The sequence below is a fragment of the Triticum aestivum genome, chromosome 7D, assembly GCF_018294505.1.
Source record: "Triticum aestivum cultivar Chinese Spring chromosome 7D, IWGSC CS RefSeq v2.1, whole genome shotgun sequence".
In the NCBI taxonomy this organism is placed as follows: Eukaryota; Viridiplantae; Streptophyta; class Magnoliopsida; order Poales; family Poaceae; genus Triticum; species Triticum aestivum.
The window spans coordinates 301,601,685-301,745,863 of NC_057814.1; the positions used below are offsets into that span (position 1 = coordinate 301,601,685).

General features: G+C 51.1%; 1 protein-coding gene across 1 annotated transcript; it reads left to right on the plus strand.

The window, feature by feature from the left end:
* Positions 1-66,048: 66,048 nt before the first annotated feature.
* On the plus strand, positions 66,049-67,620 carry LOC123165901 (uncharacterized). Its single transcript, XM_044583643.1, has 6 exons — positions 66,049-66,082; positions 66,141-66,250; positions 66,400-66,459; positions 66,676-66,843; positions 66,925-67,244; positions 67,389-67,620. The coding sequence occupies exons 1-6, from the start codon at positions 66,049-66,051 to the stop codon at positions 67,618-67,620; spliced, it is 924 nt and encodes a 307-aa protein (XP_044439578.1).
* Positions 67,621-144,179: the final 76,559 nt, after the last annotated feature.

The window sequence follows — 144,179 nt, forward strand, 5'->3', positions numbered from 1 at the left end:
ATACGCACGGTCTGGTCGTGCCCACAGCATGTGCACACAGTGCTCGACGAAATCCCTTGGTAGTCTAGGAGCCTCTGATGCTAGTGCCACTTTCCAGAGAGTTGATTTGGGGTATACTAGAGCTAGTTGACATGGTGGTTTGGTTAGATGAGCAGGTGCCCAATGCAAGTTTATGAGCTTGCAGATTTCTGTCATGCACATGAAGTGTTCGATAGAATGCTAGGGCAAGCTAGAGGACTTTGATGGATTTGAAACTTGGCAGGGTGGGGTCTCTTTAGATGATATATATGGTGGTGGAGTTAGTTTGGCAAAATCAGAAACTTGCTAGTGCATGTTTTACCAGAATTCAGTTCTGGACAGAAACTTCAGAGGAGTGTTTGGTGGACTAAAAAGATGCAAATAGAGCTGATCTCCTGGAGTTAAGGTTTTGGTTGGAAGTAATCCAAGATGGCAGAGTTTCCAAATTAATGGAGATAGGAAAATTAGGGTTGCAGTTATAACTCAAGAATGGGACAGAATTTGAAAAGAGGATATTTCACTCAAAATTTTCAAGAGGCATAGTTAGGTTTTTGCATAAAAGTGATTTATAGGCATCACTTGACCTCTCACAATTTTTGTGGGATTTTAAAACAATTATTTAAAATACTTGTAGTGCAACAGAAGCATTTTAAGTATTGAAAATGCTAGTAAAGTAATTGTTTGTGGAATATTTTATTATGAAAATATTTCATACTGTTATTTACAATATAAATGAAATGATCTACAAAACAACCAAGGACGACAAAATTTCACAAAAATAATCTTCTATGAAGGGAAGAATTTTGTAAAACAAAAAATATAAAAGCTCTGAAATTAATAACCGAGCTCATATAGCTCAATTTTTTTTATTTCTGACCTAATTTTACTTTAATAAAATGTGATTAAATTTTTGGGGTGTTACAAACTCTACCCCCCTTAAGAAAAAACTCGTCCTCGAGATTTGTTAAGGGTAGAAGAACTGAATGCAAATCACAACAATGATCATATGCAGAATGCAATCATGGCAATGCACTTACGACATACGCCCTAAATTACAATACAACGGTTGCAACACATAAACTAGTGCTAGGTACAACAACAATGACCGTCCACGGTCCGAAGGTGAGATCTACAGGGTCCTGTGGAAGGGTTCCCGGTACTGGAGCACATTCTTCTTCTTCCGGGGGAAGTGAAGGAAGTAAACGAAGAACACGCCCTTCCGGAGTTGGCCATGGTGGTCCACCAATGGCAATATGGGGATTTAGAACAGCAAGATAATGGAGGTAATCCATCAGTTGCTGGGTTAGATGCTCCTGGGCCATCACATACTGAATGAGATTGGCCAGAGCTGGATTGTAACACCCCGGATGTAACTTTTCATATTTGTAACTCCAACTCTTGCCATTTTCGGCTATGTGTTATGATATTCCCTCCGTGGTCGGGTTTTGTCTTTCGTTTTGCATTTTGTTCATGTCATGCATATCATATCATGTCATCATGTGCATTGCATTTGCATACGTGTTCGTCTCATGCATCCGAGCATTTTCCCCGTTGTCCGTTTTGCAATCCGGCGCTCCCATCTCCTCCGGCGCACCCCTCTTGTTTTCTTTCATGAGCGGGTGTCAAACATTCTCGGAATGGACCGAGGCTTGTCAAGTGGCCCTAGTATATCACCGGGAGACCACCGGTCAAGTTTCGTTCCATTTGGAGGTCGTTTGGTACTCCAACGGTTAACCGGGCAACCGCAAAGTCCATCTGTGTGTTGCAGCAAAACCCCCTCCCTAATCAGCCCAAAACCCACCAAACTCTCTTCCATGCTGTAGGTCGTTCCATCACGATCGAGTGGGCAAAAACCGCACCTCATTTGGACTCTCCTAACTCCCTCTACCTATAAATATGTGTCTCTCCCGAATTTTTCACGCAGTCCAAATCCTAGCTCGTTCCCCTCGCGCCGCCGGACGTGTCCGCCGCCGGCCGGACGCAAACCCGCCGCCGCCCGCAGCCAACCGCGGATCGCCACGTGGCGCGCCACCGCTCGCCGCCGGCCCGCAGGCCCGTGCGAGGCCCCCGAGCCCGCTCCTCCAGCCCGCGCGCGCCCCGTCTCCTTCCTCCTCCAGCCTGGCGCCGCCCTTCGCCGTCGACCCGCCGGACCCCGAGCCGGCCGGCGAGCTCCGCCGGACCCGCCGCGCGGCGCCGCCTTGGTGCCCGCCGGCGACCGAGCCCGGCGCTGCTCCTCCTCCCTCCGCGCGCCTCCTCCCCGCCGACCTCCTCTCCTTCCTCCGGGCCCCGATGCCTCCTCGTCCTCCGAGCCGAGCCACGGCGAGCTCCAACTCCGGCGTGATCCGATCGGGATCTTGATCCAGTCAAAGTTCGGGTTGACTTTCTCCCCTCTCCAAAAATCTCCAAGTCCCGTAACTTTCACATTATATATCCTTGTTCATAGCATAATAACTCTCTGCATATAGCTCCGTTTCACGCGTTTAATATATCGAAATGTTCGCCTCGTGATGCTCTTCATTTTGTTCAATTGCACCATGTTCATTAGAGGCCATCTTGATGCCCAAATCTCTGGTGCAAGAGTGCTAGTTGCTGTTATCTGCTGGTTTTTATCAGAACTTGGAGATTTGTTATTTTTGTATCATTTAATCTGTGCATCTTATGGGCATGAGCTCTACATGTGTTTTGTTGTATGACATGCCATATTTCCAGTAATGTATGCCATCTATTTTTGTGACCTCTTTGGTGACTAGAACAAGCATGTAAACTAGGCCCCGTAATGTTTCTGATTTCGGGGACTTAGTATTTCCTGTGTCTTTGTCTGCGGTTATTTTGTTGCCATGTAAACTTGATTCTACAGAGAGATCCATGCATATTTTGGAGATATTCAGTAAGGATGTTTTGTAGATAATATTGTAGTTGATCCATTCCTGCCTTTGTTTGCAATTATGGAGTGCCATAGCATGACCCAATCTTGCTCTACTTTTGCTATAAAATATTTCTGGCAGATTGTTTACGTGTTATTCAATTTTGCCAAGCTTAGTGTAGTTGATCCATACATGCTATGTATTTGCTCTTGCCATGGATAGCTTCATAAACATGCCATCTTAATATAGGTATGCTTGTTTTGTCATGCATTGCTTTGTAGTGAGTGCATCAAGCTCATCAAGATGCCCTCATATTATTGTTTCTACCATGCTCTGTTTTCTGCTAAGTCTGAAACCTGTTAACGAAACTTGCTATGTTTAAATGGCTGCCATCATATCTTCTGGTCCTTTTTGGCTTATGGTCAGTAAGGGACTTTTGTCATATGATGTTAGTAGAATACTGACATGCCTTATTTTTCTATGTTAAGTTCCTGTAGCATGTTGTTTTCGTGCTCTGAACATTGCTACCTGATGCTGTTTTCTGCCATGTCCAGTAATTTCACCAAGTCTGTGAACCTGTTATCTTTTGCACTTTTTCCATGCTTGTTTGAGCTTGTTATGTTGTGATCTAGCCGTAGCTCAGTGTTCATCGTTTGTCAAGCATCTCCTGTAGATTACTGCCATATGCTTTGTTGCTACGTTGAAGTGCTGTAGCATTGTTACTTGTTGCATTTTAAGTGCTATCATGCTGTTAATCGCAGATTCGTGTCATTCTTGTTTTGCTTGCCATTTGCAAACCGTGCATCCGTTTCCGGTGATCTTTATATCGATTTCGACCGAAATCATCTCATCTTTCCAGTGGCATGCTTGGTTTGCCAAGTTACTGCCTTGTTCATCATTTTCCTTCCGGAGCACGCATATGCATCGCATATCATACATGTTTTGCATCATGTTACTTGTGTATTTCTCGTGATCGATTGTGGTTCCGTTGCTTGTGTTCTTATCTTGGGTAGAGCCAGGAGACGAGTTCGTGAACGAGGAACCTGTTGAGTATGCTTACGAGGATCAAGCTTTCGACAACTCTGAGAACCTTGCAGGCAAGATGACCACCCCTCGAAATCACTTCTATCTTTGCTTTGCTAGTTGGTCGTTCTATTGCCATGCTACGCTACCTACCATTTGCTATATCATGCCTCCCATATTGCCATTTCAGCCTCTAACCATCCTTTCCTAGCAAACCGTTGTTTGGCTAAGTTACCGCTTTTGCTCAGCCCTTCTTATAGCGTTGCTAGTTGCAGGTGAAGTTGAAGTTTGTTCCATGTTGGAACATGGATATGTTGGGATATCACAATATCTCTTATTATATTAATGCATCTATATATTTGGTAAAGGGGGGAAGGCTCGGCCTTATGCCTGGTGTTTTGTTCCACTCTTGCCGCCCTAGTTTCTGTCATACCGGTATTATGTTCCTTGAGTTTGCGTTCCTTACGCGGTTGGGTGATTTATGGGACCCCCTTGACAGTTTGCCTTGAATAAAACTCCTCCAGCAAGGCCCAACCTTGGTTTTACCATTTGCCACCTAAGCCTTTTCCCCCGGGTTTTCGCGATCCCGAGGGTCATCTTTATTTAAACCCCCGGGCCAGTGCTCCTCTGAGTGTTGGTCCAACCTGTCAGTCGCCGGTGGCCACCAGGGGCAACTGTGGGCTGGCCTACCGGAAGCTTGGACAATCCGGTGTGCCCTGAGAACGAGATATGTGCAGCTCCTATCGGGATTTGTCGGCACATTTGGGCGGCTTTGCTGGTCTTGTTTTACCATTGTCGAAATGTCTTGTAAACCGGGATTCCGAGACTGATCGGGTTTTTCCGGGAGAAGGTTTATCCTTCGTTGACCGTGAGAGCTTATGATGGGCTAAGTTGGGACACCCCTGCAGGGTATTATCTTTCGAAAGCCGTGCCCGCGGTTATGAGGCAGATGGGAATTTGTTAATGTCCGGTTGTAGAGAACTTGTCACTTGACCCAATTTAAAATACATCAACTGCGTGTGTAGCCATGATGGTCTCTTCTCGGCGGAGTCCGGGAAGTGAACACGGTTTGAGTTATGTATGAAGTAAGTAGGAGTTCAGGATCACTTCTTGGTCATTGCTAGATGACGACCGTTCCGTTGCTTCTCTCCTCGCTCTCATTTGCGTTTGTTAGCCACCATATATGCTTAGTGCCTGCTGCAGCTCCACCTCATTACACCATCCTTTCCTATAAGCTTAAATAGTCTTGATCTCGCGGGTGTGAGATTGCTGAGTCCTCGTGACTCACAGATTCTACCAAAACAGTTGCAGGTGCCGATGATGCCAGTGCAGATGATGGGATTGATCTCAAGTGGGAGTTCGATGAGGAACGTGGTCGTTACTATGTGTCTTTTCCTGATGATCAGTAGTGGAGCCCAGTTGGGACGATCGGGGATCTAGCATTTGGGGTTATCTTATTTTTCATTTGGATCTTGACCGTAGTCGGTCTATGTGTGTATTTTGGATGATGTATGAATTATATTTATGTATTGTGTGAAGTGGAGATTGTAAGCCAACTCTTTATCCCATTCTTGTTCATTACATGGGATTGTGTGAAGATGACCCTTCTTGCGACAAAACCACAATGCGGTTATGCCTCTAAGTCGTGCCTCGACACGTGGGAGATATAGCCGCATCGTGGGCGTTACATGGATCCCTTTCTATACGTTCACAATGGAACGTGGCTTCTGCTCCAGAAGTGGCGCGGCTTGGGAAATAGTAGTATTTCCTTTCACTGGCAGCGGGTACCGTGAATCGAAGACGGGTAACTGCTTCATAAGCAGCGGCCTCAATAGCCATGCCTGAGATTGGCATGGATCTCCCGACGAAGACAACATATGGAGGGCCTTGATATAAATCCTCTCGTGGGATGTGCACAACTGCCCAGTATTTCGATGGATCAGGGGTGATCCTCATTTTGAACAACTCACACTGGGGTGGGTGGCTGGAACCAAGTGTATTGCGGGTCAGATCCCACAAAACCTTAACGAAACTACCAGGGATTGCATCTGGAGTTCGTAGGTAGGCTCCGGGGTGAGACATGGAAGGATGAATGGAGAAGAGTGGTGCTCAAGTGTGGTGGTGGCTAGTGTGGTGCATGGATACGACCCCTTATAAGGTGCCTGGGTCAGGAAACACGATGCGGCGCTGGTACGGCTTGTGCATCGGCTCCGACATAGGGTTGTCCAAGTCAAATTCTCGGACACCACTTCTCAAAAGGAGTGTGACAAATCACTGTGCATGTTGGCAGTCATGTCTAGCATTTACTCTGTCGCCAAATGCCACAATTTACGCTAGATCACACATAGTACCATTTAAAACAATGGCACATGGATACAAGCTCACTGCGCCATGCGACTGCTACATTGAAAATATAAGACAACAATACTACTAATATTTGACAATACTCTTGGTGGAATCAGTCCACCTCATTGACATCTAGCCAGACGTGTCTTGTAGATGTCGAGGCTTCTCCGTGAGCTTCAGTGTTGGAGTTGTTCGGGGTAGGATGGGGAGCTACAGTGCTGGGATAGCGATGATGCCCCTCGTGGGCTCTCGTGGTCACAATTCCATTGGAGTAGGTCTCCAAGAGACGACGGAGTTCTCCTGGGGAGGCGAAGGCATTGCCGGGGTGGATGACAGGAGCAGACCTTGGGGGCTCAACTGGCCTCCCAAGAAGCATTATCGGGGTGTCAGTGTCGGTTGGAGCTTCACTTCTCACCGGTGTCCGGAGAGAAAGCGTCCTGCGATTCGCAATCAGGTCATTAGTGACCTGATCGAATAGTGCCTCTTGCACTCTCAGGTAGCGCACCAGATGCACTAGAGCAGGATCCGACTCATGGTCTCCGTTGGCGACCTGGGTCAGGCTACCATAGCCTTCACGACTAGGGTAGTAGAAGAAAGGGCGAGTGTTAACCCTCGGCGACAAATGCCGGAGATGAACTATACCCTCCCGGGCTGCAAGTTGGATGGCTTGGGGCTCGTCGGAGGTGGTCCTCCCGGTGAACCGGTAGGGACGCTCTAATGTGGTGCCCCTCCCATAGATGTGCACCGTGGCCCAGAAGTGATGAATGGCATCACTTGTGTGTTCCTGGTACACAACATATTCTGGGGGTTCGTCTATGCCAAAAGCACGATGAGTGAGATTGGCGAGGATCGCTACGAAATCTCCAAGCTCGGATGCGGTGGTCTCGTTGCGGACGATGGGACCAGGCATCTTGGTGGTTTGGAAATCAGGCTGCGAGTGAGAGCTGTGATGTGCTGAGTTCGGGCAAGGCTTCCTTTATAACCCAGCGGAGCCTTCCATCGCACGCTTGCGGATGGAACAACTCAGGTGTCGGCCACGGGCGCACGGCCTATGGCCAAGGATGATAGGTTGGGCACCGACTATAAAAAAGATGTCGGCTCACCACCGTGCAGGCTATCGGATAGGATGAGCTTGACGGTGGATAAAAATGGATATGGACGGTGTGGAAACCTAGGGATAGTGACCAGGCTAAGATAGGATTAGCCGGTGGTCAGCCTGGCTCTGATACCAAGGTTGTCAGGGCCGGATTTCCGGGACATAAATTCCCAGCAAATGACCCTTATGTCACCACCAGCCCCAGGATAACTGTTGTTGGTGGATATTTCCTTGATACAGAATTCCAAGAAATTACAAGCTTTTTGAGTACAAGACCTTATAGGTCCATTGAGTACAACAATGATTTCTAGTGGCAGATGATGGAAGCGACTCGTGGATCTCCAACGTTGATGGAACCCCATTCCCACGGGAACAGCTGACCTGGATAACTCCTATCTTGCGTGGCTGCTATCTCCGAATCCTAGGTTGCGGGGTGTCTTCACAGTACTCCTCTCTGAATCATGATCTGGCCAAGACAATAGCCAGGGACAAGCCAATGAGTACGTTTGAATGTACTCGCAAACATCAAGAACAAAAGATATACCAAATGCATATGCTCATGATGAATTAAATTATATGGATGTGCTAACTGAGAATTAAAGCATGGCATGACAAATATTCATACAGAAAATAAGTCATGTTGTTAGTAAATCAAAGAAATGAAACGGAATGTCGGGCGTTGGACCGCCCGAAGAATTCCAAGAGAAATGCCAAACGGGTGTCTAAAAGAGAATCGAGCGAGACAGGACCACCCGAGAACTCATGCGACGCCACGAGAGGTCTTGAAAAGAAATGCCAAACCAGTGCTAAAAGAGAATCGGGCGAGACAGGACCGCCCGAGAACTCAAGTGACGCCACGAGAGGTCTTGAAAAGAAATGCCTAACGGGTGTCTAAAAGAGAATCAGGCGAGACAGGACCGCCCGAGAACTCAAGCGACGCCATGAGAGGTCTTGAAAAGAAATGCCACAGTCTGGTGTCTGAGCGACACCTCATAAAGGGCTTATAAGAAAATAATAACACAAGTATCCGGGTGGACTAGCCATCCCAAGTGATACTCAGAAACGAAAATAAACTTGAGTATCCCGGGTAGTCTAGCCATCCCAAGAGATACTCAAGGTTAAACATAAGAGGAAAAGGTTAGTCCACAACAATATCCATATCAACAATAATATTCATAATAGCACCAATAGTGACAATCATTATCGTGCAAAAGGAACCATGATCACTTTAAATATTTCCTCCGGAGACTGACACTAAGACGGACAATTGACCAACCCAGACTGGAGTCCTTAACCATGGACACGGCTATTCGAATAGATATAAATCTGCAGAGGGTGTACTCTTTACCCACAAGTAAAGGATTTCTTTAGCCAGCACCGAGACGCTGACTAATTCCCGTTACGGCCTTTGGATTGAAAACACACCTGACCAGCACACACCAGATTAACTTTCCGGATGCCAGGAATCACCCAAAGCATCGTTCAAGAGAAACTCTAAGACGGGGAGACCATCGTCTCAAGTAGCATGGGATCACTATTAACATGCGCGGATTACAAGGGGTGCTCCCCTCTCGGCCCAGCCAGATACAACCATGCCCCCTGACCCGATGACTGGCATTGCAGCCGGTACCTGGAAACCCTCATCGTGGCCTCTCTGTATGGTGTGTGCAGGGAAAGGGGTTAACAACTTACTGAACCGTACCCAGCCTGTGGCAGGGACAAGTGGTAGCACGAAACCAGTATGGGGGTTACCGGAACAAGACTCGATCTACGATCAATTCAGGAGGTTTAAGTTTGCCTGCAGTGGTTAGCACAATATAAATCCTTGGCAGTACCCAACAGGGTCACCACCTGGTATGTTCCAACATACCCTCACTGATCACTCTCGTCACAACGAGATTTCAGTCTCACGGTCACTTTTCTCGTGACTGATTCTTCCTGCAAAATAGCCTGGACTAACACAGGCACATATGCCACATGAAAATAACCGTACTCACTTATACTTCATGTTTAAGTGAAGATAAAATATCATCAAAGGGGAATCATGCATGTATGACCAATAGTATGCAAACTTCATATGAGTTCAACATATTCATAACTCAATACTACATGCAAACAAACACTATTCATTCACCATATCATGTGTTCAAGATGCTTGCCTTGAGCATGCAGAAAGATCGGGTTCACTCCAAAACTTTGAGAAATATATCTCCCCTCCATTTCCTATTTTCAAAATATTTTAATTACCACATAATTCCAAAACAGTACATAAAAGTTGTTTGGAAAATTTTGAAATAAATACTAAAATAAAATAGAGGAAAGTTGAGAAATAACAGAAAAAGAATCAAGTCCTTTGGAGTTGTGGTTTAAAAACTAGAGCCGGTCAAAGTTAGGGTCAACTCTGGATTTAATTTAAAACAGAAAAAATGGTTCGTTAGGGAATACGCTTTCAGAATAGGAAGACGTACTTCAGTGATTACGCGCCCAGGTCTTACGCTTTTCGGAGGGGGACACGTATTTTGAGAATACGCCTCCACTTAAGTCGAGCTGGCGTAGCGCTGGGTCACTGACAGTGGGCCCGCCTGGCCCACTGGTAAGGTTTGACCGGTCCTCGCATGCGCCTCCTTCTCCATCCGAACAGAGCCGGAGCTCTGGCGATCGGCGCCGGTGAACGGTGGCACCGTTCGGAAAACAGAGGCCACCTACGAGCTCAGGGGGTCGAGGCGGTACCGCCGCTGGTCGCCATGGTCCCTGGGGTGGACGAAGTAGCCAGCGGCGAGCTCACCCGAGGAGCTCCGGCGGGGACGGATTGGGCGTTTCGCCTCTGGTGGCTCCCAGGCAAAATTGAGTGCGGGGATGGATTAGTAAGTGCTCAAGGAGGCTGTTGGTGAAGAAATATGTAAGGGGGAGGCACTAGCTGCGTCGGAACTGACTGGAACAAGGCGGCGGCCGAAGCTGCCGGAGATGGGGGAGACGACCGTTCTAGGCCGCTCCACTGCTCGGGGGAAATCATAGAGGGGGAGGGGAGTGTGGTGAGGATCGTAGAGAGCCCGGGGTGAGCTTTTATAGCGCGAGGGGGCTCCACGGCGTCCAGAGGATAGGCACGGCAGCGGCGATCATTACGGCGGCAGGTGAGGCCGTTGAGGTCGGCAGAGTGGACGGTGAGGGCGGTGGCCGCCCGCAGTTACTCCTCGGAGGAGCTGGGCTGCTCGGGACGCGCCACGCGGGTCGGGCAGAGACATGGCCGTGCGGGACTCGTCGGGCGACAGTCTTGGTCGTCGTGGACGGCGGTGGACGGTGCTAGGGGCCAAGCGAGGGTGTCGGCGAGCTTCCAGGTGGTCGAGCTGATCCAGGGGAGGATCAGGACGAGAGAGGGAGGCACAAGAGCGGCGGCAGTAGCTCGGTGTCGATGCATGCGATACGCACGCTCTGGTCATGCCCACAGCATGTGCACACAGTGCTCGACGAAATGCCTCGGTGGTCTAGGAGCCTCTGATGCTAGTGCCACATTGCAGAGAGTTGATTTGGGGTATACTAGAGCTAGTTGACATGGTGGTTTGGTTAGATGAGCAGGTGCCCAATGCAAGTTTATGAGCTTGCAGATTTCTGTCATGCACATGAAGTGTTCGATAGAATGCTAGGGCAAGCTAGAGGACTTTGATGGATTTGAAACTTGGCAGGGTGGGGTCTCTTTAGATGATATATATGGTGGTGGAGTTAGTTTGGCAAAATCAGAAACTTGCTAGTGCATGTTTTACCAGAATTCAGTTCTGGCAGAAACTTCAGAGGAGTGTTTGGTGGACTAGAAAGATGCAAATAGAGCTGATCTCCTGGAGTTAAGGTTTTGGTTGGAAGTAATACAAGATGGCAGAGTTTCAGAATTAATGGAGCTAGGAAAAATTAGGGTTGCAGTTATAACTAAAGAATGGGACAGAATTTGAAAAGAGGATGTTTCACTCAAAATTTTCAAGAGACATACTTAGGTTTTTGCATAAAAGTGATTTATAGGCATCACCTGACCTCTCACAATTTTTGTGGGATGTTAAAACAATTATTTAAATACTTGTAGTGCAATAGAAACATTTTTAGTATTGAAAATGCTAGTAAAGTAATTGTTTGTGGAATATTTTATTATGAAAATATTTCATACTATTATTTACAATATAAATGAAATGATCTACAAAACAACCAAGGACCACAACATTTCACAAAAATAATCTTCTATGGAGGGAAGAATTTTGTAAAACAGAAAAGAGAAAAGCTCTGAAATTAATAACTGAGCTCATATAGCTCAAAATTTTTATTTCTGACCAAATTTTAGTTTAATAAAATGTGATTAAATTTTTGGGGTGTTACACATACCCACTTAAGCTTTGATAGTCTTGATACTGTGGGTGATCTGATTGCTGAGTCCCCGTGGATCACATAATACTACAAACACAGTTGCAGGTACTGATGAGTCTGATGCAGGTGATGCCACTGAGCTCAAGTGGGAGTTCGACGAAGACCGTGGCCGTTACTATGTTTCCTTTCCGGACGATCAGTAGTGGTGCCCAGTAGGGTCGATCAGGACTTTGCTTGGGTGGTTGTCTTTTATTCGTTTGATTTCGTCCGTAGCCAGACTTTGTGTTCATCTTGAATGATTGTATTATCTTGATGCTATTTGAGTGACATTGTGGCGATTGTAAGCCAAAGCTCGTATTCTATCTATTCAGTACATGAGATGCGCAAAGATACAACCACTCTTGCTACCATACCAATATGCGCTTATACCCCAAGTCGTGCCTCCACACGTGTGGAATATAGTCACATATTGGGCGTTACACTACAGATCCTGCCGTATGGATTGAAGATTTTCTTCTCCACATTCATATGGCTTAGTTATGCCTCCGTCTATGCCCATGGTATTTTGAGTGCGTAGTTATGTACGCGCGGTGCATATGCCGCCACTTGATTAGGACTAGGACAGAGGCCAAATTGCTAGTCGAGCTCTTGACGAGCTGGGATGTCCTGCTGTAGAGTAGTCCGGACTCATTTGACAGTGTCCGGGAGCTCGGCCGGCGAATTAAGGTTCTGCTTGAGAAGGCCGCTCTGTACTTCTGCTGCTAATGCAGCGTTGTGCTCCTCGGTACGGAGGGACCGTTCCGTGTTTCGATTGACTATTATGACGCCACGTGGTCCAGGCATCTTGAGCTTAAGATAAGCTTAGTGTGGCACCGCGTTGAAGCGTGCAAATGCGGTTCGTCCAAGCAGTGCGTGATAGCCCATGCGAAAGGGGATGTCGGTGGAAACGACACCTATGGGGTCACTGGGATCCCTTCTACGGTCGGCGAGCGCGAGGTTGTGCAAAGAGCGGGTCTGACAGGAAGCACACAGATCGTTTACCCACGTTCGGGCCGCGAAGATGCGTAATACCCTAGTCCTGCTTTGGTGGATGTATTTGAGTGTTCTTGTGTTCTTGAGCTAGCTACGGGGTGCAACTTGCCCAAAAAGGCCGAATCGCTCTCCTGGTCGCCTCGGACCTCCTTTTATAGGAAAAAGGGGTTGCCACAGTGGCACACACGAGGTGGAAAGGTTTATAGTTGATAAGCCTATGCTCCGGGACCGCCGGACAAATGCATTTAATGCGCTGCCGACGTGCCCCCCTTGCCTTATCGGGGACGCCAGGGAAGCATGTCCCAGCCGTCGCCGCCTCGCCTGGCCTCGACACGCGTCCGAGCTGATGAAGCATAACGGTGCCACATTGGCTGGCTGCTGGGCTGGCGCGGTGGTGGAGCCTTCATGAAGGGTCGCATGCCGCCATGTAGGTGCTTGCTGGGTTAGTGTAGAGGCTGCCCGTCGCCACGCAGGTGCCTGCCCAGCTGGTTGAGCTAGCAGCTGCTTGGGGACGGCGGTGGAGTCTTGGCAGGTGCGGGCCTGGCTGTGGCCCCGCTGATGCCCTCGGCAAGGGTCTTGCCGGGGGCCCGACAAGGGTCTTGCCGTGGCATTGCAGTCGTCCCCGACATGGCGCTTGCTGGGGGTCTTGTGGGTTTCCTCGGCTAGGACCCCATCGAGGGTTGCCGTCTTCTGGTCCTGATCTGATCCTGTGTATTTATGATCTTCACAAAGATCTGCATGCCACCACGGAGGCGCCTCCCGAGCCCTGGTCCCAATGTGATTGACAGTGTCGGAGGCCTTGGGCTCAAGGAAGGCGCGCTCAGTTGGCGTCAGGCAAGTTGCCCCGGCCAGGCTCTTACCGGGGCCGCCGAGGCTGCCCCATCAAGGGTCTTTCCAGGAGGGTCCACCTCGCCCTCTCGCTCTCTTGTGTTTCTGGTCTTGGCGTTGTCTTGTTTGTCTTGTGCTTCGGCTTCTCTCCGGCTTCCCTCCTCCGCCCTGCTAAGTGTGGCCGTGGCGCGCGGCTCTGACTGCCCGTGCACAAGTAAAGGGGTCAAAAGGAGGGCCCCTACTTTTGTACACCGACAGGAGCCCCCGGGCCTGGGCCACACATAAGCGCGACGCGTTGTTGGGCTAGGCCCAAAACGGTGCGTGGGCAGGTGGGGCGGATTTTACCGCAGTAACTTTTCGTCCACTACGCTTCCCCACGACCCGCGTTGAATGCGTGACATGGAGGGTCGTGCATGACGTGGGGGTCATGCCTGGGTCGGTACCCGCACGCATGCGTCACATCGCAGTTAATGGGAAAGGAGGCGGCCTGCGCCTTCCCCGTAAAAAGGAGTAACCGCGGGCGCGCTGCTAATTTACCCCTGCATCTTCTTCAATCTTGGAATCATCGTCCCCTTCTGCTTTCTTCCCAAGCTTCCGCCTTTGCTCGTCGCCGCCGCGTCCTCGCCGCCCTCCGTCTTCTGCTTCTCGCAGCCACTATGGCCCCCAAAACCACCAAGGGCAAGGGAGTGGCCAAGGACGCCAGGGCGCCGGAGCCACCAGAGAGTGTGTTGGCGGCGCGGCAGACACAGCTCACCTACTTCCCCTCGACGGTCGACGTGTTTGAACTTCGGGACTGCTTCAAGCCCCTATGGGGGTGCAAGATGGGGGGGGGGGGAGACGACGGGGCATCCAGCCACGCGCGTCATCCCCGCTAATTGCGCCGAGGCCGCCCCGAATCGGCACCCATTCTTCGTCGATTATTTTTCTTGCGGCTTTACCCCCTTTCTCTGATTTCTTCAACGATATCATGCACACATTTGGCTTCCACCTTCTGGATTTTACTCCGAACGCCGTGGCGTGTATGGCCCTGTTCGCCCATCTCTGCGAGGGCTTCGCCGGAGTTCTTCCCAACACGGCGCTCTTTCGCCATTATTTTTACCCTCGCATCCAGAAGGGAGGCCCGTTTCTGGTTGCGTCGCCTGGATCCCAAGGTCCAAAGGGACGTACCCAGAGGGCGCCCAGAAGGAGAGGTGGGAAGAATGGTGGGGCCAGTGGTGCTGGATTGAGGAGGACGATCCACAGGAGTTCTGCCGGGTCCGCCAGGCGTCGCCGGTTCGTAGGAACGACTGGGGGGACGTCGACGCCCAGGATGACAAGCTCAAGATTGCCACCACCAGGATCCACCGCCTCATCGTTGCCTGGCTTACCCTGGAGATGATTGGGGCAGATTTCCTCCGCCGCCGAATCGCTCCTCTGCACAACAAGGGGAGGCTGGCCTGGCTCTTCCAGAACGCGGCTGACATCATGAGGCTTCGCCCTGGCCTCAATCACAACTTCACGGTGATGGGGCAAGCTCACTTCTGCCAGCGGATCTTTCAGCTCGACGTGAACCGCGACGGCTGGGCCGAGAGGTCCGGCAAGGCTGCGAAGGCCGGCAAGGTCGTGAAGGGGCCCTTATTTGGGTTGCCGGCGGGGGTGGTCCCGCTGAGCAACAACTCGCGCCACACTGACATCATCGCCATGATGCCGGGTTGCAACGCGCATGGTCCCGTCGAAAACTGGGCCGCGCCGCCGGAGGAGCAGGTGCAGGAGTTCTTTGATGGCTTGGCAGAGGTGTATGTCCGCAACGAGCCACTGCTCATCCAGGACACCACTCAGGCAGAGTTGGACTACATCGCCGCCTGGGCGGCGGAGGCGGAGCTCGCCAGGAAGGCCGGCAGCGCTGGCGGCATGGAGGACGAGCTCGCTACAGCCGCGGAGGAGAAGGAGCTCGCCCAGTGGGCGGAGTCTGCTGGGGAAGCCAGCAGCGCCGGCACCGGGGGCCCTCTCGTCGAAGATGTGGTCGACGAGTCGTCGTCGGAGGAGGCCGAGGCTGTCGACCCTCCAGTCACGGGGACAGGGCGAGTCCTGCGACAGGCCACCTCTCACGAGTCGGTCCGGCCTGGCAGGGCCGCGCAACTGCGGCAAGCCCAGGAGGGGTCCGTGCGCCAAACGAGGGCCGCGGCAGCGAAGAAGTTGGTGAAGGCCGTGGTGGCGAAGAAGAAAGCAGCTGCTTCTTCCCCGTCTAAGTGCGTCCAGACCCCGCCTTCTTCCCCTCCTCCGGCAGACGTTGACGCGGAGGTCATCTTTGATTTTGGGTCCCTCAGCCCAAGGAGGAAGAGGAAGGCAGCAGAGGAGGAGGCGGAGGGCGAGTAAGTGTCTTGTTCCCTTTTTCCATCTCCGTCTCCTCAAACTCTGCCTCTTATCTTGGATGGTTTTTATCTTTGCAGGGATGTGGGGACGCTGGCCCAGAGGGTAAAGAGGGCCAGGTCCTCGGCGGGCGGCCAGCCCCCGGCGGGCACCTCGAGGGCGCCACTGGTGGTGGTGAGCAGCTCGGATAGCAGCCCCCGGAGTAGCTCCCAGCGTAAGTTCGCCACTCGCCCCTCGTCGACGTGGGTGTTGGGGGGTATGAGTCACTGGCGCTGACCTTGCCGAGATCACAGGAGGAGGACGACAGCTGGAGGAGCCACTGAGGGCCACCCCCGACGCGCCGCCCCCATCGACCACGCCGCCCCGAGGGGCGTCCCCGGCAAGGGCGTCAAGCACCGAGCCCATGCACACGGAGGAGGAGGAGGCGATCTTGGACGCCGGCGGCTCCACCTCGGCGCCAGATGTTGGCGAGAAAGGGGCTACTTCTTCCCAGCCCGGCACGGGTATATCATTCGCCTCTCATCCTTGCCCTTAATTCTTCTATTTGAATCTTGGTCTTGGCTTCGCCTCATCCCCTTCTCGGTATCTACATCTCCCCTCGGCGGACCCAGAGGCCATCGACACTGTCATCGAGGATGTCGCCAAGGACACCGCGGCGGAGGCCGAGAAGATTGCTGCCGAGGAGACCGCCAAGGGCGCCGCCGAGGGCGCCGCCAAGGGCGCTGCCGAGAACGCCGCCAAGGGGTCTGCCGGGGAGCCTGGCAAGGCTGCTACTGAGGAGGCCGGTGTCGTGGATCTAAGACTGACAGTAGAATGGGGGGTAGGTATGTAGAGGCAAGATCCTAGCTATGGCGAAGTTGTACACACGAGTTTTATGTGCTCAGGCCCTTCGCGGTGGAAGTAATAGCCGTACGTCTCGGTGCCCGGAGGCGGTCGACTGGATTATGCGCGTGTGTGTTACAGGGGGTGCGAACCCTTGTGCCAGAGGAGGAGGGTGGCTTATATAGAGTGCACCAGGACCCCGGCCATCCTCCGTTACCAAGAGTTCAATGTACATAAAGAGGTGGCGTTACTGGTAACGCCAGCCTTAAATGCCTTAATGGCCTTAAAGACTACAGAGTGGACGCTTGCCCGTTGCTGTGCTGGATGACTCCTGGTCTTCAAACAGTTCGAATGGATTCTTGCATGGTCGAATGATCGAGTGGTCGAGTGACCTAAAGAAGGAGGGGTCTCCGAGTGACTGGTAGGTCAAGTGGATTGCACTCGACACCTTTGTTGGGCCCTCCCTGTTGTCTCTTGAGCTTCTTTGCTTCTAAGACAGTGACCTTGGGTAGGACGTATAGGTCAGACCTATTACCCTACCCCAGGTCTATGTCCTCATCATTAGCCCCCGAATGGATTGAGGTCCGAGTGAAAAGAAGGTTGAAGTTGATCTTGCTTTGACTCTTGTGTTTCTCAACTATTCATCTCTGAATGGAGGCCAGCGTTGGAACTTCAGCTTCGTTTCACTCGTCTTGATCGATTCAGAAATTGTCGATTGGTTTCTATAACGTCACCCGTCGAGCGTTGTCTTTGACGCGAAATCTTTGGCGTGATTGGTTACGGCGGATCCAAGATTTCACGGGATTCAAAATTTCGGGGGAAGCGCGCCAGGCGGAGCGCGCCGTGGCAAGCGGAGTGGATAAACAGGACGTTTCGATTTCCGCGCCACCTTTCTGGCCATGTATCCTGCGTGCGACTGTTGAGGGATTTGACAGGATCACCCGGGCCCATGCGTCAGCCACTCGGAAGTGGATCTTTAAAAAGCGGCGAGGCCGAGGCGTCTGCACTATGCACATCCATTCTCCTTCTTCCTCCTCTTGTTCCTCTACCGCATCCGGCTTCTCCACTCTCGACGCTGCCGCTCCGCCGCCATGGGGAAGGAAAAAACGGCAGCGCTGGAACACGCGAAGAAGGCGACGGGGGCGGCGAAAGGCAAGAAGATGAATCGGGGATCTTCGTCGCGCTCGGAGTTGCTGTCAGGTTGGATCCAAGGTGATTGGATCCAATCTTCGATTCGGCAGGAAGATTTGGATGAGCTGGCCGAGTCCGGACTGATCGTCCACAAAGCTGCCTGGTTGCCGGAGGGGGAGACGGAGCCGCAGCCGCGGCCGGGTGAGTGTGTTCTGCTAGCCACCCATGTCGACCGTGGTTTCTCGCTTCCTCCGCATCCTTTTTTCTGGGGTTTCTTGAATTTCTTCGGGGCCCAACTCCATCATTTTACTCCCAACACCATCACCTATCTTGGTGCGTTCGTGTCCATGTGCGAGAATTTCTTGGGGTGTCGACCGCACTGGGGTCTTTTCAAGCACATTTTTACCATCCGATCTTAGACGGTGAAGAAAGCAAATTCGAACGACGAGAAAACCCGCGTTATCCAGATGTGTGGGGGTTTGGGTATTCAGAAGAGGAAGAGGAGTTCTGTCCCTTCGATGACTCTCCCTGAGTCGGTCAGATGCTAGCAGTCAACCTGGTTGTACTGCCAGGACGTCGCGACTCCAGGCCAGTCGACTGGACTTCCTCCTTTTTCTTTCGATCGTGTTCAGACTCCTTCTTCGTTTAAAGTGACCGCCGCGGATAAGGCGGAGACAGGCATGCTGGTCGAGAGGGTGGTCCAGTTGATCAACCAAGGCGTCACCGGCATGGATTTGCTGGAGGTGTTCCTCAGTCGACGTATTCAACCGCTCCAGGCCCATGAACACTCCATGTGGATGTACTCCGGAGCCGGCGACACTGCTCGGGTTCATCCAGAGGAGGTGCCGGCCAAAACTGTGGCCCAATGGCTGAGGAGCATCACCGGAACAAGGACAACCCCAGGGGTGCCAGGAGAGTCGACCCTTTCAGCGACAGCAACTAGCCAGACAAGGTTTGGCCGCTATAACCGATTGCATTTGGACGCGTTTTCCGACTGTTTGTTAATCCGACTGATTTTCGCTCGACTTCTTGTCTTGTAGATTTATGCAGAGATGTACTCAATGCCCAATGGTGAACAAGCTCTAGAGCAGGACCATGAGGGTGAGGACAGCGTGGAGGAGAGTGGTGAATGGGAGTCACCAGACGACGATGATGAAGATGAGAGCGACGAGTCAGACGACGAGGAGGTAGTCAACTCACCGCCTCGTTCAGAACATCGATCCAAGTAGCACCATGATCCCGCGGGTAGGCGCGGTAAGGCTGTGACCTCGAGCGCTCCATCTCAAAAGCAAGCTCGGTCTTTGACTCCAGAACTGGCTGAGAAGGTCACCAAGCAGACCAAGATCAATCCCTCGAAAGCTCAGAAGACCTTGCCTAAGATCAAGATGGATGTTCCTGTTGCTTCTTCCCGTGTTTTCTTGTTCCGACTGATTCTCCTGTCTTGACCGAGTGGATGATGAACTTTTCCAGCCCGGCCTCTGTCGTGACTGATATGGATATCGACAAGGTCCCAGACGACGAGGAAAACGATGACGCAGCTACCTCCAAAGCCAGTAAGTCTACCCGACTCGAATTCATTTTGTCTACTGGATTGTTCGTCAGTTGTCTCTCTGATTTTTTCTGTTTGCTGCAGCTCCACGAGACGTTGTTGTGCTTCCGGATGATGAAGAAGAAGTGCCCCTGAGGGAAAGGAGGATGAGGGACAAGGGACTGAGCAGGAAGCTCTTCTTCAGTTGAATCTTATGATGGGGCAGATGAAAGTGGTGCACGAGGCCAGTCAGGTGGCCTTCAACGCCGGCGCTGCTCTGCAGACCAATGTCCAGGTTAGTTGATTTCCAACTGATCTTATTTCTCAGCCGATCACCCACTGGGGTGTGACTGTTTTAAAGTTGCACAAGTCTATTTGAGTCGACTTGGATTTAGTCGATTGAGTCTTTGAACTAGTGGGGGCACGCTGAGTGCACCCACTGGGTGTAGTCCCCGAGACCATAGTTGACTGCGGGCAGTCGACTTTGGTCTGAGAATCTAAACTTTGTCACTCGACCTGGGCGGGCCAGGTCGAGTGGAACCGGAACCAGTGGGGGCACGCTAAGTGCACCCACTGGGTGTAGTCCCCGAGACCGTGGTCGACTGCAGGCAGTCGACTATGGTCTAAGAATGACTTTTTTTTACGACTCACGCTGGGCAGACCATGCCGAGTGTTTAATCAAACTAGTGGGGGCACGCTAAGTGCACCCACTGGGTGTAGTCCCCGAGACTGCCGTTGAATGTTAGATTCGGCGGTAGTCTTAGAGTAACTTCCACTGTGATGTTCTTTTGTTTCTGTCGACTGATATGCCTTATATATTGACTGCAGAAATCTTGTGATCTTGGGGCTCAAATTTCTACACTGAACAAGTAGCAAATCAGCCTCAACCTTGATCTGGAACTGGCCAAGAAGAATCTCAAAACTGCTCGTGATGAAGTAGCTACCATGGGAGGTAACCAAACGTCAACTGTCCATCTTATGACTGTCACTTTCCCTTTCCATTTTTTGAACCGGGTGACTCCACTTGAGCAGATGTATGTAGTGAAAACCATCAACTCCAAGGTCGTCTGAAGAATGTTATTTCTTTAGAGAAAATGAAGCAGGCTCTGGAGAAGAAGGACCTGGATCTTGCTACCGCGTAGAAGGAAGCACGAGAGAAAAAGGCATTTGCTGACAAGAAGCTTGCTTCAGTCGGTAAGTTAGAATAAGAGAACTCCAAACTGAAGACTACTGTCTCTGACGCCAATCGGGTGGTCGAGCGACTGAAGAAAGACAAGGACAAGCTGGCTGACGAGATTGAGAGCCTCAAAGCCAAGAAGGGCGAGTTGGAATCTTATCTGGGCCAGCTTGCTGCAAAACTGGTCTTAAAGCTTGAAGGTACTGATGTTCGACTGACTTGTTATGGTCGATTGACATGTCTTATTATATTGTCAACTCATAATTTTCTCGACTGTGCAGAACTTTGAAGCGGAAACTGGGCGGGTCGAGATGGGTCTCGATCCCATAAATTGCCCAGTCAAAGATGATGTCGCAATGAATGTGCTGCGGTTGGAATCTCGCATGGACAGCGCGGTTGCTTATCTTGCCCGCCTGAAGGCGGCGATGACTCGGGTTGATGCTGAACTCTGGCCTCAGGCGGAACTGTCTCAAGACCTCGAGCCTCTGATGGCTCGACTGAATCAAATACCTGACCGAGTGCAAGAATGGAAGAAGTCATCTGCTCGCTACGGCGCTGATGTCGCCCTGTCCCTGGTCCGAGTGCACTGCAAGGACGTCAAAGAAGACAAGCTGGCGGAGCTCAAGGTTGCTAACACAAAAAGGCACACTTTCCGGTCCTTCATGGACACTTTCCTTGACGCCGCCACTTGCATCGCAGACAGCATAGACCTTGACAGTTTCTGCAACCCAGCCAGCCCTTCTCCTGACGAGTGACCAAAAAACATTACGCTCCACCTTTATTTGCCTCGGTATGCCGAGTGATTGTGTAATCGTTAAACTTCTTCGGGATTGATGCTCGAGTACTTTTGATCTGTGGTCTGGACCCTTAGGATTTATCTGAACTTGTTTTATCTCTGAATATGCTTGTGTTTGCCTTCGAGTGGAACTTGCTCTTCACTCGGAATAATCTTTGTGCTTGAGTTGCAGCTCTGAGGAGGAGATTCCAGTCGTCCTGCACCTCGTCGACCTTGCGGATCGAGACGGAGCGCACGTTATACTTGTGGCGCAGCTCCGACGAGAAGGTTGCAGTCGACCTGCACCTCGTCGTCCTTGCCGATAGGGACGGAGCGCACGTTATACTTGTGGCGCAGCTCCGACGAGAAGGTTGCAGTCAGCCTGCACCTCGTCGTCCTTGCAGATAGGGATGGAGCGTACGTTATAATTGTGGCGTAGCTTCGAGGAGAAGGTTGCAGTCGACCTGCACCTCGTCGTCCTTGCGGATAGGGATGTGTTTCAAACTTAGGCGAGTACTGGACTGCAGCTAAGCCCCCGAGTGGAAGGGTTGCTCACCACTCGGTAGGATTTTTAAAACTTAGGCGAGTACTGGACTGCAGCTAAGCCCCTGAGTGAGAGGCTTGCTTACCACTCGGTAGGATTTTTTACAAACTTAGGCGAGTACTGGACTGCAGCTAAGCCCCCGAGTGAGAGGCTTGCTCACCACTCGGTAGGATTTTTAAAACTTAGGCGAGCACTGGACTGCAGCTAAGCCCCCGAATGTGAGGCTTTCTCACCACTCAGTAGGATTTTTTACAAACTTAGGCGAGTACTGGACTGCAGCTAAGCCCCCGAGCGAGAGGCTTGCTCACCACTCGGTAGGATTTTTCAAACTTAGGCGAAACGGATTCGTAGCTAAGCCTCTGAGTGAGAGGCTTGCTCTTCACTCGACATAATTTTTTTTCAAACTTAGGCGAAACGGATTCGCAGCTAAGCCTCCGAGTGAGAGGCTTGCTCTTCACTCGACAGGATTTTTTTTCAAACTTAGGAAAAACGGATTCGCATCTAAGGCACCCACTGGGGGATTTGAAACATATAAAAAAGGAAACAACAATCATTTAGGAGACTGTAAAACTGTGTCTTTGATAATCAAACTAGAAGGTATTTCTTATTACATCTCAATAGACTGAATGCTTAAGTGTAAAAGGGGCGGAGCAGCTCCATATTCCAAGCGCGTGGCTCGTCTTTCTTGTGCTCGACATTGTAAAGGTGGTATGCTCCGTTGTGGAGCACTCTGGTGACGATGAAGGGGCCTTCCCAAGCAGGAGCAAGCTTGTGTGGTTTCTACTGATCCACTCGAAGAACCAAGTCTCCCTCTTGAAATGCTCGATCCCTCATGTTTCTGGCATGGAATCGACGCAGGTCTTGCTGATAGATGGTCGACCGGATCAAGGCCATCTCTCTTTCCTCTTCCAGGATATCAACTGCGTCTTGCCGTGCCTGTTCTGCTTCATCTTCTGAGAAAAGCTCGACTCGGGGTGCATTGTGGAGCAAGTCACTCGGAAGTACATCCTCAACTCCATAGACCAAGAAGAATGGAGTTCAGCGAGTCGGCTGATTGGGAGTTGTCCTCAATCCCCAAAGCACTGATGGAAGTTCATCGACCCAGGCACCTGCTACGTGCTTGAGATCATGCATCAGTCGGGGTTTCAGTCCTTTGAGAATCAATCCGTTTGCTCTTTCAGCTTGTCCATTCGACTGGGGGTGGGCGACTGAAGCATAGTCGACTCGAGTACCTTGGGAAGCGCAGAAGGCTCTGAACTCATCAGAATCGAAGTTCGACCCATTGTCAGTGATGATGCTGTGCGGACCACCATATCTGAATGTTAACTCTCTGATGAAACTGACAGCAGTACTGGCTTCAAGATTTTTGATAGGCATGGCTTCAATCTATTTGGTGAACTTGTCGACTGCCACGAGTACATGGGTGAAGCCGCTTCTACCAGTCCTCAGAGGCCCAACCATATCCAACCCCCAAACAGCAAAGGGCCAGATGAGTGGAATGGTCTTCAGGGCTGATGCAGGCTTGTGAGACATGTTGGAATAAAACTGGCAACGTTCACACTTGTCGACTATTTCTTTTGCCATTTCATTTGCTCACGGCCAATTAAATCCGGCTCGGTATGCTTTGGCCACAATGGTCCGAGAGGACGCATGGTGACCACAGGTCCCCGAGTGGATGTCGTTGAGGATCACTCGACCTTCATCTGGCGTTATGCATTTCTGGCAGACTCCAGTTACACTTTCTCTGAACAGCTGTCCTCTTATCACAGTAAAGGCTTTGGATCGACGGACGATCTATCGAGCCTCTTCTTCATCCTCTGGGAGTTCTTTCCTAAGAATGTATGAAATGTACGGCACTGTCCAGTTGGGAGTGATGACCAAAACCTCCATGATCAAGTTGACCACGGCTGGGACTTCGACTTTAGTCGGATCAGTGGCACTCTTTGGTTGTGGGGGCTCTTCAGTGAAAGGATTTTCTTGAACTGAAGGTGTATGAATATGTTCCAAAAACACATTGCTGGGAATGGCCTCTCTCTTGGAACCTATCTTTGCCAAATCATTGGCTGCTTGATTTTTCAGTCGGGGTATATGATGGAGCTCTAACCCCTCAAACTTCTTCTCTAACTTTCTTACTTCATTACAATAGCCAGTCATAGCTGGGCTTCTGACGTCCCACTCCTTCATCACTTGATTAACCACTAAATCTGAGTCACCATAGACCATGAGGCGACGGACGCCGAGTGAAATGCCCATACGTAACCCGTACAGAAGTGCTTCATATTCAGCTTCATTGTTGGAGGAGTCAACATGAATCTGGAGGACATAACTGAGCTTGTCTCCTCGGGGGGATACCAATACCACCCCAGCACCGGAACCATTCAGCATCTTGGAGCCATCAAAGAACATGGTCCAATGCTCCGAGTGAATCTGAGTTGGCAGTTGTTGCTCAATCCACTCGGCAAGGAAATCTGCAATTGCCTGGGACTTGATAGCTTTCTTTGCCTCGAACTTGATATCCAATGGAAGGAGTTCAATCGCCCGTTTAGCCACTCGACCAGTTGCATCTCTGTTATTCAGGATTTCTGACAATGGTGCGTCGCTGACGACTGTGATGGAGTGATCAGAGAAATAGTGTGCAACCTTCTTCGTGGTCATGTAAATCCCATAAACAAGCTTCTGATAATGTGGATATCTTTGCTTGGATGGAGTCAGCACTTCAGAAACATAATATACAGGGCGCTGAACTTTATAGGTTTTTCCTTCTTCTTCCCGCTCGACCGTGAGCACTGTACTGACAACTTGTCCAGTGGCTGCAATATAAAGCAGTAAAGGCTCTTTGCTGATTGGGGCAACAAGCACCAGTTGGGTGGAAAGCAGGGCTTTGAGCTCTGCAAACGCTGCGTCAGCTTCATCAGTCCACTCGAACTTGTCAGATTTCTTCATCAGTCGGTAAATAGGCAAGGCCTTTTCACCGAGACGAGAGATGAATCGACTCAAGGCGGCCAAACAACCAGTAAGCTTCTGGACATCGTGCACACGCACAGGGCATTTCATCCGGAGTATGGCACCAACTTTCCGTGGATTTGCGTCGATCCTTCGTTCGGAAAGAAGGAATCCGAGTAACTTTCCACCAGGAACCCCGAATGTGCACTTTGATGGATTAAGCTTGATATCATACCATCTGAGGTTGGCAAAGGTTTCAGCAAGGTCGGCAGGTCGGAACTCTTACGTGACTTGACCACAATGTCATCCATGTATGCTTCCACATTCCGACTGATTTGAGTGAGCAGACACTTCTGAATCATCCTCATGAATGTGGCCACGGCGTTCTTCAGACCGAATGGCATGGTGACATAACAGAAGCATCCGAATGGAGTGATGAAAGCTGTTTTTATCTCATCTGGTCCGTACAGTCAGATCTGATGGTACCCGGGGTAGGCATCTAAAAAAGACAGACGCTCACATCCCGCAGTCGAGTCGACAATCTGGTCGATGCGGGGAAGAGGAAAATGATCTTTCGGGCAGGCCCGATTAATATGCTTGAAGTCGATGCACATGGGAAGTGAATCGTCCTTCTTGGGGACCATGACAACATTGGCGAGCCACTCGGAGTGGTAAATCTCTCGGACGAACTCAGCTGCCAGGAGCCGAGCCACTTCCTCACCGATTGCCTTTCTCTTCTGTACGGTGGACCGTCGAATTTGTTCCTTGACTGGTTTTACTTTCGGGTCGACTCGCAAACAATGCTCAACAGTCCCCTGGGTACACCCGGCATGTCAGAAGGTTTCCATGCAAAGATGTCCCAGTTCTCACGGCGGAACTAGATGAGTGCTTCTTCCTATTTGCTGTCGAGTGAAGTTGAAATATGAGTAGGAGCAGCACTAGGATCGGTCGGGTGAATATGAATCGGCTTGGTTTCACTGGACGACTGAAATGTAGAATCAGTGGCAGGCTTCTTGGAACGCAGCAAATTACTCGGATATGCATTCTTCCAGTATTCTTGCATTTCGTCTGCTGCCATTTGTGCATCAATGATTTTTGAGCCCTTCTGGAAGCACTCCTCTGCCTTCTGCTGATTGCGAGTGATAGTGATCACTCCTCTGGGACCAGGAATTTTCAATGAGGTACACGTAACATGGGCAAGCCATGAAACATGCATAGGCAGGCCTACCCAGAATAGCATGGTAAGCACTCTGGAAATCCACTACTTCAAATGTCAACTTTTCCTTGCGGTTATTCTTGGAATCACCGAAAACCACATCAAGAGCGATCTGGCCGAGTGATTCAGCCTTCTTGCCAGGTATAACGCCATGGAAACTCATATTGCTTTCACTAAGCTTGGACATCAGAATGCCCATTCCCTTCAAGGTTTCAGCATAAAGGATATTCAGGCCACTACCACCATCCATCAGCACTTTAGTCAGTCGAGTGCCTTCAACAACTGGGTCGACCACCAATGCTTGCCTCCCAGGGGTGGCTATACGTGCTGGATGGTCAGACTGATTGAATGTGATGGCAGTCTGGGACCACTTCAAATAACTTGGTGTTGCCAGAGCAACCATGTTCACTTCTCTGTTGATAACTTTCAGTCGACTTTTGCTTTCAACATCAGCAAAAATCGCCAGAGTGGAATTGACGTTGGGAAAACCATCATCATCTTCTTCCTTATCCTCACCCTTGTCTGACTCCTTTTCCTTCTCCTTGGGTTGTTTCTCTCGGAACTGTTGGATCAGGAGCCGACACTGTCGAGTGGTGTGTTTAGGGTAAATGAGATTACCCTCTTCATCTTTCTTGGTGTGAATGTGGCATGGTAAATCCAACACATCATTTCCATCTTGATCTTTCACTTTCTTGGGGTTCCAGGGCCCTTTGGGCTTCCCCTTGAACTTTCCTTGAGCCACAACTAAAGCTTCACCAGGAGCCGCTGGTTCGGCCTTGCGTTTCTGTTTCCGACTGGAATTCCCTCCTCCGGCTTCTTGGGCGACTATTTTGTGTTTGCCACTCCGGAGTCGGTCTTCCTCTTCACCATTAGCGTACTTGGTGGCGATCTCCATCATCCGACTCAGGGACATATCCCCTGTCCGACCGAATTTCAGATTCAATTCTCGATACTTAACACCCTCCTTGAAGGCACAAACTGCTTGGTGATCTGACACATTCTCCACTGTATGGTGCAATGTGATCCATCTCTGGATGTAATCTCTCAAGGTCTCATTCGGTTTTTGCATGCAGGACTGCAACTCTGTTAACCCTGCTGGTCATTTGCATGTACCTTCAAAGGTTCTAACAAACACTCGGGCAAGTTCCTCCCAACTATATATGCTGCCAGGTGCTAACTGATTCAACCATGCTCTGGCCGAGCCTTCCAACATCAGAGGAAGGTGCTTCATGGCCACTTCACCATTTCCATCACCGATCTGTACAGCCACTCGGTAGTCCTCGAGCCAAGTGTCAGGCTTGGACTCACCAGTGAACTTGCTGACTCCAGTCGCCAACCTGAAGTTGGGAGGAATCACTGCAGCCCCGATGGCTCTGGTGAAACACTCTGGACCTGAAACGTGCACTCTACTGCCAGTCGGATAATCTCTGTCATGGACTTCTCTGTGTGCTCTGTTCCTGTCAACCAAACCTTGAACGAGAATAGATCTCGCATCCAAGCCCGGCTCCCTGGGTCAGCTGGAATTCTTCGCCCGCCACTGTGAGGGCGTCTGTCATCGTGCTGCCGACGCACATACCACCAGCTCCTCGGGGGAGGCGTGAGCACTCGACGACGGTCATCGTGGTCGAGTCGGTGATCATACTGCTCATGATTTCTGTACTGATCTCGCCGGTCTCCACGTCCCTCACGCCGCGGGGGAGATCTTGGGCTGTGAGCCGACTGAACTGTGTCTGCCATCACAGATCTGCTATGAATCCTATTCCGCGACTGAGATACTCTTGTGTTCTGCTCTCCCGCTGCCCGGAGTAAAGCCCTGATTTGCATCAAACCTCTACCAGCTTCCGACTGGGAAGGCTGAATCGACTCTGCTATTTGGGCTGCAGCTAAAAGATTCTGAATCGGAGTTCGGTATACCTGAGTTGGAGGCGCAAAAAGCTGTCGTCGACTGGACTCAGGAATCCGCTGCCGAGCACGCTCGTCGAGTGCGTCCTGGAGGTTCTCCAGTCAAGTGCGCTCAGCCAAGTTGGCCAGGCGCACCTCCTCCAAGGCCCGGGCCTCGGGGGTTTCTCCAACGATAGGAGTGTGAAGTGCATCCATATTGCGGCGGCGGAACTCTTCCCTCTGTTGCGAAGAAAGAGGCTCGGGGCGGTACTCCTCGTGAGCACGCGACGGATAGCCACCGCCATCACCACCGTCATCGCGGGGGAAGCCAGGAGGACTGCGTGGTCCATTGACCATCAAGACTTCCGCCGCGGGGTCACTGCTGCCGCACTCGGATGCGGTCTCGACGGAGCCAGTCGAACAGGCCGTAGAGAGTTTCGTCGAGCTTGATTGCCGTGACTTGTGGGTTGGCCAACTGGCGGGCCACCGCGTGCCTCACCCACTGCTAGAGCCGCGGCTGACCAGAATGCTTGCGCCGGCGAACAGCGGGGAGCGAGGACGCCACAGGAGCCGACCGATACTGAGTCGACGGCTGCCGAAGAAGGACGCCGCGGACGCACGCGCGAAAGTGCGTCGCCCCGCGGACGGGGAGCGCCTCGACGTCGAGTGGAGCCTCTTGAAGCCAGGCGGAGTCGTTGGCTACGAAAACGAGTGGCCGAGACAGATCTCGCGGCCCTCAGCCATTCCTCCGCTGGAAACCATGACGATGGGAATCAGAAAAAGTCACAACTTCACCAACCAAGTCGCTAAGACACCTGCCCCACGGTGGGTGCCAACTGTCGTGGATCTAAGACTGACAGTAGAATGGGGGGTAGGTATATAGAGGCAAGATCCTAGCTATGGCGAAGTTGTACACAAGAGTTTTACGAGTTGAGGCCCTTCACGGAGGAAGTAATAGCCCTACGTCTCGGTGCCCAGAGGCGGTCGACTGGATTATGCGCGTGTGTGTTACAGGGGGTGCGAACCCTTGTGCCAGAGGAGGAGGGTGGCTTATATAGTGCGCCAGGACCCCGGCCATCCTCCGTTACCAAGAGTTCAATGTACATAAAGAGGTGGCGTTACTAGTAACACTAGCCTTAAATGCCTTAATGGCCTTAAAGACTACAGAGTGGACGCTTGCCCGTTGCTATTCTGGATGACTCCTGGTCTTCAAACAGGTCGAATGGATTCTTGCATGGTCGAATGATCGAGTGGTCGAGTGATCTAAAGAAGGAGGGGTCTCTGAGTGACTGGTAGGTCGAGTGGATTGCACTCGACACCTTTGTTGGGCCCTCCCTGTTGTCTATTGAGCTTCTTTGCTTCTAAGACAGTGACCTTGGGTAGGACGTATAGGTCAGACCTATTACCCTACCCCAGGTCTATGTCCTCATCAGCCGGCAAGGGGCCTGCCGGGGAGGCCGGCAAGGCCGCTGCCGAGGAGGAGGTGGTTGATGACCAGCCTTCTTCCTCTGCTGCCTCTGGCTCCGGCAGGTATCTGAAGGTGAGCGATGACCTGTTCGCCCACCTTCCAGGGACGTCGAGCTCCAGGACGCCCATCGAGGGAGAGGTGTTTGACGAGGAGGTGCTGGCCGCCGCCGGGCTCGAGGTTGTTGATGAGTCGAGTGCCGGTGGTGACGGTTTATAGGAGGAGCGGCTTCTCCAGGCCATGGGCGCCAGCTTTCGGAAGCTCCAGGCGCTCCACCATGCCCACCTGGACAAGGCCAAGTCCAGGATGACAATGGTGGACAAGGCGGAGGCAGACCTCAAGGGACGCGTCGCCGAGACACTTGGTTCCGCCAAGCTTGTGAAGAGCTGAAGGACGCCCAGGACGAGCTGGCCAAGCGCGAGGTGGAGCTCACCATGAAGCAGGCCGACATCAAGAAGGCCCGGGAGACGGCGAAGAACCTGGCCGCCGAAGCCAAGGCCGCTCGAACCCAGCACCAGGCCGCGCTGAACTCCCCAGGAGGAGGACCTTGCCACGCGTGAGGAGAAGCTCGCCGCAACGCTCCGCAGCATGGACGAGGAGGTGGGGAAGCTCGTCGTGCAGCAGAGCCAAGAGCTGGAGCAGAGGCACAGGGAGGCACTCGATGCCTAGGCTCTGGTTCACACCAACAAGGTGAAGGAGCTGGAGGTGGAGCAGGACGGGCTGAGGGACCAGGCCCATAAGCTGGCGAAGGATAAGGACACGCTCAACGGTGCCCTGGTGGAGGCGCAGGGCGCAGTCCTTGGCAAGGCTGAGCTCTCCAAGGCCAACGACTCCATCAAAGACCTGAAGCTGAAGCTGGAGGGTCTTGAGGAGACGCTGTCGGAGGCCAAGGCCTGGGAGGAGACCTTGGCCAAGGATCTGGAGGCCGAGAAGCAACTGCGGAAGAACGAAGCCGCCAACCACAAGGATTTTGTGGAGGGCAAGGATCGTTGGATCGGACGCCACGAAGACGTCGCCGGTAGGATCACCGCAAAGCTGGCTACCATGGGGGTGCCCAATGTGAGGTACGCCCCGGAGCGCAACATGAGTCCCAATGCCAAGCTGACCATATTCTTCGTGGGCGTCATTGGAGCCCTGGAGCATCTTCGCTCCAGCAGGGCGGCCTCTTTGGCCGACGAGGCCCGGAGGCTTTGCCGGGGCGCCGTGACGAAGGTCCTCACCAAGGTGGCACACTGGAACCCCACCCTCGACTTTGACGCCGCGCTGGAGAGCTTGCCGGAGGATGCGGACCTCATGACACTCGAGGAGTGTATCAAGCCCGTCATCAGCCGCATCGATGGAATCCAGAGGGTGGAGGGCCTGCGCCGGGACTAGGCACCCCGTTTCTCATCGCCGCTGCAGGTTTAGAACCAAGACCGTTTTTATCTTTAGTTAGAACCGCAGCAACAATTGATGTAATATAACTCTGCATCACTTTTCGTATTATGCATGCTGTCTTCCTGTTTGATCCCCCTTTGTATGTCCACCCTACGTGGATCGGGCAGGCTTGCCGGCGCGTAAACCCAGGCCACGACGCTTTGAGGACGGATCCTCAATGGCCCGCCGGGTGTGCTTGCTGCTAGGCGAACCACCTTACCGCTCTCAACGCGGCCGCTCGAACTATTGAGCTTGACTCGAGTCAGAATCGAGAGCGTTGCCAATTGTGGAAGGCTACCCTGCCGCTCGCGACGCGACCGCTTGAGCTGTTGAGCGGACTCGAAACAGAGCAAGGGCGTTACCAATTGCGGAAGGGCCCCTTTGCGTGCAGGTTTTCCATACATAGGGCAGAACCTTCGAGGATAATAGCCATATATATAAAAATAAATTGTTCAAAGTTTCGCACAACTTAGCTTTTTTGTCATTGCACGGGCGTCCACCGCATCTACAAATGGTGCCGCCGAGCTTGGTCATCTTCTTCTTGGGAGCCATGGCGATGAAGAACTGCTAGGCTAACTGCCAGACCAGATTTTCACAACTGCGCCCCCTTACCTGGCGCGCCAAAGATGTAAGTGGAAACGACACCTATGGGGTCATCGGGATCCCTTCTACGGTCGGTGAGCGCGAGGTTGTGCAAAGAGCGGGTCTGACAGGAAGCACACGGATCGTTTACCCAGGTCCGGGCCGCGAAGATGCGTAATACCCTAGTCCTGCTTTGGTGGATGTATTTGAGTGTTCTTGTGTTCTTGAGCTAGCTACGGGGTGCAACTTGCCCAAAAAGGCCGAATCCCTCTCCTGGTCGCCTGGGGCCTCCTTTTATAGGAAAAAAGGGGTTGCCACAGTGGCACACAGGAGGTGGAAAGGTTTACAGTTGATAAGGCTATCCTCTAGGACCGCCGGACAAATGCATTTAATGCGCTGCCGACGTGCCCCCTTGCTTTATCGGGGACGCCAGGGAAGCATGTCCCAGCCGTCGCCGCCTCGCCTGGCCTCGACACGCGTCCGAGCTAATGAAGCATCGCGGTGCCACGTTGGCTGGCTGCTGTGCTGGCGCGGTGGCGGAGCGTTCATGAAGGGTCGCATGCCGCCACGTAGGTGCTTGCTGAGTCAGTCTAAAGGCCGCCCATCGCCACGTAGGTGTCTGCCCAGCTGGTTGAGCTAGCAGCTACTTAGGGACGGCGGTGGAGTCTTGGCAGGTGCGGGCCTGGCTGTGGCCCCGCTGATGCCCTCAGCAAGGGTCTTGTGGGTTTCCTCGGCTAGGACCCCGCCGAGGGTCGCCGTCTTCTGGTACTCATCTGATCCTGTGTATTTATGATCTTCACAAAGATCTGCATGCCACCACGGAGGCTGTAACGCCCCTAGACTGATGCTCCAGACGCCTTCCATGTTTTCCGTTATCGTCGCGTGTATTTATTTGTTTGTTGCATTCATCATCGCATCATACGCATTGCATCCGCATGTTTTCTTAAACTCGTGGTCCGTTCATAGTTGCCGCGTTCCCCCCTTGCCTTCGTTGACTGATCCGAGTCCAACAGGGTTTTCGATTCCCTCTTATCTGACCGTTTGACCCTCTCTACACTTTACTCAGACCCCTCGCGCGCGTCCGAAAGTGTCCCGAACCTGGTCCCCTCAGTCATCACCATTGCATTCAGATCATCTCCTAACATCTATAAAACATCTCCGTTTTCTTGATTGGACTTCCTAACCTATATTTTTCTCAGCCATCCGATTCCGATCGTAGGGTCGTGATATCCCCTAACCTAAATTCATCTAATATAAATATCAGTCCAACCCTAGCCTAACCCTATTCCCCTCCTTGCGCCGCCACCCACTCCCTCGGGATCCTTCCCCGACCAGCCTCCACCTTCCTCGGGATCCCTCCCGATCTACCAATCTGCCCAACCACAACGCTGCCTCCACCTACCAATCCATTGATCCACCCAACCAGCGCCTTCCACTAATTGTCTCCGCAGCCTAGCCACGCATCGACGAGCGCCTTCAGCTTCACCTCGCGTGCCACCTCCTCGTCCTCCAACAGCGCCTCCCTGTGCGCCTCCTCTGGTTCCCGAGGCCGAGCCTCCCCGTGCTCCTCCACCTCGCCTCATCGCCGCTCCTCCTCCGCAACCCCGAGCTACTTCGCCGGATCCCGCCGTCTCGGCCCCGTCCCTGTCGTCCGCACGAGCCTCAAGCCACGGTCATCTTCGTCCCTGCAACCCTCGATCTTCTCGCGAGGGAATCGTTCGAGCTCCTCCCATGGCCCTGTGTCCCTTCATCTCCGCCTCCTTCCGGCTAGCCGTCGCCGGCGAAATCGAGCAGACGAGTCGCCGCCCATCTCCTCTTTCTGTCCCTTGTTTTCCTCTCCTTCCTCCTCTAATATCTCTCTCTCTTTCTCATTTGTTTCCTTCTCTGTCAGGAAACGAACGGGGCTCGCTCCTGCTGCCATGGCCACCGACGACCCGAGCCGCTGTGTGTCCTCTCCTTCCCGTCCTCGCCGTCCCCGTCGCCAAGTCTGGCCGCGGCCATCGCCCCCTGCATCCTCTGCTTCGAGCAGGAGGACGAGTGCACCGCCGCTGCTGCGTTGACCCGTGCCTGGTCCTGCCTCGTTTGAGCGTGCCTCCCCATCGCTCGGTCTAGCTGCGCGCCTAGCAGCCCAGGAACCGGCCTCCTCCAGCCTCTGCATCGATCTGGGCTTGGCCCATGGTGAGCCACCCACAGTCCTACACCCAGTCCGTCCCAGATACGGCCCGATGCGTGTTTTTCCTCTGTTACGATTTTAGCTATTTTCCGAGGAACTGCAGTTTTACAGAAAAACCCTTATGTTCATGCATTTGATATCTCACAAACCGTGCATCGGATTAAAATGTTTTAAATATGTAAAATGCTTAGAATTTCATCTAGTTTCATAATATGCTACTTTCATCCATGTTAAAAATGTTTAAACTCTCTGTTTTTTTAAATTTGTATAAATGCCATGCTAAAATGCTTTATTTCATAACTAAATAACCGTAGCTCGGTTTTAAATGTTCTTTATATGTAAATTGGGTGGAAAAATGCATAGATTAACATGGTAGCATTACTTTGCATGTTTAACAACTCTAAAATATGCTTTAGGACAGAATAGTACCAAATCTAAAATATGGACATGAGGATTTTCCAGAATTATTGTTTGTTGTTTCCGGCCTCATTTAAATTGCCTAGATAGTTAGTTTAATTATGTTTCATCCCTTGCCATGTTTAACCACATTTAATATAGTTGGGTACATAATCGGGAGAGAACTAAATAAATGCATGTGGTGTTTCGTCAATATGCAACTCGTTGCATATTGAACTCCACTTAATTTGTAGTATTGTTGGTTGCACTTTGCCATGTCATGACTCATTAAACCGGACATGCATCATACTTGATTGCGCATCATGCCATGTTTATGTGATGGTTGTTTACCATGTTGTTTGCTTCTTTCTGGTGTTGCTTCTTCTTGATAATTCCGGTAACGTTGCGATTGTGAGGATTCGTTCGACTACGTCTGTTTGTCTTCTGCATGGACTCGTTCTTCTTCGTTGCGGGATTTCAGGAAAGATGACCATACCCTGGAAATCACTTCTATCTTTGCTTGCTAGTTGTTCGCTCTATTGCTATGCTACGCTACCTACCACTTGCTATATCATGCCTCCCAGATTGCCATGTCAAGCCTCTAACCATCCTTTCCTAGCAAACCGTTGTTTGGCTAAGTTACCGCTTTTGCTCAGCCCTTCTTATAGCGTTGCTAGTTGCAGGTGAAGTTGAAGTTGGTTCCATGTTGGAACATGGATATGTTGGGATATCACAATATCCCTTATTTTAATTAATGCATCTATATACTTGGTAAAGGGTGGAAGGCTCGGCCTTATGCCTGGTGTTTTGTTCCACTCTTGCCGCCCTAGTTTCCGTCATACCGGTGTTATGTTCCTTGATTTTGCGTTCCTTACACGGTTGGGTGTTATGGGAACCCCTTGACAGTTCGCTTTGAATAAAACTCCTCCAGCAAGGCCCAACCTTGGTTTTACATTTGCCTCACCTAAGCCTTTCCCTTGGGTTTTCGCGAGCCCGAGGGTCATCTTTATTTACCCCCCTGGGCCAGTGCTTCTCTGAGTGTTGGTCTGAACTAGAGTCCTTTGCAGCGCCTCCTCAGGGAAACTTGAGGTCTGGTTTTAGTTGTACGGAGTGCTCATCCGGTGTGCCCTGAGAACGAGATACGTGCGACTCCTATCGGGATTTGTCGGCACATCGGGCGGCTTTGCTGGTCTTGTGTTACCATTGTCGAAACGTCTTGTAACCGGGATTCCGAGCCTAATCGGGTCTTCCCGGGAGAAGGAATATGCTTCGTTGACCGTGAGAGCTTGTGATGGGCTAAGTTGGGACACCCCTGCAGGGTATAAACTTTCGAGAGTCGTGCCCGCGGATATGTGGCAGATGGGAATTTGTTAATGTACGGTTGTAGAGAACTTGACACTTGACTTAATTAAAATACATCAACCGCGTGTGTAGCCGTGATGGTCTCTTTTCGGCGGAGTCCGGGAAGTGAACACGGTTTGGGTTATGTATGAGCGTAAGTAGCTTCAGGATAACTTCGTGATCACTTCTAGGTTCTTGACCGTTGCGTTGCTTCTCTTCTCGCTCTTATTTGCGTATGTTAGCCACCATATTTTTTAGTGCTTGCTGCAGCTCCACCTCATTACCCCTTTCCTGCCCATAAGCTTAAATAGTCTTGATCTCGCGGGTGTGAGATTGCTGAGTCCTCGTGACTCACAGATTCTACCAAAACAGTTGCAGGTGCCGACGATACCAGTGCAGGCGACGCAACCGAGCTCAAGTGGGAGTTCGACGAGGACCTTGGTCGTTACTATGTTTCGTTTCCTGATGATCAGTAGTGGTGCCCAGTTGGGACGATCGGGGATCTAGCATTTGGGTTTATCTTCTTTTCTTTTGGATTTGACCGTAGTCGGTCTATGTGTGTATCTTGAATGATGTATGAATTTATTTATGAATTGTGTGAAGTGGTGATTGTAAGCCAACTCTCTTTATCCCATTCTTGTTCATTACATGGGATTGTGTGAAGATGACCCTTCTTGCGACAAAACCTACAATGCGGTTATGCCTCTAAGTCGTGCCTCGACACGTGAGAGATATAGCCGCATCGTGGGCGTTACAAGTTGGTAATCAGAGCCATCCTCGACTTAGGAGCCCCCTGCTTGATCGAATCGCTAGCATTGTTGAGTCTAGAACAAAAATGTTTTGAGTCTTAGGATTATATATATCGGAGAGTAGGATTCTTTTTACTCCTCAGTCCCTTCGTCGCTCTGGTGAGGCCTCCTGACGTAGATGTTTTGACTTTCCTCTCCTCAAATTTCACAAAAAAAAATTTTAGGATCACACGGGTATCTTGGAATTGCTCCGATGGTTTTGTTACAAGAACATTGTTCTTGGTGCCTCCTGACATTTAGGGGTTGCGGCAGTGTCCCGGGGAGTTGAGCTCCGAGGTGTTGTCGTCACAATTTTATCATTGCAGTTCTGGAATACCTGAGTTTCGCGGACATTGAAAATCTCTTTTATGCAGTTTGTTGGTGAGATCATCTTGACGCCACCCAGTACTGGGGCGGGAGTTCGGGAGTATTGCCATAACTCGTATAATGGATGCTTTTCGAAGGTTGAGGTACACGATTTCCGGAGTTTTCTTGGTTATGTGTTGACGGATGGATACAACTGGATCTAGGGATTGTTAGTTTGGGTGAGATATATTGCGTCCCATGTATCCCCAACACCAGATTGCATAACCAGAAATTTTCGGGAGTTTATAAGTGGGAACTCAAGTAGCTCCTAGAATATCTTTCCAACATACACATGATATGATATGGGATCTATCATATGTTTTTTTCTGTCTTATTCTGCGACCAATCCTTTGTTTTGGTTTTGAGTTGTGGTATTCGAGTTGCTTCATTGTCAAGTGTTGATTCCATACCTTTTCTAAGCGGTGTTCTCATATTTCTATGTGGATGCTAATCCTTCTTGATCATCAAGGTTGTCTTTTCAATTCTTTTCAACCGGTGTGCTTCTCTTCAAGTGGATCCGATCATTTCAACATTCGCAAGATCATCCTCTCAGTTTCCCAACGTTGTTCGTTTCATCCGTCCCCAAGTTGCCTTTGTTTTCCCGCCCTCCCACCCTTTTCTTAAAGGACTCATATTTCTCAATCATGTATCCTTTTATTTGTGTGAAGTCTCTCCATTCTTTTCCGTCAATGTTCTTCTCCGATGGATTCAATTCAAGCTTTGTCGATCATATCTTTCCTTGTTTCAAATATTTTCTCATGCCGGTGCACCTCTTAATCATCCACTTCTCGGTATTCAATTGTTCCGGAGTGCTGAAGATATCTCAGAAGGTTCGTGTTTTCATTTCTAATCCGTTCAATCTATCTCGAGGTTGTTATCGCATTCAAGCCATTTAATTCAACCGACGCAATCTCTCTTTTAGATCGTTCAACGGTGTATCTTTTGAGTGGGCCCTAACCCACTCTTTTCCCAGGATCTTACCTGACTCTTCTAAGTTTTTCAGAGTTACTCTCAAATTCTTCCCCAAGTTTGATGTAAGAATGAATTGTCACCAGTCAAATGTCTTTCTCCAAGATCTTTCAAATTCTTTCATCGTTGGTTCAACCTTTCTATTCTTCATTCTGGAGTGCCTCAACAATTCATGGTGTTTCTCATCGCCATTCTCGGATTTTGAAGACCGAAGAAGAGTTCCTCTTAAATCCTTACCCGTTCTTCCAAAGATTCATGGTTCTAGCTTGTTCCCATCCTCTCATAATTATTTTCGATTGCGAGAATTCTTTTCACCCATCCGGAGCAATTCAGGAGTCTTTCAGTTTGGTTCTTCGGAGCCCATCATCTCAGAATTATTCATTCCAGTTTTCAGCTCTCGTTCTCCAAATCTTACCGGTGCATCATTCAAGTATTCTCTAATCAGCTCGTGATCTATTCGTTCACATGTATCTAAAGTATCTATTCAAGTATCCTCAAGTATCTTCATTCGTTTTCCAATTTTTCCCGGTGTATTGTGCTTTTGCCACATTCATTTTCAATTCTTACGGCGGTTTGTTCAAGATTCCTCGTCCTATATCCCCATATTTAATTTGTTCGTTGTTTCAATCCTACCGGTGGTTCCTTTAAGACCTTCTCAAGTTTGCGCTATATCTCTCTTAATCCTTTCTACGAGAACAAGTAGTTTGCCAAATCCGTTGCTTGTCATAAATTTGAATTGGTGAAGGATACGCATAACATAATTCTTATTCTAATTTCATCCAAGTGATTAATTCCTTCTTCCGGAGTTTGTAGTGATATCAATTTCTCAGTTATATGTGTTCATCTTCTTCCGGAGTTTCATGTTTTCTATTTTATCTCGTCGCAAAGCTCCATCTAAATCATCGCAAGGCTTCACCTTGTGTTCTCAACTTCTCTTTCTTTTTATCATCCTTTCATTACCGGAGTTCTTCATGGAGGCTCTACATGGTGGTTCGTCAAGGATTCTTTTCATTCTTCAATTGTTCTTCAAGGTTTCTCTCGAAGTTATGATCCGCCAAGCTATACTCAAAATTAAACAGGGTGCTCAACACATTTTTGTTTTGAGGAGTTCAAGTATTCTTCATCTTGCATTCCGAAGTGCAATTCCTTCTACCTTATCTCTTGAGACGGTGTTATGTCATTCTTGATAATTTTCCTTCGCGATTCAAGTTGTCAAGAATGAGATATTTTAAATCCATCAGTTTCTCTTCATTCAGGAGATTGTCTCAGCCTATCAATCCCTCCATTGGAGTTATCTTGGTAAAGATTTCACCTAAAGCCTTCTCGAAGGAATGTTGCTAATTGTGGTGTCTATCAATGATCCAAGTTTTCTCCTATTCTCTCGGCGAATCAAGTTTTCATCTCCGTGTTGCTCTCAAGCAATCAATTGTTTTCCGTAGTGGCATGTATTCACCTCCAAGTTTTGAGTTGTTTCCATAAGCCCACAACAAGCTTATTCTTACCATTGTTGTTTTTCAAACAACTCCGTTCAATCCTACTTTGTAAGGATGCTCTTTCAAATTCATTTATGGTAGGAGATGTTGGTTTCATTCTTCGTTCTATTCATTCCAACTATCTAACTATCATTCATTGTTTCCGGAGGCCTTGTGATGTTGCTCTCTTCAACCAATCATCTCGTTTTCTCAAGATCATGTTCTTTTCCTTGCTTTTCCGTTCAACAGGAGTGTTGTGCTCTCATTCAAGTTCTTTCAACTTATTAAGTTTTGCTTATGTTTTCTACCGGAGTGCTGCCTGCATTATTTCGTTCTCATTATTTGCTTATTCCGTTTCAACCGGAGTGGTTACATGTCCTTCCTTGTTGCTGGAGCTCTTCATTCATGTCTTTGCAACCCCAAGTTTTTTCGCAATGTTCCTTGTTCCTCTTTTCTAACGGAGTGTTTTCAACTTCGATCATCTCCGTTGTGTTCTTTTCTCAAAATTGTTTAACCTCCCAAGGTTCTTTGGTTTCACTCTTTCGTCGAAGAAGCAACTTAGTTTTACCTCTTCTCTTTCCCTCCCGCTTCTCTCCGGTGCCATCCTAGATCTCGGGACGAGATCCTCTTGTAGTGGTGGAGTGTTGTAAGGCCCCGAGACCGACGCTCCAGACGCCTTCCATGTTTTCCGTTATCGTCGCGTGTATTTATTTGTTTGTTGCATTCATCATCGCATCATACGCATTGCATCCGCATGTTTTCTTAAACTCGTGGTCCGTTCGTAGTTGCCGCGTTCCCCCTTGCCTTCGTTGACTGATCCGAGTCCAACCGGGTTTCGATTCCCTCTTGTCTGACCATTTGACCCTCTCTACACTTTACTCAGACCCCTCGCGCGCGTCAGAAAGTGTCCCGAACCCGACCCGCTCAGTCATCACCGTTGCATTCAAATCATCTCCTAACATCTATAAAACATCTCTGTTTTCTTGATTGGACTTCCTAACCTATTTTTTTCTCAGCCGTCCGATTCCGATCGTAGGGTCGTGATATCCCCTAACCTAGATTCATCTGATATAAATATCAGTCCAACCCTAGCCTAACCCTATTCCCCTCCTTGCGCCGCCAGCCACTCCCTCGGGATCCATCCCCGACCAGCCTCCACCTTCCTCGGGATCCCTCCCGATCCACCAATCTGCCCAACCACAGTGCTACCTCCACCTACCAATCCATTGATCCGCCCAACCAGCGCCTTCCACTAATTGTCTCCGCAGCCCAGCCACGCATCGATGAGCGCCTTGAGCTTCACCTCGCGTGCCACCTCCTCGTCCTCCAGCAGCGCCTCCCTGTGTGCCTCCTTTGGTTCCCGAGGCAGAGCCTGCCCGTGCTCCTCCACCTTGCCTCGTCGCCGCTCCTCCTCCGCAACCCCGAGCTACTTCGCCGGATCCTGCAGTCTCGGCCCCGTCCCCGTCCCCGTCGTCCGCACGAGCCTCAAGCCATGGTCATCTTCGTCCCCGCAACCCTCGAGCTTCTCGCGAGGGAATCGTTCGAGCTCCTCCCGTGGCCCTGTGTCCCTTCATCTCCGCCTCCTTCTGGCCAGCCGTCGCCAGCGAAACCGAGCAGATGAGTCGCCGCCCGTCTCCTCTTTCTCTCCCCTGTTTTCCTCTCCTTCCTCCTATAATCTCTCTCCCTTCCTCGTTTGTTTCCTTCTCTGCCAGGAAAAGAACGGGGCTCGCTCCTGCTGCCATGGCCACCGACGACCGGAGCCCCTGTGTGTCCTCTCCTTCCCGTCCTCGGCGTCCCCGTTGCCAAGTCCGGCCGCGGCCGTCGCCCCCTGCATCCCCTGCTTCGAGCAGGAGGACGAGCGCGTCGCCGCTACTGCGTTGACCCGCGCCTGGTCCTGCCTCGTTTGACCGTGCCTCCCCATCGCTCGGTCCAGCTGCGCGCCTAGCAGCCCAGGAACCGGCCTCCTCCAGCCTCTGCGTCGATCTGGGCATGGCCCATGGTGAGCCACCACAGTCCTGCACCTAGTTTCCTCCGTTACGATTTTAGCTATTTTCCCAGGAACTGCAGTTTTACAGAAAAACCCTTATGTTCATGCATTTGATATCTCACAAACCGTGCATCGGATTAAAATGTTTTAAATATGTAAAATGCTTAGAATTTCATCTAGTTTCATAATATGCTACTTTCATCCATGTTAAAAATGTTTAAACTCTCTGTTTGTTTAAATTTGTATAAATGCCATGCTAAAATGCTTTATTTCATAACTAAATAACCGTAGCTGGGTTTTAAATGTTCTTTATATGTAAATTGGGTGAAAAAATGCATAGATTAACATGCTAGCATTAATTTTCATGTTTAACAACTCTAAAATATGCTTTAGGACAGAACAGTACCAAATCTAAAATATGGACATGAGGATTTTCCGGAATTATTGTTTGTTGTTTCCGGCCTCATTTAAATTGCCTAGATAGTTAGTTTAATTATGTTTCACCCCTTGCCATGTTTAACCACATTTAATATAGTTGGGTACATAATCGGGAGAGAACTAAATAAATGCATGTGGTGTTTCGTCAATATGCAACTCGTTGCATATTGAACTCCACTTAATTTGTAGTATTGTTTGTTGCACTTTGCCATGTCATGACTCATTAAACCGGACATGGATCATACTTGATTGCGCATCATGCCATGTTTATGTGATGGTTGTTTACCATGTTGTTTGCTTCTTTCTGGTGTTGCTTCTTCTTGATAGTTCCAGTAACGTTGCGATTGTGAGGATTCGTTCGACTACGTCCGTTTGTCTTCTGCATGGACTCATTCTTCTTCCTTGCGGGATTTCAGGCAAGATGACCATACCCTCGAAATCACTTCTATCTTTTCTTGCTAGTTGTTCACTCTATTGCTATGCCGCGCTACCTACCACTTGCTATATCATGCCTCCCAGATTGCCATGTCAAGCCTCTAACCATCCTTTCCTAGCAAACCGTTGTTTGGCTAAGTTACCGCTTTTGCTCAGCCCTTCTTATAGCGTTGCTAGTTGCAGGTGAAGTTGAAGTTGGTTCCATGTTGGAACATGGATATGTTGGGATATCACAATATCCCTTATTTTAATTAATGCATCTATATACTTGGTAAAGGGTGGAAGGCTCGGCCTTATGCCTGGTGTTTTGTTCCACTCTTGCCGCCCTAGTTTCCGTCATACCGGTGTTATGTTCCTTGATTTTGCGTTCCTTACGCGGTTGGGTGTTATGGGAACCCCTTGACAGTTCGCTTTGAATAAAACTCCTCCAGCAAGGCCCAACCTTGGTTTTACATTTGCCTCACCTAAGCCTTCCCCTTGGGTTTTCGCGAGCCCGAGGGTCATCTTTATTTACCCCCCGGGCCAGTGCTCCTCTGAGTGTTGGTCCGAACTAGAGTCCTTTGTAGCGCCTCCTCAGGGATACTTGAGGTCTGGTTTTAGTTGTACGGAGTGCTCACCCAGTGTGCCCTAAGAACGAGATACGTGCGACTCCTATCGGGATTTTTCGGCACATCGCGCGGCTTTGCTGGTCTTGTTTTACCATTGTCGAAAGATCTTGTAACCAGGATTCCGAGCCTGATCGGGTCTTCCCGGGAGAAGGAATATCCTTTGTTGACCGTGAGATCTTATGATGGGCTAAGTTGGGACACCCCTGCAGGGTATAAACTTTCGAGAGCCGTGCCCACGGTTATGTGGAAGATGGGAATTTGTTAATGTATGGTTGTAGAGAACTTGACACTTGACTTAATTAAAATACATCAACCATGTGTGTAGCCGTGATGGTCTCTTTTCGGCGGAGTCCGGGAAGTGAACACGGTTTGGGTTATGTATGAACATAAGTAGCTTCAGGATCACTTCATGATCACTTCTAGCTTCTCGACCATTGCGTTGCTTCTCTTCTCGCTCTTATTTGCGTATGTTAGCCACCATATTTGCTTAGTGCTTGCTGCAGCTCCACCTCATTACCCCTTTCCTGCCCATAAGCTTAAATAGTCTTGATCTCGCGGGCATGAGATTGCTGAGTCCTTGTGACTCATAGATTCTACCAAAACAGTTGTAGGTGATGACGATACCAGTGTAGGCGACGCAACCGAGCTCAAGTGGGAGTTCGACGAGGACCTTGGTCGTTACTATGTTTCGTTTCCTGATGATCAGTAGTAGTGCCCAGTTGGGACGATCGGGGATCTAGCATTTGGGGTTATCTTCTTTTCTTTTGGATTTGACCGTAGTCGGTCTATGTGTGTATCTTGAATGATGTATGAATTTATTTATGAATTGTGTGAAGTGGCGATTGTAAGCCAACTCTCTTTATCCCATTCTTGTTCATTACATGGGATTGTGTGAAGATGACCCTTCTTGCGACAAAACCTACAATGCAGTTATGCCTCTAAGTCGTGCCTCGACACATGAGAGATATAGCCGCATGGTGGGCGTTACAGAGGCGCCTCCCAAGCCCTGGTCCCAATGTGATTAACGGTGTCGGAAGCCTTGGGCTCAAGGAAGGCGCGCTCAGTTGGCGTCAGGCAAGTTGGGTCCACCTCGCCCTCTCGCTCTTTTTTGTTTCTGGTCTTGGTGTTGTCTTGTTTTTCTTGTGCTTTGGCTTCTCTCCGGCTTCCCTCCTCTGCCCTGCTAAGTGTGGCCGTGGCGCGCGGCTCTGACTGCCCGTGCACAAGTAAAGGGGTCAAAAGGAGGGCCCCTACTTTTGTACACCGACAGGGGACGATATCGAAGATCAACTCTTCGCTTTGAAAATTGTCCGGGGTTCCGAAGACAACCTCTTGGGTGATTGCCCGTACAGCGGGCCTCTACACCTGGTATGCATCCTTTAAAGGTAGTCCTTGTGGGCTTAATTCTTGATGGATTAATGCCCATTTTGCGCGCTGTATCCTGATAGAGTAGGTTCGGGCTGCTACCACCATCCATGAGGACTCGTGTGAGGTGGAATCCATCAATGATTGGGTCGAGGACCAGTGCTGCTGAACCGCCATGACGGATACTGGTCGGATGGTCTCTGCGATCAAAAGTGATCGGACAGGAAGACCATGGGTTGAACTTTGAGGCGCCTGGCTCCATCGCATAGACGTCCCTAAGCGCGCGCTTGTGTTCCCTCTTGGGGATGTGGGTAGCATATATCATGTTCACCGTTTTAACCTGAGGGGGAAACTTCTTCTCGCCCCCTGTGTTCGGTGGCCGGTGCTCCTTGTCATCGTCCTCGCTTTGCGACCCCTTCTCCTTGTTCTCGGCATTTAACTTTCCAGCCTGTTAAAAAACCCTACAATCTTTGTTGGTATGGTTGGCTGGTTTTTCTGGGGTGCCATGGATTTGGCACGGACGATCGAGTATGCAATCCAAGCTGGATGGTCCCGGATTGTTTCTTTTTTATGGCTTCTTCCGCTGACCGGACTCGGAGCCACTGAATCCAGCATTGACTGCCGTGTCATCGGTATTGTCACCATTGCTTGGACGTTTGTGCCTGTTGCGTCGGAGCTTGCCGTTGCTGTTTTTGACCCCGGAGGTGCCCGCTTTGCTTGCCGTGTTATTGCTGCGGGCCAGCCGACTATCCTCATAAGTGCTGTGAGGGCTGCCATGGACTTCGGCTTTTCTTGGCTGAGGTGGCGGGCGAGCCATTCGTCGCGGATGCTATGTTTAAAGGCCGCTAGGGCGTCGGCATCCAGACAATCGACGATCTGGTTCTTTTTAGTTAGGAACCTAGTCCAGAATTTCCTGGCTGACTCTCCGGGCTGTTGAACTATGTGACTTAAGTCATCGGCATCTGGAGGTCGTACATATGTGCCTTGGAAGTTGTCGCGGAAGGCGTCTTCCAGGTCCTCCCAGCTGCCAATAGAGTTTTCCGGCAAAGTGTTTAACCGGTGTCAGGCTGGCCCTTTGAGTTTTAGCGGGAGGTATTTGATGGCATGGAGATCATCGTCGCGGGCCATATGAATGTGAAGAATAAAATCCTCGATCCATACCGCAGGGTATGTTGTCCCATCATATGATTCGATGTTTACGGGTTTAAACCCTTCTGGGAATTCGTGCTCCATTACCTCGTCAGTGAAGCAAAGAGGGTGTGCGGCGCCTCTATATCGGGCCACATCGCGACGTAGCTTAGATGGAGTCCGTCTGCGATTTTTGGCCCGTGCGTGACTAGGCTTGTCACGTCCGAATAGATAGCCATCGTCACGTGTCGAGGCATGCCCTCGCGATCCATAGATCGATCTGGTATGTCCTACTCTATTGTCCAGGTCCTGCTGAAGGTCATATGTATAACCCCGAGCTGTTTTATCTCTGCCTTTATGGTGAGGTGGGGCGGGCTGGTGTTCGGCTTGAGTTGCCGCTTTGTCCCGACCACATGGTGGTCGGTCAGCCGCTTTGCGCGATGATGGTACGGGCTCCAGCGCCTCATCATCGAACTGAGGTAGCAATTTGCGCTTTGGGTAACTTTTGGCTGGGCGCTTGAGGCCATATTCCTCGGCTGCTAGGACATCAGTCCATCTATCGATGAGCAGATCTTGATCAGCTTGAAGCTGCTGCTGCTTCTTTTTCAGGCTCCTTGCAGTGGCTATTAGCCGGCGCTTAAAGCGCTCTTGCTCGAGAGGTTCCTCAGGCACGATAAAATCCTCGTTGTCGAGGCTTACCTCATCCTTGGAGAGCGGAAGATAATTACTGTCCTCCGAGTCTTCATGTGTGGCCTGTTCATTAGGGCTAACTTGCCCATCTTCCCGATCGTCCTATTCGGCGGTTTGCTCGTCGGGGTCTTCTCTGTCTTCGGCACCGTCCGGAGTGTTATCGTCTCCTGTGCTGGTATTGCTGCCTTTTCTGCGGCGTGATTTAGAGCGCCGCCGCTGACGTCGGCGCTTTGGTTGTATCTCAAGAGGTTCATCCTCAACTGGGACTTCCTTGTCATCACCGCTATTCTCTTTTGGTGCATCCACCATGTACCCGTCGCACGAAGAAGTGGCCGTCCAGCGTCCGGTAAACAGCAGGTTTTGGCCCTGCTCCTCTTCGGCATCGTCGTCCATACCGTCGATGTCTTCGGAGCCGTAATCGAGCATGTCAGTTAAGTCCTCGACAGTGGCTATGAAGTGGGCGGTGGGTGGGAAGCGAAATTCTCCGTCATCAGCCTCCAGTTCGAACCGGATATAATTCGGCTGCGAGTCCCCCGCCAAGGATAGAGATTTTAATGAGTTTAGCACGTCGCCTAAAGGCGAGTGCCGGAAGATGTCCGTGGAGCTAAATTCGACGATCAATGACTGATCAAGCTCGACGCACGCGGATGCACATGGTTCGGAACATGTAGCCGAAGATGAGTCCATGGTTCCGGTGACAGAGATGTCACTCTAAGTTAGGTCTATGTGCAGCTCCAACGCCCCTGAGTCTGTGGCTTCCGTGGCGGGGTTGAGCTTCCCGTCCTCGGATGGCATGATCTGCTCCGGATCTAAGGCCAGAGTATTACAGGTGCTATCTCCTGGGTATGATCTGATGACAGATTTAAGTCATGTTCGTCGTAGTGACAGGGAGCGGTTGTCGTGGTCTCAAATCCGTCGAAGATCAAGTCTCCACGGATATCCGCGACGTAGTTTAAGCTTCCAACTCTGACCTGACGGCCAGGGGCGTAGCTATCGATCTGCTCTAGATGGCCAAGCGAGTTGGCCCGCAGTGCGAAGCTACTGAATACGAAGATCTGTCCAGGGAGGAAGGTTTCTCCCTGGACAACATTGTTGTAGATGATTGAAGGAGCCATCAAACCTTTTGACGACGGCATAGTGGAACTCTCAATGAAAGCACCAATGTCGGTGTCAAAATCGGCGAATCTCGGTAGGGGGTCCCGAACTGTGCGTCTAAGGTCGATGGTAATAGGAGACAGGGGACACGATGTTGACCCAGGTTCGGGCCCTCTCTATGGAGGTAATACCCTACTTCCTGCTTGATTGATCTTCATGAATATGAGGATTACAAGAGTTGATCTACCACGAGATCATAATGGCTAAAACCCTAAAAGTCTAGCATGTATGATTGTCATCGTCCCTACGGACTAAGCCCTCCGGTTTATATAGACACCGGAGGGGACTAGGGTTGTACAAAGTTGGTTACAGAGAAAGGAATCTTCATATCAGGACGCCAAGCTTGCCTTCCACACCAAGGAGAGTCCTATCCGGACACGGGAGAGAGTCTTCGGTATTGTATCTTCACAGCCCATCAGTCCGGCCCACGTACTATAGTCCAGACGCCCGAGGATCCCTTAATCAAGGACTCCCTCACCATCCTCTTCTTGTTCCTCCCTTTGCGGGGGGAATCGCTCTCCACCCCCTCCTCCTCTTCCTCTTCTTCATCTCCCTCATGGGAGGAGGGGGCTTCGGTCTCTCCGGACATAACGTCCACAGGACCCTTGTGGCGGGGGCCGTTCTTGGTCTCCTTGCCCTTCTTCTTCTTGGCCTTCTTCTCTGGCGCCTGGTAGGGCGCCGGGACCAGCATCTCTGTCAGCTGGTGGGTGTGGCTGGGTCCTCATGCAGCGGAGCCGGGCACTTGATCCGCTCTGCCTTTGCCGTCCAGCCCTATACGAAGAACAGGAAATACATTATGTCTGAACTTATTTACCGAATAGGTACTCGGGAAAGTTATGCTTACCGATGAGGCCGGATTTTCGCTGTCAAGACCGATGTCTTCCGTCTTCTTTGGCCACGTTTTCTGGGCCTTGAAGAGCAACTTCCAAATATCTTCGTGCATCGTGCTGAAGAAGTGCTTCAAGGTCCGTGGCTCCTCCGGATTAAATTCCCACATGTGAGAGGCCCGGAGTTGGCAGGGGAGAGTCCGGCGAAAGAGCATCACCTGAATCACGTCTGTGAGACTGATGTTTTTGCCTATCATGTTGGTGATGCGCTTTCGTAGCATCTGCACATCCGCCGTGGACCCCCAGTCGAGGCCCTTAGCGGTCTAGGTGGTGAGCCTGGTAGGGGGTCCGGATCTGAAATCGGGTGCGGCTGCCCAGTTTGCATGGCGGAGTTCGATGATGTAGAACCACTCCTGCTGCCACACCTTGACTGTCTCCACGAATGCCACTTTGGGCCAGATGGTGTTGGGGAGCTTGCTCACGATGGCCCCGCTGCAGTCCGCATGCTGCCCATCAACCACCTTCGGCTTCACGTTGAAGACTTTGAGCCATAGGCCGAAGAGTGGGGGGATGCGGAGTAGAGCCTGACACACGACGATGAACGCCGAGATGTGAAGGAAAGAATTTGGGGCTAGATCATGGAAATCTAGCCCATAGTAGAACATGAGGCCCCAGACGAAGGGATGGAGGGGAAACCCTAGACCTCAGAGGAAATGAGGGACGAATACTACCCTCTCGCCGGGCTCCGGAGTGGGGACGATCTGATTCTTATTGGGAAGCCGGTGCGCGATATCCGCGGGCAGGTAGCCCGCACCTCGGAGCTCCTTGATGTCCTTCTCCGTGACACAAGAGGCCTCCCACTTTCCCTTAGAGCCGGATCCAGACATGGCTGGAGAGGTTGGTGGCGGTGGAAAAGATTGAAGTTTGGGCGCTGGAGCTTGAAGATGGGAAGGCAGGAGAGGGAAGAAGGTGTGGGGAAAAAGAGGAATCTTTACCTTTTTATATAGGCGGTGAATACCAAACGCCCCCTCAAGCCTTAAAACTCGCCTGTTCCCAAGGGGTCGTGCGAATGGCACGATTGGATTACCCAAAACCGTATTGATGAGGATCCCGTGATGGGCGGGCACGATCTCTGTTTTGACAAGACATGCCAAGGGAGGCCGTGCCTCGAAACGCGAAGCGGGAGGCGTGAAAACGGTTCGAAATGTTAAGAGGCCAGACGTGATGTTTCGCTGAAAAAGTTGTCAGTGGAAAGACACTGTTTTGTTTGATATCTTGCCTTCGTGGCTAAGGGTTGTAGCAATTATGCAGAGCTGGATATAGTTTCTTTGTTCAGGGAATTGTTTTAAAGTGTTCAGGAGGAGGAACCCGCCTTGCAATGCCGAAGACAATTCTCGTGCCGAACACATCATCATCGAAGACTGGTTCATGGGCTAGTGAGAGAGTCCAGGATTAGGGGGGCCTCGGGTGTCCGGGCTATCGGTACGGACTGGACTAATTAGCCGAGAAGATACAAGCTGAAGATTTCCCCCGTGTCCGGGTAGGACTCCCCTATGCGTGGATGGCAAGATTGGTGTCCGGATATGTTATTTCCTCCCCCCACAAACCGACTCTGTACAACCCTAGGTCCCTCCGGTGTGTATATAAACCGGAGGGTTTAGTCCATAGAGGCTATCAAAATTCTCATAAGCTAGACATCTAGGGTTTAGCCATTATGATCTCGAGGTAGATCAACTCTTGTAACCCCTATACTCATCGAATACAATCAAGCAGGAAGTAGGGTTTTACGTCCATTAAGAGGGCCCGAACCTGGGTAAACATTATGTCCCACTTGTCCCTTGTTACCCTCAATCCTCAGACGCATAGTTTGGGACTCCATACCCGAGATCGACCGGTTTTGACATGGACAGCCGTGCTTCAGGTCCTGCGCCCACTGACGGACCCGGCGCCCCCCTCAAGCTGGGCTCGTGGGCTCTCCTCTTGAGGACCTCTGACCTGGCCTGCGTCACGAGGGGGGCACTCGGGCACCATGTGGAGGCGTGCTTCAACGCGCGTTTCCGCGAGGAGGGCACAGGGCGCGAGGCGCCAGGCGCTTAGGAGTTCATCACCAAGGCAACCAAGGAGCTTCAGGAGGCAGGAGCCATGCGAGGCGAGCGTCGCGCTGCACCACCCAGCGCGGCACCCTCCCCTGACAAGGGCAGTGAGCTGCGCGCCTGCGTCAACATCCCAGGGCTCAACAGAGCAGCGTCTCAGGAGCTTTTCTAGCCATCCCATATTGGCCGGTGCGAGGGCCCCCCTCACAGCTACGTTCGCATGTCTTTCGGTTTGCTTAACAGGGCTGCCACGCACCAGCGCCACATGCGGGGCGTCCTGGTGGCTCACGAGGCCAGACACCAGGCAATCCTATCGGAGGCGGCGTTGGATCCTCGCGAGCCTGTCGAGCCCCAAGAGCCTCGCGAGATTCAGGACCTGGATGACTTGTGAGGAGTGACTTTTGCAGCACGCGTCTTCACCTACTTCAACACTTCCTCACCAATGGTGCCAGGTGACACTTTTTTGTTTGTTCAGTTGGGGGCGCCCCTCGGGCTGCATTATCCCCAAGCTATGTGGGTCTGTCCTATTGCATGTATCATTCTTTTCATCTATCAGAACTGGCCTTACTCTTTTGTGAGTTGCTTTATGATTATCACCTGCCTGTCCGGTGCTTCATCGCCCTCCGCGGCCTCCGCATGTTGCTAACCCGCCGTTGATCGTCGCACTACGGGGGCTGCTGGCACAGTGCCTGTTCTCGGATCCGTCCCTGCAGTGCTGATAAACCTGAGAGATCAAGCTCTGACTCGCGGCCTGCCCCGCGCACGTCACCTCACTAGGTCCTCAGTGCCTTCACCTTCTTGCGGAAGGATCAACGACAGGACCGCAAGCGCGGCTATGTGTTATGATCTTTTTCTCCGACTAACTCGTAGGAACCTCCGGAGCTAGACTACGAGCGGTCCCGCCGGCCACTCCCTTTTCACGCAATTCGCTTGCACGTTAAAGGGGGGCTCCTGAGCATCACGCCTCAGGGGCTCCTGTCGGTGTCAAAACCGGCAGATCTCGGGTAGGGGGTCCCAAACTGTGCGTCTAAGGTCGATGGTATCAGGAGATAGGGGACACGATGGTTACCCAGGTTCGGGCCCTCCCTATGGAGGTAATACCCTACTTCTTGCTTGATTGATCTTGATGAATCTGAGTATTACAAGAGTTGATCTACCACGAGATCGTAATGGCTAAACCCTAAAAGCCTAGCCTGTATGACTATAGTAATGAGTCCCTCCCCTCCGGACTAAGTCCTCTGGTTTATATAGACACCGAGAGGATCTAGGGTTACACAAGGTAGGTTACAGAGAAAGGAATCTACATATTTGGTCGCCAAGCTTGCCTTCCACACCAAGGAGAGTCCCATCCGGACACGGGTGCAGTCTTCGGTCTTCGTGTTCTTCATAGCTCATCAGTCCGGCCCATGGCTAACAGGCCGGACGCCCGAGGACCCCTTAGTCCAGGACTCCCTCAGTAGCCCCTGAACATGGCTTCAATGATAAGGTATCCGGCCCAAAGATCTTTCGTTGGCATTGCAAGGCGGGTTCCTCCTTCCAAACTCCAAGATAGTCTTCGGACGTATTGAACATGTCCGGACCTATAACACAAGTTTTGTATACTTCCACATAGGGCACAGTAATCTATAAATCCAATCCACCGACAGCTGTTCATAGCACGACGCCACATCACCGCCGGGACATTATTTTAAACCTGTTGTCAGCCTGCAGCCTCGGGTTCCGAGGCGCGGCTCTATTGGCACGTCTTATCCAAGCTGAGATCGTGTCCCCCTTATTAAGGGATTCTTATCAACACAGACGTGGGTAACCCAACCGTCTCTGTGATACAACTCCTCAGAAACAGGCAAGTATTAAGGCCCAGGAGTAGGCGTTTAGATACTCACGGCCTTTATAAAGGGGTGCACACCCGTCTCTCTTTCTTCCACATTTGCTTCTTCCTCAGCCCTTGCTATCTCGAGTTCTAAAACCCAAGTTTCGACCACCGCAAGCATTAGTCATGTCCGGATCCAGTCTTCCTGGTCGGTGGGTGGTTTCCTCTGTTACAGAGGAGGATATTGCGAAGCTTAGGGCGGCGAGATATCTGACCGCGGAAATTCTCCATCGGCTTCCTGCCGAAGGGCAGGTTATCCCCACCCCCAGATCCGGCGAGAGGGTCGTGTTCATCTCCCACTTCCTCCGAGGGTTAGGCTTTGCCCTTAATCCCTTTATTCGAGGGCTCATGTTCTATTACGGGCTGGCTTTTCATGATCTGGCCCCGAACTCTGTTCTGCTTATCTCGGCGTTTATCGTCACGTGCGAGGCCTTCCTTCCAATCCCTCCACACTTTGGCTTGTGGCTCAAGACCTTCCACGTGAAGCCGCAGGCGATAGGGGGAAGCAGGCGGAGTGTGGTGGTGCCACCGTGACAAAACTTAATGGCGCTCTTTGGCTAAAAGGATCCTTCACCGAATCTTCTGACTTATGGCAACGGGAGTGGTTCTATATTATTGAGCCCCGTGGCTCTAAGCGGGCGGCTGCGCCCGCGTTTCGACCCAGCCCTCCTATTCAGCTCGAATCATGGATTAACAAGGGGTTGGACTGGGGATCAATTGATGAGGTACAGAGTCTTCAGAGCCACCAGGAGCCTCCTCGAGAGGGACATTGATCTTATCAATGTTATTCAAGTAATGCTGGTTCCTCGGATCTTGCCATGCCGGAGGCGACCTCTCCGCATGTGGGAGTTTAATCCCGAAGGGCCGCGACACTTCAACATTTCTTCGGCACTACGCACGAAGGGATGTGGAAATTATTTTTCGGGAAACGAAAACAGTGGCTGAATACTACTGAAGACATCGGCCTTGACTGTAACCATCCGAATACCATGGTAAGTACCCGTTTGCCGAACACCTCCTAATCAGGTATCTTGTGGTAAGACACTGAGCAAACCATCTCTTTCCAGGGCTGGTTAAAGAAAGCGGAACGGATTAGGTGTCCGGCTCCTCTTCCCGAAGGCTCAGCGGACCCCGTGTTAACAAGGATGCTGGCACCGGCACCGTATCAGGCACCGGTGGAGGAGGGCGAGGTGGAGAGTGGGAAGACCAGGGACGGCCTTCATTCCGGAGGTAAATTAGACACCGAGTCCGGGGAAATCGATATTTCTTCGCCCAAAGACAAATGCGAAGAAGAAGCAAGCATCCCTTCCCTATACAAGAAGAAAAGGGCCGCCTCCGAAGGTTGGGAGGAACTGACTCCCAAGAGGGGCAAGATGCCATCGTCGGGTGACTCAGGATTGGAAGGCGATGCCGTTGAACAGCTCCGTCGAGAGGACAAGCCTTCAACCAAATCGTAAGTAAATCTGGGGTGCTTTAATCACATCCTGTTATTAAAGTGACATGTAACGTTCACGTGTATCTTTATAGTTCGGCGCAGAGTGTTCCTGAGTGATCCTCTTCTTCGGGAGATCTTCTCCCAAAGATGATGGAAAGCGAGACGCCTCCCCCGGCCTCCTCACCCAATAAGGCGGACGACTCCAAAGTGTCATCTCGGAGGTTTTTTTTTATCAACAAGCGGCGCGAGGGATGAGGGAGGCAGTACCCAAAGGTGAACCTCCAACCGTCCAGGATTCGGGGGCCAACAATGAAGGCCCCGGACTGTCCGGTTTTCAACCCGCGATGATCCTAGAGACGAGCGAACAGGTTCCTTCAAAGGATTGTCGTGCTCCTACAACGGCTTCCGGAGACCCGGCGGCGCCGGATATGTTGAGGGATATGCTGCGAAAAGCATCTATCTCGGAGGAACAACGTACCTTGATGGGTACGGTGGTTGAGAAGATTCTGTCCGCAAAGAGCGGATTGAATGAAGCCTTCATGAGCCTGCTAAGAGGCTTTGAGGTTTGTGATGTAATATTTTCAATTATATTTTATGTGCAAAATACACCTGTGTATAGGTAGTAGCCCCTGAGACTCAGGTTGGCTTCCCATGGAGGCGAACAAAGGATCAAGAAGAAAAGCTCAAGGACTAATCTGGTTAATTGGAACACAGGCTGTTTCTCCCCTGATGACTGCCCAGACTACGGATATTGTCGAGCTGCAGCGGAAGCTTGATGTGGCAGGGGATGACATTGCGTTAATGAATAGGCGTCTTGACGAGTCGCAATGTATGTATTCGGAACAGTCCTCATACGTGTTTGTAAATATAAGCGTGACACTGAAAGTTGCATAATGGGATGTGCATGGCTGTAGATAGTGCCGCCGTCGTTGAGATTCTTCGGGCGGAGCTGGCCCGGGCCAAGGAGCAGGCCCGGTTTAGTAATGCAGCTGCCGAAAAGGCATCGGCCGAGTTAAAGGCTGAACAAGCTGCTCGGCACCAAGACGAGGAAAAAATATCCACAATGGCGCTCGAACTAAAAATGCCGCTAGTCGCTGTGAATTCCTTGAGAAGGAGAATAAATCCAAAACAGCTGATCTTGACAAGGCCTTGCGAGAGGTGAAAGAAGAGCGGTCCGAATCGAGAGCGGCCCGTGAGGAGATCCGGCAGGCTGGGGAGATTGCGGCTGGTAAGCCCTTTTTATTGCTGACTAAGTTCGGCGATCCGAATTATGCTCAGCTTAACCAAGTGTGGAGCTCCCCAGACGTGTTTTCTGACTTGCTGAAGAGTTCTTCCGATGCGGCGCAGTTTTACCAAGCGCAAGAGGGATATGCAATGGAGAAGCTTTTCTGGTCACAGTTTGGTGCTTCAAAGCGCCCTCTGCTGCTGAATGAACAGATGTCCCAGTGGGGCGAACTTCACAGGATATCCGGCGCTGCCATGAAGAACGTCATAATCCAGCTGTGGCCCACTGAGCCTATTCCGAATAGCTACTTCGGCTTGGTACAGCGGCTCGCTGATGCGGTGCCACGTATCAACGCTGTTAACTGGTCGACGTGCATTGAAGGTGCACGGATGGCCTTTGCCCGTGTCAAGACATACTGGGGAAGATGAAGGCCATCGATGTTGCAGCAAAGGGTCCACCCAAGGGCAAGGACCATCATGCACCAGAGCATTATTTTGAGGATGTTTTAGAGGCTGCCCGCTTGATAGAGGGTCAATGTTCGAAAGGCATACTATTCCAGTGAAGCGTGTGCGAATTGTAAAAGACAATTTTTATAATCAGTCTATATTTTGGTTTTGCCCAAAGGCTTTTTGTTCCTCCTGTGCAGCCGTGTGTATATGATGTAAAAGTTTTCCAGTCGTCGGCTTCAGCCCCCTCGTAGGAAATACGGGGGTGTTCGGAAAAGCATTTGATCACTCTTAACCCAACGTCTTGGTCCATTAAGGAGGTGTCAATGCGGTGAACGAGGCAATCGGACTATAGGGCGTTAACACTTTCACTTAGCCATAGGAGTTTTATAGGGGGGACTACGATATAGCCCCTGGTATGTGTACGGCTTATTCCAATATGGTGCGTACATATATGACCTGAAGAAAAAGGTCCTTCATATAATACGGAGAGAATCACGAAAGATTCAGATAAGTCATCGAGTGGTTGACCAGCTCTCGCCGCATCATGACAGTCAGTTTTCGGCTTTCTCTACTGAGGTGCTTGACCAGATGAACCGCACGCACAATCGCAGTAGTTCTCCCTTTACTCCCTTAGCCAATAGAGCGGAACGTAAGGTAGCAAGCACAGGAGCCGGGCAACCCAACTATTGACCCAAGACATGATTCGGAGCTGATGCATATAAGGCCAGACTCGCGACGCCGAAGTAAGCTATAGAGCTGTTTGGACTTGTCGGCAACTCATTTGTTCCCATACCGAGCCCCTGGCAAGTTATGCCGAGGTGTATGTTTGAGACAACCGTAGGGGCAAAAATCGGTTTTGTAGAAAAGAGTGGATTATTTTTACTGGGATCTGAGTGATGTGCCAATCGTTTATATAGATAACACAGCCGCGCCCTGGCTATTTTACATGCCAAGGGTCGAAGGCTGACGATAAAGGCACTTACAGGCTCGAGATACTGAGCGCGGTCTACAAAAAGTTATTTTGGGCCTCCTGTCGCATGTCTGCATCGCGTGTCCTCGGTTAGGGTACTCCTTGACGGAAATAGCCCCCTCAGTGAGTGTACGGATCCGAACTTTGTTAGAGTCCGTTAGATGTTTAGCCTTTGCGTCACCTGTAATAAAGGATAATGGAGAAAGAAAGAGTAATTAGAAAAAAGTTACGGGAGTGCTTGCAGGCTCGTCCGTATTGTGCTTCCCCCGATGCCCACACTACAAAAAAAAGACACATCCGTGACATTTTGGGTTGAACGAAATTTTTTACTGTCATACTTATGACACTTGTTTGACGATAATTGTGACAAAACCCGGTATCATCATAGATGTGGCGGGTCCTACTTCTATGACAAAAAATCATGACAGAAAATGGGCTTTTCGTCCTGGGCGGGCCGGAGATGCAGCTGCATGACATTCTTTGGGCCGTCCATAACGGAAAAAACCGTGGTAGAAGCGAGGGCGAGGAAAATATCGGGGTGTTCCCGGTTACGGTGGGTGGTCGGGGCCGAGCGATGCGCGTTTCTCTCATACACGCACATGCGTGGGTGCGAGGCGTTGGGCTCTAACTGAACACGAGAGATTGCACTGCAGGCTACGCGTTACTGAACCCGAGCGATCGATCGATGGCTGTTAACTGAACCCGATCGAGCGATTCCTTCGCTACTGCTGCTAACTGAAGCCGATCGATGCTGCCTCTGGATGAACAGTGAGCGTTGCTGGGGGGTTTGGATGAACAGTTCCCGGTGGGGTGGATGAACAGGACCCCGTGGTGTTGCCTCTAGATGAACAGGATCCGGATCGATCAAGCCGGTTGGGGCTGGATGAACAGGACCCCGTGGAGGGCAGGATAAACAGGACCACCCCGTGGAGGGCGATGAACAATAGACGGTGGAGGGCTGGATGAACAGTAGCCCATGGAGGGGTGGTTGAACAGGAGCCCATGGAGAGGGCTGGTTGAACAGTAGCCGGTGGAGTAGCGCGCGGTGGAGGCTGGATGAACAGCAGCCCGTGGATGAACAGTCACAGGTGGAGGCTGGAGGAGGTCGACGGTGGATGAACAGTAGCCCTTGGAGGCTGGAGGGGGTCGACGGTGGAGATGAACAGTATCCCGTGGAGTCCCGTTTTGGGTACGCCACACCCCTCCTGGTGAACAGGACCCCCGTTTCGACCGTAGCGCTCCAACACAAGTCCGTTTCCTCCATTTTGCGGTACGCCACACCCCTCCCGATCAACAAGACCCCCGTTTCGACCGTAGGAGGTCCGTTTCCTTCGTTTTGCGGTACGCCAGACCCCTCCCGATGAACAGGATCCCGTTTCGACCGTGGCCGGTCGAACACAAGGCCGTTTCCTTCGTTCTGCGGTACGCCAGGCCTTGTTTCCATCAGCTGTTCCGTCCAAGCCCTCCTAATGAACACGACGACGCATTCCGTTCTGACCCAGCTGGTTGGCTCCCCATGAACACGATGACGCCGTTGTTTCTCCGTCCCGACCCAGCCATGTACATGAGCCCTGGCCATACGTATGCGCGGTAGGCGTTCGAGACCCTGCCCGTATGTACGTACGTGGCCATATTTTCTTTCTTGCACACTGGCCGCTGTACGTACGTGTACATGATATGTGCGCGCCTCTACATCGAACAGTATGTAGGTACACGTTCGCGACCAGAATGACAAAGCTACGTACGGTTCGACCAGGTGGGTCCCGACTGTCAGGCACTTCCTTGCCTGCGAAGATGTAGCTGGTGGGTCCCAGCAGTCAGGGGGGCGAATAGTTTTTTTTGCCCGGACGCACTTCCTTGAGTGCGAAGATGTAGCTGGTGGGTCCCAGCAGTCAGGGGGGCGAATCATTCTTTTTTGCCCGGACGCACTTCCTTGCGTGCGAAGATGTAGCTGGTGGGTCCCAGCAGTCAGGGGGAAACGTTTTTTCGCAAAATACGGTGGCCCGTCCGGTGGGTCCCCGCTGTCATGTGGAGGAATAATTATTTTGCGTGTAATAAGGAGGCACTTCCTTGCTGCGGCCGTGGACCCATCTGTCAGCCTCTCCACGTACAGTCCACGTCCGATGGAAGCCGTTCCTTGACCACGTTGACCACGCCGTGCCGAGAGCACCAGGGCGGTGGACGACAGTGAGGCCTAGGAAGGGGACGACGCGGAGCCGGAAAGATGCGGCAGTGGATGCCCACGCGTAGAGGAGTACGAGGGTTCACTGGTTCGCTGCGGTGTGAGGCTACCGTCGCCGCAGAATAACAGGGGGTGTGGGTGAGTAGAGGGATGGCCTGGCCAGCGGTGGGAATAGTAGGGGGCGGTGAGGCCTCTGCGGTAGCACAGCTGGCCACGGGAGGCAGGAGCATGCGACACGACCGGCGATGCTTTGGGCGGCTGGAGCAACAATACCAGAGGTTGAGGAAGCACTACGGCCGTTGGATGGCATCATACGGTCACTGGAGCTAGAATCGTTCATATTGACTAAGTTGACAAAGCACTCCGTCCCCGTCAACTTAGTAGGCCCACAAGTCAGCCTCCCACCAAGGTGGGTCCCAACCAGCAGGGGGAGTATTCATTTTTTGTGCGTAATAAGGAGGCACTTCCGGTGGGTCCGAGCTGATAACGGGGGGAACTTTTTTTTGCGCAATACGGTGGCCCGTCCGGTGGGTCCCAGCAGTCAGGGGGAAACGTTTTTTTTTCACGAAATATGGTGGCCCGTCCGGTGGGTCCCTGCTGTCAGGTGGAGGAATCATTATTTTCCGCGTAATAAGGAGGCACTTCCTTGCTGCCATTGTGGACCCAGCTGTCAGCCTCTCCACGTACAGTCCACGTCCAATGGAAGCCGTTCCTTGACCACGTTGACCACGCCGCGTTCTGTTGCATGCATGCGTACATGGGCGTGGTGCGTCCCCACTGTCAGCCTCTCACGTACAGTCATCTTCCGATGACTCTTGGTTGTTGACCACACCGTGCCGAGCGCACCAAAGGCCGGTGGACGACGGCGAGGCCCCAGACTGGAATGACCCGGAGATGGGGAAGACGGGGCAGTGGAGTCGCAGATGGAGAGGAGTGGGAAACTTGACTTGTTCGGGTGCGCGGCAGCACAGCCGCGGTGCCGCCCACAGGAGAGAGGAGCAAGAACAGAGGTTGAAGAAGGAGCACAGCTCTTGGATTAACATCTAATGGTCCAGCTGCTAGAATAATTTGTTGATTAAGTTGACAAAGCCCTGCGTACACATCCGCTTAGTAGGCCCACAAGTCAGCCACCAAATCTGACGGGTCCCAGCTGTCAACGGGAGGAATAATTTTTTTCACATAACAAGGAGGCACTTCCTTCTGTGCGAAGATACAGCCGGTGGGTCCCAGCTGTCGGGTGGAGGAAATATTTTTTTCCAGCTTAATAAGGAGGAACTTTCCTTGCGTGCGACCATGGACCTCGTGGGTCCCAGCCGTTAGGCTCTCCACGTACAGTCCTCTTCTGATGACTCTCGTTTGTTGGCCATGCCGCACTGAGCGCAGCGAGGCAGTGGACGACGGCGCGGCCCCGGACGGGAACGACTCGGAGATGGGAAGACGCGGCAGTGGAGTCGCAGATTGAGTGGAGGAGAAGGGTTATAACTGGTTCTGGTGCGGCGTGGGGCTACAGTCGGTGGAGAATAATAGGAGGTGTGGAGGGGTGGATGGATAGCCTGGCCGGCGGTGGAGTAGCGCTTCACAGTGATGCGTGCTAAGCAGAGCCGCTAGCCGCCGGAGGCCGAACTAGGCGGTCCAAGCGATGCTGGAGGAAGAAGACGAGAGATTGAAGGTGCATGCCGACCAAGTTGACAACGCCCTGCGTCGACCTATTGGCCCACATGTCAGCCTGCAAAAATGTGGCATATATTTAACCCATGTTTTCTAGAATGTACATTCCATTTGCTGGGCTGGGTAAACAAATTAATTTCGCGTCAATGCGGCCCATTTATATTATCTAAGAAGTCCCAGCTCATTTGCACTTCCTTCAAATACACGAATTAGCTGGGCTTGTTATATAAATATAATATTATGTTAGAAGGAGCAATTAATATAAAAAATAAACCGGAGAGGCACATTTTTTATATACATAATTAACAAATTAGCGAGTTATTGCTCAAAATAAAAATGAGCGCGCTATTATTACATTGTCCTGAAAATCTTCGCAAGCTTTTGTACGCAATCAGCAGGATTTTCCTTGCCTGTGACTCAAAAACAACCAGGATTTTCCTTGCCAACTTCTGTTAAACATTTACTATTATAAGTTAATAACACGTGGGATGTTTTGTATATATAAGTCTCTATAAAATATACGATAATAGTAATAATATAAATATATATAATGTGGTTAAAAAATACATTGGGCTGCCGATCTTTAAGAAAAAGCCCATAGGCCGATATGGACCTCAAAAAATAAGTTGAAACCACTGTCATCCGTATGTCGTGGGCTACGCATGTTAAAATACAAAACCTAGGCCTAGCTGATACTTGTTCGCCCTCTGGAAAAAATGATACGAGATCCCCGAGCGAACTGGATTATAGAGGGGGCCGGCGGCAAGAAGCACATGAGGAGCGATTTTTCTTCTTCAGTGGATGGCTCTCAATGGCGTTTTTACTTGCCTCTGCACCATACAACTTGTATTTTTAGCCTCCCAGTCCGTGGTGGACTAGCAGCCCATTTGCTGGGCGGGCCAACCTACAGAAACCAGCACTCGATTTTTCATCAAGCCCCAAAAACAACGTAGTACTATGTTTGTTTTGAGGCCGAAAACATTACGATAGGGGTTGAGCAGGGGAGGGGGCAAGACAGAGCAAAAAGAATAAAAAGAGCTGATGCGCCGTTGCCACCCTAACAAAGCAGGTGCAATTCTTCTCGGGAAGAAGGTGTGCCGTTGACACCCACACGTCACATACCCCACAGTAGGCATACTAACAAGTTCACACACAAGCGCAACAGAAAAGGTAAACATTCGTATCAAACTCAGGTTCACAAGACACGTTCATATTCATAACCAACATTCACTATCAACAACTCAAAAGATTCACATATACACAAGTTCAGCATGTCTATGGATCCAAATGATTGATAGATCACACAACAATATTCATAGATAATTCACAAAAAGATTCAGATATACACATGTTCAGTATGTTTATGCATCCAAATGATTGAGATCACAACCAATATGATCCATGGACGAACTTTAATTAACTAGGGTGCGGACTGGTAAATGGTGTTTAGTCGGAGGTACTTCTTGCTAAAATTAATGCTTGTACGAGTAAACTTTCGAGTACATAAGAGGCAGCATAGACGATCTGAACTTTGCTTGTTGGTTTATCCTCAAATAGTGGCCTCGTGCCGAGGGAGGTTTGAGCAACTTGGCCACTACTTTCATCCAACTAGTTTACTGGCTCATCTTGGTCCTGTATCTCGCAAAAATTCTACATTGCAGACGGGAAAGGAGGCGGTTGAGAAAATGAACCACCCAAATTTTTTGTGCAGTTCAACTGAAATGGAGCATCCCTGGCGTGCAGACTGATTAAGTGCCAGATGAATATATGCGTCAACCAACTTGTCTGGAATCTTTAGACTCCATGCCATACAGTTCGCTACCATATGCGCCGAAAACCAAAAGGCACAAGTTGGGACCAAAGAATGGACTACGTTTTTCTGGGCGATGCGCCAAGCAATATTTTTGGCGTTCACTCTCCTAATACTTGGAGTTTGACAATTGGTTGACGCCGGTTGATACCCGGATGAATATAGGAACTTCTTCTTGTCAACATCGATGCTTGTCTGAGTGAACTTTGGAGTACATAGCAACAACATAAGTACCTGTCCATCTGATCTTTTTGTGCACTTCTACTGAAATCACCCGATGTAATGATTTGCCTGCGAGTTCAGGCTCCAAGTTACTCCTTCATGAAACCAGGAAACAGTAGCACAATACCAAATTACCAATACATATGACAAGCACAATAATCAGGATAAAGACCAGTACCAACCTGTGTGAGGTAGCATATCAATTACTATTTCCTTTGACTGGAAGCTGAGATAAGCCAAGCGACTGACAGCAAAGGAAGAATGCAAGCTGAGATTAGCGACTAACAGGAAAGGAAGGAAGCTGTCGAGGCAATGAAGCACCCAAACTTTTGTGCAGTTCCACCAAAATCGAGCATCCCTGTTGGCACATATATTGAGAGAGTGAGATTACTGTAATAGTGGGACTAGTTGATGAAACATACACTAACAAATAGAAGCACCCTCATTATCTTTATGGGTAAAGTTAGCATTCCCTCCCTGCTCCACCACATGTTTCACCTCCATAGACAAACATACACACGTACATGATTCAGCATAGGGTGCTACTAATGATTTGTTTAACTCCGACAAGAAAATTAGGCAGCAATAAATTAGTGGTACTTAAGTACTCCTAATTAATTAAGTGAGACAGCAGAAGTGGAAGGGCTACCTGGAGGATCGTCTCACATGTAAGGTAGTCATTGCCGGAGCCCTTGAATGGCCTCGACTGAGGCCTCTGGCTTCAGCAAGATCGCCTTGGCACTGTTTACTCTTCTTCTTCTTCCTCTTCATGCTCTGTTTCTCATTCTCCTCGCCAGTTAGTGAAACCAAGTACATGATTGGCCTTGTATTTCAGAATTGGTTTTGTCAGTGAGGGAGTACAAGTGTACTAGTAAAAATAGCATTATTTTCTCATGGCAGTCGCAAAATAGAGATGAACACATGCATTAAATATCATTCTTACCTAAAGGAAGGTTATGGTGCCAATATGGATGATGAGGATTGGAACACAGATCTCCCTTTGTGTAGTTCCATCGAAATGAACCAATTGTTGCATTCTGACATTCTAGTTAAACAGCACAAAATTCACTTCTTTTAAGAAGAGTTTTGTGCAATGCACCAAAAGGTCACAACAGCAACCAGGTGAAATGGATATCCCTGTTTGCACAAAAAGATACAGTGGAAACAGTCAGAGTCTCAAACAATTACAGGCAAAAACATTTGGCTAAACTTGTCATGGCTTATAACAGTGGCATGGCTTCATTTTTACCAGGGGCATTAGATTAAGAACAGCTAAATATTTGGTATAAGGGCATGGGACAGTGGGTACACCAGCAGTCCAGCACCATGTACCTAAACAGGGGCATAAAGTGGTGATTCATGGTTTGTTGCCCCGAGAAACAAAGATCCAAGAAACATATCTGGGTTGGTCCCATTTTTGTTCACTCTAGCCACCTACTCCTATGTGTGGATAGCAAATCTAGTCCTGGTCATACCACTGTGTACAATATAACCCCTATATTTCCCTTTTCGACCAAGAGACCGGTTGGATGACCAGTCTGTACTACTTTCACCCCCTTTCCTTCCTGTTTGTACCAAGTCTGATGTACTACATACTAAATTCCCCCACCCCCACTTTATTTCTTGTTTGAACCAAGTACAAGATTCAAGTCCATGAAGTAGCTTTACCTCTAACAATATAAGAAAAAAAAGGTGACGTTGGACCATCCGATCGTGAGGGGTTGAGAGCTAGAAAATGATGCACATGCAGCAACGTAGAGAGATGGGGAAGTAGAGCTAAGGCGGTTTCGAAGGAAGATATACCTGAAGATCGTCGGGATGTGAATAGGTGGGCGGAGGGAGGCCGGATCCGCCCACACTAGGGCAACGACGAAGGGATCGGAGGACCTCCTGCGCCGGCGCTCGGCCAGAGATAATGGTGCGACCGGCAGTGGGTCTCCTCCCTCGCTGTCGACGACGGCCTAAACGCTGCCCCTCCTCCCCTTCACTAGCAGAGGGGGATATGTCCGGATCTGTAACCAGCGGTGAGGATAGAAAGAAAATGTTTTTTGAAGGGAGAAAGACAGTGTTACCACCCCTATCTTGTTTAGATCTGGAGAGGATGAGAGTGTGTGAATAGAGCAACCCTAGCAAGCAAGTGCGGAGGCTCCAGCCTATATATACATAGTGGTGTAGTTTTCCTTTTTCACTCCATCAAAACAATCGTTTAAAATTGTGTACTACATGTCAGGTCGCCTTTTTTTAGTTGTTGATTGTTTTTTGAGATAGCTACCCGCTTGTTCCAAGTGGTGTTATGGTGTGCCAGGTCGCACTTTGTATCGTTCAAGTCACGTACAAGTCCCTCCATTAAATGAACAACCACCCCCTCGTAAAAATTGTGAACAAGCCCACGGTTAAAATTGTGAACAAGCCCACGGTAAAAATTGTGAACAAGCCCACGGTTAAAATTGCCCCAACATGCATTATTATTTATATTTTCTACTCCCTCCGTTCCTAAATATAAGTCTTTTTTATTAGCCACACCTAAGACAAGAATTTTTTATTAGCAGTGAACCCCACATGTCATAGACACAAAAAGTGTGGCAAGATTCCCTTAGGCAAGCCAAAGTGTGTCTAACAATTTGAGCAACTCAAGTTAGGCAAGTGTGGAAACTGTGGGAAAAATAATGTGGCAACATAAGACAAACATAGTCACAATCCAAACAGCCCCGTAAATTTTTGTGACATGCATGAAAATTTGGTTAGTTAAATTTATAGTCAAAATTTGGCAAGGTGCATCAAATCAACACATGCAAGTAGCAAAAGGGAAGTCACGACATGCATGCATGCATTGTACTCCCTCCGTTTCCAAATATAAGTCTTTTTAGAGATTGCAACAAGTGACTACATACGAAGCAAAATATGTCTACATACATCCGTATATAGTAGTCCATTTGAAATGTGTAAAAAGACTTATATCGAGTGCAATGCTTTGATGTGTTGCGTCAACTCGTACAAGACGGAGAAGTTTGATTACTACAACGCCCTCTCCCTCGCGGGCTGAGCTCCGGTGCCTTAACTGCACCCGCCTTTGGCTGCATGACAGGTGGGCCAACCACCTGTTGGGCCCACCTGTCATAGACCCAAAGGCAGGAGCAGTAAGTCAATGAAGATGCGTCCCTCCCTCGCGCATGAGCGTGGTGGCTGGCAGGACTAGTAGGAGCTTTAGCTACACGCTTCTTGACGGCGGCGAACTTGCGGATGGAGTTGACCATCACGTTGTCCATGCGAGAGGCGAAGCCGGCGTCGGCGAGGGCTACGACGCCGGCGGTCGCCAGCACCGTCTGGAAACGCTGCACGGTGCGGGGCCGCAGGCCGGCGCCTTGGATGATTTGGCACAGCCGACTGCCGCTCGCGACCATCGCCTCCATAGGTGCTTCTGGCTCCTGGTCACTTGGTCTTGGATTGGAGTGAGCAGTGTTGCACAGAGACTAAGGAGTAGATGGATTGGAGTGGTGGGGCGCCTTTATATGAGAATCCAAACTCTGTTGCATTCACATCGTGCTGGCTCTATTTTGCTTCTCCAATTAATTCCCTCCACATGTAGAGTAATTTCAGGATGCATCATTGACCGTTCAACGTCTCGGGAACCGCTACCCTCTCCCTCCTTGGCATTCAAGCACCTATGGAGGCGACTGCCGCTCGCGTCTATCGCGTGTCAGGAGACGTTCCCGTCGATGACGAGGTGCCTATGGTGACTTCATAAATTTCAAGATGAGAGTACTAGTATACTCAATATTGCGCACCGCGACCAAGGCCGAGAGGAAAACGAGAGAACTACGTATTTATTTACAGTGTAGATTCACTCATTTTGCTCCATATGTACTCCGTCTTGGTGTAGTCTAGTCACTTGTTGAAAGCTCTAGAAAGGCAAATACTCCTTTTTGGTTTACAGGGCTATACTAGCAAGTAGTACTACAATAGTGGGCTCAGATAGCAATTTTGTCTCATGCAAGAGCCTGGCTATATGCGTGCTCCAAGGTTCGCAACTGCCACGTTCGGGTTGCACTTGGCTCTTCGCCTCTTCGAGAAGACGAACAATGATGTTACTACTGCTGCTTCTACAGTATCGAATCCACTGCTGCATGTTCGAATCCACTATTGCATGTCTGTCCACCGCGAGCGGGAGGGATAAGCAAAAGCCTGTCCTCGTCTGCGAGCCACCGCGCGCATGGGCGAGGGAGAAGGCGTGTAGTAGTAAAATCAAGCTTCTCCTCATTGTACGAGTTGACACGACACATCATAGCACTGGCCCCACATGGTTGCCTCTAAACTTGGCTGAAAGACCCGCAGTGTACAATACTCCATTTGCTGCAACCTCTAACATTTACCCCACCACAAATTAAAATTTATATTCCTGTCTTGCCCAGATGAGCGTGCAAACTAGAATCACCAGGATGACAGGTAGGGCCAGAAGATTATTTTAACCAAAAAATAGAGCATGGAGCCAACCCCAACGATTTTAAGCTTACATGCACGGTACACGCTATCTTAGACTACTCTACACATGAAACTGCCACACAAGCGTCCGGGCTGCGCTTGGCTCTTTGCCTCTTCAGGAAGTCGAACAATGGCCCTGTTTGGATATTCTAACTCAGTTAGAGGTTAGAGTTAGATTCTAACCCTGAACTAACTCTAACCAAAAAGGTGTTTCGATAGCAGGGTTAGATGGAGCGCGGATACGGCGAGGCGCCTTCACGGGCGGTGCGAGAGGGAGGGAGGGAGATGACAAGAAGCTTAGAGGAAGTGAGGAGGGATCTGCCTCGAGGAAGTGCCATCTAACACCGATTGAACTGCTGCATGTCCACCGCGTACGGGAGGGAGAGCGTGTAGCGGACGAAAGCTTCTTCTAGTCCTGCCAGCCACCACGCTCATGGGCGAGGGAGGGACGCAGCTTCATTGACTTACTGCTCCGGCCTTTGCGTCCATGACAGGTGGGCCCAACAGGTCGGTGGCCCACCTATCATGCAGCCAAAGGCAGGTGCGGTTAAGGCGAGAGGGCGTTGTAGTAATCAAACTTCTCGGTCTTGTACGAGTTGACACGACACATCAAAGCACTCCACTCGATATATTTCAATTATTTGCGTTTACCGATGCATTAATTACAACGCATGCATGCATGTCGTGACTCTCCTTTTGATACTTGCATGTGTTGATTTAATGCACCTTGAAGTAGTATGAATATGTGAAGGTAAAGCTTTGCAATGCCCCGACCCTAATAAAGCGAGAGATGGTTATGCACGAGGAGGGCGAGATCATGCAGACGGAACAGGAGCCGACGATGGACCTCTCTATGGTCTCGATGGACCTCACCTTGCTCCATTGCCCCTTGTGCCTCCGCCCCTTGAAGCGTCCAGTGTATGAGGTCGAATACACCTCGTCCGTTCGGCTGATCGAGCAAGGTGCAAGTTTCTTGATTGATGTGTTGTTCGATTGATTTGTGCAGTGCAAGGGAGGGCACCTGGCTTGCGCAGACTGCCGCGTCGAGCGCCACAGGAACCAGCGGCAGTGCCAGAAGTGCGAGCGCGGCAGTGGCTTCGACGTGCTGAACATGGTGGTGGATGCCGTCCTCTCCTCAGTGAGGGTGGAGTGCCCGCACGAATGCTGTGGGCTCTACGTCACTTACCACAAGCTCGCCGATCACCAGAGCGTGTGTCCGCTCGCGCCCTCCAAATGCCCCGTGCCCGTCTGCGGCTACGAAGGCCCGCCGCCGGTGCTCTCCCACCACATCAGCACCGTGCATCCCATGCCCGTGCACAGGATCCAGTACGGCAAGGCGCTCCAGCTGCAAGTGCCACTATCGGAGCCAAGGCTCTTGCTGTTCGCGGAGGAGGACGGCCGCGCATTTTTCTTGGTCAGCGGCGTGCTCGACATCGGCGCACCTATCGCCGTGTCGGTCGTATGCATCAGAGCGGGGTCGTCCCCACTGCCGCACTACGTGGCCAAGCTGTGGGCGAACGGCTCGCCGGGGGAGCCCAAAGGCAGGACCGACGCCGTCAAGGTGGAAATGGAGGTGACAAGCAGCAGGGATCCCGGCGACGTCGCCGTGCAGGAGCTGACCTTCTTCACAGTTCCGCCCAAGCTGCTGGCCGGGGCTAAGCTGGTGTCCCTCCACATTCAGATTGACAAGCTCACGTCCTAAATGATTCTACAGTGCCTTCTGTTTATCTTAGTAATATGCTAATATAGGGGTTAGCTCGGTCTACTTTAGCTTAAGAGATGGTGGGTTTTGGTGGCGATGCAGCAATTACCTCAACATCAGATCAGCAGTGAATGTAATTTTGAACATTCAAATGGATATTTTGTGTCTGTTGGATATAAAGATCCTTTGGGTAAGAAGTAACAGCTTAAATGCTTTTTTTTGAAACATAACATCGATACTAGTATAATTTTTGTTGACATGCACTAATATTTTTGAAACGGACGTTGGGCTGTAGCTAGAAGGGCGGTTGGGACGCGGCATCGGCCCATACTGCGGTGACCCCCGATTGGTACGCACCGACTGTGGATTTTCTCCCTCGTCGATGTCGACCACGTCTATGCAGAACATTGTTCCCTTCCCCCAGTTGTGGGATCAGGCCGGATATGTGACCAGCGGTGTGGCCACCGTCGTTCTATGCTTGTGAAGAGAGCAACCCAAGCAAACAGGCTTGTAGCTTAGGCTCCACCTAGTGTATATATAGTGGTTTTGTTTCTCTCTCCATATCAACCATTTTATATTGCGTACGTGTCATTGAAGAGTGAAATGATGGTTGCTTCTTCCGACTAACTTACTGTGTGATTTGACTGCTCCTTTAGTGGCCCCTACACGTACTCCCCCTACGTGTATGCAATAGTCACACGTACACATGATCGCAAAAACGCGCGTGACACCCTAATGCATGCATGTCCAAGCACACGACAGAACACACACGGTCACGCTCAAGTGCTCAACCTACACGTGCATGCACACTGATACGTCTCCAATGTATCTATAATTTTTTATTGCTTCATGCTATATTATATTCTGTTTTGGATGTTTAATGGGCTTTATTATACACTTTTATATCATTTTTGGGACTAACCTATTAACCGGAGGCCCAGCCCAAATTGTTGTTTTTTGCCTATTTCAGTGATTCGCAGAAAAAGAATATCAAACGGAGTCCAAACGGAATGAAACCTTCGGGAACGTGATTTTCAGAACGAACGTGATACAGAGGACTTGGACCCTACGCCAAGAAAGCAACCAGGAGAGCACGAGGCAGGGGAGCACGCCTACCCCCCCAGGCGCGCCCACCACCCTCGTGGGGCCCATGTTGCTCCACCGACGTACTTCTTCCTCCTATATATACCTACGTACCCCCAAACCAACAGAAGCATCCACGAAAACCTAATTCCACCGCCGCAACCTTCTGTACCCGTGAGATCCCATCTTGGGGCCTTTTCCGGCGTCCTGCCGGAGGGGGCATTGATCATGGAGGGCTTCTACATCAACACCATAGCCTCTCCGATGATGTGTGAGTAGTTTACCTCAGACCTTCGGGTCCATAGTTATTAGCTAGATGGCTTCTTCTCTCTTTTTAGATCCCAATACCATGTTCTCCTCGATCTTCTTGGAGATCTATTTGATGTAATCTTCTTTTGCGGTGTGTTTGTTGAGACCGATGAATTGTGGGTTTATGATCAAGTTTATCTATGAACAATATTTGAATCTCCTCTGAATTCTTTTATGTATGATTGGTTATCTTTGCAAGTCTCTTTGAATTATCAGTTTGGTTTGGCCTACTAGATTGATCTTTCTTGCAATGGGAGAAGTGCTTAGCTTTGGATTCAGTCTTGCGTTGTCCTTTCCCAGTGACAGCAGGGGCAGCAAGGCACGTATTGTATTGTTGCCATCGAGGATAACAAGATGGGGTTTATATCATGTTGCATGAGTTTATCCCTCTACATCATGTCATCTTGCTTAAAGCGTTACTCCGTTCTTATGAACTTAATACTCTAGATGCATGCTGGATAGCGGTCGATGTGTGGAGTAATAGTAGTAGATGCAGGCAGGAGTCGGTCTACTTGTCCGGACGTGATGCCTAGATACATGATCATACCTAGATATTCTCATAACTATGCTCAATTCTATCAATTGCCCAACAGTAATTTGTTCACCCACCGTAATACTTATGCCCTTGAGAGAAGCCACTAGTGAAACCTATGGCCCCCGGGTCTATTTTCCACCATATTAATCTTCCAACACTTAGCTATTTCTGTCGCCGTTTATTTTTCTTTATTTTACTTTGCATCGTTATCATAAAAATACCAAAAATATATTATCTTATCATATCTATCAGATCTCACTCTCGTAAGTGACCGTTGAGGGATTGACAACCCTTTTATCGCGTTGGTTGCGAGGTTCTTGTTTGTTTGTTTGTGTAGGTGCGAGGGACTCGTGCGTGGTCTCCTACTAGATTGATACCTTGGTTCTCAAAAACTGAGGGAAATACTTACGCTACTTTACTGCATCACCCTTTCCTCTTCAAGGGAAAAGCAACGCAGTGCTCAAGAGGTAGCAAGAAGGATTCCTGGCGCCGTTCCCGGGGAGATCTATGCCAAGTCAAGTCAAGTCAAGACATACCAAGTACCCATCACAAACTCACCTCCCTCGCATTACATTATTTGCCATTTGCCTCTCGTTTTCCTCTCCCCCACTTCACCCTTGCCGTTTTATTCGCCCTCTCTTTTCCGTTCGCCTCTTTTTCGCTTGCTTCTTGTTCACTCATTTGTTGGATTGCTAGCTTGTCACGATGGCTCAAGATAATACTAAATTGTGTGACTTTACCAATACCAACAACAATGATTTTCTTAGCACTCCGATTGCTCCTCTTACCAATGCTGAGTCTTGTGAAATTGATGCTGCTTTGTTGAATCTTGTCATGAAAGATCAATTCGCCGGCCTTCCTAGTGAAGATGCCGCTACCCATCTAAATAGCTTCGTTTATTTGTGTGATATGCAAAAGAAGAAAGATGTGGACAATGATATTGTTAAATTGAAGCTATTTCCTTTTTCGCTTAGAGATCGTGCTAAAGCTTGGTTTTCGTCTTTGCCTAAAAATAGTATTGATTCATGGATTAAGTGCAAAGATGCTTTTATCTCTAAGTATTTTCCTCCTGCTAAAATCATCTCTCTTAGAAACGATATTATGAATTTTAAGCAACTTGATCATGAACATGTTGCACAAGCTTGGGAGAGGATGAAATTAATGATACGTAATTGCCCTACACATGGTTTGAATCTTTGGATGATTATACAAAAAATTTATGCCGGATTGAATTTTGCTTCTAGAAATCTTTTAGATTCGGCCGCGGGAGGCACTTTTATGGAAATCACTTTAGGAGAAGCTACTAAACTCCTAGATAATATTATGGTTAATTATTCTCAATGGCACACCGAAAGATCTACTAATAAAAAAGTGCATGCGATAGAAGAAATTAATGTTTTGAGTGGAAAGATGGATGAACTTATGAAATTATTTGCTACTAAAAGTGTTTCTTCTGATCCTAATGATATGCCTTTGTCTACTTTGATTGAGAATAATAACGAATCTATGGATGTGAATTTTGTTGGTAGGAATAATTTTGGTAACAACGCGCATAGAGGAAACTTTAATCCTAGGCCATATCCTAGTAATTCCTCTAATAATTATGGTAATTCCTACAACAACTCTTATGGAAATTTTAATAAGATGCCCTCTGAATTTGAGACTAGGGTTAAAGAGTTTATGAATTTGCAAAAGAATTTCAATGCTTTGCTTGAAGAAAAATTGCTCAAAGTTGATGAATTGGCTAGGAACGTTGATAGAATTTCTCTTGATGTTGATTCTTTGAAACTTAGATATATTCCACCTAAGCATGATATCAATGAGTCTCTCAAAGCCATGAGAATTTCCATTGATGAGTGCAAAGAAAGAACCGCTAGGATGCGTGCTAAGAAAGATTGCTTTGTGAAAGCGTGTTCTTCTAGTTTCTATGAAAATAAAGATGAAGATCTAATAGTTTTTGATGTCTCCCCTATTAAATATTTGTTTTGCAATATGAATCTTGATAATGATGGGACTGAATATGATCCACTTTTACCTATAAGGCGTTCCAAAAATTCAGAGTTTTTAGATCTTGATGCAAAAATTGGTAAAAGTGGGATTGAAGAGATCAAAACTCTAGATATTAACGAACCCACTATTTTGGATTTCAAGGAATTTAATTATGATAATTGCTCTTTGATAGATTGTATTTCCTTGTTGCAATCCGTGCTAAATTCTCCACATGCTTATAGCCAAAATAAAGCTTTTACTCCTAATGGAAACTAAGGGATATTAAGGCCTCCTTTTAATAGAGAATTGGACCAAAGCATTAGCAGTTAGTGAATACATGAACTCCTCAAACTACGGTAATCAGCGGAAAGAATCTCAATTATTATCACCTTGGGGTATGCGGATCATAACTCGTAATAGGTATCTACAAGTTGCAAGATAGGATCAAGAACACAAATATATTCATGAAAACATAATAGGTTCAGATTTGAAATCATGGCACTGGGGCCCTAGTGACAAGCATTAAGCATAGCAAAGTCATAGAAACATCAATCTCAGAACATTGTGGATACTAGGGATCAAACCCTAACAAAACTAAGTCGATTACATGATAAATCTCATCCAACCCATCACCGTCCAGCAAGCCTACGATGGAATTACTCACGTACGACGTTGAGAATCATGAAATTGGTGATGGACGAAGGTTGGTGATGATGATGGCGATGAATCCCCCTCTCCGGAGCCCTGAACGGACTCCAGATCAGCCCTCCCAATGAAGAACAGGAGGCGGCGGCGGCTGTGTATCTTAAAACGTGATGAATCCTTCTTTCTGGATTTTTTCTCCCTGAATAGGGTTATATAGAGTTGGAGTTGAGGTCGGAGGAGGTCCAGGGGGCCCATAAGCCCTCTAGGCGCACCCCAGGGGGGCGCCCCCAGGCTTGTGGCCTCTGGGTGGACCCCCTCTGGTAGCTTCTTGCGCCAGTATTTTTTATATATTCAACAAACATTCTCTGTAAATTTTCAGGTCAATCCGAGAACTTTTATTTTTGCACAAAAATAACACCATGGCAATTCTGCTGAACACAGCGTCAGTCCGGGTTAGTTCCATTCAAATCATGCCAATTAGAGTCCAAATCAAGGGCAAAAGAATTTGGAAAGTAGATACGACGGAGACGTATCAATGGTCATAAATGAAATATGATGTTCATACATTACTCAATCTCTCATATCATTACAGAAAAAGTGAATGAAAAGAAACCTACACAACTATGACATATGGGACAAAACAAATATCAATGAAGAATGCTTCAACACTCATAGGGTGTTGAATAAACATTTAAGATCCTACACCTAACATCTACTAGCGTGTATCAGCGATCTCGTCTTTTCTCTATCCAAGCTTTCGACATTTCATCAGCTAATTTATCTCTTTTCTCAGTCCATTGTGATGATGTTTCGGTGGACTAAATGACATCCTCATTTACTTGTTGCTATTGAAGGTGTAGCATGTACTCATCTAGATATTCTTCACAGGGATCAACACACATTTGTTGTCGTATTAGATTATGAATATAGCAACATGCTAAAATTATGTCAACTTGTATATCAAAAGGATAATGAGAGGGATTCCTAATGATAGCCCATCGCATCTTCAACAATCTGAAAGTCCTCTCAATCACATTTCTTGCTGATGAATGCCACATGTTAAACAATTCCTCTTTTTTGTTGGGTTTTTTTCAATCATTGAGATGGTGCCGCTGTCCTCTGTATGGAGCAAGAAACCCTTCACAGTTCTTGTATCCAGCATCGACTAGATAATAGCACCCTATGCAATAGGAACATGTGTATGGGTTTGTTAACTATGTATACAATATATACATCTAACTAATATGGACCATTTTAATATTATATCTTACCACGAGGAACCTTAAGGCCATTTGATCTTCATAAAACATCTCGAAGCACCCTCCCATCAGCCGCTGACCCTTCGCACCCTGGTAATACATAAATGAATTGCATGTCCAGCGCACATACACCAAGAACATTTGTTGCAACTTCATTCTTTCGTGAATGGAATCTTGGTTTGTCTGTTTTGGGCACATGAACTTCTACATATGTCCCATCTAAGGCGCCTAAACAATTCTATAGTAACAACAAAATGTGTTATACCATGAACAAAACTGGACCTACAACTCTTTTCTATGTTGAAATATTATTTTGATACCTTAAACCACTTCGACCTTCCATCTGCAGATGGCTAGAATTGACCGAGGCTTCTCAAGTAACACTTTCCAGAGTATTAAAACAGTGCCTAGAACTTTATCGAATTTCCCACTTACTGATTCAGGCGAACACGGGAATTCATGATGGATTGCTTGATTTTTCTCATCATGTGCAGGTATGTGAAGGAACATGGCAACCATTTATTCCACGCTCATGTGCCTAGTATCCTTTAACCCACCTATTTCTCTTACTAAAGAACATAATACTTTGAAACAACGCCTATCCATCCGAAGTTGGAAAACACATTATGTGTCGCTTAATCATATCTTGTTGTTCAAGGTTTGTGCTCGAGTAATCGGGTCATAACAAGAAGGCTGCCTAATTTGACGCATCCTACATCGACTCCTCCTAAGTAACGTTATCAAGATTTGCAACAACAGATATAAAACTATGAGTATTTTCGCTCTTCCTCGCCTCATTGTGTGCCATAAGATTATGATTTCCCGGTTTGTTGGTGGATGTGCCATGTCTGTGAACAAAATTAGATAATACTATCACATAATTAGAATTTTTCACGATTCAAGATGGTTATGTACGAGAAGAAATAAGAAATAAGATAAGATGCAATAAACACTACACAACTAAACAACAAGCAATCAGCAAGCCACACATGAGCACCCCAGAAAAATAATGCATGCAGAAAAATATCTTTTTTTTTCTAGTGAAGTACCTCCGCTGGATGTTTCTCGTTAGTGTCCGAACGAAGTCTTGGATTTGGATTACACGAAGCACTTTCATGGCCTTTATGCTTAACATAGATCTCTGCAAAGCTGTGTTTCTTTGCGAAGTTCAACATCTTAAGAACATAATTATCATCATCAACTAGATCATTTCCTTCATCAAGGCTACTGAGGGAGTCCTGGACTAAGGGGTCCTCGGGCGTCTGGCCTGTTAGCCATGGGCCAAACTGGTGGGCTAAGAAGATACAAAGACCGAAGACTCTACCTGTGTCCGGAGGGGACTCTCCTTGGCGTGGAAGGCAAGCTTGGTGACCAAATATGAAGATTCCTTTCTCTGTAACTGATTTTGTGTAACCCTAGCCTCCTCCGGTGTCTATATAAACTGGAGGGCTTAGTCCGGAAAAGGATATAGTCATACAGGCTAGACTTCTAGGGTTTAGCCATTACGATCTCGTGGTAGATCAACTCTTGTAATACTCATATTCATCAAGATCAATCAAGAAGGAAGTAGGGTATTACCTCCATAGAGAGGGCCCGAACCTGGGTAAACATTGTGTCCCCCGTCTCCTGTTACCATCATCCTTAGACGCACAGTTCGGGACCCCCTACCTGATATCCGCCGGTTTTGACACCGACATTGGCGCTTTCATCGAGAGTTCCACTGTGCCGTCCTCAAAAGGTTTGATGGCCCCTTCAATCATCGACAATGATGCTGTCCAAGGGGAAACCTTCCTCCCGGACAAATCTTCATGTTTGGCGGCTTCGCACTGCGGGCCAACTCGCTTGGCCATCTGGAGCAGATCGACAGCTACGCCCCTGGCCATCAGTTTAGATTTGGGAGCTTGAACTACGTCACGGACATCCGCAGAGACTTGATCTTCGAAGGATTCGGGACTGCGCCAGTCGCTCCCCGTCGCCATGATGAACATGACTTAAATCTGTCATCGGACCACAATCAGGAAATCGCACCTGTAACCGCTCTGGCCTTAGATCCGGAGCAGATCGTGCCATCCAAGGACGGGAAGTTCAACCCCGCCATGGAGGCCGCAGACTCTACGGCGTTGGAGCCGCACACAGACCTAACCTCGGGTGAGGCTCGTGTCACCGGAACTTCGGACTTGTTTCCGGCTATAAGTTTCGAGCCATGTGCGTCCGCATATTCGATTGCTGAATTCAGCGCCGCGGACATCTTCCAGCACTCACCTTTAGGCGATGTGCTGAACTCGTTAAAGAATCTATCTCTAGCGGAGGACTCTCAGCCGAATTACATCCGGTTTGAGCTGGAGGCTGATGATGGAGAATTTCGTTTCCCACCCACCGCCCACTTCACAGGCACTGTCGAAGACCTAACCGACACGCTCGATTACGACTCCGAAGACATCGACGGTTTGGACGACGATGCTGATGAGGAGCAGAGCCAAAACCCGTCGTTCACCAGACGTTGGACGGCCACCTCTTCGCACAACGTATACATGGTGGATACACCTAAAGAAACTAACGACGATGACAAAGATGATCCAGTCGAAGATAAGCCTCCCGGGACACAGCTCAGACGCCGGCGTCAGCAGCGCCATTCTCAGTCACATCATGCAAAAGATAGCAACATCGGCACCGGAGAAAATAATACTCCGGACGAGGCCGAAGAGAATGAGGACCCTGTCGAGGCAGCCTCCGAACAAGATGAACGGGAAAACGGGCACATTAGCCCTGACAAACAGGCCACACATGAAGACTCGGAGGACGGTAATTATCTTTCACTCTACGAGGATGAGGAGAGCCTCGGCAACGAGCATTTCGTTGTGCCTGAAGAACCCCTCGAGCAAGAGTGTTTTAAACGCCGGCTAATAGCCACTGCAAGGAGCCTGAAAAAGAAACATTAGCAGCTTCAGGCTAACCAAGACCTGCTCAACAATAGATGGACAGATATCCTAGCAGCCGAAGAATACGGCCTCAAGCGCCCAACAAAGGGTCACCCGAGGCGCATATTGCTACCTCAGTTCAAGGAGGAGGCGACGGAACCTGTACCACGCGGTCGGGATAAAGCGGCAACTGAAGCCGAACACCAGACCACTCCACCGCATCGTAAAGGCTGAGACAAACCAGCTCGAGGTTACACACATGACCTTCGGTAGGGCCTGGATAGTAAAGCAGGACATACAAGATCGATCTATAGATCGCGAGGACGTGCCTCGACACGTGACTTAATTGGATGTGACAAACCTAGCCACACCCGGGCCAAAAACCGCAGACGGACTGTAACGCCCACGATGCGGCTATATCTCCCACGTGTCGAGGCACGACTTGGAGGCATAACCGCATGGTGGTTTTGTCGCAAGAAGGGTCATCTTCACACAATCCCATGTAATGAACAAGAATGGGATAAAGAGTTGGCTTACAGTCGCCACTTCACACAATACATAAATTAAACATACATCATTCAGAGTACAATCAAGGTCCGACTACGGAACCAAAATGAAAGAAGACAACCCCAAATGCTAGATCCCCGATCGTCCCAACTGGGCTCCACTACTGATCATCAGGAAACGAAACATAGTAACGACCAAGTTCCTCATCTAACTCCCACTTGAGCTCAGTTGCGTCATCTGCACTGGTATCGTCGGCACCTGCAACTGCTTTGGTAGAATCTGTGAGTCACGAGGACTCAACAATCTCACACCCGCGAGATCAAGACTATTTAAGCTTATAGGCAGGATGGGGTAATGAGGTGGAGCTGCAGCAAGCACTAAGCATATATGGTGGCTAACATACGCAATTAAGGGCGAGAAGAGGAGCAATGCAACGGTCGCGAAGCTAGAAGTGATCAAGAAGTGATCCTGAAACCGCTTACGTTCATACATAACCCAAACCGTGTTCACTTCCCAGGCTCCGCCGAAAAGAGACCATCACGGCTACACACGCAGTTGATGTATTTTAATTAAGTCAAGTGTCAAGTTCTCTACAACCGGACATTAACAAATTCCCATCTGCCACATAACCGCGGGCACGGCTTTCGAAAGATAATACCCTGCAGGGGTGTCCCAACTTAGCCCATCACAAGCTCTCACGGTCAACGAAGGATATTCCTTCTCCCGGGAAGACCCGATCAGCCTCGGAATCCAGGTTACAAGACATTTCAACAATGGTAAAACAAGACCAGCAAGACCACCCGCTGTGCCGACAAATCCCGATAGGAGCTGCACATATCTCGTTCTTAGGGCACACCGGATGAGCCAGACGTTGGGTTGGCACAGACCCTGGTTGCCCTGGGGGCGCCGGACATCGCTCGGTATGGACAAGCACTCGAAGGAGCACTGGCCCGGGGGTTTAAATAAAGATGACCCTCGGGCTCGCGAAAACCCAAGGGAAAAGGCTTAGGTAGGCAAATGTAAAACCAAGGTTGGGCCTTGCTGGAGGAGTTTTATTCAAGGCGAACTGTCAAGGGGGTCCAATAAATCACCCAACCGCTTAAGGAACGCAAAATCAAGGAACATAACACCGGTATGACGGAAACTAGGGCGGCAAGAGTGGAACAAAACACCAGGCATAAGGCCGAGCATTCCACCCTTTACCAAATATATAGATGCATTAATTAAATAAGAGATATTGTGATAAGCCAAAATATCCATGTTCCAACATGGAACCAACTTCAACTTCACCTGCAACTAGCAACGCTATAAGAAGGGCTGAGCAAAAACTTAGCCAAACAACGGTTTGCTAGGAAAGGATGGTTAGAGGCTTGACATGGCAACATGGGAGGCATGATATAGCAAGTGGTAGGTAGCGCATCATAGCAATAGAGCGAACAACTAGCAAGCAAAGATAGAAGTGATTTCGAGGGTATGGTCATCTTGCCTGCAAGGTTCTCAGAGTTGTCGAAAGCTTGATCCTCGTAAGCGTTCTCAATAGGTTCCTCGTAAGCGTTCTCGTCTCCCGGCTCTACCCAAAGCAAGAACACAAGCAAAGGACCAACAATCAATCACGGGAAATGCACAAGCAACATGATGCAATACATGACTTGATATGCGAGATGTGATATGCAATGCATATGCGTGCTCCGGAAGGGAAAAGATGAACAAGGCATCAACTAGGCAAACCAAGTATGCCGCTGGAAAGATGAGATGATTTCGGTTGAAATCGATATAAGAATAACCGGAATCGGATGCACGGTTTGCAAATGACAAACAAAACAAGGATGGCACAAATCTGCAATTAACAGCATGATGCCACATAGTATGCAACAAGAAGCTAAGCTACTGCACTCCAACATAACAACAAAACATATGACAGTGATGTACTCAAGATTATTGACAAAACATGGACACTGAGCTACGGCTAAATCACACCAGAGCAGGATCAAACAAGCATGGCAAAAGTGCAAAAGATACTAACATGCCAGAAATAACGTCAGGAAGCCATGTTTAGAGCAAGCAAACAGCAAGCTACAGGAACATATCGTAGCAAATCAAGGCATGGCATGAATCTACTAAATGCATAGAACAAAAGTCCCTTACTGATAATGAGCCAAAAAGGCACAGAAGATATGATGGCACCCATATAAACATAGCAAGTTTTATTACCAGATTCAGACTTAAGCAGAAAACAGAGCATGACATTAACAGAATTATGAAGGCAGCTTTGCAAGCTCGATTCACTCATCACAAAGCATTGAATGACAAAACAAGCATACCAACAGCAAGAAGACATGTTCATGAAGCTAACCATGGAAAGAGCAAGTTCATAGCATGTATGGATCACTAGCAACATCCATGGCAAAATTGAATAGCATGTTAACATTCTGCCAGGAACATTTGATAGCAAAAGTAGAGCAAGATTGCGACATGCTAGCGCACTCCATAATTGCAAACAGGGGCATGGATGGATAGATCACATCTATATGTCCAAAACATCCTTACTGAACATACTCAAAAGAAGCATGGATCTCACTGTAGCAACATGGATACATGGCATCAAAATAACAGCAGGAAAAGGACTTAGCAAAATCCCAAGTCCCTGAAAATAGCAACATCACGAAGCCTAGTTTACATGCTTGTGCTAGTCACCACATAGAACACAAAAATACATGGCAAGCACCTCTGTAAAGAAGACATGGTATAGTTCAAAACACATGTAGAGCTCATGCTCATAAGATGCACACATCAAATGCAACAAAAATGACAAAACATCATAATCTGATAAGTAACAGCAGTAAACATCATATAGAACGCTTGCAACGACGATTTAGGCATCAAGATGAACTCAAACAAGCATGGAACAATGGAACAAAATGAAGAGCATCTCATGATTAACATTTTTATATATCATGCACGCAAAAGGGAGCAGTATGCAAGGAGATATGATGTGATGAACAGGGCAACATAATGTGACAGAAAAAGGACTTGGAGGAATTTCGGGGTCAACCTTGGTTCCGAATCTATGGTTTTCACGTGGATCGAGGCAAGACCGGATCGGGCCGTCGGAGAGGAGGGAGATGGCCGGAGACGGGGCGGCGCCGGCGAGGGGGCGCCGAATCCGGTGGCCGGACGGCGCGCGGCAGCGGTCGGCTGCGGCACACCGGCGCGGCGCGGGGGCGGCGACCGGGGCGGCCCGGGGGCGAAGCACCGGTGGTGATGGCCGGCGAGACGGCGCGGGCGACGGCGAGGTGGCGACGGCGCTCGGGCGCGGTCGTTCGCGGGCGGCGGCGGCGGGGAGACGGGCCACGGGGGCCGGCCTCGGGCCCGGGCGGGCCGGCGGCGCGGGAGGTGGCGGTTGCCATGTGGCGGCCTCCGGTTGTCCGCGGGCGGCGGCGGCTCCTGTCCGGCGCGGACCGGACATGTCCGGCGGCGGAGTGGGGAAGGGGCTAGGGTTTGGACTGCGAGATTTTCGGAGGGGATCACATATTTATAGGTAGAGGGAGCTAGGAGACTCCAAATGGAGTGTAGTTTTCGACCACGCGATCGTGATCCGACGACGGAGAGCATGGAGGGGGTTTAGGTGGGTTATTGGGCTGTTTTGGAGGGGTGTTGGGCTGCAAAACACAAGAGGCCTTTGCGGTTACCCGGTTAACCGTTGGAGCATCAAACGGCCTCCAAATGGAACGAAACTTGACAGGTGGTCTACCGGTGGTGTACCAAGGCCACTTGGCAAACCTCGGTCCATTCCGAGAACGTTTAACACCTGCTCACGAAAAGAGACAAGAGGGGTGCGCCGGTGCATGTGGGAGTGTCGGATTGCAAAACGGACAACGGGGAAAATGCTGGGATGCAGGAGACGAACACGTATGCGAATGCGATGCACATAATGACATGGAATGAAATGCATAACATGAACAAAATGCAAAACGAAAGACAAAAACTCAACCACGGAGGGAATATCATAACACATAGCCGAAAATGGCAAGAGTTGGAGTTACAAATATGGAAAGTCACATCCGGAGTGTTACACGGACTCTGTCTGAACTATGTCGTGACGTGGCCCAATATAGAGGCGCCGCACACCCTCTTTGCTTCACTGGCGAAGTAATGGATCATGAATTCCCACAAGGGTTTAAACCCGTAAACATCGAATCATACGATGGAACAACTGAGCCAACGGTGTGGATCGAAGATTTTCTTCTTCATATCCACATGGCCCGCGGAGATGACCTCCACGCCATCAAATACCTCCCGTTAAAACTCAAAGGACCAGCTCGGTCCTGGTTAAACAGTCTGCCGGAAAAATCTATTGGCAGCTGGGAGGACCTGGAAGACGCCTTCCGCGACAACTTCCAAGGAACATATGTCCGGCCACCAGATGCCGATGACTTAAGTCACATTGTCCAGCAGCCCGGAGAGTCAGCCAGGAAGCTCTGGACTAGGTTCTTAGTTAAAAAGAACCAAATCATCGACTGTCCGGACGCAGAGGCCCTGGCGGCCTTCAAACACAGTGTCTGGGATGAGTGCCTCGCCTGCCACCTCGGTCAAGAAAAACCAAAATCCATGACAGCCCTCACCGCTCTAATGACCCGCTTTTGCACAGGAGAAGACAGTTGGCTCGCTCGTAGAAGCAACAGCGCCAGCGATCCGAGCACTTCTGAAGTCCGAGATGGCAATGGAAAGCCACGACGCAGTAAACACGAATGTCGCAATGATAACGAACGAACACATGACACGGAGGTTAATGCAGGATTCAGCGGCCCCAAACCCGGTCGACGGAAAAAGCCATTCAAGGCAAACAGAGATGGACCATCCAATTTAGACAGGATATTGGATCGGCCTTGCCAGATTCACTGCAACCCCGATAAACCAGCTAATCACACCAACAGAAGCTGTTGGGTCTTCAAACAAGCCGACAAGCTCAATGCCGACCACAAGGGGAAGAGGCCGCCCTGTGATAGCGGGGAACAAGAGACTCCCAAACTGAAAGCCGGGGGGGGCAGAAGCTATTTCCCCCCGACGCAAACACAGTGAACATGGTATTCACGAAACACACCTCTACAGGGGAGTGCAAGAAACGCCCCCTCCGTATAGAGGATCAAGCTACGACTACTTTAGCTGAAGTACAAAGCGGTCTTATCAAACCGCATACCTGGTCGGCCATTAAGCCGCCGGTCTCCATTCATCAGGACCGATCAATTTCGGAGTTGGACTAGCAGTTCAGCTTCCGCCGCCCGCCTAATATACCTGCGAAATCTGTACCACGCATGCATAACTCTGCACTCAAAATACCATGGGCATCGGTGGAAGCACTATGTGGACGGGCCTACAAGTACACCCATAACCTCCTTACCTTTTCTTCTTTAACTACTTTTTCTTTTTTACCATAGGTGGCTCAAAGGCCGTTCATCTCACGGACTCTCTTGAAGTCCGGATTTGCAAATTCACCCAGGGGCTACTCCTGTTAAAGGAGCCCTTCCACCAAGAAAAGGCGGCGCAGACGTGCGACAGGAGGTCCAAAACAATTTTTTTGTAGACCACACTCTCTATTTTGCGAGCTTGTAAAAATGCGTGTTTCCTCAGCCGTCGACCCCTGGCATGTCAAACAGCCGGGGTGGTGGCTTTACTATTTATAAAATGATGATTGGCATATAACTCACGTTCCAGTGAACATAATCCCTATCCAGCATTCACTTTTCTCTAAAAGAACTGAATTTTTCTCCTTTGGATGTTTCACACACCTCGGCTTAAAAAATCGCCAAGGGCTCGGTATGGGAACAAATGAGTTGCCGACAAGTCCGAACAGCTTTATTGCATACTTCGGCGTCGCGAGTTTGGCCTTATATGCATCAGCTCCGAATCATGTCTTGGGTCCATAGTTGGGTTGCCCAGCTCCTGTGCTTGCTACCCTACGTTCCGCTCTATCGGCTAGGGTAGTAAAGGGAGAACTACTGCGATTGTGCTTTCGGTTCATCTGGTCAAGCACCTCAGTAGAGAAAGCCGAAAACTGACTATCATCATGCGGCGAGAGCTGGTCAACCACTCGATGACTTATCGGAATCCTCGTGATTTCCTCCGTATTATACAAAGGGCCTTCTTTTTAGGTCACATATGTAACGCACCATATTGGAATAAGCCGTATACATACCAGGGGCTATATCATAGTCCCACCATAAAACTCCTATGGCTAAGTGAAAGTGTTAACGCCCTATAGTCCGATTGCCTAGTTCACCGCATTCACACCTCCTTAATGGACCAAGACGTTGCGTTAAGAGTGATCAAATGCTTTTCCGAACACCCCCGTACTTTATACGAGGGGGCTGAAGCCGACGACTGGAAAACTTTCGGATTAAAACAAAAATGGCCGCACAGGAGGACCAAAAGTTTTAGGCGAAACTACAAAAATAGCCTTATTATAATATTGTCTTTACAAATTTGCATACATTTCACTCGAATATCATGTTTTTCGAGCATTGACCCTCTATCACGCGGGCACCCTCTAGGACATCCTCGAAATAATGCTCCGGTGCATGATGGTCCTTGCCCTTGGGTGGACCCTTCGCTGCAATATCCGTGGCCTTCATCTTCGCCCAGTATGTCTTGACATGGGCAAAGGCCATCCGTGCACCTTCAATGCACGCTGACCACTTAACGACGTCGATACGCGGCACCACATCAGCAAGTCACTGCACCAAACCAAAGTAACTATCCGGAATTGGCTCGTTCGGCCACAGTCCGATCACGGCGTCCTTTATGACAGAACCGGATAGTCTATGGAGCTCGGCTAATTGGATCATCTGTTCGTTCAGCAGCAGTGGACGTTTAAACGCACCGAATTGTGACCAGAAAAGCTTCTCCGTTGCATGGCCTTCCCGCGCTTGATAAAACCGCGCCGCATCGGAAGCACTCTTCGGCAAGTCCAATAACGGTTCTGGAGAACTCCACACTTGATTAAGCGGAGCATAATCCGGATCGCCAAACTTAGTTTGCAATAAAAAGGGCTTACCAGCTGCGATCTCCCCAGCTTGTCGGATCTCCTCCCGGGCCGCTCTAGATTCGGACCGTGCTTCTTTCTCCTCTCGTAAGGCCTTGTCAAGATCAGCCATTTTGGGTTTATTATCCTTCTTGATGAATTCACAGCGGCTACCGGCATCCTTTAGCTCACGCGCCATTGTAGATATTCTCTCCCCGCTGTCGGGTGGTAGGTGCGACATATGCCAACGGGTGGCTTATCATTGTGGGAGCCAGTAAGACATCGCCGGTGCCTGGAAACGGGATGAGGCGAAGACATGCACGCCGGCGGATCTTACCCAGGTTCGGGGCTCTCCGTGGAGATAACAACCCTAGTCCTGCTCTGCGGGGTCTCCACATGATCACTAGATCAATACAAGTAGCTACAAGTGCTCCTTGAGCTGTTTGGCTAGAGGAAGAAGAAGGGCAAGGCTAGCTCTCCTTTTCTCTCTATGTGGTGTGTGGAATTCTATGAGAACCCCCCTTGCATGGGTGTCCCGGGGGGTTTATATAGGCCTACCCCAAGGGGTACAATGGTAATCCGGCTGGGTGCGGGTCCCAGCCGTCAGTGTCTATGCTCGCTGGCTTCTCCGCCGGTCATTGGGGCCCGCCGAATGCCGGCTCCTTGGCCGACAGGCCGGCCCCACTGCTTGGGGGCTTTGTCGGCGGCTGGTTACTGTTGCCTCGCCTCTGATGACGAGGGCTTTGTCGAGGTAAGCATGGCTACAGTGCCGCCGCCTTGCGGGCTCTCACTGTAGCCTTACCTCGTCTTGTCTCCTTAATGAGGCACATGTTTCGAGGGAGGGAGGTAGCCGGCTACTGGGAGCCAGCCACGCCCCTAGCCGACTAGGGGAGGCCAGGCCGCCTTCGTGTGTCTCTCTGGCAAAAGGGGGCCCGCCGCCTGCGGGCCGTACTGGCGCCTGTTGTGGGTGATATCGAGGCCAACACGGCTACAGTGCCTCGCCTGACGGGGGATGGATGGCCCGTACGGTGCCCTGTGGCCATGCCTGTTCCGGGATTCGGGGGTAGTGGGCTGTACTGCGGCCACGCCCCGTCCTATCGCCGTTATGTGGATACAGTCTTAGTGGGTGCAGTCTTGGCCGGCTTCTGGGAGTCGGCTTTCTTCATGGCCGGCTTCCCGGAGTCGGCTATCTCGTATCTTTCTTGGGGAAGGTTTCTGAGGCTGGGTCGCCTTCTGGGAGTCGGCCCTGGGGATAGCCGGCCGGGGGAAGGCGGCCCTACGCTTTGTATGCTTGAAGGCTCGAATGGCCTGATAATTTTTCGAAGAGCCAGGGGGAGTCGGTTAGGCTACCCATGCCCATTTACTGCGACAGTAGTCCCCGAAGCTGGTTGGGCTTCGAGGCTGAGAGGAGGTCGAGAAGCTCGGTCAGCTTCTTATCTTGACGAGCCTGCAGCTGGGAGCCGGCTTCGGTTGGGCGTGCCGTCTTGGCGAAATTTTTAAAGTCGGAAGGCGGGAGTCTGTTGGCGCGTGCACCGGGCCGTGGGCCGGCCGCTCGCCGCCTGCGAACCACGTGGCATCCCTTGGCTGAAAAGAGCCTGCCAACCGACGCGCGCGACAGGGCGTCGCCACCGGCCGAGGGCCCACCACTCCCGCGCCTAGGCCCAGGCGCGGATCCTCTGTGGCCCAGAGCTGTCCGCACGTCTTCCGGCGGCGGTTTCCGCACGCCGTTAGGGCGTAATAATCGCGAGACGTGGGGGAGTGGGCGCAGTTAATCCCACGTTCCTCCCCATGCCTCGCCTCCTCGGCTTCGCCGCACGAGGCTATAAGTACGGGGAGGAGGGCAAGCGGCATTCGCTCGCACGCTCCTCTCCTCTTCGTCATCTTCTTCCTCTTGCTTTCCCTCGCAACAGCGCCTCGCCGCCGCGCCGTCCCATCGATCTTTACTCCGCCCCGCAGCTTTGCCGCCGCAGGGCCATGCTTTCTCCGCCGCCGCACTCTCCCTTGCTAGCCTCTCGCCACTATGCAGTTTGGCGGGGATTGGGACGGCTCCCTCGTCCACATGGACCACATCGAGTTCCTCCGCAAGACGCAGCGGTTGCCCGGCAAGGACCAAGTGCAGGTCCGTCTCGCGCCGGCGAAGGAGATCACGCCGGCGCCGCAGGAAGGCGAGCGGGTAGTCTTCCGCTCGCACTTCCTGCGCAGCCTCGGCTTGCCGGCGAGCACTTTCTTCCGCTCCTTCCTCGACTTCTATCAACTCCAGCCGCACCACCTCACTCCGAACACGGTGGTGCTGCTGTCCGCCTTCGTCACCTTGTGCGAAGGCTTTCTTGGCGTTCTCCCCACCCTCGAGCTCTGGGGGGAGTTCTTCCAATCTAAGCTGGGTACCCGCACGCAGGGCGTGCCGGCCCAGAGCGGCGCCTTCATCGCGATGCGGAGGCCGGCGGCCGACAACCCCTTCCCCGTCATCACGCTAATCCAGTCCTATTTCTACAAGAAGAACGTCGCCCCGCAAGGCGACTACGTCAACTTGCCGGCTTACGTAGCCGGCCCGCCGGCTGGGAGGCGGCCCCAGTGGTCCTATCAGGCCATGACGCTGTCGCAGGCTAGAGCCGCGGCCGTCGCCCGACTTCGGGTGATGATCCAGTTGGAGGTCCTGACTGGGTCGGACTTGCTGGCCGCCTTCGTCGCGTGCCGGCTGCTTCCGCTTCAAAGCCGCCCTCACCTGATCTATCAGATGAGTGGCCAACTCGATCCGAGTCGGATGTGCACCAAGGACATGCCGCACGACGAGGTGGCCCATATGGTGAATTACCTTGCGAACTGCAAGCTCTCCGCGGAGTGGTGGTTTGGCAAGGAGCCATATTCCCGTGCACATCCTCCGCCTACGGTATGTTCTCTTTTTCCCTTTCTTCTGTTAGTTTTCTCGCCGAGTTCCTCTTGGCCGACTCTGACCAGTCGACACGTCTTGGCAGACATTCTCCTTCGACCTGCAGCCGAGTCGGAGGCGGAGCGCCGATTTCTTCCCGACCGGGCGGAGCATGATCTGGAGGACCATGACTTGGGGGCGGCCGCCATGGATGAAAACACCGAGGCGGGTGGCGGCGAAGCAGGCAGCTCCGGGCATGAAGCCAGCTTCGATGACTGGCCGGATGACGACGAGGCGGAAATCCTCCTACGCCGCCAGCCGGCGTCCGGCCACGGCGCGGGTTCCTCCGCCGCGCCGCCTGCTCGGGGCGGCGGGCAGAAGCGCCGGGCCGCGTTGGGCTTGTTCGGCAGTCGGCCGAAGAAGCCCAAGGGCGGGGCGGCGGCGACCAGGCGGGATGAGGCGGTCGCGAAGGCGGCCCGCTTCCGCAAGGTGGTGAAGCAGCCGCAGACGGTGTCGGCGTAAGTGTATATTCCTTTGTACATTCCTTCTTCTTTTCTTGGTGATTTCTGAATCCTTGTCCTTTCTCAAAAATCAGGGCTCCGCTTTCGCTTGAGCGGGTTGCTGCCGCTTCCGTCGTTGGATCGCCCGGAGGATCCGGGAGCACCCGCCGCGTGGACCCCCGCGCCGAGCTTCAGGCGGCGACGGAGCGAAACGCGCTGGAGGAGCAGGAGGCAGAGGAGTTGAGGGCGGCTGCCGCCAAGGCGGTACAGGAGGAGGAGGAGGCGGCGAAGGCGCATGCCGACGCAGCGGCCAAAGCCCAAGCGGATGCTGCAGGCGCGGCAACAGCGGAGGGGGCCTTGCTCGTCACCCCTCTGCGTGTCGTGGCGCCCGAGGTCCCGGAGCCCCCCCGGAGGAAGCCGGTGGCGACCAGCCGGGGTTGGAGAGGGGGGACGACGTCGTCGTCCCGGAGAGGGAGGCGGCACCGGCCTCGCCGACTGGGCGGCTCGAGGTAGTCGGCCTAACGTGCCGCCTGCGCAACCGGCTGGGGGCGAGCCGGCCGCGAGGACGGACTTGGTGGTCCAATCGCCATCGCGCCACCGCGCGGGGAAGGCCACTTCGGACCTGCAGAAGGCCGCGGGCTCCAGCTCGTCGGCACGGGACGTGGAGGCGGCCAGCGCCAGTTCGGGGTAGACGCCGGGTGGAGGGACGGCCGTGGTGAACGTTGCAGCGCAGGAAGTTCGGAACCGGCTTCAGTCCCAGGCTGCGGCGCTGAGGAAATACAATGACGAGTTCCTTGCGACGCGAGCGGCCATTCGGGTTAGTCTTCCCGTTTTTGCTTTTTTGATCCTAATTTCTTCCGTGGGGGCGCGTAAGCGCACCCACTGGGTGTAGTCCCCGAGTTCCGAGTCGGCTGCTGAGCAGGCGGCTTGGAACTTCTTAGCTGGCTTTGTTTGCTATCTTGTTCTTATTCGCTTCTCTGCCTGACTTGCAGGACTACCACAACCTCTGCGCGGCTGCCTTCAATTCCCAGGCTCAGGAGCTGACCCAGAAGAATGCTGATCTATCTGAGAGCCGGGGTAACTGCTTGATCTTTTATCTCACGTGGGGGCGCGTCAGCGCACCCACTGGGTGTAGTCCCCGAGATTTGGGCCGACTGCTGAGCAGTCGGGTCGGATCTTTCTTGACGACTTCTTCCTTATTGCTTGTTTCTTCTCTGTCATTCCTGCAGCAGCCAAAGCCAAACTGAGGGAGCAGCTGGGTGGGGCTCAGGCCGCCCTTCGTGCTAAGGAGGCCGAGTTTGATGCCTTGGCCCAGGAGCGTGACCGCCTGGCCAAGAGGTTGGCCGACCAGAAGGAGAGTCACAAGGCGGCCCTGAAGGCGGTGCAGGACAGCGAGGCCGCCCTCCAAGCCGAATATGAGACAGAGGCGGCAAGCTGGGCCGAGGCGAGGCAGTCGTTGATCAACGGCTACGGCCAGATCAAAGACTTGGTTGACGGTAGGCCGCCCTCTTCTTCGTCCCTTGCTTGCCGCTTGCCGTTTGGCTCATTTTCTGACTTGGTGTTTTTCTCTTCTTTCTCTTTCTTTCTTGCGGAGAGTACTTCCCTGGCTACTCTACTGCCCCAACCAGGTCGTCGAGGCCCACCGCGAGGCACAAAGGCAGGCTGGCGCCGAGATCGCGCCGAACGCTCGCCGGTCGCTGGAGGAACAGCTCTTGGCGATTCAAGCCCGCCTCCAGCCGGCTCACCGCATGCTTCGCCGGCTTCAGCATGTTGGGGCGCAGGTGTTGGCCGCTATCTGGCCTGGTGAGGTGATTCCCCGCACCCCCAGTCGGACTGCCGACTGGCTGGAGGTGGCGGTCGGCCGCTTCAAGGCCTGGAAGGCTTCTGCGGCTCGGTCCGGTGCCAGGCGGGAGCTGGAGTCCGTCAAGGCCTGGTATCCCGAGCTGAGTCTGGACCAGCTGGCCACCTGGCGGCAAGAGGCTGACACGGAGTTGGAGCCGGCGCGGCCGGCTATCATCCAGCGGGCTTCGGCGATTGCCGACTACACCGACACCAGCGCCTTCGCTCCTGAGGTGGACGACAACGGCGTTGCCCAGCCGGAGGAGTGGTTCGGGCTGAACCCGGCAGATGGCGAGGACTCGGCGGAGGAGATCGACTCCAGCGACGAGGGTGAGGAGGAGGAGGAGGAGGGTGAAGACGCCGCGCCAGATGGTGGAGCGGCCGGTCAGCCTCAGCTTGACCGTGCCTCCAGCAACAAGGCACGCGCGGGCGCACCGCCTGCAGTCGGCGATGATCAAGCCGAGACCCGCCAGCTAGCCACTCCTCCAGCCGGCGCCGCTGTCTCCACCGACCAGCCCGGCTCCCCTGTTGCGCCCTTAGTCTAGTATGCTGCCTCTACTTTCCTGTTTTACCACTCTTGGAACAGTATTTTGTTAAGTTTGCACAATTCCACCCACTGGGGGTGTATTCGAACTATATTGACTTCCGACCTGTTGGGGGCCTTATGTGTAAATATAATTATGCATGCGTTTGGCTTTCCCTTGTTCTTTGCTTTTCATCCTTCGGCTGTTTCCTTTGCCGCCCTCCCTTGGTTGCCGCCTTCCCAGCCGGACAGCTGCTCTGCAATCTGTGGCTGGAGAAGTGCTTGGCCAGTTGGGAGGGCAAGTACTCTAGCTTTGTTGGATTATAGCGATGTGACTGGGGGCCGGCCAGCCGGCTCTTTTGACAGCCGGTAGGCGTGGTTGGAGGCCGTCTATGTGTTATATAAGTTCGTTAGTCCTTAGCCGTTTTTCGTGTGGGCATCCTTTCTGCCTTTGGCTCTTGCCAGTCGGACAGTCAGTTCTTCGAGCTGCGACTTTCAACAAGAGAGGGCTCGGGTGCTGGCACACTACTTGTCTGACTTCAGGTAGAATTTTTAATATAACTTAAGGTGGCCAGTCCCCGGGCCGACTAGTCGAACCCGGTGCCAGACAGAAAATCAAATGTAATAATACATTCATGAGTATGACAGTCGTCATTCATAGATAAAGGAGGGCAGTCCCCGAGTGCGCCTCGGGGGGCCCGTTTGTCTCATATTTAATACAAAAACGGTAGCATGATACATACTACTTTCAACTATAAAATCTTCTCAGGAGGTTTGCGTTCCATGGTCGTTCCGACTCCTTGCCGGAATCTTCCCTCTTGCGTGCTCTTGGCTTCTGTGCGTTGATCAGGTAGTAGGAGTCGTTGCCTAGTGCCTTGCTGACAATGAAAGGGCCTTCCCAAGGGGCCGAGAGCTTGTGCTGGCCGGCTGTTCGCTGGATCAGCCGGAGCACAAGGTCGCCCTCTTGGAAGGATCTTGGCTTGACCTTCCAGTTGTGGTAACGGCGCAAACCCTGCTGGTAGATGGCGGACCGGCTGAGTGCTAACAGCCGGCCTTCTTCCAGCAGGTCTACGCCGTCTTCTCATGCTTCCTTGGCCTCCGCCTCCGTGTACATGGTGACCCGAGGCGAGTCGAACTCGATGTCAGTTGGGATGACAGCCTCGGCACCATATACAACGAAGAAGGGAGTGAAGCCGGTTGACTTGTTTGGGGTAGTACGCAGACTCCAGAGGACAGCCGGCAGCTCATCGAGCCAGCAGCCGGCCGAACGCTCCAGTGGTACGACCAGTCGGGGCTTGATGCCGGAGAGGATGAGGCCGTTTGCTCGCTCAACCTGGCCGTTTGACTGCGGGTGGGCAACGGACGCTAAGTCCAGTCGGATGCCCTGTGTCGCGCAGAAACGTGCCAGTGCTCCCTTGGCAAAGTTTGTGCCCTTGTCTGTGATGATGCTGTGTGGCACGCCATACCGAGTAGTGATGTCGGCAATGAATGTCACGGCAGTCGGCCCGTTTAGCTTCTTGATCGGCTTCGCTTCGATCTGTCACGACCGTATTTTGGGGTATAAATTCCCAGAAAGACGGCCCGTGTGCTCACCAGCCCCAGGATTACTGTTAGCTGATGAGGCACCAACTTGATACAAGAAAATCCAAGCAAGTACAAAAATATGTAGTACAAGACCATTGTGGCCTAGGAGTACAACATTTCGTTTCTAATGGTAGAGGGCGGAAGCGGTTGGAAGCATCTGCGTCTATGGGACTCCACTTCCCACAAGAACAGCTGACCAGGATAACTCCTATCTTCGTGAGGCTGCAAACGTCAACACGTAGGTTCCGAGGTTGTCACCGCGAAGCTTATCTCCACGCAAGGAATCTGGCCAAGACAATAGCCAGGGACAAGCCAGTGGGTACGTTTGAATGTACTCGCAAACATTAAGAACACGGGTATAAAATATTAGGACATGCTAAGCCAAGATGCACACATGTGGTTATAAATAATCCAAAGTAAAGTACTGGGTGCCAAACGAGGGTCTGAAAGACTCCTCGAGCGGAAACTGCAAGAATAGTAACACTGGTGCCAAACGAGGGTCTGAATGACACCTCGAGAGGAAACTGCAAGAATAATAGTACTGGTGCCAAACGAGGGTCTGAATGACTCCACGAGAGGAAACTGCAAGAATAATAATGCCGCAGTCGGGCGTCGGGGCGACACCACATAAAGGGCTTATAACAGGTAAATGAGCAACAAGCATGCCGCAGTCGGGCGTCTGAGCGACACCACATAAAGGGCTTATAAGAGAATAATCACGGTGAATATCCAGGAGGTAGAACCATCCCAGGGATACTCAAAAAAATACATAATGTAAATGGTTAGTCCAAAATAATGAAGATCACAATCCATATGTGCCACAATCATAAACAATATTTAGTAAAGTCGTTTCTCCATCCGAAAACCGATAATTTAGTCAACCCGTATCTCCATCCGAATACCGTTACTGAATTCTAGTTAAATCGTTCTCCATCCGAATACCGTTACTGAATTCAACTCAGACTGTGGTCCTTACTCAAGAACATGACTATCCAACAGGATATATCCTCTGCAGAGGGAGTACCATTTTCCACGAGTAACGGGTTTACTTAGTCCCTCGGGACTAATTCCGTCTACGGTCTTTTAATTGAAAACACGCCTGACCTGCACACACCCGCTTAACTCACCAGTGTCTGGAATCACCCACGACACCTGCCAAGCAAAACTCTAAGTGGGGAGGCTACAACCTCGACGTAGCATGGGATCACAAAATTTATAACGCGCGCACACTAGGGGAGCTACCCCCCTCGGCTCCAACCGGAAACACCCATGCCCCCGGACCAGGTGGCATGCCTACCGGTGGCCTCCGGTATCTTCCACCATGGCCTCTCTGTACGGTGTGTGCTTTGGTAAGGGGTTGACAACTTACTGAACCATACCCTCTCCCCTGCAGGGACAAGTGGTGGTACCAACAAATAAGGAAGCTATTGATCAAGACTCGATCTACAACCGACTCAGGTGGTCCAAGAATCCTCCAACAATATTACCACTAGTGAAATAAATCACCACTCCTCGAGCCTCACCATGCCATGCCGGACATACTCGTCTCGACGAGGGACTAGGGACAAGCTCGTGTCTACCCAAGACCACGACTTTCCCGGCTTCCTACCGGTATGCATGAGAAGTTCACGAGGATGATCCAAATCACTAATGTATCCATTACTGACCACAAAACAACTCCAAAGTGTACTCATGCACGAGACTACATCGATACATAAGGCAAACGCATACTCCAAGTCAAAAGGTGTTGTGATCGAATCAAAACACCACAACAAAATATTATACCAGAGTTCAGAAATGCTTGCCTTCAAGAGTATGCAAAGGATGCACTTATTGGAAGCTTTCCTTTTTCTCCAAAAATCCTATTTTGCGAAATACACAAATAACAAATATTTCAAACACAGTACCAAAAATTGTCTCAAATATTTTTGAAATAAATCTTAAAATAAACTAGATGAAATTTGAGAGAGGTAGGAAAAAGAATCACATCTTTTGGAGTTTTATTTTAAAAGTTATAGCCAGTCAAAGTTTGGTCAAACTCTGTTTTTAAATAAAGCCAGAAAAGAAAACGATTCAGAAGAAAATACGCTTTCGCAGTCGAGGAGACGCACTTGGGAGTTTGCGCCTTCGCTTAAACAGAGAGAGGACGGCCGCGCGGGTCACTGACAGTGGGTCCAGAGGGCCCACTGGTCAGGTTTGACCGTTCTTCCCTCCTTCTCCTTTCTTTTGCCCGACGGGAGCGGGGCTCCGGCGATCGCCATCGACGAACGGCAGCGCTTCACGGGCATCCAAGGGCGGGGATGGAACGGCTAGACCGAGGCGGTCCTTTGGGTGGTTGCTGGGTCATCGGAGGTGGAAGAAATCGCCGGCGGCGAGCTCCGCGGCGGAGAAGGCTACGGTGGCGAAGTGCTTTATGTGCTCCGGTGGTCTCCGACCGAAGTTGGGTAGCTGGGCAGCTCCGCAAGGACCAGAGGGAGCTACTGGTGGCATTGGTTGGGCGAAAGGGTGGCTGGTTGCGACGAATCGCACCGGAGCTTAGCGGCGGCCGAACTGGCCGGAGTTGGAGAGGACGGTCCTCTCCGGTCAATCTACTGCTAGGGGAGCTCTACGGGGAGGGTCTGATGTCGCCTGAGTGCTCGGAGAGGCTCGGGGTTCCCTTTAAATAGGCGCTTGAGGCTGGCTCCCGCGGTGGCCGAGGATAAGATCGCCGGCGACCACTTTCCTGTAGTTGCAGGGCATCGTGGCGGCGACGAAAGCGTTCCGACGAGCGGGAGGATAAGCACGGCCTGTGCTCTGGGGCAGCTGGCGTGCACTGGCGGTTTGGGCGGCGCCGTCCGCGGCGGAATCCGCTGCCGACGCCGGCGTGCTGCCAAGGTGGCGCTGCAGGGTGCCAGGGAGAGCTTGGAGGGTACTGGAGAGAGGGCGAGTGCCTGGCGTGGTTCGGCAGGCGAGCAGGGGCCATAGATGGGACGCGACGAGGGCGGCAGAGCGGCGTGTCGGCTCAGTGTGCGCGCGTGCAAAACGTGCGCTCTGGGCGCGCCCAGAGCACGCACGGCACCTGCTCGACGAAATGCCAGTGCGATCTAGAGCGCGAGGGTGGAGCTGGCAAAGAACAGATCAAGGGTAGGGGTGGCTAGGAGTTTAGTGGACAAGGTTGCTGGGTCAGTGGAACAATATCACAGTGCAAACAAAGAACTCATGTCAAAACAGACTGTGCACACCAGGTGTTCGACAGAATGCCAAGTGTACTTAGGCAACTCTTGGAGTGGCCAAAATCTCCAGATCAGGGTCTCTTTAGATGCAGGAGATGATGGTAAGATCACTTGGGCAAAACCAGAAACTTGTTAGTGCAAGTTTTGCAAAACTCCAGTTTTGGACAGAGAGAAAAAGGGTTTAAAGCATGCACTTCAAAACCTCCAATGAGCCCAATCTCCTGGACTTAAGAGTTTGGTGGGGAGGGCTACAAGTAGAAAAAAGCTCAGGGTTACTAGAGCAAAGAAAAATAAGGTTGCAGTACAAATCACCAATTTGACCAGAATGCAAAAGAGGTTGATCCACTCAAATTTTTCAAAGAACATCACTGGGTTTTTTCTTGAAGATGAATTGTAGGCATCCACTGACATCTCCAAACACTTGGAAGAATTTTTAAAGAAATATTTAAATGGGTTGTAGTGCAAAAGTGCCCACTGGACCAGATTGGAAAAGTTGGTGTAGAGCTCAAAATCTCCAATGGCCAGAAGGTATTTTTGCATAAAAGTGATGTAGAAACCTCACATGACATCCCCAAATTTTGGTGGAAATTTTGAATGCATTTGTCAAAAGGTTGTAGTGCAAAACAGGCTCCACATGCAAAAGAAATCATTTTAAAGGAGGAAAGCTTTGAGGAAATAAATCTTGAAAAATTTAAATCCACTGATAAATAATTGTTTTATTATAGAGAGCAAACAAGTCCAACAATACCTTTGAAGGTTTTTTTTCCCACTAGAGGCAAAAATCCTAAATCACAGAAGGTAAAACTTGACAAATGGAAAAGTTTTATTTCCTGGCAACATTTTTAATAAATAAAACAAGGCCAAAATTTTGGGGTGTCACACGATCCACTTGGTAAATTTGTCCACGGCGACAAGCAGATGTGTCAAGCTGCCGCGGGCTGTCTTGAATGGGCCCACCATGTCCAGCCCCCAGACGGCAAAGGGCCAGGTGAGGGGGATGGTCTTGAGCACAGAAGCCGGCAGGTGTTGCTTGGAACTGAAGACTTGGCATCCTTTGCAGCATTTGACTATCTCTTTGGCATCTTCCAAAGCAGTCGGCCAGAAGAAACCATGGCGGAAAGCTTTGGCCACAAGTGATCTTGAGGGTGCGTGGTGGCCGCATTCGCCTTGGTGGATATCCTTGAGGATTGCTACGCCCTTCTCTGGCTCGACGCAGCGCTGGAAGACTCCAGTGACGCTGCGCTTGACAAGTTCTCTGTTTATTATTGCATATGCTCCGGCTCGGCGTTGCACTAGTCTTGCCGAGATCTCATCAGTCCGCAGCTCTCTGTTGACTAGGAAGTTGAGGATGGGCTGGGCCCATGATGGAGCTGAGACTTCTTCTACTGTTAGTACGGCCACTGTGACTCGGGTGGGTGGGTTGGGTGGTGGAGAGTTGGAGTCGGCCACCGCTTCTTGTGTCGCTGCAGTCCCCGGGCCGACTGCTGCAGTCCCCGGGCCGGGTTCTGAAGTCCCCGAGCCAGGTGTGACTATGGCAGTCCCCGGGCCGCTTGTCGAAGTCCCCGAGCCACCTGCTGGGTTCCTCCGGTCGGATCCGGCGGCATTAGGGGCAGGCGGTATGAAGATAGAGTCCGACTCTGGAGACGGCTTCATAGATGGTTTGAGGAGGCACTGGAGAGAGACACCGGTTGGTATAGCCTGTCGGGTGGAGCCGATCCGTGCCAGGGCATCTGCTTGGTCGTTGTCGGCCCGTGGCACGTGAAGGAACTCGCACCCTTTTCCACTAATCTGCTGGACGAGGAATCGATAGCTCTCCATGTTTGCATCCTTGGCGTCCCAGTCGCCAGATGACTGCGGGACCACCAAGTCTGAGTCGCCATCACATAGGATCCGGCGTATGCCGAGCACTTTGGCTAGCCGGAGCCCGTGTATGAGCGCCTCGTATTCAGCCACGTTGTTGGAGGCGGCAAAGTGGATTTGCAGCATGTATCTGAGCTTGTCGCCTTTGGGAGAGGTGAGGACGATGCCGGCTCCCAAGCTGGTGTGCATCTTGGACCCGTCGAAGTGCATCCGCCAATGAGTAGAGTCGGGAGCCGGCGGTAGGTACTGGGTCTCGGCCCAGTCGACGAGGAAGTCGGCCAATGCTTGGGACTTGATGGTGGTGCGGGGCTGGTAGAAGATTGGGTAAGGAGCCAGCGCAATGGCCCACTTAGCCACCCGGCCGGATGCATCCCGGCTGCCTATGATATCGGCAAGCGGGGCGGTGCACACGACCGTGATGGGATGCTCTTGAAAGTAGGGCTTCAGCTTCTTGGCGGCGAAGTACACTCCATAGCACATCTTCTGGTAGTGCGGGTAGTTTTGCTTTGAGGTGGATAGTACTTCGCTTAAATAATATACCGGCCTCTGGACTAGCTGGGCTCGGCCTTCTTCTGGGCGCTGGACCATGATGACTGTACTGACCACTCGGCTAGTCGCAGCGATGTAGAGGAGCATGGGCTCCTTCTAAGTCGGCGCCGCCAGGACGGGTGGAGTGGTCAGCATCTTGTTCAACTCATGGAAGGCTTGGTCTGCTTGGTCATTCCACTCGAAATGAGTGGATTTCTTCATGAGTCGGTACAGGGGGAGAGCCTTCTCTCCTAGCCGGCTGATAAAGCGGTTTAGGGAGGTCAGGCACCCGGTGAACCTCTGCACGTCTCGCAACTTGGTGGGAATCTCCATTCTCTCAATGGCCTTGATCTTCACAGGGTTGCACTAAATGCCGCGTTCGGAGACCAGAAAGCCTAGAAGCTGGCCGACTGGTACTCCGAACACGCATTTCTCGGGGTTGAGCTTGATCTGGATTCGGCGCAAGTTGGCAAATGTTTCTTTGAGGTCTTCTAGCTGTCTTCACCACAATATCATCTACGTAGACGTGGGCATTTCTGCCGAGTTGCTTGAGGAGGCATTTCTGCATGCAACGCTGAAAAGTGGCACCGGCATTCCTCACGCCGAATGTCATAGTCAGGTAACAGAAAGCTCCGAATGGTGTCATGAAGGCGGTCTTCAGGTAGTCTGCTGGGTCCAACTTGATCTGGTGGTATCCTAAGTAGGCATCCAAGAAACTCAACAGCTCGCATCCGGCTGTGGAGTCTATCACTTGATCAATCCGTGGCAAAGCAAACGGATCTTTGGAGCAGGCCTTGTTGAGGCTAGTGTAGTCTATACACATACGCCATTTGTTGTTCTTCTTCAACACCAAGACTGGGTTGGCAAGCCACTCTGGGAAAAACACTTCCATAATAAAGCCGGCGGCAAGGAGCCGGGCTATCTCTTCTCCTACGATTCTTCTCTTCTCTTCTGACAGTCGGCGGGGTGGGATATCTCTCTCCACGAGGCGGGGGAGGAGGCGGATTGCCTTGGCGCTCCACCGCTCGGGGGCGGCCTTCTGCGTCGCGCTCGATGGTGATTCGAGTCCGGCTGCGGCTAGCAGCCGACTCCTTGTCTTTCCTTGGGCAGGCGCCACTCGCAGTCGGCGACCGGGATGTCGCGGTGTGCTCTCGGCGCGGGGGAGGACTCTCAGCGTGGGCGCCGGCTTCATGCCGTTCCGCGGCCGCGTCGATCAGCTGCTGGATGTGCCTCGTCATGTAGGGGAGCTCATCAGCCCCCAGCCCGTTCAGCTCTTCAGCGGTCACCTGAGTGGCTTGCAGGTTCTCGAGCGGTGTGGCGTAGACGGGGCGCTATGCCCCCAGCATGCTGGTGATGGCCACGCCGCGCTTCTTGACGAGGCTGGCTCGGCTCGGCCCGCCATGCGGCGGCGTACCAAAGGCAGCGCGGTCGACTTCGCGCTGGTAAGCCTCGGTGAGGCGTCTCATGGAGGCTATCTTTTGGCCCTCCGCGATGAGGGCGAGGCGGCGTACCTCCACGGTCTCGGCGTCGGCGTCGGCCGGGATGGGGACGGACAAGTTAGGCATTGGCGCTTGTAGGGTGTCGTGGGCGTTCTCGCCCGAGTCGGCGACGTGGCTGATGACCGGCACCTCAGTGACAGCGCTGCTGCCGCTGTCAGCTCGAGGGAGAGGGTTGTCGAAGACTACCACATCGGAGGGGTAGGCGTCGAGCGATGCCGTGTCGGAGTCGACAAGCATAGGGTCGGTGGAGCCGACCGACTCCAAGTCCACAGCAAGCTCGCTGGAGACGTGAAGCTGGTCGAGGAGGCTGACGAGGCAGTTCTCGGGGTAGTCCGTGCCCGCGTCGGACGCGGGCTCGTCGGAGATGCGAGTCTCGCCAAGAAGATCGGCGAGGCAGCTCACTGCGCAGGCATCGTAGACGCCTTGCAGCGCGTCGGGGCAAGCGCCATCGAGCGTAGCGGGCTGGCTACGCTCGCGGGGGAGCAAAAGGGTTCCCGTCCAGAACAGGTCTCCGGACGACGGTGCACCTAGCCCCACGGTGGGCGCCAAATGTCGGGTGGTAGGTGCGACATATGCCAACGGGTGGCTTATCATTGTGGGAGCCAGTAAGACATCACCGGTGCCTGGAAACGGGATGAGGCGAAGACATGCACGCCGGCGGATCTTACCCAGGTTCGGGGCTCTTCATGGAGATAACACCCCTAGTCCCCAGGTTTGGGGCTCTTCGGGGCTCTGCGGGGTCTCCGCATGATCACTAGATCAATACAATAGCTACAAGTGCTCCTTGAGCTGTTTGGCTAGAGGAAGAAGAAGGGCAAGGCTAGCTCTCCTTTTCTCTCTATGTGGTGTGTGGAATTCTATGAGATCCCCCCTTGCATGGGTGTCCCGGGGGGTTTATATAGGCCTACCCCCCAGGGGTACAATGGTAATCCGGCTGGGTGCGGGTCCCAGCCGTCGGTGTCTATGCTCGCCGGCTTCTCCGCCGGTCATTGGGGCCCGCCGACTGGTGGGTCCCGCTGGCTGCCGGCTCCGTGGCCGACAGGCCGGCCCCACCGCTTGGGGGCTTTGTCGGCGGCTGGTTACTATTGCCTCGCCTCTGATGACGAGGGCTTTGTCGAGGTAAGCGTGGCTACAGTGTCGCCGCCTTGCGGGCTCTCACTGTAGCCATACCTCGTCTTGTCTCCTTAATGAGGCACATGTTTCGAGGGAGGGAGGTAGCCGGCTACTGGGAGCCGGCCACGCCCCTGGCCGACTAGTGGAGGCCAGTCCGCCTTCGGGTGTCTCTCTGGCAAAAGGGTGCCCGCCGCCTGCGGGCCGTACTGGCGCCTGTCGTGGGTGATATCGAGGCCAACACGGCTACAGTGCCGCCCCGGACGGGGGATGGATGGCCCGTACAACGCCCTGTGGCCATGCCTGTTCCGGGATTCGAGGGTAGCGGGCTGTACTGCGGCCACGCCCCGTCCTATCGCCGTTATGTGGATACAGTCTTAGTGGGTGCAGTCTTGGCCGGCTTCTGGGAGTCGGCTTTCTTCATGGCCGGCTTCTCGGAGTCGGCTATCTCGTATCTTTATTGGGGAAGGTTTCTGTGGCTGGGTCGCCTTCTGGGAGTCGGCCCTGGGATAGCCGGCCGGGGGAAGGCGGCCCTACGTTTTGTATGCTTGAAGGCTCGAATGGCCTGATAATTTTTCGAAAAGCCAGGGGGAGTCGGTTAGGCTACCCGTGGCCATTTACTCCGACACTCGCACTGGCGCCGAGCAGCCTGTTCGGCCTTTAACTCGGCGGACGCCTTTTCGGCAGCCACATTATCAAACCGGGCCTGCTCCTTGGCCCAGGCTAGCTCAGCCCGAAGGATCTCAACAGCGGCAGCACCATCTGCAGTCACGCATATCTCAGTATACAATATTTCGCTTCATACTTAAATTACAAAGCATGTGCTTGTAAGGATTGCCCCAACAACATACCTTGTGACTCATCAAGACGCCTGTTGATAAGCATAAGGTCATCCTCTGCCACATCAAGCTTCCGGTCCATATCGGCAACTTCTGTAGTCCGGGCGGATGCCAGGAAGGTCACAGCCCGTGTTTCAATTCTTCATATTATTTCCTGAACATGTCTTTTTTGATCCTCCGATCGCCTCCCTCGGGAAGCCAATCCGAGTCTCAGGGGCTACTACCTATACACAGGTGCAGTTTGTGAAAAAGACAAATTCAAAACTATTACAGTACAAACCTCGAAGCCTCTTAGCAGGCTCACGCAGGTTTCATTCAATCCGCTTTTCGCGGACAGAACCTTTTCAACCACTGTTCCCATCAAGGTACGATGTTCCTCCGAGACGGACGCGTGTCGCAGCATGTTCGTCAAGGTATCCGGCGCTTCTAGACCTCCAGAAGCTGTTATTGGAGCACGGCCTCCCTTCGAAGGGATCTGTTTATCTGTTCCCAGAGTTGTCTCCGGCTGTAGACCGAACAGTTCGGGGCCTTTATTGTTGGCCCTCGGACCCTGGGCTACCAAAGTATCACCTTAGGGCAGTGTCTTCATCACCCCTCGCACCGCTTGTTGATCAGGAGAGATCCTCCATGATGACACCTCAAGTTCATCTGCCTTATGGGGCGAGGAGGCCGGCGGAGGTGTCTCGCTTTCCATCATCTCCGGAAGTAGATCTCCCGAGGAAGAGGATTGGTGAAGAAGACTGTTTGCCGAGCTGCAGGAGAAAATGTTCTAGATGTTACCGTGGTAATAGGAAAGGAATAGGACATGATTACAAACATCCTTGTTCACTTACGATCCGGCTAGAGGCTTCTTGTCATCGTGGGATGGTGCGAGTACGCCATCCTTCAAGCCCGAGCCGCCCGACTGAGGCACCTTGCCTCGCTTAGAAGCCCTCTCCTCCCAATCTTTGGAGGCGGCCCTTTTCTTACCCTAGGGGAAAGAGACTTTGACTTCTCCTTCACTTTTGTCTTCGGACGACGGAATTTTGATTCCCCCGAACGCAATGTCTGGTGTACCATCGGGGTGGAGGCCACTTTGAGTCCTCCTGCTTTTTGCTTTGTCCTCCTCCGCGGGCATCTGGAATGGTGCCAGGGCTAGCATCCTTGTTAGTACATGATCCGCTGAGTGTACGGGAAGAGGGGCCGAACACCTAATTTGCTCCGCTTTCTTTATCCAGCCCTGGAAAAAGATAAGTTCTACTCAGTATTGCAGTGCGACATGCATAACTACAGAGTGTTCGGGAATTGAGCGCTTACCGAGGTATCCGGATGGTTGCAGTCGAGGCCGATGTCCTTGGTGGTGTCCGGCCACTGTTTTCGTTTCCCGAAAAACAACTTCCACATCCCTTTGTGAGTTTTGCCGAAGAAGTGTTGGACGGTTCGTGGTCCTTCCGGGTTGAACTCCCACACGCGGGGAGGCCTACGCTGGCATGGGAGGACTCGACGGACTAGCATGATTTGAATCACGTTGACAAGATCGATGTCCTTCTCAAGGAGCGTTCGGATGCGGCTCTGTAGAGTCTGCACTTCATCAACTAATCCCTAGTCCAGCCCCTTATTAATCCATGATGCAAGCTGTAACGGAGGGCCAGAATGGAACGCAGGTATAGCTGCCCACTTGGTACCGCTGGGTTCTGTGACGTAAAATCACTCCCGCTGCCATTGGTTGGAAGTTTCGGTGAAAGAGCCTTTTGGCCAGAGAGTGTTGGTGAGCTTACTCACTATAGCACCGCCGCACTCCGCCTGTTTCCCGTCGACCACCTTCGGCTTTACACTGAATGTCTTGAGCCATAAACCGAAGTGTGGGGGAATTCGGAGAAAGGCCTGGCACATAATGATAAACGCCGAGACGTGGAGGAAAGAATCTGGGGCCAGATCATGAAAGTCTAGTCTGTAATAAAACATGAGCCCCCGGATGAAGGGGTGAAGAGCGAACCCTAGCCCTCGGAGGAACTGACAGATGAATACGACCCTCTCACCGGATCTGGGAGTTGGAATAACCTGCCTTTGAGTAGGAAGCCTGTGGAGGATCTCTGCGGTTAGATATCTGGCCGCCCGGAGCTTCGCAATGTCCTCCTCCGTAACAGAGGAAGCCACCCATTGGCCCTCGGGGCCGGGGCCGGACATGATTGGGAAGCTTGAAGCAATAGAGTCGAACCTTGGGTGCTAGAACTCGAGGTTGGGAAGTCTGAGGGGAGGTTTGGCTTCAAAATATGGCCCTTGGCTCCTTTATAAAGGCTACGCATATCGAACGCCTCCCCCTAAGCCTGAAAGCCTGCCTATTCTGAAGGAATCTTCCCAGTGGAACGGTTGGGTTACCCACGTTCGCATTAATAAGAATCCCATGATAAGGGGACATGATCTGCTTCGAGAAGACGTGCAATAAATCGCGCCTCGAAACATGGAGCGGCAGGACAATAAACGGTTCGAAATAAAGACCGGACTAGTGTGATGTCATAAAAAGTGGTCAGCAGATTAGACTCGTGAAATATTATACTCTCTACGGCTCTGTGTGTATGGTACTTATGTTGTAGAGCCGGACATGATCATCGCGTCCGAAGACTATTCTGGAGTATTCAGAAAGAGGAACCCGCCTTGCAATGTCAAACACAATCTGCGCGACGGACGCCTCGTCATTGAAGCCTGGTTCAGGGGCTACTGAGGGAGTCCTGGACTAAGGGGTCCTCGGGCGTCCGGCCTGTTAGCCATGGGCCGGACTGATGGGCTAAGAAGATACAAAGACCGAAGACTCTACCCGTGTCCGAAGGGGACTCTTCTTGGCGTGGAAGGCAAGCTTGGCGACCAAATATGAAGATTCCTTTCTCTGGAACCGACTTTGTGTAACCCTAGCCTCCTCCGGTGTCTATATAAACCGGAGGGCTTAGTCCGGAAAAGGATATAGTCATACAGGCTAGACTTCTAGGGTTTAGCCATTACGATCCCGTGGTAGATCAACTCTTGTAATACTCATATTCATCAAGATCAATCAAGTAGAAAGTAGGGCATTACCTCCATAGAGAGGGCCCGAACCTGGGTAAACATTGTGTCCCCCGTCTCCTGTTACCATCATCCTTAGACGCATAGTTCGGGACCCCCTACCCGAGATCCGCCGGTTTTGACACCGACAGCTACACCCAGGAACTGTGTAATATATCTCATCACCATCCTTGAAACCTACGTCTTTAGCCTGCGAACTAGACGAAAATAGGATGTACGCTCACTGTCACAATCTCGAAAAATAGATACTTCCCCTCCATCATAAGTAAGTGGACCTTCCATTGAAAAAGAACCCCCGTGATGCATTTTGATATGGATCAAAACCCTCTCCATTCTGTATGTATAAGGCATTCAAATACACATTTCAAATCCATGGTTATTACTTAAACTAATATTGTTATTTGACTACTGCTACAGTACCAATGAATTTTTGTACATGTAAATTGAGAAACAAATTATGCACATGCGAGCTAGCTGCTTGTTTAACCTTTGTTACAAGATCCTCAAAGGAGGTTCTGATGTGATGAAGTGACTTAGACGAACAAGCGACGCTTGATACCCAGGAATGGAATTTGACATGAATGTACTTCCTACTTTTATGTAATATATATCCCCCACATATGAAGCAATATTGTCAATACATCACCGCAAATATGCAAGGTCTGTATGACTGAAAGTTGGGACTTGGAAGTCATCAAATATGTAGGAGCTATCAAGGCTTGTTTGTGTGTACATTTGACACTTAATTATGTATGCAAAACTGAACTTAGAAAGTACAGGAAGCATGAAGAATAAAGGTACACAAATGCAAGTGTTATATGACATATACATAATTTCTCTACATGTAGCCACAACGGCAAGTTAGAGCCATTGTGGCTTGCCATTTTTCATTTATATGTCAGGTGGCGTCATGAACAATCTTGGTTCTTTACATGTACAAGTAGAAGCCACAACGGCAAGCCCGCGATGACCAACAAACTACAGCCGAAGACTAGCAAATAAATTTATACAAGTACAAGAGAAATCATCCAATAATTATTCACATCGATGTCCCATGTATGCTTCTAAAAAGTACATGACAAACTAACAAAGACAGAGACCTATGTACAGTATTTTTATGAATCAAAAAAGGGAACAAATGAAATACTAAATCAAAGTAGTAATCCACACCTCTGGCCTTTTGGTGACTCTTGCTGATGAATTGCAAAGGGGGAATGGAAGTGATGGTACAAGTCTGTGACTTGTGAATCGGGAAAAATGGAAAGAAGAATAGATCTGTATCAGTTTGTGAAGGGAAAACAAACTAATTCAACTTTGTTAGCAAAACCAGATGGGATACAACTAGATGTGTATGTAACAAGGTTGGATTAGCAGCAAAATTTTCCCAAATCAAGACGGAAAGGGGAAGAACGGGTTACCTTAGCTCCTGTTTGTGCTTGCCGCCATCTCTGGAGATTAGGGAGAAGTTAGCAGACACCGATTTGTTTGGAGGAAGATTGGCAGCGCTGCTAAATAGGGGTCATTGGCTAGGATTTTACCGTGCTATCGCTGGGATTTTCGTGCCTTTTCCCCTTCCGCCACGGGACGTGAGGAACAACTTTAGTTTTTTTGGCTTGAACTCCCAATCCACGCTAAATTACCAGGGTCACCCAAGGAAGAGTTTTACGGGAGTTGGGCCTCCTAATTCCTCTTCCTCTTCCTCTTCCCCTCTTAATTCCCTTGTCCCTGAGCCAATCAAAGGAAGTTAATTCCCATGGGCCTTAAACTCCCATTCCTCACATCCAAATCCCCCAAACAAACATGCTGTAAGCACTTGAGCAAGTAGACCATTAAGCAACACCTCATCCCCTTTTAATAGTATTGGCTTTCCTATGGACTCAATGTGATCTTGGATCACTAAAATATAAATGAAGAGTCTTGAGCTTTTGCCAATCTTTGTCCTTAGGATTTTGAGGGGTCCGCATCTCTATCTCGTGCCATGCCAATCATTGAACATCCTGAAATATTTAGCTTGAAAGGATATTAGTTCAATGAGCAATATGTTTTTATGAATTACCAAAACCACCCGAGGATTAGTTGCACTTTTAGTCTCCCCATTTTTGGTAATTGATGACAACATATAGATCAGAGCTTCGACAAATGATAAAATGAATGAAATACATCGTCGCTTTGAGATGTATGTGATAAGCAAGAGAGCTCCCCCTAAATTTGTGCATTATAAAAATTTACATTTGAATGCAAATGCACAATCAATTAGGATCATGGGTCACTCTTCCATGTCACATACATCTTGGTGGAGCGCACAAAATGATAAGCGTGAATTAACATGCACACATCACCAAATACACAAGTGAATGATCACACACAAGTAATCACAGAGATAAGCATTAAGCACACATTAAGCATAGTATGATCAACCACATAACCAAACGTAGTATCTCACGAGCATAAAACAATTAAGTAGCATGAGAAGTAGCAACGGGCAATAAAAACCAACGAGCAAAAGAACTAGACACACACACTCTCTCTCTCTCTCTCAGCCTATGATCTGTACACTTTGTCCCCCTTTGGCAACAAGTTACCAAAAAGCTTGAAAACATATAGAGCTAAACGACTCTCTAGGCACGATCTCTTGGAGCTCCTGAAGGGGTCTTCTGGCTTGTGGCTCCGGTGTGCGTTGATGGCGTTGACAGAACTCCTTCTGCAAATGCTTCGGTTGAAGACTATTGAGCTGGTGGTGTCGACACTGGAGGTGGCACTGTAGCAGTGGTGGAAGGTGTAGAGTGAGTAGGCCTCGAGTCTACAACTGGCACAACTAAAGTCCTGGGTGCCCTTGGCACAGTATAATACCTCTCAGTGGTGGTGTGCTCATTGCCGTCTTCAGCATCATCTCTAAGCTGCTCCACAATAGACTGGATCTCTGTGACGTTGACATCTAGATTGTACATCTTGTCCTCCCCAATCCCTCTAGGCTCTCCTAATTTTGGGCTAAGTTGGCCAGACTTTGCTCAATTCTCAGTGTTGCTTCCAACAGATATGTCATTTGGTCTTGCTTGGATTTGAAACATGCTATAGGGGCATTTGGTGCAGTGGCTTCTTTTGATGCCCTTGTTGTTGCTACTGCCTGAGCCTTCTCTTGTGCCTCAACTGAAGTAGGGTGTGAAGGATCCATCACCACTTCATTGTCTTCAAACTCTGGCTGAAGAGGAAGGTGCTCACGATCAAGTAGATATGTATCTGTACCAACCTTGGAGTTGATAAGCATCTGAATGTGTGGGGCATATCCACATGACCTCTTCTAGTCAGCAGCTGTCCTCTTGACTGTCTCAACGATCAGGCTCATGACTTTGAATTTCTGAGGTGGGGAGTCAAGCAAATGAAGCAGATTGATGGAGTGGCCACGGATCATCCTCTCATCTCCAGATTTGGGCAATAGACTGTGCCTCAAAATGGTGTTTGTGGTGGCCAGTCCTGCTAACAAATGCTTGACTGACACAAACTTGTGAGTTTCCAAATCATCATCAGGAAAGGTCTTATACATGTTAGCCATTGAGTTGTGATTCATCCTTGGCTTCCCATATACATCAACATCATCTTCATCTTCTTCAGGGGCATTTATGGGAGCAGCCCACTCAGAGATCGATGACAGGTACCTAGAACCCTCAGTCATCCACACAATCTTCCCATCTGGATAGAAATGTGCAATGGAGTAGAATTGCATGACAATCTCACCATTCCACTTTGTAAGCTTCTGAGTAACAAATTTATCTACTTCAACAAGTCTGAAGCTCTCCTGAACGTGTGGGAAGTAGTCTTTATTTGCATCAATAAACTTCCAGTCCACCCACTTCATGTCACTTACAATGGGCTTCTTATCAAGCAGCACTGTCGCATAAAAATCTTGTTGTTCCTTAGTGTGGAAACAATGATCACAAGTTGTCCTCCTTCTTATTGAATATGGATCCATTTTCCTCCATTCCCTCAGGCTCTTGTCCTTCTTGAGCATCATGTTCTCAGCAACTGCATGAGCATCATCATGATCTGAAATCTTGGGCTTCAATTTTCTGAGCACTAGTGGCTCATCATCATCCTGAACTCCAGGCACGGGGGCCTTGTTCTTATCAGCAGCTAGGATGTTTCTAGTTGACCTCTTGGGTGCAACAGCTTTGGGTTTTTGGCTTGGCCTTGGAGGGATTGGCAGATTTCCTAGCATCATACATCAACTTTTGAGTCTTAGCAGGAGGTGCTTCCGCCTTAGGTTCTTCTTCCTCGTCCTCCTCATCAACCATCATGGATGGTCTGCCAATCACTCTAGTAGTGGTCCTTCACCCTTTCCTTTCTCTTTTCCTTGCTGTCCTCACCTCCAACACCACTTGGTTCCTCAACTGTAGGGTTCACTTGCTCTTGTCTAGTTGAAGATTTTCTAGGCTTTGCCATTGGCAATCTCCTAGCAGCAGTCTTTTACTTTGTACCTGGCTTGGTAGCAGCTGCAGAGCCATATTCCTTTCGGAGCACTGCCTTTTTCTTAGAAGTAACTTCTTCATCTACAACAAAGTCTTCATCCTCACTCTCTCAAGTTCTCTTCTTCCTTGTCCTTGTGGCAACTTTTGGCAGGTTGCTTGGGGTGCTCCTACTACCCTCATCATAGCTGTCATTGGGTCTAGAATCCTCACCGAGATCCACATTCTGTTCAGACCTATTCTGGCTATCACCGTTGTCTGACATCTTACAAAGCTGACACTGTGAATAGATAGGTGGATAGAGTAGATGAGTATCACAAAAAACAGTTGGTTTTTCAAAAAACAAAATTGAGTCCAAACTTTAGTTTTAGTTTTCCATAGAAAGCATTCGGAGCTACCGATTTGATCATCTCGGTGACACCTAAGCACTCACAGAACCTAAACGAACAAAATCGGTCAGACCGAGTTGTGGTTCGGTGGCTCCAAGATGCTAGGGTTTCACTGAGATTCTACTATCGGTCTCACTGATTAGTACATTTTGGTGGCACCGACTTGTACTTAATACAATGGCCAGAGCCAATCGGTTGGACCGAAAGTTTCATTTCGGTCGATCCGAGATGAGTTCGGCGGAAACCTACACCTAATTTTGTTATTCAAATCTATTGAATGGAATTTCTGGTGGATAGAAGTATTGCAGTCGTGGCAAGATACTAGGCATTGTCCTTGTGCATTAAATCGGAAGGGGATAGCACGAGGAGATTGTCGGCATCCTGGGAACGGGGGTACCCAGACATGCCTGCCTGCGGCCCATGGCATGGCTCCGTCAACGGCCTGGTATGGCCCAGCTTCAGCAAAAGAACTCAAGACCCTTGCGAGGGGCCAAGCCTCGCGAGACGGACGACACCAAGACCTCCCTGGGGGCGGCCTCACTAGGCTGGCTCTCGAGGAGCAGAGATATCTATGTAAGGGGCACCTCACGAGGTTCATATGAAGTGAGCCATGACGACCAAGGCTAGGCGGGCGCTAGCGGTGCAGTGTACCAGTTTCCTCTTTGGTGCTAAGGAGGCAAGCGCAGGCGCGGGGTCCTGAGGAATGAAGCAAAGGTTTCCATATCGGTGCAACAAGACCAAGACCGCCAGGACCGCAGGACGGAGATCAACGCGGAGCCCACAACAGCATCACCACTAGAGCCTTTGGCAGGCGAAGACTATTTTTGTCAGCATAGCTTGTACTAGTTGTCTCCCTTCAAAATTGGCTGTTGTGGGATCCCTTCCCGCCTACATTTGGGAGGAGGACCGGGGCCACTATAAATAGGACTTAGCCACCACCATAGAAAGGATCCAGATTTTCCACCCGGGCGGATCCATTCCACCCGGACCATCTCACCAGCTCATCGAGCTCAAGAACACCTCACCTCCCGAGGCTGTTCCATCACTGTACTAGTTCATCCTCAGCCCCTTGAGGCAATCCACCACAAAGCTAGAGTAGGGTATTACACCGCAAGGTGGCCCGAACCAGGATAAACTGCTGTATCTCTTGCCCCTTGGGTTCGTCGAGCTAGGCCGTGGGATCATCGAGCGGGCAGACTGGGAGGGGAGAGTTCTTCGCACGCACCCCAGAGTTCGAACCTCTCAAGGGTCTGCGGAACCCCGAATCCGACATTTGGCGCGCTAGGTAGGGGTGCGTCGAAGCCTCTCTTCCGTCGGACGACTCACCACCGCTCCACTGCTTCCATGGCTGACGCCCGTCGAGCCTGTGCTGAGCGTCGGGCCGCCCTCGCCGCACGCATCGCCCGTCGGCGGGCCTCCCCGTCGTTCTCCATCGCCTGCCGCCAACGCCACCACCAGCCCGACGGGCCACGAGCAGCAAGCTTCATCGCACCACCCCTCAGTGCGGCGTGACGGGCGCACCACCACCTGGTCGCTGACTCCGGCCGGCTCTTCATCTCACGCCCGTCGCAGGCCAGCGGACCTATAGGCTGCGCTGCTCATGGCGCGCGAGCTCTTGCGCTACCGCCACGTCGACGACCTCTATGAGGACTGGTTGGACCGCATCGCCGAGCTTGTCAGCGCCGCCGGGGACTCTCCTGCACTGTCCCTCTCGCTACCTCGCCCACCTCCTGCCGCGGGCAACGTAGCCCGTGGAGCACCTCGGTCCAAGGCGCGTGGCCCCACGGAGTGACCGTCCGCGCAGGGTGCCCGCGCACGAAGAAGAAAGCTGCCAGGAGGTCTAGCGGCCACAAGAAGATGCCCCTGCGCTCCCTGCACCACCACGTCAAGACCGCGCGCCACCTACGATGGTGGCACGTGAGCACCAAGACCAGGATCCACCTCCTAGACGGGCTCCCGTGACCACCGTGGGCTGCCGAGCCTTCACTCCCTAGCTGCGCAGCGTCGTATGGTTGGGGAAGTTCAAGCCCGACCTGCCTCCGCGCTACGACGGCACCCCCGCCCTGTTGAGTTCCTGTAGCTCTACGAGCTAAGCATCGAGGCGGCCAGCGACGACGAGAAGGTCATGGTGAACTGGTTCCCCATGGCTCTCAAGGATGGCACGCGCTCGTGGCTCCTGAACCTGCCGCCAGGATCGATCTCCTCCTGGGGCGAGATGCGTGAGCGTTTTGTCGCCAACTTCCAAGGCACTCGCGACCACCCGCCTGCTGCGGGTCACCTGCGACGCTTCAAGCAGCAGCCAGGGGAAACCCTGCAAAAGTACATCTAGCGCTTCAACAGCATTCGCCTCAAGATCCCCAAGGTTTCGGACGAGGCCATCATCTCGGTGTTCTCCGATGGCGTCCGCGATGTCAAGATGAAGGAGGTGCTCACCATTCACAAGGACCTATGCACGGCTCTGGAGATGTTCAACATGGCGACCAAGTGCGCAAGAGCTGAGGAAGGACGCCTCTCCCTCCTCGAGCTTCCACCTGCTGACCAAGAAGACAAGAAGGCCAAGGCCAAGGACGTGAAGCGCAAGGGTGCGGCCATGCTTGCGGCTGAACCACAGATGAAGCGCGGCTGTGACCACCCAGAGTCATCCAAGGGCAGCCGTCCATTCTGCGTCTTCCACAACATACACAACCACAACATCAATGACTGCCAGGAGCTCAGAGCCATGCGCGACGGGCGCCTCGGTCGATGCCCCGAGCGCAACGATCGAGGCTACGGCCGCGGAGGAGGTCGAAGTGGAGGACGCCGGGACGACCGCGGCTCCCGCCAGGAGTGGCGCGACCAGCCTCGTGAGGACCACTGGGAGCGCCAGCCTTTTCCCCTGGAGAGATCAGCCTCGTGAGGACCGACCTTAGGGAACGCCGGCCTCCCTCCGCTGCCACCACCACCAAGAAGGAACGACGACCACCACCAGGACGAGGGGGCTAGGGGCTTCCAAGAGCCATGCGCCATCGCCTGCATCTTGGGCGGCGGTCAGGCCCCATCCTCTCTTAGCACATCTTCAAGCAGTACGCTCGTGAGGTGAACGCGGCCCTCCCCAGACTCGAGGCCATGCGTCCGCTCAGGTGTTCCAAGTGCACCATCACCTTCAGCTCATCCGACCAGCTCAAGTGCGCGGCAACTGCCGGCGCCCTTTCGATGCTTTGCTCGCCCGTCATCAACAATGTCCTTGTCACCAAGACCCTCATAGGTGGTGGTGCAGGGCTCAATGTTCTTTCAATCGAGATGTTCGACCGCCTTCAAGTACCCTATGATCAGCTGCAGCCCAGCAAGCCTTTCTCAGGAGTGACCGATGGCTCCACCACCCTGATAGGGCAGATCCGCCTCGCCGTCACCTTCGGTCAGCGCGACAACTACCGCACCGAGCTCATCGACTTCGACGTCGCTCACATCCGCCTTCCGTACAATGCCATCCTTGGATACCCGGCCCTGGCCAAGTTCATGGCGGTCACTCATCATGGTTACAACATCCTCAAGATGCCAAGGAACCGCGACATCATCACGATCGCCTGTGAGGAGAAGGACGTGGTGTGCTCTCGCGAGCGCGCCTACCTGGTCGCGGCGGTCGAGGACCCGGACAACGAAGGCGCCATCTACCCTCCTGAGGCTGTCCCCAAGAAAAAGAAGAAGCTACTCCGCCAAGAGCCTTAGGAGAGCGGTGTCTCCAATGGCACCACCTCAGGACCTGCGCCCACGGACGGAGTGCCTCCCTCTCTCGCATAGGAAGGCGCGCCCAGCGCCCTCCTCGGGCTGGGCTCGGGGGCTCTCTTCTGGAGGGCCTTTGACTTGGCCAATGTCACGAGGGAGGCACTCGGGCACCACATGGGGGCATGCTTCATCGCATGCTTCCCTCACGAGGGCACAAGGCATGGGTTGCCAGGTGCTCAAGAGTTCATCACCAAGGCGACCGAGGAGCTTCAAGAGGCAAGAGCCATGCGCGGCGACCGCCGCCCACCACCTGGCGCGGCTCCTTCTCCTGGCAAGGACGACGAGCTGTGCGTCTGCGTCAACATTCCAGGGCTCAACAGAGCCGCATCCCAGGAGCGCTTCTGGCCATCGCACGTTGGTAGGTGTGAGGGCCCCCCTCACAGCTACATTTGCATGCCTTTTGGCTTGCCGAGTGCGGCTGTTACCTTCCAGCGTCGCCTGCGGAGCGTTCTGGCGACTCAGGAGGCCAGGCACCATGCGGTCCTGGCAGAGATGGCGACGGTTCTTCATGAGCCCCCCGGACTTCCAGGGCCTCCCGAGGTTCAGGACCCAGGCGTCTCATGAGGGGCGAGTTCTTCAGCATGCGTCTTCAGCTACTTCAACATCTCTTTAGCAACAGTGCCAGGTGACATTTTCCAGTTTACTCAGTTGGGGGCGCCCCTCGGGCTGCATTATCCCTAGGTCGCATGGGCCTGTCCCTGCGACATGTATCCTTTTGCATCCTTGATTTACCTTGTTGGGGGCGCCCCTCAGGCTGCATCATCCCCAGGTCGCGTGGGTCTATCCCTGCGGCATGTATCGGTCTTGCATCTATCAGAACTAGCTTTATATCCTCCCATGAGTTGATTTATGATTATTATCTGCCTGTCTAGTACTTCGATACCATGAACACCGTGGGCCCTTGCAAACCCACCCACGACCGCCTCATGATTAAGGACTGGCACGACGTCTGTGCTCGGGTCCGTCCCTGCAGCATCGCTAAATCCAAGAGGCTGGGCTCTGGCTCGCGGGCCAGCTCCCGTGTACGTCACCTCCCATGGCCCTTGGTGCCTTGTTCTCGCATGAGCTAATCAAGGGCGGACGAGCTAGGGCGCGGGACACGGTGCCTCGTCACCACGGGAGCCGCGTGCCGGTTGTCTTTCACATAAGAAGGCTGGGCACGTCGTCTGTGCTCGGGTCCGTCCCTGCAGCATCGATAAACCCAACGACTGAGCTCTGTCTGGCGGGCTGGCCCCGTTCACGTCACCTCCTGGGGTCGTTGGTGTTTGGCCTTCTCATGTGATAACCTCACGAGATTCATTCGACGCAGGTTGTCTGATCGTCTCGCAGGGCCATCACAAGTCTCAAGAATCAAATTCAGCCGCAACCCTCCTTGAGGTAGGGCCTCGTGAGTCCCGCGCTGGCTCACGAGTGCCCAGACACACCTCCTCTAGCCCTGCCGTGCAAGCCACCTGTCAGGGCGGGGTTGTACACGCCCCGGGGGCTCCACTCAGAGGGAGCCCCCACCCACGCACCAGTGGAAGCACCATGATACGCGCTGGCGGTCGACACGGTCGAGGAGCGACTATGCCCGTGCAAGTGCGGAAGCACCATGCTCCGCGCTGGTGATAAACAACTAGGGGCAGCCCAATGGCCGCATCAACCTCAGGGATCCGCCAGGCTCAGTGTCTAGCCTCATCGCAACACTTTCCCCTCGGGAGAGTCGCACGAGGCGGCTGGGCACAGGGGCTATGCTCAGGTCACGCCTAGCGTACGCCACCCTGCCAGGTCCCTCGGACCTGGTCGTCGTGCGCCCCTCCCGAGTGGGACCTCGGCGAGGAAAGGTATGGAGGTATGTTAGTACGTCAAGGGGGACTCCTGAGCATCGCGACTCAGGAGCCTAACTGGTCACGTAGCCCCTCACTCCTTGGTCTCGTCCTGATGATCCGGACGACCCAACGGTGGCTGAGGTATGCGCGGGGCCGGGCCCTGCCGACGTAGAACATTAAAGAAAACGAGAAGGAAATTGCGAAATCTTGGCAAATTATTACAAGAAATGCTGTGTCTTAAAGGGTGCAGAGCACATAAGTTTTAACGCCTCCACGAGGCACGGTGCATATTGTAGGAAATAAAATGGAGGGAAGCGCCACTAGCGAGGCTCTCCTTCAGCCTTTGGCGCTGCCGTCGCCCACAATGAGTGCCCCATCATCGACAACGTCGCCGTCACCCATACCATCAGCCGTGGCCGTAGGGTCAGCGGCGCCACGAGCCGGGGGTGCGGGGTCGATGGCGAGGAACTTCTGCAGCAAGGCCTCCACATGTTCCTTCATGGCTTCGGTAGCGGCAGTGCAATGCTCCTCGTCCACAGGATCAAGCAGGGCTCCGAAGTTGATGCTGGGGTCGTGAAGATGGAGATGGCTGAAGACGCGCGTCATAGCCGAAGAGGAGAGCGCGCGGGCTTCCCCCTCTCTCGGTGTCAAAACCGGCAGATCTCGGGTAAGGGTTCCCGAACTGTGCGTCTAAGGATCGATGGTAACAGGAGGCAGGGGACACGATGTTTTACCCAGGTTCGGGCCCTCTTGATGGAGGTAATACCCTACTTCCTTCTTGATTGACTTTGATGAGTATAGGGGTCACAAGAGTTGATCTACCTTGAGATCGTAATGGCTAAACCCTAGATGTCTAGCCTGTATGATTATGATCACCGCTACGGACTAAACCCTCCGGTTTATATAGACACCGGAGGGGGCTAGGGTTATACAGAGTCGGTTTACAGAGAAAGAAATCCTCACATCCAAACGCCAAGCTTGCAATCCACGCAAAGGAGAGTCCCATCCGGACACGGGGGAAAGTCTCCTATCTTGTATCTTCGCGGCCCATTAGTCCGGCCCATGTTGCACAGCCCGGACGCCCAAGGACCCCCTAATCCAGGACTCCCTCAGTAGCCCCTGAACCAGGCTTCAATGACGATGTGTCTGGCGCGCAGATTGTCTTCGGCATTGCAAGGCGGGTTCCTCCTCCGAATACTCCAAGGTAGTCCTCCGAACAAGAGATCTATATCCGGCTCTGTATAACAGGTCAACCTTCCAACCATAAAAGCATAATACTTAAAATATATCCATCGACAGCTTTTTCCAGCGAAACATCACGTTTGGCTCTGCTATCATCTCGAACCATTTTTGGGCCTCCCGCCTTGTGCAACTTCCATTGACACGTCTTGTCAAGGCAGAGATCGTGTCCCCTTATTGCGGGATTCTCATCAATACGAGTTTTGGTAACCTAACCGTGTTGTTCGCATGACCCCCTGGGAACAGGCGAGTTTTAAGGCTCGAGGGAGGAGGACGCTTGATATTCGCAGTCCATATAAGTGGATAGAACCCAACTCTTCCGCCCACGCCTCATTTTGTCTCTACCTCTCCATCCTTGAGCTCCAGCACCCAAGTTCCAAGCTTTTCTCCCCTCTGCAACTCCTCTGACCATGGCCGGCTCTCAAGGCAAGTGGATGGCCTCCTCCTTAATGGAGGAGAACATCAAGGAGCTACGGGAAGCACTGTATCTAACAACGGAAATCAAGCACAGGCTTCCTCATCCGGTGCAGGTCATCCCTACTCCGGAGCCCGATGAGAGGGTGGTGTTCATCCCCCACTTCCTCTGTGGACTCGGATTCACCCTTTACCCTTTCGTGAGGGGTCTCATGTTCTATTACGGGCTGGATTTTCATGATCTGGCCCCAAATTCGTTCCTCCACATCTCGGCGTTTATCGTCGTGTGTGAGGCCTTCCTCCGCGTCCCTCCACACTTCGGCTTATGGCTCAAGATTTTTAATGTGAAGCCGGAGGTGGCGACGGGCAACACGCGGACTGTGGTGGCGCCATGGTAAGCAAGCTCCCAAAAGTCAATTAGCCAAAGGGAGTCTTTGTGGACACCGTCAAGATATGGCAACATGAATGGTTCTATATCATAGAACCCCGCGGCTCCAATTGGGCAGCCGCTCCAGCCTTTAGATCCAGACCCCCGCGGAGGCTCACATCCTGGACCAACAAGGGTCCGGACTGGGGATCAGTCCCTGAGGTGCTGCTGCTGCAGAAACGCATCCAGAGCATGATAGCGAAGGACATTACCCTTGCTGACGTAATACAAGTGATGTTGATCCGCCGAGCACTTCCCTGCCAGCGGCAGCCCCTCAAGATGTGGGAGTTCAATCCGAAGGGCCGCAGACCATACAATGGTTCTACGGCACAACGCATAAAGGGATCTGGAAGCTGCTTTTTAAGAAGCAGAAAACGTGGCCAAAGTCATCAGACGACACCGGCCTCGACTGCAACCATCCGGCCTCTGAGGTAAATCTAAAACCTCTGAACATCAATAGGTTCGTTGATCCGAATGAGAAGTATTGAGTAGTCCATCCCCAAATAGGTCTGGATCAAGAAGGCGGAGAAATCCGGTGTCTGGCTCCGCTCCCCAAAGACCCAACCAATCCTCTACTAATGAGGATGCTGGTCCCGGCGCCATACCCGGCGCCGGTAAAGAAGGACAAGAAGAAGAAGAAGAAGAAAGAGGAGGGCACTTCAGACGAAGTGTCCGGAGAAGCTGATGCACAGTCCTCCCACGAGGGCGATGACGACGACGACGAGGAGGAGGAAGAAGAAGAAGATCCTCCCCGCAAGGGCAAGAAGAGGGCGGCCTCCGAAGACCTGGAGGCCGAAGCATCCAAGAGGGACAAAATTACACTCCCCGATGACTCGGGGTCAGACGCCGAGGCCATCCCGGAACATCGTCGACGAACCAAGAACCAAGCCGACTCGTAGGTAGTCCGGGATTTTTCACACTCATCCAATCTCCATGAACTATGATGATAACTCTATGTTCTATCTTTTAGTCCGGCCCGCAATCTCCCCCAGCTATCCTCATCCTCGGGGGATCTGCCACCGGAGATGATGGAGAGCGAGTCGCCTCCACTAGCTTCCCCGCCGCCTAGGGTGGATGACCCCGAGGTGTCATCCCATAGGCCCTCCCCGAGCATTGAAGAGACACGGGGGGGGGGCAACTTAACGGCGCCTGAGGGCAACACCTCGGCTGCCGAAGGACTGAGGGGTATGGCCCCCACGGAGACCGGCGACGGGGGCCCCGGTCAATCCGACCGTCAGTCACATACTACTCTGGAGAGCCACAAGGCTCCGGAGTCTAATGAGCGACCCCCTGCGGGAGAGGGGGAAGCGGCGACCTCTGCTAATCTGGAGGCGCCGAATACCATGGCGGAGACACTGCAAAGTGCATCCATCCTGGATGAGCACCGCATCCTGATGGGTACGGTGGCTGAGAAGATTCAGTCTGCCAAGAGCGGGCTGAACGAAGCCTTTTCCAGCCTGCTGGCAGGCTTCGAGGTACGTAATGTAATGCTTTTGATCATTTTTATGAGAAATATGCCTGTATATAGTAGCCCCTGAGACTCTGTTCGGTTCTTTGAAAGAAAAGCGAGCAGAGGATCAATAATCGGTTGTCAGGTGGTAACATACTATGTTATTTGGATTAAAACAGGCTTCTCTGTTAGCAGCGACTTCCCAGTCAGCGGAATTTTCCGAACTCAAACAGAAACTGGAGCAAGCCGATGAGGACCTAGTCCTGGTTAACACGCGGCTCGACTAGGCGCAAGGTATAAGATACATCTTACTGTATGCCTGCTTTGTCCATGTTTTGTGGAAATTCAAGACCTGCAATGTGCGTGTTTGTACAGATGGTGCCCCCGCGGTGGAGACCCTCAGGGATGAGCATACCCAAGCCAAGGAGCAAGCAAGGGTAAGCAAGGCGGCGGCTGATAAAGCAGCTGCGGACTAAATGGCCGAACAGGCCGCTCGGCGCCGTTTTGAGGAATGGGTGACCGAGGTGGAGTAGGAGCTCAAGGACACCACCGCCAAGTGCAAATCCTTAGAAGAGGAAAATAAGGCAAAGGGGACCGAACTCGCCAAGGCCCTTCAAGATGTTTCGGATGCGCGTTCCAAATCCCGCGCAGCGCGAGGAAATCCGTCAAGCCGGACAGATAGCGGCTGGTAAGCCCTTTCTATTACAGGCTAAATTTGGGGATCAGAGGTATACCTTGCTTAATCGACTGTGGAGTTCTCCAGACGCATATGCAGATCTGTCAAAGAGTGCTGTGGATGCCACCCAATTCTTCCAGGCCCAGGATGGGTACGCGACGGAGAAGCTCTTCTGGGCGCAGTTTGTGGGGCAGGAGCGTCCCGCACTGCTAAATGACCAGATGGCACAATGGGCGGAACTTCATAAGATGTCCAGCGCGGCCATGGAGGACGTCATAGTACGGTTGTGGCCGACCGAAGCCATTCCAAACAGCTACTTTGGCCTTGTGTGTCGCCTAGTTGATGCGCTGCCCCGAGTCGACGCCGTAAAGAGGTTGTCCTACATAGAAGGAGCGCGAATGGCATTCACCCGTGTCAAGATGCACTGTGCGAAGATGAAGGCCGAAAAGGTGGCAATTAAGGGTCCGCCCAAAAGCAAAGACCACCGCACACCGGAGCGCTATTTTGAGGACGTACTAAAAGGTGCCCGCCTTGTAGAAGGCCAATGCTCTAACGATGTAGTGTTCGAGTGAAGGAGTCTGAACTACCCTGGAGTTTGTATTATGAACTAAGGCTTTTGCAATATATTCATGCCTTTATGAAGAGTTTTATCCTCCTGTGTGGCCGTTTTTATATCTCAGAGTTCCCAGTCGTCGGCTTCAACCCCTATGTAGATACTACTGGGGTGTTCGAAATTGCACATGACTACACTTAACCCAACGTCTTGGTCCACGAAGGACGTGTCAGTGCGGTGAACCAGGCAATCAGACTATGCGGTTTTATTGCTCTCACTTAGCCATAGGAGTTTGACGATGGGTCTACAAAGTAGCCCCTGGTATGTACGCGGCTATCCTAATGCGGGTGCGTTGCATCTGTGACTCAAAAATGGTCCTTCGTGTAATACGGAAAAAATCTCTAAAGATTTTAATAAGTCGCCGAGTGGCTGACCAGCTCTCGCCGCATCATGACAGTCAGTTTTCGGCTTTTCTCTAGTGAGGTGCTTAACCGGACGAACCAGAAACACAATCGCAGTAGTTCTCCCTTTACTACCCTAGCCGATCAGACGGAACGTAAGGTAGCAAACACCGGAGCCGGGCAACCCAACTATTGACCAAAGACATAATTCGGAGCCGATGCATATAATGCCGAGCTCGGGACGCCGAATTGTGCTATAAAGTTGTTCAGACTTTTTGTGGCAACACATGTGTTGCTATATAGAGCCCCTGGCAATTTGTTCCGAGGTGTGTGCGTGAGACAACTGAAGAGACGGAATAAAGTCTATAAGTAAAGACGATACCAATGAAGAATTTGATTCGGTGGAATCTGATTGATACATCAAAACGTAATCTTACAGAGGGTACCATAATCACCAAGGCCATTTTACATGCCAGGGGTCTTAAGGATAAAGGGAAAAGCTCTATATAGGTTCTTGAGTGAAATTATGGTCTACAAAATTTCTTGCACCTTCCTGCCGCACGTCTGCGCCGCTTTCGCCTGAGTAAGAAAGATTCCTTGAGAGGAATGGTCTTCGACTATTTGTACGGAACCGGGCTCGGAGAGAGTCCTTGTGAGTCCGTAGGATCATTAGGTTTTAATTCACCTGTGGTAAAAGATAAGAAATAAGTAAAAAGGAGGGGAAGGCCATATAGGGTCGAACCGTACTATAGGCCTGTCCGTATTTTGCCTCCGCCGATGACCAATGTACTTTGAGTGCATAATTGTGCACACGCGGTACTAATTTCGCTGATATACGTGGCGGTTGACAGAGGCGAAACTGCTAATTCAGCCCTGGGATTGTCGGGCAGCCGACATGCAAAACTGACTGGTCTTGCGTAATAAAGTCCGGCGGCTTAATAGCCGATGAGGCGTGTGGCTTGACAGGGCTGCTTTGTACTTTGGCCGTGATGGCCGCGGTATGCTCCTCAGTACGGAGGGAGCATTCCATGTTTCCGTTGATTGTAATGACGCCACGTGGACCGGGCATCTTAAGCTTTAGATAGGCTTAGTGCGGGACCGCATTAAAGCGGGCAAAAGCGGTTCGTCCGAGCAGTGCATGATAGCCACTGCGGAATGGGACGATATCGAAGATCAAGTCTTCGCTTCGGAAGTTGTCCGGCGAACCAAAGACGACTTCCAGCGTGATTGAGCCCGTGCAGCGGGCCTCTACACTAGGTATTACTCCTTTAAAGGTAGTTTTAGTGGGCTAGATTCTTGACGGATCGATGCACATTTTGCGGACAGTGTCTTGATAAAGTAGATTGAGACTGCTACCGCCGTCCATGACGACTCGCGTGAGATGGAATCCGTCGATGATTGGATCAAGGACCAGAGCTGCCAAACCTCCATGACGGATACTGGTTGGGTGGTCCTTTCGATCGAAGGTGATCGGGCAAGCCGACCATGGGTTGAATTTTGGGGCGACCGGCTCTATGGCGTAGACATCCCGTAATGCGCGCTTGTGCTCCCTCTTAGGGATATGTGTGACATATATCATATTCACTGTTTTTACCTCGGGGGGAAATTGCTTCTGTCCCCCTGTGTTCGGTTGATGAGGCTCTTAGTCATTGTCATCGCTGGGCAACCCTTTCCCCTTGTGTTCGGCGTTGAGTTTGCCGGCCTGTTTAAAGACCCAACAATTTTTGTTGGTATGATTGGCGGGTTTATCGGGAGTGCCATGAATCTGGCAAGGCGGATCAAGTATTCTGTCTAAGCTGGATGGGCCATCTCTGTTTGCCTTGAATGGCATCTTCCTTTGACCGGGTTTAGAGCCACTGAATCCGACGTTGACCGCCGTGTCATGGGTTCCATCGTTATTGTTTCGACGCTTGTGCTTGTTGCGTCGTGGCTTGCCATTGCCGTCCCTAGATTCGGAGGTGCCAGGGCCGCTGGTGCTATTGCTTCCACGAGCAAGCCAGCTATTTTCTCCTGCGCAAAAGCGGGTCATAAGTGCGGTAAGGGCTGCCATGGACTTCGGCTTTTCTTGGCTGAGGTGTCGGGCGAGCCACTCATCTCGGGCGCTATGTTTGAAGGCCGCGAGGGCTTCAGCGTCCGGATAATCCACAATCTGGTTCTTTTTATTAAGCACCTGGTCCAGAGCGGCCGAGCTGATTCTCCGGGTTGCTAGATTATGTGACTAAGATCATCGGCGTCTGGGGGCCGAACATAGGTACCTTGGAAGTTGTCTCTGAATGCATCCTCTAAGTCTTCCCAGCTACCAATAGAGTTTTCGGGTAGGTTGTTCAGCCAGTGCCATGCTGGCCCCTTGAGTTTTAGGGGGGAGGTACTTGATGGCATGTAGATCATCACCGCGTGCCATGTGAATGTGGAGAAGAAAATCTTCAATCCATACTGTGGGATCTGTTCTGCCATCGTATGATTCGATGTTCACGGGTTTAAACCCTTCTGGGAACTAGTGCTCCATTACCTCATCGGTGAAGCATAGGGGGTGAGCGGCGCCTCTGTATCGGGGAACGTCACGGCGCAGTTCGGATGAGGTCCGTATGCGGTTTTCGGCCCTGTTGATGTTGTGTGTGTCGCGCCAGGCCTGATGGCCATCTTCTCGCGCTTGGGCACGCCCCCTTGATCCATAGGTTGACCTGGTCTGACCGGCTCTAATGTCTAGGTCCTTATGCAGGTCATAAGTGTATCCCCGAGCTATTGTTTCTCTACTTTTACGGCGAGGTGGTGCAGGCTGGTGTTCGGCTTGAGTTGTCGTTCTGTCTCGGCCACGTGGTGGTCGGTCAGGTCTGCCAGCCACGTTATGCGCAGGTGGTATGGGCTCCAGCGCCTCATCGTTGAATTGGGGTAGCAGCTTACGCTTCGGGTAACTCTTTGTTGGGCGTTCGAGCCGTATTCTTTGGCTGCCAGGACATTAGTCGATCCGTCGTTGAGCAGATCTTGGTCAGCTTGAAGCTGCTGCTACTTCTTCTTTAGGCTTCTTGCATTATCTATTAGCCGGCGTTTAAAGCGCTCTTGTTCGAGGGGTTCCTCTGGCACAATAAAATCTTCGTCGCCGAGGCTCATGTCGTCCTTGGAGAGTGGTAGATAGTTACTATCCTCCAAGTCTTCGTTCCTTGCTTTCTCGTCAGGGTCAACTTGCCCGTCCTCCCGATCATCCTGTTCAGATGTTGGTTCGATGGGGTCTTTTTGGTCTTCGGCGTTCTCTGGAGTATTATTATCCCCGGTGCCGGTATTGCTGTCTTTGCCGCGACACGATTTATAGCGATGCCACTGACATCGATGCTTTGGTGGTTTCTCAGGAGGATCGTCCTAGACTGGATCCATCTCATAATCGTCGTCGCCTTCTTTAGGTGCGTCCACCATGTACATGTTGTATGAGGAAGTGGGGCCGACTCCCTCACCCTCCACCATGGGGCCGACTCCATCGACAAAGCCCTCGAGCGCCTTGACAAGATGGGGGAGCAGCTCGGCGGGTGTCGGTGTCAAAACAGGCGGATCTCGGGTAGGGGGTCCCGAACTGTGCGTCTAAGGTTGATGGTAACAGGAGACAGGGGACACGATGTTTACCCAGGTCCGGGCCCTCTCTACGGAGGTAATACCTTACTTCCTGCTTGATTGATCTTGATGAATACGAGTATTACAAGAGTTGATCTACCACGAGATCATAATGGCTAAACCCTAGAAGTCTAACCTGTATGACTATGGTAATGAGTCTATCCTTTCCGGACTAAGTCCTCCGGTTTATATAGGCACCGGGAGGATCTAGGGTTACACAAGGTCGGTTACAAAGGAAATGAATCTACATATTCGATCGCCAAGCTTGCCTTCCACGCCAAGGTGAGTCCCATCCGGACACGGGTGCAATCTTCGGTCTTTGCATCTTCACAACCCATTAGTTTGGCCCATGGCTAATAGGCCAGACGTCCAAAGACCCCTAAGTCCAGGACTCCCTCAGTAGCCCCTAAACCTGGCTTCAATGACGAGGAGTCCGGCGCGCAGATTTGTCTTCGGCATTGCAAGGCGGGTTCCCTTCTTTCCGAACTCCAAAATAGTCTTCGGATGTATCGATGTGTCCGGACCTGTAACACACACCACACACAACCGCAGAGAGAATATAATTTTACACCAGTCCAATCTGCTGATGACGTCATATTTGTGCGGTCGTAATTTTGAACCGTTTTCGGTCTGCCGCTCCACGTTCCGAGACGCGGTTGTCGTTGGCACGTCTTGTTAAGGCAGAGATCGTGTCCCCTTATTGCGGGATTCTCATCAATACGGGCATGGGTAACCCAACTGTGTCGTTTACACAACCCTTGGGAATAGGCGAGTTTTAGGGTGAGTGGGGAGGCATTTGACATTCACGGCCTTTATAAGGGGATAAGGATTCGTCCTCATTCACCTACGCCTTGTCCTTCCTCTGCCCATCCATTCTTGAGCTCTAGCGCCCGAGCTCTAGCTTTCCCTGCCCGAGAAAGCACTCCAACCATGTCCAGATCCGTAGCTGGAGCCAAGTGGATGGCCTCCTCCGTTAGGAAGAGTGATATCGAGGAACTCCGAGAGGCCGGATACCTGGCCAAGGTGATCATTCACCGACTCCTGGCCAAGGGACAGATCACCCCTTCCCCCGAGCCACATGAGAGGGTGGTGTTCCTCGCACATTTCGTCCGCGGGCTGGGGTTCCCTCTCCGCCCGTTTGTCCGCGGACTGATGTTTTACTACGGGCTAGACTTCCATGATCTAGCCCCCAACTTTATCCTCAACATCTCGGCATTTATAGTCGTGTGCGAGGCCTTTCTCCGCATCCCACCTCACTTCGGCCTGTGGCTGAAGACCTTCAATGTGAAGCCGAAGGTGGTGAGCGGTCAACAAGCAGAGTGCGGAGGTGCCATGGTGAGCAAGATGCCCAATGTCACCTAGCTCGAAGGCTCCTTTGTGATGACGGTGAAGGGATGGCAGTCGGGGTGGTTCTACATCATCGAGCCGCGCGGTACCAACTGGGCGGCGGCCCCTGAATTCCGATCTGGAGTTCCGATGCGGCTCACCTCCTTGCAAGAGAAGGGCCTAAATTGGGGTTCTTCGAACGAGCTGACTGGGCTCCAGACATGCGTCCAGAACTTGATAACTAAGAAGATCAAACTTGGCAACGTGATCAAGGTTATGCTCATTCACCGGATCCTTCCGTGCCAACGCCGGACCTGCTATTTGTGGGAGTCCGATCCGGCCAAGCACCAGACGCTGCTAGAGCTCTTCGACACGACGCACGAAGACATCTAGAAAGTGCTCTTCAAGACCGGCGAGACACCATCGCCTACGACCGAGGATCGTGGGCTTAGCTTAAAGTGCCAGGCTAATTCGGTAAGCTCTTTCATGTTTTGAAGGTATAACCTTTACTGGCATATTTTGAGGAAGGAGTCTAACCTTCCTGTCAATTTCTTTTAGGCCTGGACCGACATAGGGGGATAGATTAATTGTCCAGCCCTGTTACCCAAAGATGAATAAACCCCACTCCTAACAAAGATGATGTTTCTGGCGACTTATGATGTGTCGGAGAAGAAGGCCAAGAAGACGGCCAAACGGACCAGGAGTGGCCTTCACCGAGAGGGTGCTTCAGACATGTCGTCCGAAGACGAGACTGACTCTTCGGTCGCTGAAGACGATGGCGAGGAGGAGGAAGAGAGTGGCTCCCCCCTAAGGGGGGAAGGAAGAAAAGGGGGCCGCCACAAATCTGGAGGTGAAGGCGCCCAAGAGGAGGAAGGGCTCCCTTGCGGATAACTCTGCGTGGGATGTCGATAGCAGTCCAGAGCGAATGCCCCGGACCAAGCCTCGTGCCGCCTCGTAAGTACCCCAAATCTTATGCACATCAAATGCCTGGCCTTTCCGCTTTGTAATATTAATATGTTTAAATGGTGCCATTGTAGTCCGACTCACGATAGCTCCCCGCGATCCTCGACGGAGAGCTCGCTAGACTCAAAGGAGATGGCTAGCATGTCTCCGCCGCCCGCTCACTCTGTCTCGGCCAAGGGTGATGATGAGGTGGTGTCCCAAAGGACCTCCCCAGACCGGGGGAGGTTCCGGAGATCGTCAGGGTGGCGCCCCAGGATTACTCCTCGGCCGCCGGACACATGGGGGAAAAAGCCCCCATGGGGACTGGTGATAGGGGCCAAGTTCCATTCGGCCCTCAGCCGGATACCATTCTGGAGACCTACACGGTTCCGGAGTTCAGCGAATGGCCTTCCCCGAAAGGAGGCGGTGTGCCTGTTCCGCCGGTGACCTCTGTCCAACCAGAGGCACCGGATAATCTGCTAGAAGCACTGCGAGGCGCCTCCATTGTGGATGAACACCGTGCCCTTATGGGGACGGTGATCGAAAAGGTTCAGTCCGCCAAAAGCGGACTGACCGGGGCCTGCACTAGCCTTTTAACAGGCTTTGAGGTAATAATAGTAGAAAGAATATCACAGAGTAGACAGTAGCCCCTGATGCTCTGTTCGGTGTTCGGAAAGAAAAAGCCGAACAGAGGATCAAAACAATTTTTGCAGAAGTCTAACATAAGATGTCTATGTGAATAAGCAGGCGTCGCTGCTGGCTGCTACTACTCATACTACGAAGGTCTCCAGCCTGAAGCAGAGCCTGGAGCGGGCCAACGAAGAGCTCGGCCTCGTAAAGAAACAACTGGAGGACAACCAAGGTATGCAGTAACCTGCGCGTATATTTTAGGAAGGATGAATGTTTCGTACTGACTAAAGTGTCATGAATTTTGTTAGCGGCCACGACCGAGGTGACGTCCCTCAAGAAGGCGTTAGCAGAGGCCGAGGACAAAACGGCCAAGGAGTGCGCTGCGCCTGAGAAGCACGAAGCCCGGGTCGTCGAAGTCCAGCAAGAGCTCCAGGATGCCGTCAAGAAGTACGAGTCCTTGGAGCGTGATTCTAAGACGCAAGCGTCCGAACTTGCGAACGCCTGCCGAAGCGCACAAAAGGCTCGAGCCGAGGCCCAGAGCGCCCTTCAGGAAATCCAAGCGGCCAAGAAGATCGCGGCGGGCAAGGCTTTCATTATGCAAAGCAAATCTATGAAGGAAGCGTTCCTTTTACTTACCCGAATTTGGATCTCTCCATGGGCGTTTGCGGACTTACCGTGCAGTGTATCAGATGCTGCCGAGTTCTATCAAACCGAAGAAGGGAGTTCTATTGAGAAGCTGTTCTGGTCTCAATATCTTGGACCAGAACATCCGGTGTCCTTCGGTGACCAGCTGAAACAGCTGGTCGAGCTGCACAAGGTGGCCGAGCTAGCCATGAAGGAGCTGATAGTCCGACTATGGCCTACCGCGCCGATACCCAGCAGTTACTTCGGACTTGTGAAGCGGCTTGTTGAAGCCTGCCCGCGGCTTGAGGTTATAAAGCAGTCGATCTGTATTGAAGGTGCATGGATGGCCTTTGCCCGCGTCAAGACGTGCTAGGTGAAGATGGATGCCAAGAAGCTAATGGCTGAGGGGCCGCCTGAGGGCAAGGAGCACTGCCGACCCGAGTTATATTTTGATGGACTCCTTGAAGGATCCCGCCTTGTGGCGGAGCAATGTATGAAGGATGTTGTATTCCCATGAAAACATTCGTATTATCATGTCCTGTAATACGGAACAATGATGTTGTGTAATATAATGCTTGTGATTTTAAAAAATTTACCTCCTATGCGGCCGTTAATGAAATCTGAGGGTTGGCCAGTCGTCGGCTTCTGCCCCCACGTAGATAGTACAGGGGTGTTCGAGATAAATCTGAACACTCTTTACTCCATGTTCTGGTCCTTAAAGGAGGTGTTTAGTGCAACAAACAAGGCAATGAGACTATGCGGCGTTTATCGCCCTCACTTAGCCATAGGAGTTTGACAATGAGAATTTTGGCGAAGCCCCTGGTGTTCGAAAGGCCAAACTTGGGGCGTTACACGCACCTGATCGGCTAAGAAACCGATTCCTCGCATAAAGCGAAAAAAATCTCTAAGGATTTGAAACCTCTCGAACAGCTGACCAGCTCGCGCTGAATCATGGCAGTCAGTTTTCGGCTTTCTCTACTGAGGCGCTCGTCCGGAAGAACCGGGACACAATCACAGTAGTTCTCCCTTTACTACCCTAGCCAATATGGTGGAACGTAAGGTAGTAAGCACAGGAGCCGGGCAACCCAATTATTGACCAAAGACATGATTCGGAGCCAATGCATATAATGCTATAAGTTCGGGGTGCCGAACTACACTGAAAAAGGTGTTCGGACTTTATTGCCGTACTGCGGGGCGCGAAAGCCCCTGGTGTAGAAAAATGTACCAGAGTGTACATGTGCAATGAGTAATAAATACAAAGATAAGAAAAAAGGGAAAATTAAGTAATAAGCTGACGCTACCATTTATTTACCATTGTAATGTGATTAATACGTCGAGGCGTACTTGTACAAGTAATGCGATAAGCAAGTAAGGCTATTTAACATGCCATGACCAAGAGCGAGCTGCGTGCGGGTATGTAAAACATGTATAGCAATCATTAGCAGAGACCACCTGGGGATTCCCTTGCACGCCAAAGCTCCTTGCCTCCTTGGTGTGTCCGACAAACGGGTTGTCAGAAGAAACCTCGAAAAGAGAAAAACCCGAAATGAAACGGAAAAGTGAAGGTGTGCGAATCCGGGGGTCGGTCGAGCCGTACTGTGGATCGCGAGCTAGCTATGCCTCCATCGATACCATGGGATTTTGAGTGCATAGTTATGTACGCACGGTACGAATGCCGCTGTTTGATCGGGACTGGGACAGAGGCCAAATTGCTAATTAAGCTCTTGACGAGCCAGGCTATCTTGCTGCAGAATAGTCTGGACTCTTTTAATGGTGTCCGAGGGCTTGGCCGCTGAACTAAGGTTCTGCTGGAAAAGGCCGCGCTATATTTCTGCTGCTAAGGCCGTTGTGTGCTCCTCGGTACGGAGGGAGCGTTCCGTATTTCCATTGATTGTTACGATGCCACGTGGTCCAGGCATCTTGAGCTTGAGATAAGCGTAGTGGGGTACCGCATTGAATCGAGCGAATCTGGCTCGGCCGAGCAGTGCATGATAGCCGCTGCGAAAGGGGACGATATTGAAGATTAACTCCTCGCTTCAGAAGTTATCCGGAGATCCGAAGACAACTTCTAGTGTGATTGAGCCCGTAGAGCGGGCCTCTATGCCTAGTATGACTCCTTTAAAGGTAGTCCTTGTGGGTTTGATCCGTGATGGGTTAATGCCCATTTTGCGTCGTGTGTCCTGATAGAGCAAATTGAGGCTGCTGCCACCGTCCATGAGGACTCGCGTTAGGTGGAATCCGTCAATGATTGGGTCTAGGACTAGTGCGGCTGATCCGCCATGCTGGATACTGGTCGGATGATCCCGACGATCAAAGGTGATCGAACATGATGACCATGGGTTGAATTTTGGGGCGACTGGCTCTATCTCATAACCGTCCCTTAGTGTGCGCTTGCGCTCCCTTTTGGGGATGTGTGTAGCGTATATCATGTTCACCATTTTGACTTGAGGGGGCAACTTCTTCTGTCCCCTGTGGTTGGCTGCAGGGGCTCCTCGTCCTCGTCCTCGCTCTGCGATCCCTTTTCCTTATTCCTGGCATTTAACTTGCTTGATTGCTTAAAAACCCAGCAATCTCTGTTGGTATGATTGGCTGGTTTGTGCGGGGTGCCATGGATTTAGCACGGACAGTCAAGTATGTGGTCCATGCTAGATGGTCCCTGATTGTTTCTTTGATACGGCTCTTTCTGCTGACCGGACTTGGAGCCGCTGAATCCGGCGTTTACGGCAGTTTCATCGGTGTTATCGCCATTGCTTCGGCATTTGTGTCTGCTGCGTCGGAGCTTGCTGTTGCTGTTTTTGGCCTCGGAGGGTCCTACCTCGCTAGCCGTATTTTTACTACGAGCTAGCCAGCTGTCCTCACCCGCACAAAAGCGGGTCATGAGGGCCGTGAGGGCGGCCATAGATTTTGGCTTTTCTTGGCCGAGGTGGCGGGAGAGCCATTCGTCGCAGATGCTATGTTTAAAGGCCGCTAGGGCTTCTACATCTGGACAGTCGACGATCTGGTTCTTTTTAGTTAGGAACCTAGTCCAGAATTTCCTGGCTGCCTCCCCAGGCTGTTGAACTATGTGACTTAAGTCATCGGCGTCTGGCGGCAAGACATATGTACCTTGGAAGTTGTCATGAAAGGCTTCTTCCAAGTCCTCCTAGCTGCCGATGGAATTTTCAGGCAGGCTGTTTAACCAGTGCCGAGCTGGCCCTTTGAGTTTTAGTGGGAGGTATTTGATAGCATGGAGGTCATCTCGGCGGGCCATGTGAATGTGGAGGATAAAATCCTCGATCCATAACGCGGGATCGGTTGTTCAGTCATATGATTCAATATTGACGGGTTTGAACCCTTCGGGGAATTCATGGTCCATTACTTCATCAGTGAAGCAGAGAGGGTGTGTGGCAGCTCTATATCGGGTCGCGTCGCGACGTAGCTCCGATGAAGTCTGTCTATGGTTATCGGCTCGAGTGTGACTAGGTTTGTCACGTCCGAATAGGTAGCTGTCGTCGCGTGTCAAGGCACGTCCTCGCGATCCGTAGATCGATCTTCTATGTCCTGCTCTACTGTCCAGGTCTTGACAAAGGTCATATGTATAGCCCCGAGCTGTCTTATCCCTGCCTTTACGACGAGGTGGGACTATCTGTTTTTCGGCTCAGGTTGCCGTTTTATCCCGGCCGTGCGGTGGCCGATCGACCGCATTGCGTGATGCTGGTGCGGGCTCTGGCGCCGGATCATAGAACTGAGGTAGCAATCTGCGCTTCGGGTAACTTTTGGCTGGTCGTTTAAGGTCGTATTCTTCGGCTGCCAGGACATCGGTCCATCTGCCATTGAGCAGGTCTTGATCAGCTTGAAGCTGCTGCTGCTTCTTTTTCAGGCTCCTCACTGTGGCTATTAGCTGAAGCTTAAAGCGCTCCTGCTCGAGAGGTTCTTCAGGCACGATGAAGTCTTCGTTGCCGAGGCTCACCTCCTCCTCGGAGAGCAGATGGTAACTATCGTCCTCCGAGTCTTCTTCCGTGGCCTGTTCATCATGGCGGAATTGCCCCTCTTCCCGATGGTCTTGTTCAGCAGTTTGTTCCTCGGGCTCCTCTGTGTCTTCGACACCATCCGGAGTGTTGTCGTCTCCTGTGCCGGTGTTGCTATCCCTGCTGCGGCAGGATTTAGAGCGGCGCCGCAGGCACCGGCGCTTTGGTTGTGGTTTAGGAGGGTCCTCCTTTCTTGGGTTTTCCTTGTCATTGCTGCTATTATTTTTCGGTGTATCTACCATGTAGACGTCATATGAGGAAGTGGCCGTCCATCGTCCAGTGAACAGCGGGTTTTGGGCCTCCTCGTCTCTGGCATCGTCGTCCATATCGTCGATGTCTTCGGATTCATAGTCAAGCGCGTCGGTTAAGTCTTCGACAGTGGCTATGAAGTGGGTGGTGGGTGGGAAGCAGAATTCTCCTTCATCATCAGCCTCCAGTTCGAACCGGACATAATTTGGCTGTGAGTCCCCCGCCAAGGACATGCTCTTTAATGAGTTTAGCACATCGCCCAAAGGCGAGTGCTGGAAGATGTCTGCGACGCTGAATTCGAAAATCGATGAACGATCGAGTTCGGCGTACGCGGGCTCACATGGTTCGGAACTTATAACCAGAGACGAGTCCGGAGTTCCCGTGACACATATATTGTGTGAGGTTAAGTCCATGTGCGGCTCCAACACCGGGGAGTCTGTGGCCTCTGTGGTGGGGTCGAGCCTCCGATCCTTGGAGGCCGCAGTGTGCTCTAGATCTAAGGCCAGAGTGGTCATAGGAGCTCTCTCTTGGATGCGGTCTGACGACAGATTTAGGTCATGTTCATCAAGGTGACCAGGAGCGGTCGTCGAGGTCTCGATTCCGGCGAAGATCAAATCTCCACGGATGTCCGCAACGTAATTCAAGCTCCCAAATCTGACCTGATGGCCAGTGGCATAGCTATCGATCTGCTCCAGGTGGCCAAACGAGTTGGCCCGCAGTGCGAAGCCACCGAACACGAAGATCTGTCCAGGGAGGAAGGTTTCTCCTTGGACAACATCATCATTGACGATTGAAGGGGCCATCGAACCTTTTGTCAATGACAAAGTGGAACTCTCAATGAAAGCACCAATGTCGGTGTAAAAACCGGCGGATCTCGGGTAGGGGGTCCCGAACTGTGCGTCTAAGGTTGATGGTAACAGGAGACAGGGGACATGATTTTTACCCAGGTTCGGGCCCTCTCTATGGAGGTAATACCCTACTTCCTACTTGATTGATCATGATGAATATGAGTATTACAAGAGTTGATCCACCACGAGATCGTAATGGCTAAACCCTAGAAGTCTAGCCTGTATGACTATGGTAATGAGTCTATCTTTTCCGGACCAAGTCCTCCGGTTTATATAGGCACCGGGAGGATCTAGGGTTACACAAGGTCGGTTACAAAGGAAAGGAATCTACATATTCGATTGCCAAGCTTGCCTTCCACGCCAAGAAGAGTCCCATCCGGACACGGGTGTAGTCTTCGATCTTCGCATCTTCACAACCCATCAGTCCGGCCCATGGCTAACAGGCCAGACGTCCGAGGACCCCTTAGTCCAGGACTCCCTCAAAGGGGCCTTCATCAGCATTCACCAATGGATCCTTCAACCCCCTCCCCTCATTTATAGCCAAGAGGAGGCCAACCACCGGCCTCCATGATCGCACGTAATGATGATTTTTCTCTGCATGCAACAGAGTCTCGTCAAATCGGATGGTTGCCGAGGCAGCATGGGGAAGCGGAGGCGCCCACATTCCGTCAATTGACACACGTCGACGAGGCCGCAGGAGGTTGGGGGCCCGCGGAGCTCCACTCTTGCCCTTTGGCTTCGCCTCGAAGCCAAGTTTGAGCGTGCCTTGGGTCCCGGGGCTATTGTTTGTGTCCTGGGAACGGGGGTACCTAGACTTGACTGCCTGCGGCCCACGACATGGCTCCATCAACGGCCCGGTACGGCCTAGCTTCAGCAACAACAACTCAAGACCCTCGCGAGGGGCCAAGCCTCGCGAGGCGGATGACACCAAGAGCTCCCTGGGGCGGCCTCACTAGGCTGGCTCTCGAGGAGCGGAGATATCTATGCAAGGGGCATCTCACGATGTTCATATGACGTGAGCCATGATGACCAAGGCCAGGCGGGCGCCAGCGGGCGTAGTGTACTAGTTTCCTCTTTGGTGCTAAGGAAGCAAGCGCAGGCGTGGGGTCCCGAGGAATCAAGCAAAGGTTTCCATATCGGTGCAACAAGACCAAGACCGCCAGGACGACAGGACGGAGGTCATCGCAGAGCCCACCGCAGCGTCACCACCAGAGCCTTTGGCAGGCGAAGACTACTTTTGTCAGGATAGCTTGTACTAGTTGTCTCCCTTCAAAATTGGCCGTTGTGGAATCCCTTCCCGCCTACATTTGGGAAGAGGACCGAGCCCACTATAAATAGGACTTAGCCACCACCATAGAAGGGATCCATATTTTCCACCCGGACGGATCCATTCCACCCGGACCATCTCACCAGATCATCGAGCTCAAGAACACCTCACCTCCTGAGGTTGTTCCACCACTGTACTAGTTCATCCTCAGCCCCTCGAGGCAATCCACCACAAAGCTGGAGTAGGGTATTACACCGCAAGGTGGCCCGAACCATGATAAACTGTTGTGTCTCTTGCCCCTTGGGTTCGTCGAGCTAGGCCATGGGATCATCGAGCGGGCAGACCGGGAGGGGAGAGTTCTTCGCACGCACGCCAGAGTTCGAACCTCTCTAGGGTCTGCGGAACCCTGAATCCGACAGAGATCAAATCGTACCCTAACTTGGTGACGATCCTCTACGGCGGCAACGACGGAGTTGAATCCCGTTAACGGCAGCGGAAACCTGCGTACGGCGACGATCCGGAGACCAAGGGGGCAGCAACAATGGGGCGCGGGCTCGAAACGTTTGAAGAAATTGTCAACCGTACAGGCCGCTGGTATATATACCCATGTGCTATCGGTGGCACCGAGTGGAATGAATTGATGGCACCGATATGCGAAACTGCATGCAATTATAGGAACTCGGTCGAACTGAGTCGGTCTAGTCGGTAGCATCGTGATTGAAAACCTAGATCAGTCTAGTGCTTTCGGTGTGACCGAGTTTGAGTGGATTGGTCTGACCGAAATGCAATAGAAGGTTTTGGAAGGCAGCCCTTGACGGATCGTGGCTCCAAGTACTCCTCACCCGGAGGGTCCGAATAGACTTGTTCAATTTTTGTGATATATCATGAATAGAGTTTGAGACAAGAAGAGCATATATAGCTAGAGAAAATTCTTATGCATTCTTGTCCATCCATTTGGCCAATAGAACCAAGACAATCAAAACAACAATTGGATGTCCTCAAATGGATAAAATATGCAACCAACATGCTCGCACAATAAAACAGCAAATAAAACATGTATCAAAGCATGCACAAACAATTCTAGCATCTATCAAGCAATTGGCAATGACTAGGTCATCTATATATGAGTATATTGACTTAGGAGTCAAATGAGAACATTTGATCATAGGTCATACTCATCGTTTAAACACAAGTGGGGTTGCCACTTTGACATAAAGCATTAATGTGTTCACACCATTAGAGTTGCTTTAGCTCAGTGTTTAGAGCAAATCTCCCCCTAGATGTGATATCCCCCCTAAGAGGGATGAACTAACCTTGGGTTTTGTGGATGATGACTTCATGTAGATAGTGAAGATGTGAATGCTCAATGTTGACGTAGATCATTCGCAGCAATCCCTTGGAGTGTTGCACTTTCAGTACCTACATGGGTTAGTCCCCACAAGGAACATACAAAGGATATCCATAGACATAGAGTGAATTGCACAAATGATGATGTCCATGAAAGCATTAGGTTACCTTGTCGCTTGTCTTACGAACAAGATGGTTTGTGACTCTATAAACTAGTGCAAGATATGAAAGTTGATTGCACAAGTCCTTGCCAAAATGAATATGAGTGAACTATGTTGGCGGAGTCACCCTCAAGAACACTCTAGTTCTTCTTCATTGGGATCCACATCAACTTGATGGGAATCCTTGGAGTTGTTGTTGTACTTGATGACGTAGAGATTGACGTAGTCTTGGGAACCCACTTGACCATGGCCTTAGGAGCTTCTTCAAATGAGTCAATCTCCTCTTGAAGCTTGTCCTTGCCTTTTAGCTTGTGGTCTTGTGGTGGAATATCATCTTGAGCTTGTGTTCCCTCAAAAGAAGCGGGGTCATACTTCTCTTGTTGAGGAACAAACTTCGTCTTGGGGTATTTATCTTCTTCCCACTCAACTCCATGGGCATTGAACTTTCGTTCAAAATCAACACCTTGATTCTTTCGGTGCCTTCCTTGCTTGCGTACAATTTCCTCAAATTGCTTACTCCCGGCAAGGCTCTTGTAAACACCTTTCTCTATAATTCCCTCCAATAAGCTATTTTCTTGCTCGTGTAACTTGGCTAAGAGAATCATTAGTGGAATCAAGAGAACTACTAGAAGCAACAATATTCGATTTAGCATGGTTATTGTTACTACTAGAAGAAGAATATTTCTTGCTCTTGTTGCTAGATTTTACTTGTGGCATATAAGTAGACAAGAGGAGACGTTTGGCAATGTAAGAAGAACTCTTCTTTCGAAGATCATCATTGATAGCTTTTAGGAACTCATGCTCTCGCTCTAAATTTAGCTTCTCAAAGCGTAGCTTCTCATGAGTCCTTAGGAGCTCTCTGTGATCCTCTCGAGTTGTTTCATGAGCTAACTTAAGAGTGTTTAGTTCTTTAGTTAGATGCTCAATCTCCTTATTATCATTGTCATTCATTTCATCTTGATTAGCATGATTACTAGCAAGTTCATTGAAGTTTTGATCACTAGTGTTGTCAACAAGTAAATCATCGTCACCTAGAAAATCATCTTCATCACTATTAGAATCAACATACTCGGGGTGTGATGCGCCTTTAGCCATGAAGGATCTTCCAATTCCTTCATTTGGTGAGTCAAATATATCATAGGAGTTGGATGACACTAGTGCAAGACTGGCAACACCTTCATCTTGAGTATAGTCGGAGTCGGAGTAATAGCTTCTCTCGGCGTAGTTGTCAGAGTCGGAACCGGATACCCATTCACCAAGGTGAGCTTCATATCTTCGTCTTGTGTAGCTCTTTGATGACTTGTCCTTCCTTTCCGAATACTTGCTTCTACGAGAGTGTCGGTACAACAAACATTTACGTATGTTGCCCGGACTGTAAACAGGCGTGTTGGCATCGCACAACTACACCAACATCCAAAGCAAGACCAAGCCAAAGAAGCAGGTCTTTGAGAGATCAAAGAGCAGATCAAGAAGACCAAGACAAACCAAGACAGCAAGATGTCACCTTAGGAAAGCTGTCCTTGCCGGGCAGGAGAACCTGGCCGGGTCGAGGCCGCCCCAAGGACAAGTCCAAGATTTCCCCGGCAGGCTTGTTGAGTCCGCCAAGGGAAAATCTCCCCGCCAAGGCATCGCCGCTCCACCGCTCCACCGCATCACGACACAAATCAGTTATCAGTGCGGTATCGAGCCCCCAAGTGATTAAGTGGCTTCCCCCCCGTCCAGAGGCGTGTCAAGCAGATAATTAGAAGATCATTAAGCAGCACGGCAGGCTTGCCGGGCTACATGCTCAGCATGACCCCTAGTAGTGCATTTAATGCACTTTTTCCTAACTGCCAGAGTTAGGTGTGATAGCACTGTTAGCAATCTAATCACTAGATAAAGACTGTTTTGCCAGTATGGTCACCCCTTAAGCTATAAAAGGAGGTCCAAGGCAACGTAGCAAAGGATTCAGACCATCGCATACTTGTACGCGCGTAGCAGCTCTCCCTGAGGCCACCTTACCGGGCTTGAGCGCTACATGTCCTTTGGGTTATTCCATCAAATCCACCAAAGCAGGAGTAGGGTTTTACGCTTCACGGCGGCCCGAACCTATGTAAAAACCACCAACGTCACCGTTGTCATGTTGTTTCATGGCCTCCGCTCTTTCTGCAATGTGCTCTCCCCCCTTGCCTAACCAAAAGGGGACGATGGCCCCATAGGTGACCGTGTCAATCCATGACATCTTTGGCGCGCCAGGTAGGGGGAAGCGCTTGCGTGAATCCGAGGTTGTGAATAGTGCATCAATCTTCATCATCGTCTTCTTCATCATTAGTTTCATCGTCCATGGTGCCCAAGAAGAAGCCCGGCGCAAAGCTCATTACCGTGGGAAACCACGACCACCTATGGGACAAAGAGCTCCTTTCTGATTCGGCGGGGGGTTGACACGTTGCAGAAAGAGCGGAGGAGTGTGGAACAGCATGGCAGAGATCACGCGGGCAGTTTTTACCTAGGTTCGGGCCGCCGTGAGCCATAAAATCCTACTCCTGCTTTCGTGGATTGATGGCGGAAAAAATGGTAAAACCACTCCACTGTACCACCTCATCACGACGCGTGTCGTCGATCAATGCGGGGGCAGGAACGGTTGCCTCCTGGGTGAGAGGCCAGCCCCCTGCATTGTCCCTATATAAAAGGGGGTAGGAACAGTGTGTTTTCTCACACACTTTCCTTCTCCCCTTTCCAACTTTCCCTGCTTACGATGGCGAGAGGGCGTGGACGCGGTGGCGCTCCAGCGGCGGTGATGAGAGATTCTGCTCGACAGCGTATCCCTCCTCCTTCGAACAACATGGCGGTGGAACCCTCCATGAGAGGAGGAGGGAGGGGGAGTGGTCATGGTCGTCGTGGCACTCGAGGAGGAGGAGCACGGGGCGGTGCTCTGAGTGCGCCCCTCCCAAACGCTCCTCCTCCGTTGGAAGGCCATGTCGGAGATCAGCCACTGGAGTTCGTCGTGAGGCTGTACAAGCCTGTTCGCGGTCGTCTTTGCCTCCCCACCCCATTCGCCATGGCGATGGAGCTCGAACAGCCGCGCGCGCTGAGATTATACATGAGGGGCTGCGGGAATGGCAGCATATGAGTGGATGTAGATTTCCCCGCCCCTCACATCATGTACTTCCGCCGAGGCTGGATGACCTTTGCTCGTGCCCATAGCTTATTGAAGGGCACATCCTCCATTTTAAGTTAATGGAGGACGGTTTCCTTTCCGTCAGAGTTTTTGGGAGCTCGGGTTCTCGCTTAGGGTGCTGCGTGGAGAGCTCGATCGACGACGAAAGCTCCTCCTCGAGCGATTGCGACGAGGAGGATAGTGACGGTGATGATGATGGCACCGATCTGGAGGGCAACGCCTCTGACTCCAGCTGAGCATCAGCCGGACTGTCACCGTCAGGCGGCGGCAGCACCATCTGCATCTACACCTCCTCTCCAGCAAGGTGATTTGCTTGGGAGTTGGGAGCAGAGGTGGGGGTGGTGCCTCCGGCTCCTCCAACAGCCTAGAGCCAGACCTCGGCAGGCTTCCTCGCGGGCCGCAGCTTCGTTAGCCCTGCCGCGTCCTGCTGGGCCTGGTGGTGGTGGTTGATGGGTCGTCTCTGCCATGCTCTCCATCGACGCCTTCGCCCGTGCCCTCCCGCCCCCACTAGGCTACCTCTCCTAGAGCCCGACAGGGTTAGGCTGGGCTTCTGCCCAGGCACCCCTTTTGCCCTCTTCACCTCCTGCCGCAGTGCCTAGGAGGAGAGGGACAAGAAAGGGCATCATGGGTCATTTATGTTTTTTCAATCTTAAATCTGTCGGCACTTGCTAAATTTTAGTTCAAATAATGTAATCTCTTGAATCCATGTGTGTGTCATGTAAGGTCTGTACTTGTTTGATCAGCATATTAATGAAAAAGATGAACCTTGTCGGGGACTCGTGCATGTATATGTCCAACAGAGGTGGAATGCCTCTATATTTTTAAATAAACGAGTTTCCCTCGGCAGGCTATCCTGCCGGTACCCTCTGTTTTGTTGCCGAGGAACCAAGCCTACCGGGCACAAATTGTGACGAGGGACCAGCCCCCCGCCAATCTTTTTTCATCAAAGGCCACTACGACCATCCTGACCGAAGCAACGTTCGCGTCAAGGGATGGGAGCACCTAAGTTTCAAAAGGCAACGATGTTCTCTTATGCCCCAGTCTTTTCTTATAGAACACGTATGGACAAGAGATAGAACTTATCTATTTGGCTTGCCGGAGATCGTAGTGCTGGTTCATTGTAACATCCCAAATTTTCAATTTGGAATGTTATACATAGATCATTCATGCATATCATATTTTATTGCATATTCGTTTTGCGATCCTCAAAATTCTAAGCAACTCAAGGACCCTCGGAGAGAGTTGGGGATTTCACTGTTTTCATATTTGAATTTTATCAAATATTGAAACGAGGATTATTTGTTTTATTATTTTCTCTCCGAAAATATTTCATATAAAAAAATATATGAGAGGGGATAATATGACTTCCCAAAAACAATGAAATATTGGAGGAAAAATATTAAAAACAAATAAATATTTTATTTGGGATTTTATTGCTATTTTATTTGCATAGGAAAAATCCGCGTTTTTCAAAATTGCATTTTAGGCCCAAATAAATGTTCACCTTGTCCGGTAGATTTTTCGAGGATGGGAAAATTTATTTCGCGATTTTTGGCGTCCGTTTAGTATTTATTTTTGGTGTTTTTCTGTGCGGAATTTATTTAAAAAAATTCCGCCGGACCGAACTGGGCCGAGGCCCAGTTGGCCAGCCGCGCCAGCCCACCCCCCCCCCCCCGCCCCGATCGACTCCGACGGGAGTCCGGCCGACGCACGCCCCCGCCGCCGAGTCAGGGGAGGACTCCTCCTCCCCCGGCCCCTTGCCCAAGCCGCCGCCTCGCCCGGCCCTTTAAAGGCCGAGCCGGCCCCGCCTCGACCCCCACACCACCACGGCCGCCAGCCCCGCCGCCCCGCCGCCGCAGCTCTGCCCGCGCCGCCACCGCGCCAGCCGACGTCGCCGCCGCCGACTTCGCCGATATATATAATCCTAAGACTCAAAACATTTTTGTTCTAGACTCAACAACGCCAGCGATTCGATCAAGCAGGGGGCTCCTAAGTCGGGGATGGCTCTGATTACCAACTTGTAACGCCCACGATGCGGCTATATCTCCCACGTGTCGAGGCACGACTTAGAGGCATAACCGCATAGTGGTTTTGTCGCAAGAAGGGTCATCTTCACACAATCCCATGTAATGAACAAGAATGGGATAAAGAGTTGGCTTACAATCGCCACTTCACACAATACATAAATATTATTCATACATCATCCAAAATACAATCATATAGACCGACTACGGTCAAAATCCAGATGAAAATAAGACAACCCCAAATGCTAGATCCCCGATCGTCCCAACTGGGCTCCACTACTGATCATCAGGAAAAGACACATAGTACGACCACGTTCCTCGTCGAACTCCCACTTGAGATCGACGCCATCATCTGCACTGGCATCGTCGGCACCTGCAACTGTTTTGGTAGAATCTGTGAGTCACGGGGACTCAACAATCTCACACCCGCGAGATCAAGACTATTTAAGCTTATAGGAAAAGGAGGAGTAGTGAGGTGGAGCTGCAGCGGCAAAAGCATATATGGTGGCTAACTTGCGCAAATGAGAGCGAGAAGAGAAGCAACGGAACGGACGTCATCTAGCAATGACCAAGAAGAGGTCCTGAACACCTACTTACGTCATTCATAACTCAGACCGTGTTCACTTCCCGGACTCCGCCGAGAAGAGACCATCACGGCTACACACGCAGTTGATGTATTTTAATTGGGTCAAGTGACAAGTTATCTACAACCGGACATTAACAAATTCCCATCTGCCTCATAACCGCGGGCACGGCTTTCGAAAGATAATACCCTGCAGGGGTGTCCCAACTTAGCCCATCATAAGCTCTCACGGTCAACGAAGGATAAACCTTCTCCCGGAAAGACCCGATCAGTCTCGGAATCCCGGTTTACAAGACATCTCGACAATGGTAAAACAAGACCAGCAAAGCCACCCGAATGTGCCGACAAATCCCGATAGGAGCTGCACATATCTCGTTCTCAGGGCACACCGGATGAGACATCCTACGAGTAAAACCAGACCTCGAGTTTCCAGGAGGGGGCCCCGCAGTCTGCTCAGTTCGGACCAACACTCGAAGGAGCACTGGCCCGGGGGGGGGGTTAAAATAAGATGACCCTCGGGCTCGCGAAAACCCGGGGGAAAAGGCTTAGGTAGCAAATGGTAAAACCAAGGTTGGGCCTTGCTGGAGGAGTTTTATTCAAGGCGAACTGTCAAGGGGGTCCCATAAATCACCCGACCGTGTAAGGAACGCAAACTCAAGGAACATAATCCCGGTATAACAGTAACTAGGGCGGCAAGAGTGGAACAAAACACCAGGCATAAGGCCGAGCCTTCCACCCTTTACCAAATATATAGATGCATTAATTAAATAAGAGATATTGTGATATCCCAACATATCCATGTTCCGACATGGAACAACTTCAACTTCACCTGCAACTAGCAACGCTATAAGAGGGGCTGAGCAAAAGCGGTAACTTAGCCAAACAACGGTTTGCTAGGAAAGGATGGTTAGAGGCTGACATGGCTAAAATGGGAGACATGATATAGCAAGTGATAGGTAGCGGAGCATGGCAATAGAGCGAACAACTAGCATAGCAAAGATAGAAGTGATTTCGAGGGGTGGTCATCTTGCCTGCAAGATTCTCAGAGTTGTCGAAAGCTTGATCCTCGTAAGCGTACTCGACAGGTTCCTCGTTCACGAACTCGTCTCCCGGCTCTACCCAAGACAAGAACACAAACAAACGGAACCACAATCAACAACGAGAAATGCGCAAGCAACATGATGCAAAACATGTATGATATGCAAGATATGATATGCGATGCATATGCGTGCTCCGGAAGGAAAATGATGAACATGGCAGTAACTTGGCAAACCAAGCATGCCACTGGAAAGATGAGATGATTTCGGTCGAAATCGATATAAAGATCACCGGAATCGGATGCACGGTTTGCAAATGGCAAGCAAAACAAAATGACACTAATCTGCGATAAACAACAAGATAGCACTTAAAATGCAACAAGCAACAATGCTACAGCATCCCAACATAGCAACAAAGCACATGGCAGTAAACTACAGGAGATGCTTGACAAAATATGAACACTGAGCTACGGCCAGTTCACAATATATCAAGCTCAAACAAGGATGCCAAAAGTGCAAAAGATTACAGGTTCACAGACTTCGTGAAAAACTGGACATGGCAGTAAACAGCATCAGGTAACAATGTTCAGAGCACAAAATCAACATGCTACAGGAACTTAACATAGCAAAACAAGGCATGGAAGTGTTCTACTAAAAGCACATGACAAAAGTCCCTTACTAACCATAAGCCAAAAAGGACAAGAAGATATGATGGCAAGCATGTAAACATAGCAAGTTTCGTTAACAGGTTTCAGACTTAGCAGAAAACAGAGCATGGCAGAAATATTAATATGTAGGCCTCTTTGTGAGCTTGATGCACTCACTATAGAGCAATTCATGACAAACCAAGCATACTTACAGCAAGATGGCATGTTTATGAAGCTATCCATGGCAAGAACAATTGCATAGCATGTATGGATCAACTACAATAATCTTGGCACAAATGCATGTCATGTCAAGAATCTGCCAGAAATATTTTATAGCAAAACTAGAGCAATATTGAGTCATGCTATGCACTCTATAATTGCAAACAATTGCAGGAATGGATCAATTACAACTATAAATACAAAACATCCTTAATGAACATCTCCAAAATATGCATGGATCTCTCTGTAGCATCAACTTTACATGGCAACAAAATTACAGCAGACAAGGACTTGGAGAAATCACTAAGTCCCTGAAATCAGAAATATTACGGGACCTATTTTGCATGCTTGTGCTAGTCATCACAGAGATCACACAAAATACATGGACTACACCACTGGAAATATGGCATGGCATACTTCAAAACACATGTAGAGCTCATGCTCATAAGATGCACAGATTAAATGATACAAAAATGACAAATCTCCAAGTTCTGATAAGAACCAGAGAATAACAGCAACTAGCCCTCTTCCAACGAAGATTTGGGCGTCACAATGACCTCGAATGAACATGGTGCAATTGAACAAAATGAAGAGCATCGCGAGGCGAACAATTTGACATATTACACGCGGGAATCAGAGCTACATGCAAGAAGTTATGGCATCACGAACATTGGCACTTGCTGATAAAAATTCCAGACTTGGAAAATATTTGGGTCGAGGGAAAGTCAACGTACGCCCGTTGGCTCGATCCAGATCGGATCGGGGCCGACCTTCGACGGCGCTCGCCGGCCGGAGAGGAAGGAGGGAGAGGGGCGCCGGCGGAGGAGAGGATGGCCGGAGGGTCGCCGGCGTCGGGCGGAGGAGGACGGCGCCGGCGGGGACCGCGGCGCGGCGGCGGTCGGCGGCGGGGCCTGCCGGCGCAGAGGCGGCGGCGGAGGGCACCGCGGCGGCGCGGAGGCGGCCGGAGGCGGCGAGGGCGGCGGAGTCGCGCGGGCGGCGGAGGCGCGCGGGCTCGCGGGCCGGCGGCGGCGGGGCTGACGACGCTGACGTGGCGGCGGCGGATTCGCCGGGGCGCGGCGGCGGACGTTGTCCGGCGCGGGCGGACGCGTCCGGCGGCGCGGAGGGAAAAATTTCTAGGGTTCGTGTGCAGTGTCGTTTTTCGGGATGCCCACATATAAATAGGTAAAGGGAGCTAGGAGGATCCAAATGAGGTGCGGTTTTCGCCCACACGATCGTGATCGAACGTCCTATAGCATGGAAGAGAGTTTGGTGGGTTTTGGGCTGGTTTTAGAGGGGGTTTTTGCTGGACACTCAAATGGACATTGCGGATGCCCGGTTAACCGTTGGAGTACCAAACGACCTCCGAATGGAACGAAACTTGACCGGTAGTCTCCGGGTGGTATATTAAGACCACTTGACAAGCCTCGGTCCATTCCGAGAAAGTTTGACACACGCACACGAAAGAAAACAAGAGGGGTGCACCGGAGGAGATAGGAGCGCCGGATTGGAAAACGGACAACGGGGAAAATGCTCGGATGCATGAGACGAACACGTATGCGAATGCAATGCACACGATGACATGATATGAAAATGCATGACATGACAAAATACAAAACGAAAGACAAAACCCGACAACGGAGGGAATAACATAACACATAGCCGGAAATGGCAAGAGTCGGAGTTACAAATATGGCAAGTTACATGCGGGGTGTTACAACACTCCACCACTACGAGAGGATCTCGTCCCAAGATCTAAGACTGAAAGAACTCCAGATATTCGGAACGGAGATGGTCCTCGCGTTCCCAGGTGGCTTCCCGGTCGGAATGGTGCGACCACTTCACTTTGAGGAATTTGATTGACTTGTTGCGAGTCTTGCGCCCAGTTTCTTCAAGAATAGCAACGGGGTGCTCATGATAAGACAAATCTTCTTGAAGGTCAATCTCTTCGAAGTTGATAGTGTGCTCAGGCGTCTTGAAGCACTTGCGGAGCTGTGACACGTGGAACACATCGTGCACGTTCGCGAAGTTGGAAGGAAGCTCAAGTTGATAGGCGAGGTCGCCTCTTTTGCCAATAATCTTGAAAGGACCCACGTATCTAGGGGCAAGCTTCCCTTTGATACCGAAACGACGAGTGCCTTTCATTGGAGAGACGCGGAGGTAGACATGATCTCCGATCTCGAAGGCCAAATCACGATGCTTACTATCATAGTAACTCTTCTGACGCGATTGCGCGGCTTTGAGATTGTCACGGATGACTTTACACATTTCTTCAGCTTCAGTGATTAAGTCATTGCCAAGAAGTTGGCGTTCACCAGTCTCTGACCAATTGAGAGGAGTACGGCACTTTCTGCCATAGAGAATATCGAATGGGGCCTTGCCCGAACTCGCTTGGAAGCTGTTGTTGTAGGAGAATTCAGCATATGGAAGACAATCTTCCCATTTCATGCCAAAGGAAATGACACAAGCCCTGAGCATATCTTCAAGAATTTGATTGACTCGCTCGACTTGGCCACTAGTTTGAGGATGGAAAGCTGTGCTGAAGCGAATGTTTGTGCCCATGGCCTTCTGGAAGGAGTCCCAGAACTTAGAGGTGAAGATGCTTCCACGATCTAAAGAAATCAATTGTGGAATGCCGTGCAAGGAGACAATTCTG

Bases quoted from the DNA above. Each gene is read 5' to 3' on its own strand.
- LOC123165901 (XM_044583643.1), top strand. From the start codon at position 66,049: ATGGCCCTGTTTGGATATTCTAACTCAGTTAGAG. The intron at 66,460-66,675 runs GTGCGGTTAAGG...GTGAAGGTAAAG, and splicing joins TATCATGCAGCCAAAGGCAG to CTTTGCAATGCCCCGACCCT. The intron at 67,245-67,388 runs GTACGGCAAGGC...CGTATGCATCAG, and splicing joins ATGCCCGTGCACAGGATCCA to AGCGGGGTCGTCCCCACTGC.